This window comes from Oenanthe melanoleuca, chromosome 12 (assembly GCF_029582105.1).
Source record: "Oenanthe melanoleuca isolate GR-GAL-2019-014 chromosome 12, OMel1.0, whole genome shotgun sequence".
Taxonomy (NCBI): domain Eukaryota; kingdom Metazoa; phylum Chordata; class Aves; order Passeriformes; family Muscicapidae; genus Oenanthe; species Oenanthe melanoleuca.
Window position 1 is genome coordinate 8,151,884 of NC_079346.1, and position 134,593 is coordinate 8,286,476.

The 134,593-nt window shown below is 39.7% G+C and overlaps 2 protein-coding genes across 8 annotated transcripts; both read left to right on the forward strand.

Moving 5' to 3' along the window:
- Positions 1 to 33,725: 33,725 nt before the first annotated feature.
- Positions 33,726 to 94,676, forward strand: CFAP20DC (CFAP20 domain containing). Of its 7 annotated transcripts, XM_056501771.1 has the most exons (19): positions 33,788 to 34,561; positions 34,941 to 35,144; positions 35,899 to 36,079; positions 38,293 to 38,379; positions 40,563 to 40,652; positions 41,136 to 41,229; positions 43,178 to 43,250; positions 52,853 to 52,967; positions 54,456 to 54,612; positions 58,205 to 58,351; positions 60,973 to 61,109; positions 62,313 to 62,487; positions 63,019 to 63,165; positions 67,685 to 68,016; positions 69,755 to 70,168; positions 73,769 to 73,975; positions 80,015 to 80,076; positions 92,819 to 92,910; positions 94,344 to 94,670. In XM_056501771.1, the coding sequence occupies exons 4-19, from the start codon at positions 38,359 to 38,361 to the stop codon at positions 94,364 to 94,366; spliced, it is 2,286 nt and encodes a 761-aa protein (XP_056357746.1). In that variant the 5' UTR covers positions 33,788 to 34,561; positions 34,941 to 35,144; positions 35,899 to 36,079; positions 38,293 to 38,358; the 3' UTR covers positions 94,367 to 94,670. The 7 variants fall into 7 exon arrangements, with proteins under 7 accessions (XP_056357744.1, XP_056357743.1, XP_056357747.1 ...); XM_056501769.1 differs by lacking the exons at positions 33,788 to 34,561; positions 35,899 to 36,079 and adding an exon at positions 33,726 to 33,785 and having other exon boundaries at positions 94,344 to 94,676; XM_056501768.1 differs by lacking the exons at positions 33,788 to 34,561; positions 35,899 to 36,079 and adding an exon at positions 33,737 to 33,785 and having other exon boundaries at positions 38,290 to 38,379.
- A 22,492-nt stretch (positions 94,677 to 117,168) lies between these two features.
- On the forward strand, positions 117,169 to 122,649 carry FAM3D (FAM3 metabolism regulating signaling molecule D). Its single transcript, XM_056501802.1, has 10 exons — positions 117,169 to 117,356; positions 118,033 to 118,097; positions 118,838 to 118,945; positions 119,337 to 119,357; positions 119,834 to 119,957; positions 120,209 to 120,267; positions 120,631 to 120,681; positions 121,670 to 121,754; positions 121,891 to 122,017; positions 122,216 to 122,649. Exons 2-10 carry the CDS (start codon positions 118,085 to 118,087, stop codon positions 122,303 to 122,305), a joined length of 678 nt encoding a protein of 225 aa, XP_056357777.1. The 5' UTR covers positions 117,169 to 117,356; positions 118,033 to 118,084; the 3' UTR covers positions 122,306 to 122,649.
- Positions 122,650 to 134,593: the final 11,944 nt, after the last annotated feature.

Below are 134,593 nucleotides of genomic sequence, written 5' to 3' on the forward strand. Positions count from 1 at the left end.
CTCTGGATATTGTCCACATTTATGGAGCCTTATTTATTGATCTAGCAAAGGCTTCTGATACAGTTGACCGCACATTTTTGTTATAGCAATTTAAGCGTGACACAGATTTTACTGTAGCTTGGTTTAGCAGCAATGTAATTGGTCACTGGGTATTATGGGGACCCTGGCATTGCAACAGCTCTGCTGTGTCTATGCAACAAAGGAAGGACATTCCATTCCCCCAAACTGCTGGCCTAACACCTTCTCCAAGTATGGCATATTCACTCTCCACAACCTACATGAGTCCACTGAAAAGTCTATGACTGACAAACAGTTGTCTTCTTCAATGGAACCTGTCCACATCTGGCAGCCTGGACAGATGAAGAGACAACAATTTTAAATATCCTCTCTGCTCCTTAGAGAAGCAAGATCAGAACTCAGAAGCCCCTAATATCATCTTCCAGGCTTTCCCCAAATTCTGCAATTTAGTATTCAGTATTGCTTTGTCTAACTCTCATCCTAGCAGATGTCTAATTCTTAGGCTTGCAGAAGGATGTGTAAAATCCCTTACAAGCTGCAGTAAGTGATTTCACTTCAGCTGACAGCAGTTTATGTTAATATGTATGCTGTTTTCAAAAAAGTACAAATGGGAAGATAAATAGTTAATTCTATGAAAAGAAGTGCTTCCTGCTTTTCTTACTGTGTTTCTTAACTACCTCCCAAAGCACAGAAATACACAGGAGAATCTCAGCTACAGGAAGGCTGCATGGTGTGACATGAGTTTGTAGGTAACAGGACAGTTCTGGTCTCAGAAGTCTGGCAGGATGAAGGCAGAGGGGAGAAGCCATGGCAGGACCAGCACAACTCCAGCATCCAGGGAAGCCATAAAGTCACCATCACTAGCATCATAAAACACCAGAGGTCTAACTAAAGAACAGGGTTTGAACTCACTACTCAGCCTGGAGATGGAAGGGAAGAACAGGAGCAAATTTAGGAATGCCTCTGGGCAGACAGAAGACACAGCAAGCAACAGCAGCCCTTTATTTTCCTCAGTACTCACCTCAACTATTGAAAAATTATTGTAATCATCTCTTTCATTTCAGTGGCTGATCATCTCCCAGAGCTAATGAAGAATTTATTTTCCTCCCAGTTGAGCAAATGTACTTGAGTTCTTTAGATTTCTCCACCTCCATCCCTAAAGCATCAAAGTACCCATGTGTTCCTGGGTGCTGCAGGCGCAGGGGGAAGGCATCTCCTTACTTCTCTGTGACACATCTGCTTTTCCCAAAGTCTAAATACTTCACTCTGGCTAAAAGCACTGGGTTGACAGTGCAGGCATCTGTGAGAGGTAATGATCTCTGTTATACAAAATTTACTTAATATTTAAGATGATACATTGTCCTCATGTCACCTTTAACCCTATGATGGCAGTATCTTAAGTATGCATAGCCAACTCCTCTTGATGTTCAGCAGGAAATATCACATCACCTCTAAACTGAGCAATCAATTCACTTTTTCTCACAGAATATAAAATAAATTGAACTTTGAATGCTACATAGAGCACCTAAGATTATGGCTCAGATTGCCTTTCTCAAAATTCCTTAGCAGAAGCAATGAATTGTCCAAAGAGCCAATCATTGGAGGGAGGAAGGCAGAAAACATTCCTCCACAAAGCCAAGAATATAGGGAGATGATCTCTCTTATCCCAGTAGACCCTGGAATCCACAGCATGGTCCTTGGTAGAACTTCAAACTTGTATGCTAAACTTCAGTGTTACAATATGAACACACACAGCCAGGAGCCCTCACAACCTTACATGTGTTGTTTGCCCCATGGAAATAGCTGTTAAAATCATCTCATACCTTGAAGGAAGCTGAAGCATTTCCACTCAATAGTATGTTTTCTTTCTATTCCAGTTCATCTCAGATGATATTTCCATACCTTATGTGAAACAACAAAGCTGATCTCTCTCTGACATTCTGATTAAAGGTACTGGAATGCATTCCCTGTACATTTACACACAAAATGGCTTAGGTCCCATTCCAAATTATATGCACTTACTGAAACGGGATCCAAAAATGGATAGAACTTGAGATCACACATTTATATTAATTTTAATGTTCTAAAGATTAGTCAGAATTTTTTAAGCAAATCATTCATTTACTTGAATCTCTGTTTCACATTAGAGAGGATGGTTGTACTGAGATTTTAAATCAATTTTGGAGTCCTTTTCTACTGAGGATTAAGCTTGATGATTAAAGGGACTTCATGTTAATTTCAATAAAATTTTGTTTCCCCTTTCATTTACTATTTTATCAATTCAGTAAGAGAATTTTGCAGCCTCAGAGCTCATCTCTTCAGGCCTAACACAACCGTTTCTTGGTAGGCTGTTCTTTCTCCCTTTTCCACTGACTATGATAGAGGACTCTGACAATGGTCTCTCTCCCCTTTGACACTGACCTGCTGAAAGGCTCCTAATGTTCTCCTCACACCCCACTGCTCTCACTAAATGTATTTTGACAAAAGATCAAAAAGGTGAATGACCAGCACATCCCTGTGGCTGCTCTGGGTTACCCCCCATAGGTTGTAAGGAAAACAAATACTAATCAGTCTCTGTGCAAAAAGACCAAAAATAACTCACAGGCAGCACTGCTGGTGCCCTTAGAAAGCTTCCCTCCCAGTTATGAAGATCTCAGAAACTGCTAAACAGCATGAGACCAACAAACCAACAGAAAATTTCAGCCCCATCTACAGTCTGTGTTACAGAAGGCCTGAAAGCCTCATCCTAAAAATCACGTAAGGGCAGAAAAGGCTCCAGGTTCATCAAAGCCATTCTCTATCCCAAGGCAGGAACATGCCTAGCTGTTCCTCTGAAGTATTTGCCTGTTCAACACCTCTGTCCCCTTTTTCCAGGTCTGCACAACTGAAAAAGACCCACACTGGTATCATCAGGAGCTCCTCTGGGAAGGAACAGCCTTCCAGCACACACATCCCCAACACTCCATCCCAGGGGTCATGGGCTCAAATGGGATCTCTGTTCCATATTCTTGTGCAATGAATCTACACAAAATCAAAACAAGCAGTGATTGCTTTTGACACAATACAGATTTTTTTTTTTCTCTGCATTGTGGTAATAGTATTTTTCAACTAATTTTCTTGGCAATTTTCTTAAAAATTAGATTTTTCTAATTGTAAGAGAAATAGTCACAACTACACAGAATTTCTTTAATGGTGAAAATAAAGAATCCTTTCAATAAAAGCTGGTGGATTTTCAGATTCCAAAGTCTTTGTCACCATAAGTTCCATTTTTACCAAGTACACCTAGAAAGTCTATAAAATATTGCCCAATTGCAAACCTGATATCAGCTTTGCAGACAAAGCACTCAAGGACAAGCCAGATGTCAAATAGCTCAGCAAATGGTGAGGCTAGAAAACACACTCTGAGCTTCATGATCACCTCCATAGCACCTTGTTTCCTGTGCCATCTTATCCCTTTCAGCTCCATACTTGTATTAAGAAAAGCTACATAACTGACACCACCTACATACTGCCCATGGCTATTTTTAACACATCAAATCTGTTGCAAGTTTCTCCCTTATCCCTTTTTAAAGTAAACCTATCAAAGAAATAGTCCTTCTCTCTGCAGAACATGGATATTTTTTTCTCTCAGGAGACAGGATAAATATAAGAACCAGCACCTAATAACTGAGCAGAGACAGAAGAAGGAAGTGTTCAGCAGTGAAAGGGAAGAATTTCAACTTTTTAGTCTGAAAAGTATTGCATTTCTTTCTTCCCTAAGTATTCCCAAGAAAATTGTGCCTAGAAAAGGGATTTGAAATCATTTTTAAGGGGTTTTATTCTCCCACTGAGCCCTGTGCATTTGGACTCATGATAGCACTACAGAAAGATTACAGTGGATCCCAGTCATTCATTCTTCACCACACACATTTCAAATTCATCAAACAGGAGTGGTTTGCTCTTCCTGTTTCCAATGGAAATTACCAAGCAACATCTCCAACACTTTTGCTCATAGATTGGAGACAGGTTTTGTCACTGTAAATAGTTCCTATAGGTCCACTACCTCAGATCATGGATGTCTTGACAAATGTTTGTGCTAACCCTTCTCCCAGAGTGTGGTTTCATTGGTATCTCAGAAACAAGACCACCTGGGCCTTTGGCTTGTTATTCCTCAGGCTTTATATCCAAGACCTTCTCACCACTCATTTCTCCTGTCGAGGGAGTAGCTCCCTCCAACCTGGCACAGGTTGCCCACAGAAACTCTGGATATCCCATTCCTGGCAGTGTTCAAGGCCAGGTTGGATGGGGCTTTGACCAAGCTTGTCTAGTGGAAGATCTGCCTGCCCATGGCAGGGGCTTGGAACTGAAAGATCTTTTAGGCATCTCTCAACTCAAACCATTCTGATTCCTCATCCTCACTCACAGCAAACAGGCAGAAGCTCCCAAGGATGAACAACCTCAATAAACCCCTGGAAAATTCTTCTCCTTAAAATTAAATCTGGAGTGTGCTGTGCTAATCTGCTACTCAGTCCTACTCTCCAATTCTCACTCAGGCTAAAAAAGAGTACAGAAACTCTGTTGCCTTCTCCTTTAGATAAGCAATGATTCTTGTATTGCTTTCAGTAGTTTGATTAACACAACTACTGCACAGTACAGACTCCAGAGCTCCTTTTGGGAGACATTTAGGCAAAAGGTTTGATTGAGGAAGTCACTAGAATCAGCCTGGGTTTAAGAAAGTAGTTTAACATGCCACTGTCACTATTAAATGCACAGAAGCTTATGGCTTCCTTGCAATTGAGAATGAAGAGCTGTTAGAGACCATCTTTATTATAACAAATATATAGAAATCCTTTGTGTTCATCTATGGTTTTGAGCTGCGCCCAAGCTGAAGCCAACAGTATCTATTTCATGGTACACGTTTCTCGAGATGCCCCTGAAGCTTTTATCAGATACTTCAGCACACAGGTATTGAGCACAGGTGACAAAATACAAGAGTGCTTCCACCTCTGTTGCACTCCACGATGGAAGAAAACAGGTTCTCTGTTCTGTGCCACTGCTGCCATCCAGAGCCAGTATGAATGGCTGTTTTTGTGGAAGTCTGACTCCAGCAGTAAGATATCTGCTAGAATTTCATGCTGCAGCATTGCTACGTTTTATTTGCTGCATTTGCAATGCCATCCTTTTTCCCCTTTAAACAAATTGACTGTTAGAGCACATCACAGAGTGAAAACAGCTCTGAGAATGCTGGCACTTTGAATGTTCTGCTGGAGTATGGGAAATTTGTGTCTTTTGATGGAACAAAGTCAGTGGCTTTACTTTGCTGTCACATTTTGTTAAGCATGTGTCCAGTTTCATTTACATGGCTGTTAACATCCCTTTTTCCTTGCTTAGAAACACTGAGGCCAGTAACACAAAGCTCACACTGGAAATGGAAACACAAGAATGAATTTCTCTCTATTTATATACTCACAGCAGTAATGTCAGAGCCAGGGGCAGCAAGAAAAATACCTGGGCATCTTACCTATGACAGCCAGGTAAAGTCTCAAATTCCTGAATTCAATACCCAAAATATGCATGTTTAGTTTTCTGATTAAACAAAGCTGTATTTGTCATGTTCTGAGAGCTTTTTTTTCCTTGTTTTTCAGTTTTTCCTTGTTGTGGGGATGTGGAAAAGGGGAGGCATGCATCCTGCATTTTACTGCTAGATGTTTTTACATTAGTCCTTTCCACTACATTATGTTCTTTTCTACTTTCCCAATTAAGACAGCTTCACAGCAAGCTCTTTGGCATAACATTTTCTGCCAGCCAATGCCGTAAGTACAGAGTATGTTACACTTTTACATGTTGGATTTAGCTCCCAAAGGTGTCAGAGCTATACTTGTGACAAGAGTGGACACTGTCTTGGCATTTGCAAAGCTGTGCATGTAGCAGAGGATGGTCATCCAACAAAACAGCCCCTTCAGGCTAACACTGCACCAGGTAGAAAAGGGGTAAGGTAAGGGCATGTGTAAACACAAAGAAAGGTCTTTCCATACATGATATGATGCATAAAACAGACTGATAACATGCAAGTGGTGCTGGGCTGCCTACACCAGGTGGTGTCATTGAGGTTACTCAAACTCACCAGTGCCTGACATCACCTAGGATGCTCCCTGGGAGCAGGAGCTCATTTCACCTACACAGACTCTCAACAGCACTGTCCTGCATCAGCATCCCATTAAAATGAGCAGGAGCATTAAAAGACATATTAATTATTAATAAGGTGGGTAGAATTCAACCTATAATGGCTTCAAAAAAGTTAAGTGGTTCTAGGCAGCATGGGGGTTGTTCTATCAAACTGCTGAATGCAGTGAAGGCATTCACTCACTTCCACAAAATGACTGCCTGTCTCAGTCAGTTTAGACTCATTTGACAGTGTTCTTAGTAGAATCAAATATTTCTAAATTTAGAAATTCAGCAGGGAATCTCTCTGTCTGAAACTTGAGAACATTGGCATCTTCTAGACAAGTTACTACTAGCACTTCAATTCAAATTTTATTTCTTTTTATATCTCAGTACTAATAATTGTGAAAACTGCATCAGACCAATTTAACAACAGACAAACTCATTTCTGGTATAATTTCCAAGGGCTTTGCCTTATAATACACTTAATGAAACAAATCTTATGCTCCAAAGATGAATATTTAATTTGGTTTTTTAAACCATGTTGTACTCTGTGTTCTACGTAAGAAACAGGCAGGGTATGTGCCTGTGCCTTGATCAAAACCAACATCATTTCATTAAGACTCTCATTCCCTTTGAGAAGAAAGGTGTTAGGCTGGGTTTCAGCAGGTGGCACTGTTACACATAATTTAACACTTTTACAGGACAGGCATACATTTGATATGGAGATGGGTTATGCCTTTGTTAGGTTTTCCAGTGCAGTATTTTTCTGGAGAGCAGGAAAAAAAGAAAAGGTCTTCCAATATATAGGAGGCTCTCTCTCCACTTTCATCTCTCTCACAGGAGTCAGCAGTTGAAGAAGAAGTCAAGGTGTACATTGGAAATGCTGGGAGACATGCTGCATTTAACTTTGAGCCCATTTCTCTTTCAGGAACTAGTTGAATATTTAAATAAATCTTACATTACTTTGAAGATAGCTATCATCCATATTACTCTGCTTTCAACAGGGAATCAACTCACAAAAATTCCTGAGGTGCAAAATCTTCACATTGAGAATGCTCACAAATCTTTAGTGGCAGTTACCAAAAAAAAAAAAAAAAAAAAAAAAAAAAAAGAGCACCTAATACTTCTTACTTCTTACACCGAATTTTACTTTATTGTACTGAAATTGGTCCTCCCTTCTACGTGAGCACCAGCAGGTCTGCTGGGATTACCAGGGGAAGAAATCTGGGTACAATACTTCAACTCCTGCCCTTGCATTTTGACTGTGTTAACTGCAGCCCAGGTCCTTGGCTTGGTGCCCTATTTCATAACTATTGCCCCACCACTAGAAGCTCCCAGATGAGAGGCACTGACTTCTAGTTCCACACCAAGGAAAAGTTAAACATCATGAGAAGCCTTCTAGCTGCTAGGAAAACAAATTTTCTACTGTTTTGGCATATCCATCACTCTCTATTCTATCCCTTAAGATCACCAAGCACCTCCCAGCAATGTGCACTGCAGTTATGAATTTACCTTGATGGCAGAAAGCTTTTCTCTAGGCTCCAGCCTTTTTTTTCTATATGTCACTCACTCACCCACTTCCACTGTCACTCATGACAGAATTAGTTACTGGCCTGCTCCCTCCCCACAACATAGCAGGATACACCTCTGACTGTCTATCAATTCTCCACAATAAGTTTTGAAATGGGACTTCAGTTTCAAAGAATTGATTCTTTATCACCTAGTATTGCAAGAAATGAAATTTTCAATGGCTTCCTTTTCCTGCACAGCCAATGATGGTAGCCAACACTTTTGAATCAGATGCAGTATTATTTGTTTTGTCTGGTTTTTGTTTTTTCTATCTACTTGCATGGAATTCACTGAACATGAAACAAAGTACTTTTTTCTTGGTGATTTTTTGAGGGGTTTATGTTTGTTGGGGTTTTTAAAATCATATAATTTAAAGTGATTTGTGCCAACATCAAAAGCTTTGAACTTTTATCTAGGAGGTTGAGCCAAGCAAATAACAGATATTGCTGCCTAAGCTTTTGGGAAAAAGCAAGGATGTGGAAGCATCAAGAAAGATTTATGAGAGAGGAGTTTGGTCTCTTTTGAGGCAAATCTATACTGAGGTTACAACAGCTTTTAAAACAGATGTTTGAGCCAGGAAACCATGGGTGGGAAGAATCAGATGGCATCTTCTTAGGAAGGCTAAAGGAACTCTGCAGAGAAGATCTATAAGAGGCAGACTGGTATCTATTACAAACTCTGAAGCAAGCAGCTTTACTGGCAGATGACATGTGGGGGAAAAAAATGGGGAAGCTGTCAAAAAAAAATTGAATTTATCAGATCATTCTCTTTTATTTGTGAGCATGCTTATTTCTTTGTAAAGAGGGTGGGACAGGTGTCCAAGAAAGATGGTTGATGCCCCAAGCCTGTCAGTGTTTAAGGAGCATTTGGACAATGGCCTCAGGAAACATGCTTTAACTTCTGGTCAGACAAGTTATCCCTTGAGTAGGAATGATTTAAATATAATTTGTTCCTGGATACTAGACAAGGAGACTGTACTTCCAAAGACATGCTGCTGCTTTGAATTAGCATTTGCCTTTGAACTCATGTCCATTTGTAAAGTTAAGGCTTTGGCACCAAGAAGAGCATCAATGCTATACAAAACCTGCCTATTTGGGAATGAATTTTTCAGTGACCTTCACAGGACATGGCCGATTTCCATGCCTGCAAGTTATTCTGATAGGAAACTAATATATGCAATTTGAAGACAATGCATAAGCTGAGGAAACCAGCAGAGAAAAAACTCAGAGACCAGTATCAGATGGGCTCAAAGAGACTTTTAGTATGGCAGGACACGCCAGGCTATTCTCTCTGTAAAACAATACCATCTGCCTTCCCCCTTTAAAAATTAAAATTCAAATAGAAGCATAATTCTGACTGTTTCAGCCTTTATCAATCTCAACTGTTCAGCTCAGCATTAAATAGTATGAAATAAGGACTCTTGGAGGACTGTGCATACTGCATGAAAGCATTCATTAAGTCTAAGTTATGGTTACTTCTGCTGTCAAGTCAACAATGCACAATCAGTGGTGGCTAAAATTTTAGGCTGGTGTGTTAGACTAACAAATAGCTTTTGAGTCATATAAATTCTGTTTCCTGCTAATGAGGACAAATTATATGTCACCACAGAATTAATTTCTTTCTTCTCACTAAACAAAATAACAGGAAGAAACTTCTTAGAGACACAACTTCATAAAAGCTTGAGATTTTTGCCAGAAACAGCACTTCTGTTTTCAGCATAAGTGCACACAAAGATGAGGCAAAGGCAAAAGCATTTGGATTCAGACTTTTAAGAGAAAGAACAAAAAATAAATTGAAAATTAAACCTATGCACGATTCTGCAAGTGCCCTATCCTGTCAAAAATATTTGGATTCACATGAAAATGAAGCATCTCTGAATTTCAGGCTGTCCTGAATTCAAACTCAAACTTTATGACTAGGACCATCACTAGTTAGGATGGCATCCTACATTATAACAGAGCCCCAACCTGATCTAGTAGGTTTTATTGAACAGCCTTCCTTAAATTCATTGGCTGCTCCTTGCTGGCTTGCCAAATGCCAACTCAGAGTCATTCAAATCAGCACTACAAAACAACGTCCCCATCTCATTTCTCTCTGACTGTATCAACACCATTCCCTATAAACCACTTGGCATAAAGCATAAAACCTTGTTATAGACTTATTGAATGGTTTGGGTTGAAAGGTATCTTAGAGACCATTTATGTAGAAAACATAGGTATATGTTACTTAGAGTAGGATTTGGGAATAAACCATTGGCCACATCACCACAGATCACATTAAGACCATATAACCCCTCTAGGAGGACAAAGCTTAAGCCTCAGGGTTGAAACAGGAATCACAAAAGCATTCTACAGTTACTGTACTTCCTCAGGATCACTAAAAGAAAAAATTACATGTTTTGCAGTCCAGACCATGCAGCTGAATCAAGATAAAATGACCCATAGCTCTGTTCATCCAGTGGGCAAGGAGTCCCAGAAAGCAAGTGCTACAATGTGCACAAACAGAACTTGTGTCAAGGAAAAGGACTGATTTTCCATGTAAAAGATGGTAAAGCCTGCTATAGGTGGTTTGGAAGAAAAAACAAATAGGAGGCTAAACCTACCTTAAGCCCGTGTTGCACTGGAACAAAAGGGAAAGCTTGCACGAAGCAGCCCAACATCCATAGCTTCAAATTCATCCTGAGGCATGGAGAGCTCGACTCCTCTGCAGCCCCAAAACACCTGAGGGCATTTGCTGGGTATCTGCTTCTCAGCCCAGATGCTCCTGGGAAGTGCAATTCAAGGTAGTTAAGTGACAGAGACTCTGGATCTGAGGGAATTACAGACTGAGAGTTCACAGGATTGTGTATTTGTATATAAGAGAAATCAGTAATCCCTTGATTATAGAAAGCCAAATCAAGTGTTTTCAGGTGAGAAGACCTAAATCTTTGAGACATTGCAAGAGGTTAAATTTATTCTACAAAGCCACATTAACAGCGTGTCAGTTGAGAGTGGAGATTCAGTTACCTTAGGAAAACATTCCATAAAATCTGATGTGTTCATTATTACATTAAATAATAAGTTCTAAAGGCCTAAATATTTTGTGTGAAGTCTGCTAATATTTTTAACTAAAAGAGATATTTTCAACCATTTTTCCATTTCTCCAGGAATAAGCCTGCCAATCACAATTGATTCCTACTTTCCCAGTGCCTCACAAGGATGTCATCCCTTTCTTCTTAAACCAAATCCTTTCCAGCATTTCAGAAGACAGAAATAAAATCATCTGCTCACAGTTTTAGCTATAATAGTTCTGAATAATTTATATGTAGGAAGAGAAGGAGAAGAGATGTACAGCATATGACTGATCATATTAGATAGAACAGCCCAATAAACTGTTTTCCAGAGGAAAGGCAGTTTAGTTGCATCTTTGTAAATTATACATTGAAAACTGAAAAAGAAGCTACTTTCAAAATGTAAATATTTCTAATCAAATCATTGCATATAAGAGTAGCTTCTCCCATCTTGTTACATACATTTTTTTTCTTATAAAAGCAGATAATTATTTGACTATTTATCAAAATTCCCATTAGATTAGGGGAAGGTGCACTGAGGTATAGCCCTGAGAAGCAGGAATTCAGGTCTCATCTATCCACTTAACTGTTCTTTCAGAGGCAGTGATGGATGGAGCATCTTGCTGAAAGGCAGAAGGCAAGTTCTGTTCCCAGTTCTGCCAAGAGATCCCCGACTATGGTCTTCACAATATAGCAATAGACTTCTGAGACTTCTTTGTTTTAACATCTACAAGACATAAAAATCTGCACAGTTTAGTGAGATCAAAAAATAAAAAGAACCTTGGCGCCTGTTCTAGCATGGAAGAATTAGTGAATTGTCCAAATAATTAGATATAATTACACACTCCAGTTAGCAAAACACACAAACTCTCACAAACAAAACCTACAATTCTCAGTCCGATTGGTCTACTTCCATGTGTGTTTATAGGCTGGCATCCACATTAGAACTAGAAATTTTCCAGTATATGCCAACTAAAGCCCTTACTGGGAGGTGAGTAGATCCCTGGGTATGGGAATAGTCCTTTGCTCTTCCAGCAGAGCCATACAGAATTAATGAAATGGAACATTTAGAGTTTAACAGGCTCAGCAGATGATGCAAATTTCACCCTTTGTCTCTCCACAGTATTCCCTGATTGTATCATTAGCAGAACAGCTCCCACCAGGAAAGAAGAAAAAGTGGGTTTGAGTGAGAAAGACTTTATGTACTATACGTTTACAGAAAAGCACACGGAAGAAGATAAGGTGAAAAAAATTAGTCAAATGACTGAAACAAGCCCAGGAAAATACAAGCAGAACCACTCCATAGGTTGCTGTGTGCCCCTCTGCTCTCTTAAAGGATCAATCATGATAGTCATTGCTGTGTAGATGGTGGGAACATATTTACATACTTAAAAATCCCTTTCTAGCATTGGGTCAGACTGCTGGAAGAGGAAATAGTACAAGAGCCACTTGACCAATTCTATGGAAGGTTAAAGCATTGCCTTTTAAATTTAGATCAAAGTGACTGCTCTTCCTTTTCTGGCTCTCTATTCTGAAGCTGCTTGCTGAGAAGTGACAATTTACTCACTGTCATCCCAGGCCCCACTTTCAAAGTGGATTCTGGCAGGAAAAAAAGGAGGTGTTCTGCTCCTCTTTTGTGCTGGTAACCCAATACAGCCAACAGAGCAGATTGTGTCAGTGTCACAGCTTAGCCAGTTCCTCCTTAGCACACTGACAATGGAAAACAGTGCAACATTCTGCTTCCTCTTGTAATAGAGAAAAACAAGTTAAACTTAATAAGTCACCAGGAAAAGTGCTTGTAAAATTGATGTTCAACTATTCAGAGACATTTTACGTCCAAGGAGGTATTTTCTAATCATGTCTGATACTTCTTATTTTCCAGACATCCTAGACACTACCATGAGGAAGCAGGTAATTGATTGAGGCCTCAAGATTTAATGTATTCACTGAACCTTGGTCTACTAACAGCTCATATTCATCTCAATAAGAATTGAATCAGCAGGTCACACCATGCCACCAGGATAATTACAGACTGAATGTATGAGATTTTTTAAATCCACTATTTTTTGTGCAGCTTTAGTTTATATCAAGCATGAATGACAAGGAAGGTCCAAAAGGTTAAAGCAAATGCTTAGCACAAGAATCAGGCTGCTGTGATATTCTGTGATACTCAGAACCAAACCTGCTATGTTTAGGGAGGTAAAACAGTTATTTTCACTGGGAAGATTGTTTTTTCAAAGTGTTTGGGTTTTGTTTTTTTCCCAAAAAACATTTGGCCTTAATCACATCTGAACTTAAAGGCACTTCATTACAATTTATAGTGAAACTCAGAGTGTAAATATGCATTTAAAAGTATTTATAAAAGCAATCACTTCTACACTCCACAATTTCCACACTTCAATTTGGATCTTATTTCTTCACATTTTGTTATTTACACAGTAATTTCTGCTTATCCAAGAGTGCGCTGCTCAGATGTAATATCTCGCTTTCAGCAAGGCCCTGCTTTTTACCCAATTTTTCACAGCTAAATTCACTGGAGTAGAAGAAGGTCAATAAGAAACTCTCTCAAGACTCTTAATATATAATCCAATTATTTTATGCATTTTTTTAACTCGACAGTGTGAAGGGTTGATAAATTGGGAGTTAGGCAGATGCACTGGAAACAGATGTTGGAGGCAAACTCTTCTGGCTCCCTGGTCTCTGGGTCCTGGCCATTAGCCAGATTATGAGAGTCTTGCTCATGCACACCAAAACCACTTCATTTAGAAAGCACTTATACCCACCAACTGCATCTCAAGGCTAATGACTCTCAAGGCTAATGTCAGAGTTAGGTATCTACATGATTTTGCTGAATTGTGACCAGCACCAACTTTGCAGCAGCTCTTGTGGAGTTGCAGGTAAGTGCTGACATTTCCATTGTGAGTGTTGGGAGCATACAGGTGGGACAGATGATGCTATCAGAGAGTGACTTCTAATATTTCCAAGTACTACAGAAAAAGAATTTGCAGGCAAAATAGTGCTTAGCAATGGGCCAGATGACCAGAGGTAAATCCTACAAGAATGTGAATGTTACCAACAAACAATTCCTCTTAGAATGACCAATGTGTTACTGGTGTGTTGATGTGGGAAGGCAGGTGTAGTAAGTGGGACCCAATGGGAGGGATTTGGAGATAGACTCAATGACAGAAGTTATTTGTAATTGTCTCAGATTAGATGACAGCAATGGCAGCAATGGTTTCCATCTGAAAACTATGCACATTCCCATGCCAGTGGTGTAATGGCTGTATAATAAGATAGGACCTATGGTGCTTTGACTGTCATAAAAGTAAATAAAGCTATTATAAATAATATCTCATAAATAATTATTATATACATAAAAACACAGCAGCAAGATTTATAACTGGGCAATCGGAAGTCTTTCAAGTGACTGAAAGACATTATCACATTTAATTTAAAAATGCATTTAATATTGATGAATTATTTTCAGATAGGGAAATTTGAGGCCATTAGGCTGCAACTTGCTGTTTGAAAGAATCAGGATGCAAATGTGGTTAACTTGGTTTCAATAGCCTGGCACAGTTAATCACTGCCAAAGTAACTAAGTGTTATTGAAATTACCATCATAACACTTAGGACTCACAGACAGGCATTACAAGTCCTGTATATTAAAAAGACAGAACAGAAAGACAGAACCTACTGTGAGCAGCTTACAGACTGGTTTCATATGAGACAACAGAAGAATGGATACAAACAAGCAGCAGAAAAACACACACTGGCAATGCATAAAGCTCATAGCAGAATGCCCTGCAGAGACCCCCCAAATTCGTTGCTAAGTTCACACCAGAAAATATCAACACGTAAATGAGGTCCTACTGCTTTAGCACCTGCATTAGTCTACACTTGTGCAGGCTGAATTGTGTTTTGGTCAGTAGAAGCCAAGGCTGCAGCAGAAGGTAATAGTTTCCATTCCCTGCAGGAAGAGAGGACCTCACTCATGAAGTGAAATTCATCTGAGCTGCTGCCAGCAGTTCAAACTCAGCCCACCTTCCTTTGATACAAATGCTGCAATTGCTAGCAAGTGCCCTTGGCTGCTACCAGTAAATGAGTTAAATCATTATGATTTCTTGCCATGATTTCTTTTTCTAAGATATTTTAAACAGTTTTAATCATAAAGGTTGTCTGTTCCCTCCTTATATTGCAATTTTTTGATAACTGCTCTAGAATACTACAGTATTTTAGCACTACAGTATCTTGGTGATTAAAGATAAACAAATTCCATGTATGGTTCAAAAGTTCAGCTCCAATTTGAAGACTCTGGAATAGAAAGCTATAAAAGAGAGTCCGAAATGAAGGGAGAAATTACAGGATAAAAAATCAGTTGAGAAGGGGAAGGAAAAAGTTGTAAATAAGCATAGAAGCAATTTAATTACTATATACAGCACACTTGTCAAATGCTACATTTTTGTGCTTTAACACCTGATCTACAGAGAAAAGCTGTTTGCTGCTCCTTCAGAGGCAGTTTGGTTTTGCTTTATTGATTCAGCAGATATCATTGAATCCTCTGCTCTTGACCTCTGCCAAATGTAGCCCAGAGAATTTCACCAGTGGATTCCTGCATGGAGCTCAATAACATCTTGTTGAACTGGAGCATAGCTTTTAGGAAGACATCTGTTCCTGACTGGATCCATAGGTGAGTTGTTTCAATTATTAAATTCCCTTGCTTAAAAAAAAAAAAAAAAAAAAAAAAAAAAAAAAAAAAAAAAAAAAAAAAAAAAAAAAAAAAAAAAACTTTATTTCCCATTTGAATTTGCCAACCTTTGTTCTAACAGTCACAGGTTTGTACCTTGATGACAGCTCATCTATCAGTACAGCATTAGACAATTCATATGTGCCAACAATCCTATCCTTGGAAGGACTTTCCTTTAGAGGGAGCAAGAAAAACAACCTTTAATAAAAAACTCCTCAGCAAGAAAAACAGCCTTTAATAAAATGCCCTCTGTAACTAAAAAGTGAATCAGAAACTCCAGGGAGAGACAATTCAGGGATCAATCAGTAACGGCTCTAGAAGCTAGAGTGACAAGTTTGGATGCAACAGCCTTAAAGCCCTCTGCTGATGCAAAACTAGAGCACCCTCTCAATGATTTTGTAATGACTCAGTGGTTCTGCATTGGATTCTGCAAATCGTCTCTAAAATGGAATCGAGTGCCCAAAATTTCTCTATCTTTATCACCCAGACAGAGGTACTGTAGCAAAAAGTTACCATAGTTACATCTTAACGACAGCAAAAGGAGATTTTAGAGTTGAGCACTGTTGCTACTTTAAACTCCTCTGCAATATTTGTTGCTACTCAAAAATATCCAAATATAAATATATCACCACCAGCTGCCCAAAGCTGAGAATTGCCAGGAGCAGAAAAGAGTCTACTTTCCTGTAGCAGCAATGAATGAAATTCAGCTGGTTGAGGAAAACAGCTGCATGATCTTGGTATAGGGTTAACCCACCAAAGGCAAAAGGGCTTGGCCAAGGAACATATCACTGCCAAGGCTGGCTTTGCAGAGCATGCAGTTTTGACTGAAATGCATAGTCTTCAGGGGCACAAATGACTGTTTCATAACTAAAATCACAATTTTCATAAGTAGTATTAAGTATTCAGGCACACAGTAATTTTGGCCAGATGGAGATTTGTATTAAAGCAACATAATCTTGCCTATACCCTCTAGTATCTCTCCATCTAGATTTTCCCAGTTCTCTGTTAGCAGGTGTTCTATGTACTTTCCTAAATCCCAAAAGTGAAATCCACACATCCATCAATTTACTCACTTGCAAGCTCCACATTACTTTTCTCCTTCTCTTACTATATATAGACATACATATGCAAACATATCTATATACAGTATGCATGTGTGTAGGTGGTAATTTAATTGTAGTTAATACAGCACTAACATTTCACCACAAAAGAATTACTTCTTGCATTATGTTTCTTACACATATTCCTTTATCCTCTCTCCATTTGAGTTATTTCAAGTCCACCTTTTCTGGCTACCATTGTTTTATGTTATATAGGTGGGCATGTGTGAGGCAAATCAAAGGACTGGAATTGTATCACCATCTGACCTAATGTCAACCCACATTTCCTACGTATTCCCCAATTCTGACATGCTCAATCTGAGGGATGTAAATGCACAGATGAGATGGAAAAACACTCTGACCTTGCACGGAGAGCAGACAGAAGAAGTGATTTTCAGCCAAAACAGTTTACTTTTTGCTCTGTGTATCGGGCATGAAATTAAAAATCATCAGAGCCATGTCTCAGTAACTAAGTTCAAGTTTTCTTGCATGCATCTACAACTTTGTCTATGAGAGACTGGCAGGTAGATTGCTGAGCACTGGAAGGCTTTGAATCAATATATGCTTCTGACTGACAGGTGGTCAATCACTGTGAAGGAAACTTCCCTGGCTGCCAGTCCAGGAGCCACTCTGGCAGCCACATTCACACCATCTGAGCTGGGACTGAGGCCCCTTCAGAGCTGCAAACCCTACAGTCACATAATCAGACAAGTTTTCCTTTCCTGCTCAACCCAAGGTTTCCCATAGCAGAGCCTCAGATATCTCAATCTTTAAAATAATTTCATCATAGTCAACAACAAAATAGCACCTTGAGCTCAAGCTGGATGCCTCCAAGGAGGGACCCTGAACAAAGGAAGCCAGGAATTTTATACTCTTCCAGTCTAGGCACACGAAAGTCTGGGATCATCAGCTCCTGTCATGTCTCTGAGTGTCCAGTCAGTTCCCAGCCTCTTGCCTGGGGCTCCTGTCACCCAGAGCCCAACCTGCAGCTGCACACCAAGCTATCTGCATGGAATGTATTCCTCAACACCACACAGCACAAAATTACTCCACAAAGCGCCTCCTGCATGCTGTACTGAAGCAGCTAAGCAGCTATCGAGATTAGTGTGGAAACACAAAATGGGAAAGTCTAACATCAAAAACTCTGAATAGCCAATTACTGCTCTCTCTTCTCTAGCAATCCTCTCTAGAAGGTATGGTAGACCATGTAGGACATGTGCTGGACTCTTGACTGTCACTATGGGGGACACTAAAGCAGGATTAATGATACAGGAATTCAACTTTTGCTCAGAGCATTCACCTTGTTGTACAGGCTCACAGAAGTAGTTGCATTACTATGAATTCATTGTCATTAACAATCACAAAAATTATTATCATGAAAAAAGAAGTACTAGAACAGCCTATCCTGCTGCAATGCCTCCTGATTACAGCTACCACAAAGCATGTAAAGGCCTTCCCTAGAAGGCCACCCCAGTTAATAAATTGGAGAAAATGCAGCAAAGATTTTTTTTGTCTCTGCACTGTAACCACAGATCTTGTGACTAGAGAAAGACAGGAAAATTTTCAGTAAGTAAGATTCTCTTTGCTTCTTGAGATGCCAGCTGTTGCCAGTAGAATAAGCACTGAGGTCTGGGTGGCAGGAATATCTTTATGTCCTTTTTGAATGATTTCAGCCAGAACCATTTGCCTCCCCACAGCAGCTAAGAATGTCACCTCGTGTTCCTGACCTTTAGTTCCAGCTCTACACTCCCTTATTTCAGCCCCATCCATCCCTATTTCTATGGCTGGTACTTTAATAAGAGTTAAACCTACTCACATGTTTCTGATGTTAACTTTAATTTCAGTTTCTGCAGAACAGGTGTCATGAGGAATTAGTACTATTGCATTTAGCAATTCTATTAATGAAAGTATATTAAAATTACAGTAGTAATGAGTAAAAAACTATTCAAACCGTTAGCGCTTTAGGAACTCCCAAATTTCAGTAAAAATATGCAACCCTAATGAATTAATGGTAACTCTGGAGCCTGAGAACAAAATTTGAGCTCCTTGCCATCCAATCACATATCTGCTTTTGGCCTAATCAGTTATTAATAATTTCTCTGCTGGTGATGAGGGCTATTTTGCAATTTTATTTCATCAATTTCTAGTAGAGCAAAGAGGACATGTAGTTTGGTTCCATTTTTCATCTCTAAAGACATGCATAAATTTGAGTTTCTGACATTTAAATAAATAATTTTCTCCTGTGGAAATGATAATAAACAAAATTCAAACTCATTGATCTTCACCTCGCTTTCGCCACATTGAATCATATAATTGGCATCCAGAACCTGAGTTCATAATAGATATTTTTTAGCTTTATAATTGTAGAACTAAGCCTGAATTTTGACAGCAAAAAAGCATATGTCACTGCTGCCTGTCAGCATATGTGGACAGCTTGAATAAAGCTCTAGAGGTGTCAGCTGCTCTCTTTTTCTTCTCCCTGACAGCCAGGTAGACCCCACAGCTCTGCAGCTGTACCATGTGTCAATTAGCCAACATCCAAATGCAAATTTTTTCTTATGAGATTTGCTCTGCCCCAGCAAGATGTGATATAACTTCCTGCCAGACCCACTTTCCATCTTTTAGAGAAAAAGGCTGGAACAACTCGAGGATCAGTTGAGAGGCAATGGAGCAAACAGGAAGATTGCTGATAAAGCAAATGATCATGTAAGAAAAAGGAGATTCTATGTTAGATTGCACAAAGAGCAGAATTATAGAAGAAAAATCATAGAGTTCTTCTGCAAACCATTACAAGTAACTCAATCTGCAAAAATAATGACTGACAGAAACAATTCTTTACACATTTTATGTCATCTATTATTTTCAAATATGGGATTATGGATGCTTTGGTGACACCACAAAAAGAGAATGACAAACATACCCTGCTAAGAGGACAATTTAAGGGAGTTAAACATTCTGGAATTACTAATATCTAATGTAGGACTGAATGTTGAATAAAGTGATTCAATTTTGCCTCAGACCTTTAGTGAACATAGTAGTCACACATGAATGGGTTACAGAAGCTGATTAATTTATGTATTCACTTTGAGATTTTTTAAAATACAGATTAAAAGCACTTTGAATAAAAATGTAAAATTACATTCCATTACAAAGCCCTAGTATTGGTAAATGAAAGTGGCAGAAAGTGTCTTTCTGAATATTTCTCTGCACCCTCACACTCTTTGGACTATGTAAGGCAAAAATATCTATATTCTACATTTAGAAATCAATAAGAAAGAAGTAGTCAGGATTTATAAAAATAATTCTCATTAAAGCTCAGCATTTCCAGAGTATAGAAAACGTTTCATATACAATCAGCTATATTCATTTCAGTAGGAAACTTTCCACTGAAAGTTATGGAAGCATGACTGGATCCTGAATTACATTTGCCTTCTTCATTTTAGTAATTGCTCAAAGTTCTGTTTGACTAAGTGCCCACAAAGAGCCACAAGAATGTTGCGACCAAAGAATTGATTCTATCACACACAGCCAGCAAAACTACCCGTAATGTCAGGCTCCCTCCTCTTCCCCTCAAAAGCAATAAAATCTTTTTAAATACTCAAGAAGGGAAAACAGGCTAGTAAGCCAAGGCAGGTGAATAAATGATATCTGGAACCAGATTTTTAGCTACGTAAAACAGCTGTCGTGAGTCAAAGTCAAGATATGTTGAGGCAAGACTCCCCCAGAGGGACAGTGCTTTGTGCAGGGAGGAAAGAAAGGCCCACAGAGAACTGCATGTGCTCTGTGAGCAACAGCATTCTGAGCTGGGGGGACTGGATTAATGCATGTGTACTTTATCAGTCTAAAATGTGAACAAAGCTTTGCCCACCATCAGAGGCATTGTCCTTTCACAGGGCTTATGTTCTGTAAATACTGTGGACACTCTGAGAGATTTCCAGGACACTATTTCCCTCAATACTGTTCATAACTTCACCTAAGTATCACCCACCAATTAGTTTTCTTAAGCAGTTTTATAACGACAGTGCCATGACCTTACTCCAATGAAATTAATTCTATAGCCCTTTTTAACTTAATCCAACAAAAACCTACTTATCTCAATATCGACTCATGAATCATTTTAATATATATACATTTATACTAGTATAATTAATGTTATTAATATAAATTAAACAAGAACCCTAACATTATTTTACACAGAGTAGTGATAGAATTATTAATGACAGTATTAGAGCAGTATTGAATATTAAATATGCTGTAGGTCAGAGGTGTTTTTAAAGTACATGATGAAAGAAAATTTATTGACATAAAAAAATGTAGGTTATTTTTGTTTCATTTCATATAAGTGATTTTTTTTTTTTATCTACACAAGTTAGACACATACATAGAGAATCATTTACACAATGTTAAATCCCTCCAGTGAAAATTAAAATCCTTAACAGCAGACATAATTTTCATTTCCTTAACCCATTTCTGTACCTGCACATCTTCACTCAGGCACTACCTTTTCTGATGGGGACTAGTATATGTTTTTCTTACTGTGAGAGACCTCCAGCAGATCACTTTCTCTGTCATTAGAAATATGAAAGTATGAGAAAAAAGATCTGCTTTGTCCTGTATTTAATACCTACTCTATTAACAGATTGTTGAATTGTTTTTCAGCTGTATCCCTCTTCTCCAGAAAAGCTTTACTCAACTTTTGCAGGGTCTCCAAACAACATTTCTACAAAAGACAAACTGTTTTATCTGGGGTTTTTTCATTTATATTTAAGGAACAACTATGTCTTCTTCACCTGTCCTCCAATCATCACTCTTCACGTAGACCCTTCCTTCTCCAAAACAACAGCTGAGAGCCACCTCCTACTTTAATACCAACAAGAGCAGTAGGTCATCAGCAATGAGGAAAGATGGACCTTCTTTATAGAAGAGGGTGTTGCAAAATAATATTCTTAACATCTTGACATTACAACAAGCACAAGTGCAAATCATTTTTCAACAAGTGGAAAATCAATTTTTTCTAAACAAAAATTCAAATGTATCCAAGAAGTACAAAATCATTAACTTTATGCAGCTTGAGAAGTTCAGAGTATTCTGCCTGGTAAAACAAGCTTTACACTAGGCACTAAATATGATTAAAAATACACTTTTGTTTCATGTTAATTCCCAAAATAATGATGGATTTATTTTAATGGGTGTCATACTAGAAGATTTACTGCAGTTTTTTGTATAAAATAAATGCTGAAGTCTTCATTTAAACTCAGGTGAAGACCCAAACTATAGAATCACCACTAGAGCTTCTGGAAATCCATATGGACAGCTTTTCTGGTGTGGAAAGACACACCTTATTACATTAAAATCAGTAGGGCCAAGAAAGTTATTCTGTATTTGAAACAGCTTTCTGCACAAAGGGCAACATATTTGCAAGAGAGGTGCATAGAATAGAATTTTATCTTAAAGCCTTTGCTGAGAGAAATTCAGTTTAAGGAGTATGATTTCATTAAACCAAAAATCAAGTGCAAATATCTAATAAGTGATATACCAGATGTGCGTGAACAGAATGAAGGTTGCCTTGTCAAGTATTGTAGAAAGTGATATCTATGTTTACCCTAGGGACAGATACCTCAGAAAAAAAAATAAAAATAAAGAGAGAACCATTTGATTTCATGAGTAGAAAACATTCATCTGACAGATTAATTATTTTTGAAGCAACAGCAGCAATGAACTGATTAATACATGGAGCTCTCTATCTCCGTGCTCATATAACCATCACATTAAGTAAATTCCATTTCCCTGAAAAGATTCTGACTTACTGAAAGGTCTTTATGCACTTATAAATGTGTCAACAAGTGACAAGGAGGTAATAGTTTCCAGGAGGTATTACTGCAATGTATATTTGATAATGAAATTTGCTGGTTAAATTAGCCAAAGAGAAAGTATAAAGGTCTAATGGGCTTAGTCTACCATTCAAAGAAGCACACACTGCTGGCTGTAGCAAAGATATGATGGATGCTTTCTGCAGTGGAGTATCACAACCAGCCAGGACAGAGATTAATTTATCTGTTTGCAAGGGAGATATTTTTACAAATAAATTTGGCTATGAGCACAAAGTCTTTTCTTTGACAAACCAACTCCCATTACCATAGTTACCAGTTTACCAAAAAAAAAAAAAAAAAAAGAAAAAAAAAGAAAAAAAAAAAAAAAAAAAACCAAAAAAAAAACCCAAAAAAAAAAACCAAAAACCTGTCTTTTGTCTGGATCATTACAACTTGCCCACTCTAGGAATCCTTTACTCAATACCCACCGAGGGTCACTGACCACCTAAATCATAAGGTATCACTGCTGTTCTGGTCCCTAAACAGATTGTTCAAGCTAGAAAGTGATAAACAGCAAACCTGCAGGCCCATTCTGAACATTTGGATACTTTCTATTTGTACTTAAATTAATACTTTTAGATTTGCAATATAAGGTGAAGATTCAGAGACTTTTGGGAGCTGTTCAGAGAGGACACATTGGGAATTTTATGCCCCAAAAAATTAATATAAATCAAACTCCAAGATCCTACTCTACCAAAGTAACTTAAAATCACTCTTATTAATACTTGATTAGCCATACCAGCTAAACAGGGTAATGAGTGCCACTTATTACACTGGAGAGAAGAGCTGCCTAAAAGCAGAAATCAAAATCTCAAATATTTAAAGATGCAGAGCACTGGGGAAGCCATTTGACCAGTACTCTGTCATACACTCAGATTATATGATGAGTGGCTTATAAGAAAGGATTCAAGTGTCAGAAATGTGTCGTGTGCTATCATGGAATGCTATTCAATATGTCTATCACTTTTGTCACTCCAGCTCATTGTCTAAGAAAAGGAAAAACCTAGTGGGATGTAGTAAAATGGCAATGGTATATTTATGCAAATGCATCCTTCTCATAAAGCTTCTCATCAAACAAGATGAATTACAGTTTATCCTCAACCTGAGACAAATGATAAAATACCAGAATATTTTACAGTTATGCATTATCACCTGGAAGAACCCAATCTAAAGGGATGATATGAAGCAGCAGAGAGCTCTGGGAAAGGATTTCCTTAAGTAAATACATCCCACATTTCTGCAGAGAAGAAATTCACATTGGAGAGTTCGACATTAATATAGAATCATGAAAAAAAATTAAAACTATACTGGTATGTTAATGGACTAGATCTTCAAAATAGGAGCCAGATTAATATTTCTTCTTATAAAATGCAGCAAGTCCTTTCAAATTCTTTCTGAAGTGAAAAGAATCAATGTTCATTTCTGGAAGTGTGAGAAATTATGCTTTATCTGTAAATATAATATCTTTACATATTCCAGTGTGAAATTAATACATCACCATTACATAAAATGTATAATTCATGTACTGATAGCCAGTCAGATGTAGCAGCCATGAAAACAGAGGCTTCTGCAAATCATCAGCATACATCTGCAAAACAAGTGACAGCAACAATCCTCTAAAGGTGGACTGGGCAGGGAGGTTCAAATACCAAATTTTCACTGCATCTACCTGTTACCTTTGCAAGTTAAGATTCAAAAATGGAAATTATACTTAGAAAATAATATAAGATTGTTCGGGGTTTTGTTTGTGTGTTTGTTTGTTTGTTTGTTTGTTTGCTTAAAATCATTATGTGTAAGAAGGAAGATAATTAGTTGTTTAGGACTCTAGAAGAGAAACACCTCTATACAATGAATATAATTATGGCATGAGCTCTATGAGAATAGTAGGGGCGTATATTGAAACAAGGATGTCGCTTGTAAATGTTGCTGAGAGCAGGATTTGGGAAACACAGTGAGCAAATCAGGAGTTAGTGACAAAGAACATAGGCAGACCTTCACAAACTCCCACTTACTTCTCTGTGGACCAGATTGTGAAGGATCCTCCCCAGCACATCCAGATAAAGTCACCATGAGCAGATTGCAGGGGACACCATGAAACATATAACGTATACCATGGAAGTGAATAAAAGTAGCACGTAAAATTGTGGATTGGCTTGTCAGTAACTTAACCAATGAAAAGGTAGATATCCTGAATATAAATTTATATACCAAGAAACAAAAAAATATTGCAAAGAAGCCAGAATCTGTACAACTTATTTACTGAGAGAAAGAACTGAGTAGATTTGAGAGTGTGCGTAATAGGTACTTGGTGTCTGATGTAGTGGATATCACAGCCACAGAGTGAAAATGAGGGAACAAAAATGCCATGCATCTGCCATGGCTGGAGTGCCAGAGTATAGGGATTACAGCAGGCAAAGACAGTGCAAAATGCCTCATTTCTGTAGCTCTTTACAGGGACCTCTTTCACATTACAGGTCACTGCCAACATCCCCAGACAACCAAAATATGGCCTGAAAGACAGTTGACATTTTTGCCTAAACCTCTGGTTATTCCCCCAAAGCAATCCTACTCATCCTTATGGGAAAGTGCTGACAGGATTTGCAGGACTATGCACAGAAGCCAGAGGAGACAGAGACCTCATTCTCCTCTCAATCACCCAAGGCAATACAAAAAGATCCCTCTCCCTCACTGAGCCTGATCCCGCTTTGCTTGCCAGCTGCCATTCATTGTTCTAATGGCTTCAAGCTGCCCTAAAGCCCATTAGCCACTCACTGGCAAGAAACAGAACATTTCCAAAGCACCCCAAATGTGCTGCAGCCCCAAGCTGTCAGCACAGCCCCTATAGACACTGGCAGAGAAATGAGGGGAGGTGAGCTTTCACCTGGAAGCGCAGCAGAAGCTGGATGGCTTCAGGGTACTTGTGGCATAAAAGACAGACTTTAAGTCACCTTCATATGTAGCCAAAAATGAGGGTCTGGCTCTTTGCATGGGACTAAAACATTAAAAGAATCTTTTGAAAGGATACAAGAGCAAAAGAAGCATTCTGTACTGGCTAGTCCTGCTCTCCCTGCTGTGATCTCCACACATTGGCACGCTGGCCTTGACAGATGCAAAGCGTTTTTTGCTCCTTCACTCTCATTTTGCGTGGTGGCACAACTACAAGAAACACTGTGAATCCATTAATCAATTACTCTCAAACATCCAACTCCTCCTCAGACCAAACAGATGTCCCACAAACTTGTTACTGCATGTCTCAGGGTACCTTGGCGAAAAAAATTATTTGTTTTACTTATAGTAAATAAAGAATTAGCAGAAGATACGTGTAAGGTTTGATGAATAAGCAGAACTTGATATCACAGAATCATAGAATGGTTTGTGTTGGAAGGATCCTTAAAAATCTTCTTGTTCCAACTACCCTACCATGGGGGCAGAGACAACTTCTACCAGATCAGGTTGCTCAGATCTCCATCCAACCTGGTCATGAACACTTCCAGGGACGGGGTATCCACAATTTCTTTAGGTAACCTGATCCAGTTTCTCACCACCTTCTTAGTAAAGAACTTCTTCCTAACATCTTATCTAAATCTCCCCTCTTTTAGTTTTGTTTTTCTTTGCCCCTTTGCCTCTCATGGGAAAGTTGTTCCAGAATTTTACTTCATCGACAACTAAAAATGTCCTTCTAGTTTCCAGATTTAATTGTATTTATGATTGCTTTATGCTCATTTGTCCTTTTGCCAACACTGCTCTTTAGCTTCAGCACTTTTGCTTCCTCAGTCATTTCCCATACACAAGCTTGCAACTTATTAGTCTCCAAATGCATGACCTTGCACCACACAGCAGTGAATTTCATCTGATTTTCACAACTCCAGGCCTTAAGTTCATCCACTTCTCCCTAGCTGAAAGACTGCTCCTATTCAGAGTTCTTTCATACATACATGTCCTTTCTGGGAAAATTATGTGAACAAAAATACCAAATAATTAGTCAGAACACCAGTTCTTAAAACTGTACTGTAACCTAGTCCTTCAATTAAAATTTTCTAGTGTCTCCTGTAGTTCTCAAACCCTCACATGATTTTTTACTTGCTTTGCAACTTTCTTTCTGATGAACATTATCCCTAATTTCCCTAGAAGATGCCAGATCACATACACAACTATAGTCCAGCTAGAGAAGTCCAATTGCATTTTCCTATATAGAAAATGGGTTATCTTATCAAGGAGGTCCCTATAGGTTTATCCCTAATGTGTTCCATCAAATCAGTGCTGAGCAGTGGCCAAAAGGACAAGTCATTGAAAGATTGTTTGCAAAAGTGCCAGGTGTTGTATATTTTATCCACCTTCATTGCTCATAGCCCAGACCTCTATTAGTGGCTGATGTGACACCAGTGCCAATGTTTGCCCCCCGCACAGCTGAACCAAATTCCATTATCACTGGGACCTGAGTGTCCCTATTTATCTCAGCAGCCATGCCAGGGCACAGAACCTGCCCATCTTCCCTGTCTTTAGATTCATGTTGTATCAAGGTGAGCAGTAAGCTCCAAAAAGAACAGGAAGTCCAGTCAGGGAAGGGACAAGACAAAAACATAATCTCCAGATTCATGACATTCATGAAAAACTGAGCCAACAAACACAGCTTCACATCATCATCATGCCACTGGCGTGCAGGACTCCTGAATTATGCCAGTTTGATTTGCTTCCCAAACTTCTCCAGAAGCAGAGGGTAACACGACAGAAATTTAAAAGACTGAAAAGCTTTTTCTATTTTAGTAATTCCTTAAAGCCTATTAGTCCACATTTACTTTACACCTGACTTTATTCATAAGACTTAATGATGAAAGCATTCAAAGTATATTAGCAGAGTTCTGTGAAAGCTCAGATCATCAGTGCACATAAGAGCACCATGTGCTTTCATATTAGCAATACATCCTGGTAAGAAGTAAATAAATGTACCACTTCACAAACTATCCTCTGTGAGGGTGGCTGCTGCTCCACAGACAACTTCCATTGGTTCATTTATTTAAAATGAAAGTCAGAGTAATTCAAATTTTATCCTTCAAGAGGAATCAGTTAAAGTCATACAGAACTCATGCTTTGGAAGGGAGCAATGTATTGATGTCACATTGCCTACTACAAAGTCTTTGCAAGCAAGCATATAAATGTATAAAAAGTATATCACATTCATTTTGGTGAATTTATAGTTGTTCATCTCCTCTCATGACAGAAGAATGTGTCAGCTCCCTCTAAGAAATATACAGGAACATTTGTTTTAACTTGTTAAAATGAACCTAGCAAAAAATTATCTAAGACATGGCTCCCCTTCTTTTCAGTCTGCTTACAACAGAAAATAAAAGTTGGCTGTATCTGAAAGAGAAACAGAGCTTTAACCTCTACCAGCATTGGAGGTTTTGACAACCAGCTATTCAGTCATAACACAGTAAATATTGACTTACATTTCAGATCAAAGATACTAATGAAAGACCAAAGACAGTCACTTTTCAGAATACACTGTATTACACAGAAATGTAAGACATTAGGTCAAGTACTCCAAATCTTCTTCTCAAAATTGGTGACATTTTTTAGTCCTACTTCATATAGAATATTCTAAGACATTAAGCTTTTGAAAGGTTTATGAGAATCAACAGCAGGATGAAGAGCAGATGTTATTGATGCTGCCATTAGTGAAAGGTGGGAAGAAATTAAGTCACTACTCATTTGCTTTGGCAGCAGCCAGGCTGACATGCACTCCCTGGCTGTCCACTCAGCACAGCTCCTGTTGGAAACACCACACCACAGACTTTCTTTTCTGACTGCTGAGCAGAAAAAACACAAAAAGGAGTTTGGATGTTTGGGAACTCTGCACTGCAGGAAGAGTTTTAGGAAAGCAGAAAATGGTCAAGATACAAGATAAATGACCAGGAATGTAGAAATGTGAAAATATTACAGAAGAAAAAGGAAAAACAGGTAGGATTGTTGTTTTAAGGGAGTCACGAGAGACAGAGGAAGTTGAGGTTGTTAGACAGGAGAAACTCAGGGCACAAATCTGCATGATATCTGTCTTTGTGAAGACTTTTTCACAGAACAATTTTGTAAGAGCCAAAATGAAGAATGCTGCATGGAATCTAGTGACTCAGTCCAAATGAATTAATTGGAAACTGCAGATGCTCTTTATTTCTTAAAATTTGTATTTGTGTTTGTATGTTTATTTATATTCCAAATGCGCAAATAATTTTATTTGGAAGTGCTTGTATTTCTGAAAAAAACACATTAATTTTAAAAGATTAATTTAAAAGATAACACAACAGAGGCATTTATATGCAGTGCATACTGTGAGAAACCTTTAACCCTAACAATGTGAACAATAATTGAATGAAAAAGCAGTATCAAAAACTAAACAAAAATCTGACAAGTTGGATAAGCAACATCAAACTATATATTGACTTCTTTTTGTATCTTGTCAGTAAAAATAAAATCAAAGGTGGGGAGAAAGGAAAATAAGCCCAACAGTTATCAGAACAAATAAAGGCTGTATTTATCCCATCTCAGCACAAAAGAACACAGGAAATGTCAGAATAGAAGACTCCATTTTGACCCATTGCAACCAGTATCTTTCTTTCTAATATTTTATCCTGCTTCAAAGGAAATGCTCTGTGGCATTCTCATTCTTCATACAACCTATGTGATGGAGAGATTAAGAAATTCCTCTGTGAGTCCAGACATCCATGCATTTTAACACTGGATCGTGGGGCTGCTTCTGAAATTCCAATTTTTATTCTTGTCTGGGCAAGTTACTAAAACTTTTTTATGTCCTATAAACTATCTGCCTTAAGAAGATCCCAGTAATACTAAATTACAGTGGTTAATTTTTTTTTTTGTATATATACACTACATGGAATAAACACCATTGGTATATTTCAGAGACAAACTCTGTGCAGCACTTGACTGCTGTGGAGATAGTTTCATTCTGAGAACAGCTTGGAGATGGTTTCATTCCAGACTGAGAACACTCTCCTCCGATTTACAATAGATAATGTGCTGACTGCATAATACAGAAAATGTACAATGATTTCTTAAGAAATCATTGGCACCTTAATTGTATCATAAAAATCAATAGTTTATCATTTAATGGATTTACCGGACAGAGAAGAGTGGCTATGCTATTTAAAGTTCCCACCAGTCATCCAGAGGCTGTTTTTCTTTAATCCTATTTTAAAATTCTCTGAGTAAAAGAAGCATGACCGAACTACAAAAGGCATTACACAAAATATCCTTCTACACTGCAAAGCTGAAATGAAACAACTAATAGATTGGTATAGTTTGGGGTGTCTGAAGACTGTAACTCCTGTAAAGCACAGTAGCAGGTGCAAAGAGAGCCTGCAAATATTTTTACTCTAACATAACTTGACAAACTTAGGCACAGGTTGCTTCCATCCTAAGCAAACCGTGGCAGGCTTTCACTTTTCCTGTATGCTTTCCTTGTTATTATATAGCTTTAATGAACTGTCCTGAAGGAAAGCAGGGGATTAGGACATACACTGCATAAAGCTGATGAGTCTTTCAGTTACAGAAATCCAATGCCTTTCCTCAGATGATACCACATTTCTTTTATCTGTAAATAGATATCAGTTGCCTCAAAAAAAACAGAACAAACCAAAAAAGAGAAACAAATTAATAATTTTTTTTAGCCCTGTGCTGGTTTTCTTTCTACATCCATGAATGCTGGCTAACTAGTTAGGCATCCTCATTAAATACATCTTCATGATTTAAGGGTTTAAATGCCTGCTCTGAACTGAAATGTGGCCAACTGCTCACATGGGTGGATTCCTATAAAGCCTAACAAGACATAAGCAGCCAGTTTTAAGTATTACTCTCTGAGGACTCAATGCTTTCTGGAGTGGTGCAACACATTTATTTTACAGAAAGACTATGATTTTTTCCATGCTTTGTCAACAGAATTAGCCTGGTGATGGAGAGCTGTCTTTGCTCTCAACTCACTGTTGTCCACTGTGATGTAAAGAACAAAGAGATGCAAGGGAATGTCTCCACAGCTTTCCCATCCCTGCTGCAGCTGTGTCTGTCCCTTTGACAGTCCCTTTGACCATGACCATTCTGGAGACCCTCTCTGTGTTTGAGCATTAGAACTACACATCAATGAAACTTTGTCTAATCTTGGAAGTACACACTACAGAAATTGGCCTAACCAATTTTTAGTTGTTGTTTAGTTTTGTTGTAACTATCCACAACCCTCAAATAAGGATTCTTACAGAATGTTCATGATTAAATGCTTTTGGGGCTTTGGAAAATAGGTTGTAAACTGATTCTCAATTTTAACATATTTACCCATGAAGAGTCTTCCAGTAACTGCCGTTTTCTGAATCAGAGGTGTTACACCATCCTTCTAAAAGCAAAACCTTAAGATGATAGAAAGATTATATGCATCTCTCACAGAATTTATTTTGTTCTAAAAAATTAGACAGTCAGTTACGCTAATTAATTAATTTCACTTTTTAATTTATTTTAACAGTATTTCTATAATAATAAAATAATAAGGTAATAATAAAATAATAATAATAAGGTAATAATAAAAATGAGGAAAAAATTAAGAACTCATGAATGAGTATATGGCTGAAGAAGGAGGAAGCATTCTGCTGAAAATTGTTCAGAGATCCACAAATAGTAGTGGATACAGTGGTGGCTACACAGCTAAATTACCCTGCATGATGTAATCTTGGCAAACATACTCCTAGGAAGGTCACTGGCTGAGCAGGAATGTTCAGAGGAAATGCAGAGTGGCCTGGCACTGGGGCAAGTATGCCCTGGCAACATGGCAGCTGTTACCAAGTAAAGGCTAAGCAGGCAGCTACTCACACAGTGTCTCCCTTCCCTGCACATTGAGAATGGCAAGAAGAAACTACAGAAAATGTCATAGGATGCCTGAGTGTCTTCTTTTTTAGCTTAACTAGCATTTATAATATATATAGATTTCAAGACAAAACATACCATTTTACAAAATACAGTATGAACTAGAAAGATGAGAGATCTCCAGACTACATGAACTAACAGTCTTAAAAAGCACAAATCAAACCAATTCAGAACAATACTATACAGAACAGACTGGCAAATGGTCATTAGAGCTCAAATTGAGCTTTACACACAGGGAAGGGAGACTGCTCCAAGTGTGAGCAATGATATGTCATAAGCCTAAGTCAGGAAAGGATGAAGGAAATTACAGAAATATTCCTATGGATATAAACCAAAGCTATGTCAGTGGGGGTCCTTTAAAAATGGCTGGGTTTAATATGACACATCAGATATCTAGTGCACATTGAATACTCTCCTAAATTAAATCAATTCATTTCCCAGCATGATGCTCTTAACTTTTCAGGATTTTAATTTAAGACAGGAGACCTAACCACACCTTATGCTCAGGTTATTTATAAGAAGAAGGGATATTCATGTGTTCCATTTTCCTAGTCCAAAATACAATAGAAATCTCTTCACTGAAATATGTTCTAACATGTAAGGGGTGAAGATAAATGTATATGAGTTCTCACAGTTTATTACCAAGCACTTGCTGAACACTCTGGGTTTTAGTAGATGCACATTGCACAGAGGCTTCAAAATACTTAGCCAAAGAAAAGTGCAAAAGTCAGCAGCTCAGGTACCAACTGCAGCCAACCATCAGGTGCAATCTCAAAGAATTCATCATAAAAAACACCTTGATTGTCTCATCACTAGTTTCACAGTGTTTCCCAAATCAACATAATTCCAAAACAGACTACGGAAGTATGATGTGCTCAGGCATGGACCAAATTTAACGACACAGGATTTTTTGCCAGTCTTGCATTGCCTGCAAATTTTGGGTCACAAGATACAAGGGTTTTCCTGTAAAACTGGAAAAAAAACGGGGAAAGTATGTCTAAAACCAGTTTCCTGTGGCAGCTGGCAAAGGGTACTTGGGCAGCCCAGTTTTGCCCCCAGCACACAAGTAGCTTACACCTTGCAGAAGGCTGCTTCATACAACATTTTGACTTTAGGGTCTCCAGCCTGAATCTCTGTTTTTAACTGGAATTTCTAAACTACCCAGGCCTTAGCATAACTCCTATCAGAAAGGGTGCAGGGTTTTTAGATACAGTAGGATGTGTAATTAACTCCAAAACTACTTCAGGTTAAACCATATGTAATGAACTATGTAGTTTCTGTTGGCTAGATAATAGTTTTTTAACCTTTCTTTTCCTATCATCGTCTCTCTTCTGTCCATGTTCTATTAATTGTTTTTATTTAATAACCTGTAGCTCTGCTTTAGTATTATTGTTTTCCTTATCTCCAATACCTAAAAACTCTAATCAGTGTAATCCAGCATTATAATACAACAACACTGAATTTCTTTGAAAATCCTAAGGTAAAATGAGAAAACTAAATACATCCTAAAATTGATTTAACTCCTTCCCTGCCTTGGCAAAATCAGGATGGTACCTTCATGGGGAAGAGGGAAGGTGAGAAGGGTGATGGTGGGCTGAGCCCTTCCAGTTCATGTATTTATTATGCCATGATGGATTACAAGGCTCTTAGTAATTGCTCTTAGTAGAAACATTAAGAAACATTTTGAGGAAGAAAATGGTATTCTAGTACTTTTCTGTGAACAGGCTACAAAGTTTCATGAAGGAATGCTGTGATCAAAAAAGCAGTCACTTCAAGGGAAGATCTTCTTTGACTAATACCTCATTATAAAACCCCAGATCAATTTGGTTCCCATAACCTTGTTCCCAGAGGTTTTTGAAGCCATCGGGAGGTGTTTGCTTGTACGTGCCAGTGATGTTGAACTAGCAGGACCGCCCTTCTCGCTTCCTTCTCGTAGGGAAAGATGCCAGACCTCCGAGGCCAGCGTAGTTCTTTAAAAACAAAGGACTTTGATGCGGCTGCTGTAGCTCGCCCTTCACCCCTCCAACAAAAAAAAAAAAAAAAAAAAAAAAAAAAAAAAAAAAAAAAATAGAGAGTGTAGCTTTAAAAGGAAAAGTGCAAATATATTTAATGAGTTGATATATCAACGACATTTGCGCTTGAGGCACCTGCACGGGCGCTGGGTGACACAGGTGTCGCGGCGTCATTTCACACAGGCTTGGGGCACCTGTGAGGGGCCAGCAGAGGCTCTGCCTCGGCCATTTGCGAGTGACTCGGAGCGGGGCCCCCAGCGGCACCCCGGCACGGCTGAGGGGCCGCCCCGAGCCGGCGCCGGGCCTCAGGGGCCGCCCGCCCGCGCCGCCACCTTCAACGGCCCCGCCGCCCTCACACAGGTGAGACCCGCGGGCACGGCCCCACAACCTGAGCCCGGCCCCACAGCCTGACCCCGGCCCCAACCTCCGCCCTGATCCCACATCCTGACCCCGGCCCCACAACCTGACCCCGACCCCACATCCTGACCCCGACCCTACATCCTGACCACGGCACCACATCCTAACCCCGGCTCCACAACCTGACCACGGCCCCCGGCCCCTCATCCTGACCCCGGCCCCTCATACGGACCCCGGCCCCTCATACGGACCCCGACCCTACATCCTGACCACGGCCCCTCATCCTGACCCCGGCCCCTCATCCTGACCCCGGCCCCTCATTCTGACCCCGGCCCCTCATTCCCATCCCGATCCTGATCCCAACCCCGGGGCCGCGGCCGCGCTGCTGTCGCTGCGCAGGGACCGGGGTCGGGGGGGCCGCCAATGATCGTGGATCTTGTGTGAAAGCGTCTTGCGCTCCAATTTTTATAAAGCGAAAGCAGCCTCGATTTTAAGTTATTTTTTCCCCTTAATTCTGCGCGTGGTCCATAGAAGCTGGGCTGCTTCGCCTGTTGGAGCACCAGTAGTCTTGCAATAGCTTATTAATGGTCCTTCTGCCCATTTATTATGCTAACTTGTATTTTGAGAAAATATATAGTGGTGTTACAAACTCGGCTTTAAATATTTAATATGTGGAATTCATTTGTCTGGGAGATACTAAAACCCTTCATCAGTGATGAACTGCTTTCCCTGGCATGTCCCAGGCACCATAAATCAGCTCTGGCTTTGGGCCCGTGATGGTGAGTTATATGTATGAGCAGTCTTGGGTCTAAGCCTGTGTGCCCTGCCAAAAATAGTGCATTCGTGTCATTTTTCAATGCAAATTAGTATGTGCGAATTCACTTTATTTTGCTTCACAGATATGATTTTAGAATAAAAATTCTTAAGTAGCTTTTCCAACACTGGGATATTGATTAGAAACTTGTATTCATATGCTTATGTTAATAGTGCCTTTTAAAACAAGGGACTAACCAGGACTGTGAAGGGTTTTAGGTCTGTGTGAGTCTGTCCTGTTTCTCCAGGATTTAGAACAGTGCTTAGTACTAATTAGATTAAGAAAGCATGAAGATCTGTTTGCATTTGCTGTTTGTGAAGTACTCTTTTTGCTTAATTTCAAAGGGCCAATTTCTGGAATCTGGGGCTACATAAACACCAAATATTATTGAAATATGCACCAGAAGTTGTCATAGTATTATGGTATTTTTGCAACTTGTGTGAATGGAAGGAATAAGGGGCCCTTTGGATACTGCTACTTCATTGATGATGTAAGAAGCATGGTGAAACTGATGATCAAAGTCACTGCACAAAACAAGACATCACAAGGTAAATTCAGATAGGAATCTATTCAAAGATAAGTGTCTTTCATTGATGTTTAACTTTATAAATTATATTCTTGAATATTTCTCATTGACTGATCTTTTAGGCCTGTACTTCCAGTTGGACAGACATACTAAAGTACATGGTTCAGGGCAATAAAAAAATAAGTTTGATCTGTGACTGAAAAACGAGAAAGCTACTAGTTTATGGCATTCTACAAAGATGTAATAGAATACCTATTTATTTGATAACTATGCAAAAAATTGAGGACTAGCATTTCAAATTGCTGTTGATTTTTTTTTTTAAATAGTCCCTCTGCATTTTAAGTACTCTTGATTTTTAGACTTGCTGGAAGGGCTGGGAAGAGGAAAAGTGAAGAGGAAAAATACTGCAACAATCAATTTTCCAGACCGTTCTCTCCTTTAAGAATAGCTTACTATAATTAATGACAATAATACTTGATGCATAATGAAAGCACATTACCTCAGTAATTACATGACAAATATGTCATTCACTTAATGGTTTTAGTGTCTACCAATCTTAATAGCAAAGGTAATTTCTAGTCTTCTTTTGCAGTAATGAAATTTGGTAAGTTATAATTAAGCAATATATGAGCAAAGTTGCATTGCAGTGTCACTTGCAGTATTTTTCCTGCCTTCATGAAAAACAAAATGACATTTTGCTGATTTCATAGAGGTGTTTACAATGATGAGCTTTGTAGCTGAATGACTTATCCACACACAAATGCTTTATGGTCTAGTTTACCTTCCACTGAAGTTCGGAAGAGCCACCTGGTTATGAATTTGGTACCTACAACAGCCATCAGTTTTCTGAATCTGCATAAAATTTGTTCTGCAAATTAGCATATAAGCTACCTTGTTTATATGAATATCAGTTTAAAACACAGCTACATTGATGACAAATTTTAAGCCAGAATACTGGTAAGTAGTTCCTGAAAGAAGTAAGTTATCTTTTCAGTCTCAGAATTTAAAACTTTTTATACAGTGACTTTTAGATCAGAATTCCTCACATTTATTTAGTCCTAATATATTTCCTGAGATAGGCATAACAGAACTGAGAATATGTGAGGGCTGTGCTAGGTGCATGATGCTTGGCAAGTCTGAAACTGATCTTTAAAGCAAAAATATCTGAAAGTGCTTTGACCCAAGAAGAAAAGCAGTGTATTCCTTTGCATCTCCTTCACTTAAAGTTAATAATAAATAAAAGCTGGGCGATGGTGAAGTCCTGAGTCCTAGAATGACAAGTGCCTCAGAGTGTGAGTTACAGGGATGCACTCATCGTAAATATGTCCTGAAGGAGGGCTTGGCTCCTGTCTCTCATTCCCTGCAGGTCCTTCACATTCTGCTCTGGCAAAGGGAATCAAAGCATTAGGTTACTGAGATTAGTTTCATGGTGCCACTACTTCTCCCTAAGACATAAATCACACAATTTTGAGTAGTTCTGGCTTGTTTAAAGGCTGTAAATAATAACAAAGATAGGGCTGCAGACACAAACTGAACAGTGATTTCAGAAAGAAGTGATCTTTATGTTAAGTGAATATTTATAGAGAAAGAAAAGCCTAAATACACTTGCTTTAGAACTGCATTCTTTAAAAGGTATTTCTAAAATGTCTAGTTCATAATTAAGTAGCTCAATATAACTATTAATCTAGTAATTTTTAAAAAAATATGCCAACAAGTGGAAAATCTGTGTAGAAAATTGTTTAAAACATAGAATAATGCAACTTGTATTTTAGAAGTGCAGTGACAATATTAGTTAAATTTGATCAAAATACTAATTACAAGTTTTGATAGGCCTATTAGAAATGCTGTGGTTTTTAAATTTCATTTTCCTTATAATAAAAAAAAAATAAATTTTAATTTTTTATTTTAACAATATTTCTGGCAACATCATGGGATAAATTTACAATATCTGATTGGTTTTCCATTTTTATTTTATTTACAGACAACTTTAAAATAAATGTGGATAAATATAAATAAATTTCATCACATTTGCATAAATGAATGATTATTTACTTTTTCAAATAGAATGCTTCCCTAGTACTTTAGATAGATTCATTCTTCATGAACTCATGCATATTGTCACTGAATTTCTAGTTCATTTGTAGTCATATATATTTTCATAATTTTTTTTTTAAACTTCGTTGCTTCTTGGTTGTGAGAACTGAACTGTTGATTATGAGAAGCTGTATTTATAATCATCTGGTCAGTGTAGTGTATCTAATAAACTGGTTGCAGTCTGAAAAAATATCCAGTAATTAAAAATAATTTAATTCTTAAATTGTTTGTTCCCAAACTGAACATGAACAGAACTAAGTATATCAAATAAAAGTGAGGCAGAGTCTTGTGAAGGGATTCTTCTGTGAGTTGAGGAGCACTTTCAGTTCTCAGAAGGTGGTTGTTGTCTCCTGTGGCTGATTTTCCCTGTCTTTGGGGAGTAACAACTTCCTTTTATGTTCAGGTCTCTTCACTGATGCCCGGTGAGCCCCCAGACACTCATTGAGGAATGTGGGAGGCTTCCAGTGTCAGTCCCTTCCCTTTGCACTGCTCCCATTCTACAAGTCCAGCCATCTCTTAATTCACAGTGACCTGAGCAGCCCTCAGATATCTGAAGTGCTTGGTTTGAGTCTTACAGTAATCACCCTCAAAGCCTGCTGAATGGGAGAGATAATTTGACTCAGAAGTCTCTGCCAAATACCTCTAGATGGAGAGATTTCTGTAGCAGCTGTTCCATCTTTCTACTTTTCTACATTGAATGCTAAGTTCCTCTTTAATGGATTCTAATGTTTTCCATTGGGCACTTGAGAATAAACAATCAAAAATATGTGTTAAAGATTATTTTGAAGAATAAGAAAGTCTTTGTTGATTAAAAATAAGGACTGACATTAAATTGCTAGTTCTACTTGGAATATAAGAAAAGGCAGCCCTGAGTACTTGATGCACAAAGAGAATGTTTTCCAAGACAATTTTATTTTGATGTTAATTCTTTTGCAGTAGCACTCTGAGGCAGTTGATATACATTTCTACTCAGAAAAGTACTTTAGAATAGTATTCATATATTTTAAAAGATGGCTGGAGTGCCATAGGATTTTTTTCATGTCAAATCCTATATAAGGTTGTTTGTTTTTCAGCAGAGCTTGCAAGTGGCTTTACTGATTGAGAAGCTAGAATTATTTTCTGCCTATGAAAGCTGGAAAAAAATGTTCAGAAACCACTATCAGGTAGAACAGAAATAATTCTAATTTTTACCCATTTTCATTTCATCAATTAAAATAACTTATCCTGAGAGGCAAAAAATCCAGCTATAGTGTTTTGGAGTGTTTCATAATTCAGTATTTTTATGGAAGTGTTTTATGGAAGTACTGGGTAGCTTCTAGATTCTAGCTAGGTCTAGAATGGGCACAGTGTGGGTGTGCCAATGGCCTTTGTTCTTTACCCTTGTGGGCCAGCAAAGGCAATTCTGCTTCCATGCAGTCATGGAAGGAGTCCCAGCTCTTAAGGTGTTGTCAGAAAGGGGGGTTGGTTTATTCCCTTGGTCCAACAGCAGTAACATTATTTGGAACTTCATTATCCCTTTTATTCTTTCCTGGTCTCTCTTTCTACCACACTTTGCCTCCCTTTCTCTGCACCAGTCCCATGCATGTTGAGAGAACAGCCCACCCCAACTACGTTTACCCCACTGGTACCAGATGTGCTACTTCTGTACCTAAAACTGATATTTCTGATGCTGTTCCCTAGCTTTCTCAGCTTTTCATGGAACTTCTCATGCCTAGCTGCCACTGACTTTGCAGGATTGTGCTCCCCAGAGGTGCCCCATACTCCCCTCAGTTGATTGTGGAGTTCGGCAGTTTCTTGCCTAACTTCACTGGGGCCCCAGTGAGACCCAAACATCCTTGACAGCACTAAGTAATTTTTGTCAGCTTCTTGAATCAGTGTTTGGTTGACATTTTCTCATATCATGTCTGGTATTTTTCCATGTCCTGTTCATTTTAGCCTCAAATCAGGCCAACTGAAGGGCTCTGCTATTAACATTAAAATGATTGTGAAGATGGAAAAAAAATATACTTGTTTAAGATTTGCAAACACATACAGCTTGGCAGTCAAAAATCTTTTTTAACTTTTTGAGAGCTTGATCCTGTAGTCCTTAAATAAATCAGGTAACTTGGAAATTGATAGTATACCATATTAAAAAAAATTCTTCCACTGTAAGTTTAAAAAATATTTTGAGTGCAGTCTATGGAATGCCATTTGAAGTTACTTAGAATTTACTAAGCCCAGTCACTGGGAACAGCCATGTGGCTGAAGCTGGCAGGTGTGTGTGGGCAGAGGAAAATACCTAATTCATATACAGTGCAGAGTTGATGTTCTCTGAAAAGCTAATCTGAGGAGCATTTCTTTTGCTTGCCCCTCTTGCTCATTCTGACTTGCAGTCATTTGCTTGGGCAGCTGAGCATAAAGAGAATTGGGGAGTGCAGGCAACTAGAAATGAGAAGGGAATGGCAGAGTCGTAATGATTGATTAGGTCAACCATGTTTAGCAAACTGTAGGCTGAGTGCATCAGGTGTCACAAAAAATGCGACATCAAATTTCAAAAATCTAGAAACAAGTAATTCCCTAAGCAGAGGTGATAAAGCCAACCTCCCCAAGAGCCTGTGTTTAGATTCCTTGGTGTCCAGTAGGGCACATACTCTGTGTCAGGAGTTTTCACCTGACAGGGACATCCATAATAATCTTTTCCCAGTAATAATTCTCTGTTGCCTGAAAGGCCATAGCCCTTACCCTTTTCATGGTGATACTCACTGGAGTAGATCTACCACCAGGACACTTAAGTTGGCTCAGAACAGTTAATAACTTTTTGTTTGGTCAAATCAGGCTGGAATTTGGTAACCAGTAGAAAAATTACTGCAAAATATATAGGCAGAGTAACTCACATATGATGACAAATGGTGTAAACTTCATTTCCATGGGAAATCAGACAAAACATCCAATCTGTAACATATTTTATTTTTTAGCAGCATGTTTTAAAACTCACTTAATTTGGCAAATTGTAGAAATAAATCTTATCCAAATATAAATCAGTCTTCTCTTGCATGGTTTTAGAATGTTTACAGTAATTTTGCTTTTTAGAGAACAACATTATAAATAAAATTATTTAAAATTCACCATGGTATTCCTTCAATTTTATCTTCTGATTCTCTAGTAAAGTCAAGTATTGACTACATGAAATGATATGTTATAGTAGTCAAGAAGTTGTTATTGGTATTCTGCTGTCTGACTGATCAGTAATACTGACTGTGGTAGCAGTGTGATACAGAAGGATTCTTAGGTTCCTTTCTTGACTGTTGATAAAATTTAGTGCTGAGCATTTGACTGGATGATGTATCCTTAAACCATTTTATTGTAGGGGGGCCCATTTGTTGAAATATTCAGTGCTCAAGGCAAGAACCCAGGAGCAAAATGGAAGATTTTTGGCAACCCATCAGCTATATCAAAAGTAAGTTTTTAAAGAAATCTATAAAACCTAGAGTATAAACCAGAAAAATGTGAATGAAGCTTAAAATTAGAAGGTAATGAGAGCTTTGACCTGACAGTGGAGTTGTCACTTGCAGTTCTGTCATTATGGCAGACTAAATGACTACTTAAATTACTTCTATATGCCTGCTTGCAGACTGAGTTGGTCACAGTGTAATTTTACAGTTTAAATATTTAGAAAGTAATTTTTGTACTCTGGTAACCAATGAATTGAGTTTTGCTCACTGAATCATGAGTCTTGTTTGTCAGCATTATTTGTTCATAAAACCACAAGGACGTATTTGTGGATTAAATTTTTGCCATCAAATGTGAACCAGTCATACTTGCAGTGCCATCTGCATTTTCTGATTTAAAAGGAAAAAAAAACCTTGCATGCTAGTAGTATGGTTGTTTGTCAGGGGGAGAATTCTATCAGGATGCTTATGTTTGTTGTTCCTTTTTGTAGGAATATGACAAAGAACTAAAAGGCTTTGTTTTTGTACTTGAAGGAAACAGTCTAATCAACAAAATGAAGCTACCAAGGGAAACAAAACAAACTTGTGAGTATCAAAGAATTAAATGTTTGTGATGTTGTTCTGATTGATACATCTATCTTATATTGGAAGAATGCAAAACTTACATTATTCTCCCTTATGTTCAGGCATAATTCAGCATAGGAAAAATGTTTTTTCATTAACTTTTTAGCAGGTCAATTACAAATAAGTAAAATCTACAGAAATACCACATTAGAGTAAGTGCTGTAGGGAAGATGTAATGTGTCCTGATGCTGCCAAGTTCACTTTTGTACCTGATCCTGCTACAGACCAATGTCTGATAAATAATCTCTCACTTACTAAACAAGCACTTACTGAAGTCAGTAATTCTACTGGGATTAATGAATGTGAACTAGGTTCCTGTCCCCTTTCTCATTTTACTTTTAAAAGAATTTTTACTTTTGTATCAAGTAAGCACTAGTGGTATGAGAAAGTTATACCCAAATTGCCACTGTGTTGTAGTAATCAGTGTTTAAGGGTAGTATGGAGTGTGTTCCCAGGATGTCTATTGCACCACAATAAACCAGAATCCAAGCAGTCTGCAAAACAGCTATCATCATATGCCTAAAACTCCATGATGGGTTGGTGTACCTTATAAAGCTTGTAGAAGTGAACTGAGCTGGTTTAGAATTAACTGCTTTCTAACTGCTTTATTTTACAGAAAAATTGAGATGGTGATTTTAAAAAAATGGAATGAGAATCTTCTTGTATTCTTCTCATGCAGGATATACCATAAGACTTAAGTTTTTTCCAATAAATAGCAAACATAAAAGAATAAATTCTTTAGGCTGGTTATGCTGTAAGGCCTTGAAGTTTAGTCTGATTTTCATAAAAGAAATTGGCTGCTATCTTCATTAAAATAAATACTAATGCAATGTAAGTTTTTGAGCAACCAAACTAATTTATTTTCAATGGTACAATAAACTGCTATAGCAAATAACAGTAAACAATTCAAAGAAAAAAAAATGCTAACTGTTGCTAAACATTAAAATGAGGATTAAAAATTAATTGTGTGGGTAATCACTGCTAAAAATAGTTTGGTTTTGAATTTACTTTAGCTAGTGCTGCACTACCGCAGTCAGGCTTCCATCTCTTGCTATTCTGTTTCCTTCTGTCTTGGTCTCTTCCTCTCTTGAGGTGTATGTACCTCAAGTGTTTAATTAATCAAGTATAGGGTCTCCCAGTTGCCCTGAAACTTTGTATATTCTTCCAAAATAAAAGATACTATATATGCAAAGTTAATTTGAGTCTTAAGGTGTCATTTGGCCCGCAAAAGAAGAAACTTTTGATTTTTCATTCCTTAGAAGAGGAGCCAATGCTGCTGTTCGGGCTTGTGGTGTCAATGAAAAACATCCTGTATCGTCCCTGATGGAATATCTAAGAAAACAGCATATGGTTCAATTCAGACAGCTTTGTACTGTTTCCCCTTGGTAGGGGGGTACCTGAATTTTTTGTCTGTTCCCTCAGTCAGACTCCTTTGCTATTATTCTAAAAATCAGAAGCCTCCATTGAGGAATGTTGTCATTATCTGAATTGCATTCTTACCCAAGAGTTTTTTTGAAGTTGCTTTGCAAGGTGTTCATTCTCACCAATATGAGTGCAAGTTTAACATGACTATGAGATAATCTTGATAGGAAAGTATTCCTTCATTTTACAATTCTTATGGGATATTTATTGTCTTCGTGCTCTTGGAGCACCAAAAAAATTGTAAGCTAAAAAAATAGAGTTCCTTTTGCTTTCATGAGAATTCCTCCAAAGCCACAGATGGGACTTTTAAAACAATACTTTTATTGCAGTTTGAATTGGATTTCTTCAGGTTTTCCTTGTGTTCATATGTTGTGTGAACCTTGGGAAATAGTGTTGTAGGAGCATAGAAAATGGTACAAAATCTAAATGCTGGATAGTGAAACGTGCATCTGCATGCACACAGCACTTTTTTTTTCTCTGTTTCTAGTGGGACTGGTGCAGCAATTTCTGACACTTCAGATTTTTGTGCCATTGGGAAAAGACTTCTCCACGGAGTTACTGTAAGATGCATAAAATTTCCTTGAATACTTAAAGTGAATTCTTGATTGCAGTCATTAATTGTGATGGCATATTTTGCATTAAAGCATGGTGACTTGTCAAGTCACCAATAAAAAGTAATTAAGCTAATGAGATCATTATTTCTTAGATGTTTTAAATACTGACATTCCTTTGAAGACAGAACAAACTCAAAAAAATCCTGAATTAAGATGATGAAAAATCTGAAGAAATGGGACACAAATTTATCAAACATATGAAAATACTGGCACATGAGGACTGCCTGATAATTCATAAGAGACTTACAGGTCATAATAGAGGGCCCTTTGGTCCAGGGCAAAAAGAAATACATATTCTAATAACTGGGGGAGAAAAACACAACCAAACAAATGCTAAAAAGCTAGGAAAAACAAATGGAGTACTCGATTGCTATAATTATTTCCATGCTGTGAAGAGAGTAGCAGTAGAAACAGAATTTTTTATTAGTTAGGTGTGAAATGATTTAATGGAGTTTTAAACTTGGGCAGTTGTCAGGCTTTGGACATTTCTCCCCTAGTGACACCATCTGTTTATTATATATAAACAGCACAACTCACTCAGCTTTGAAGCACATAGAATATCTGAGATTGGATTAACAAAAGAAATATTAGGCCATTAGAAGCCCTGCAAGAAAAGATAGATTGAATGACATCACTTAAATTAGCAATTAAATTGTGCAAAGTGAAAGAAGGGTTTTATTTTTGTTTGACTTTCTGTAAGTTTGCATTTAGAGGGATAAAGGGACAAAATAAACAGGATATGTCATGCAGCACACAGAGAACAAACACCAAGTACCAAACCAAAACCAGTTTGATTCTTTTGGGTATTTGCCATTTTAACAAGAACCTCTTTTTCTACTTCTAATTTTATTTTTGTGATTGCTTGCTTTAAAAAAAAAAAACAAAAATGTTTTCTATAACCTCTCCCACCCTTATTTGCCTTTTTTCTTTCCAGCTTATATTTAGACTTTACATTTTCTTCATCTTTTCTTTCTGCTTTCTGTTCCAATCTTTACTATGTTCCTCTTTTAAAAGCAAATATGTGTTGTTAAAATATTTTTAGGTACTTGTATAGATTTAAATATGTGTATTTTGCATTTGCTATATATATTTTATGTAACATATACTATATTGCTATATAATGCATATAATATAGACTATATTAACTATATATTTTCCCTATAGTTCCTGTTACTTTGAATGAAGGTGCTTATGTCATAAAAGTACAGTGTCAGATGTTCCCCACTTAGTGCAACTGTATGAAAAAGTTAATAAAATTTCTTTTAAAATAGTTTTAGTACTGAGTTTTGTATTTGAAATCAGCTATAACTTACTTGTACCCATAAAGTCCTTCAAGACTTGCAGAATAGACAATACATTATTTTATCCTAGCAGACTTAAGATAATCCAGTAAGTAATAAAGACAAGTCCTTCTTGCTTCATGTTACTGCTGTTAAGTTCCCTTCTTTTCAGATGTTTTGAAAGAAATCTCCTGCTTGTTTGTGGACAACCATATCTTGTTTTGCTTCCTGAAGTTTAACGTTCGAAGATGATCTCTTACACAACCTGACTACTTAGTGCCGAATCTTTGAGCAGCTTCAAGTGAAAACTGATAGCATGCCAAGCTATGAAATTTACTTTATATAAAAGTCACTAACAAGTTTTGTAATAGCTGAGCATGAAGCTTTATGTTACATTTCATGCTCTCCCATTCTGCAGAGAGATGGAAATAAGAATTTAGTTTGAGCCTCATCTTCTTTTTGCATTCTGTTCAGTGATTTATTTGGTCAGCAAACAAGAATTTCTTTAAGACCATCCATCACTGCTGGCATCAGCTGAGCTAAACTTTCTAACTTGCTGCTGTCAACCAGTCATGCAAGATTCCTGCCATAAATACTGAAATGTGCAAATTACTGTCTATATTAGCTGGTTTATCTTTTCTTTGGAGGAAATCTAAATAGGATTTTGGATACTCTTTTACATGGCATGATTAGATGAATACCCCCACATTAGCAGTCAATGTATTGATCTGCAAAAAAAGGTGTAAAATAGATTGTGGATGAAAAATTTGATGAAGCATAATAAAATCACAACTAAAGTAGAGAGCATGTAATTTATGCAGCTTCTTTGGAGCAAATAATAGCAAAGCTATTAGTAATGCTGAATATAGCTGTCTGCTGCAAATGCAGTTGCCAGTTGTTAAATCTTCAGTGTTATGGATTTTGCTACTTTTCTGAAAAGCAAAGGTAGGTAACTCAATCTTTGAAAAAATTTTTGCATGTTAAAGAAAACAGCATCTGGCTTGTGTTGTCATTTTTGCTTTAATTCCCAATACATCGACATGTGGGTGTTAATACTTCTGCTTGGCATTTTGACAAGCACTCAAACATTTATTCTTAAAGAACTATAATGCCAGTTATGATCATACTTTGTTTTTGATAAGGTTTTTCTCAGTGTTGGATATCACATGAAATTAGCACATCTTGTAATGGAAAGTTATACAGCAAATGAGTAGAGCTGTTTACCAAAAAGAGTAGACCAATCTGGCATAAGAACAAGGATGAGATGCTCAATTCCTGTTTATGTACTGAAATATTTTGTGGTCTTATATGAGTCCCTGTGTATTGCTCAACCTTTCTTTTCCCAGTTCAGACATGGTACTTACTCATCCATTGCTGCAGCTCTGAAGTCACGCTGCCTCTCTAAGTGATGGCCAATTCATGGTGCTTCTAACTTCTTTAAATCTTTGCATGGTAAACAGCTGTAAATCACATGTGGCACAGCTTCTAGCTGGGGAGGTTATGAGATCCCCTCATTTCTGGCATGAAAACCTGCAGAGCAAACATTGTCAGTAGAAGCTGCTGCTGCCCCCAAGCCCAGACTTGGTACTCGATATTAACGTGCCATGGGGCTCTGCTGTGTTGCCACTTCCTGGAATCACACAGTAGCTTATGGAGCATCTTTCCAGACAGAATGCACTGAGGATCACAACATGCTTATTCACTCTAATGACACCTATGTCTCTTAATTTCTTAATTCTTCCTGGTGTTTCAACCTCAAACTTTCAACCTTTGCTCAGCTGGTGAATCACTTATTAGCAGATTTGCCCAGTTGCTATCCCACTGGTTATTGTCAAATTAGCTTTGCTTGCCACTAGCCTTCACCAGCTCCAGAAGGCATCAGCTCTTGTTATATTCTGAATTAATACAAACTCTGTGAGAGTTTCAAACTCTGCAACATACATGATAAGTTTTCTCTTGAAGCTAGCTACATATGAAGGAATCTGTAGGGAAAAAGGGGTTAAAATCTCTTTATTCCTGGAGTAGTATGCTGATAAGAAATCTTACTGCAAGGCCTGTGAACAGTACAGTAAAATATATATTGGTACCATATTTCCTGTTTTCAAACAGTTGTTTCTATAAATATAAGCTTATTACTTTGAGATTTTTAATAACCACACCATAATAGGTTTTACAGGCATAGCTAATTTATTCATAGATACGGTAACAGTTTGAATTTATGTGAATTAGATGCTATCATAATCAGTCATCATTTTAGCTTTGCTGACAGAGATATCATAAATTATTCATGTTAACCTAAACACCCAGCATGTTTTCAGATACAGGACAATATGAATCTTGGTTACTCTTGCAAAACTCAGACCACCCTATTAAAATTCAAAGCAGGACATAGATACTAATTCTATCATGTCCATCTGAAGCTATTGGAAGATGATTACTAGAGACTGAAGATAAACTTTATTGAATAGATTTAGCTGAGAGATTATTTGAAATTCTGGTATTTAGTAGCATGAGATATGTTCCTTGATTTTTTTTGTGAAGCAGGAGTAAAATACAGAAACATTCTTAAAAGTATTAGGGTATGTTAAATATCATCATTTACAAAACAGATTTTAACTCATATATTTGAAAGTAAAAAATTTTTATCAACTCTCCCAGTCATCACATCTTCCAGAACTTTAGATGGGAGCAAAATACTAATTATTTATATTTCGGTTGGTTGATCAATGTAAGTAATATGAGGTAAACTGAATCCTGTTTGTATTTGGTTGGTTTGGTTTGTTAGTCAGGATTTTCATATGCCAAGTAAAGTAAATTCTGTTCGCAAGGAAGTTGATTTTGTCATTTTAAGGGGAAGACTTTGTAGTAATTCTAAGTAATTAGAATAAATGGTTTAAATAGGAGAAATATGGCTGTATTTAAGAGAGCTATTGCATTAGCAGGTGCAAACATTCTTTCCTGTGTCTTAAAAGGATGGATGAAAGGATTGATTGTCTCTTTAGAACAGAAAATTCATGGAAAGGATAACAAAGCAGAAAAAATAACAGCCAATGAACTTCAAAAGCCAATGTAACTTCCTGCAGGCATAAATAACTGCATTATAGAGGTACTTTTTTTAATTCTGGAAAAGGAGTCACCACTAAACTTTCTGCATATTAATACTCATTAGAGTACTTTGTACTGAAAAATTAAAAACTATTTTCGAGAATTGCAGTTTTCTAAATGATTTGGCGAAGTTAGCCATGCTTCAGAGGAATATAGCATTGTGCTGTAAAATGGAATTTACTAAATACTTCAAAATAAGAGAAAGATTAGCTTATTTCAAAACCAAGGATACTAAAATATTAATAGAAGTTTCTAAAATATATGTTATGAATATTAGTGAGCACCTCCAGAATTATTTGTGAAACGTGGAGTTGTAAGAGGAATCAAACTTTCACACTAAATTATTCTGGGTAAGCGAAAATACCAGATCATTTTTTTGTTTGGAGAATTGATGACAAATGTGTCAGTATCTTGTAGGGAGAGGTCATGATTCACCATTTCTTCATAACTGCTCATATTTTGAAAGATTTCCATTCTAACAACCAGACTTGGTGATTCTTGTTTTGTGCCTGCCAGTCGTGTTACGTCATTTGTGGATACTGGTTAAGGGCACTTTGTTGGGTTTTGTTCTTAATGCTCTCCAGAAAAAACACTATCAACAGGAAATTCCAGTACAAGATACAACTTGTCCTTTAGGTCTGGGTGACATATCAGTCTTCCAGATCTCTTATTTTATAGAGATTTGATTGATTTTCAATGTAACTACATCTGTTTTTATGAGGGCAGGGTGCTGTGCTCTGGATTGCAGATCATCAGGAAGCCACTTCAGTAAGGTAGTATCTCCTACAAGACCAATTTACAAGTAGCACATAAAGTAAAACAAAACGTGTGTGAAGTACAGGGTGCTCCTGAATAAGGAAACTTGAGAGTCTGAAAGCATGGCAAATCAGCGGACAATTGCTATTCCTTTGTTTTCTGTCTTTAAAATGGAGGTGATGATGATGATGATGATGATACTGAAGTTACTATCTAATGTTTAGGAAGCACATGCCTTTTATGGTGAAAATGGCACTACAATTGTGAAGTACTAATACTAATGTACTAATAGTGAAGCGTTAGCAGAAAATGGTCTCTGAATTTTGGCCAGGATACAAAGAGATTTCTGTTAGTATTAAATTGCATGGGAGTTGCTCTTACCTTAGCAACATCGATGATACCTGCTTTCATGTTTGGTAAACTTCCAGGTTACATCATTTATAAAGTGAAAAACACTTTCATTTGAAGACCAAGTGATCCTGACAAATGAAGCATCCCTTCAACAGTTCAGTATTGGTTTTTTCTAAGTTCATTTTTAACCTTGAATTGAACATTAACAAATGGTTATAAATTAGTATCCATACAGAAGCAAAGTGAATAGGCAATCTGAGCAGATGAGTCTATCTGTGCTCTTGGGTAGTTGCTACCATTCACTTGCAGTCTCACTGTAGTTACCATTGTGAGGAAAATAGTCAATCAAATTTGAAGATGTAAAATAAAATTGAAAATTGAATTGGAAGGTAATTTTACTTTCAAATGGTTTGCAATGTAGATGTTAAGTGTGAAATGAATGCAGTTAATGACCATAGCTGGAGGAGTTATGCACCTGCTGATCACAGGAATATTATTATAAATGAGGTTGATTTTCTTGTTGACTACCTCATTTTTCTCAACGTGGTCTCATTACTTTTCTATCACGTCTGACCCTTAGACATAAATACTCAAGCACAGACATAATAAAAAGACATTAACTCCCATATAGATTTTTCTAATTCATCTTTGAAAATCAAGATGTGTGCTGCAGATGTTTCTTGCCATTGTAGGTTTAACCTAGTTCTGCTTTTGGATAGCAGGAAAAAAGTTGTTTCACCGGAAGTACTCTGGAGTCATTTTGCAACTGAGATCTCATGTTCTAGCTCCCATTGTCTGAGTTATTTCAGAAAATAGTTTCTTCAGACCCTTCGTTTATAATATATAATAAGCAATGCAATTGAAAAGTGTGAAAGTTACACTAACTCTTAAAAAATTATCTTCCTTCCCCTGGGAAATAAAATATTTTATATCATTTTAAGGCCATCTTTTTTTAAATATGCCTGTTTGAATGTTTCACCTACTTTTGCCTGTGGAATAAAAGGATTTTTATTGTTTTAAGGTATTTACAGAAATAAATTACACTTCTTTAGGAATGATTATATCTATGCATCTCAGGTTTGCCCCTTCCTTACGGCGCAGCTATCATCGTAAAAAGTCTTACTTTAGACTGACATGGCAGAGTCTGGTATAAATGTCTGTCTTTTGATCTAAACAAATGTGTTCAGTGTTATATTTTGGAATGTACCTGAGGTGTACATTTACCAATGGCCTTTCTATAACCTACTTCTATAAGGTACTTTTTTTTTTTCATGAAGGAGGGAGATAAACCTATTCATTTAAGAAATAAATAATTAAATTTAAACATATTGAACTGATAATGTAGAGTGAACTTAGGTTTTATTGCTAGTTGTTTGGAGATATGCATGACTAAATTCTAGGATCCTACCACTCTGTTATAGCTTCATTTAAAGCAACATTCTCTATTGAGAATGTTGCAGTTTGAGGTTCAGCAGGGATGGCATTTTTGTTTCTCAGTACTCAGGTTATTGCAATTGCTTGGTTTCTCAGCACAGCTTCTCATTGCTACACCGTAACGAGGAAATCCAGGGAGCTTCAAGCAACTATTGCTCCAATTCTTTGGACTTCTTGGGTGCACTGATTTTTTAGCACTTCTGAACATCCAAGATTTAGAGTGAAGAGTTTCTGGAAACTAAATTCATAGGCTTTTCACCAGAGGCTATATGGGAAGTAAAGTGATGAGTGGAACTATGCCTGAATCTGGGACAAAGGATTAGCTATGTGGCACATTTGCTGGTGATCTTAAGGGAATTATTTCACATCTTATTTGAATGCATACAGGTACCAGCATTATAAGACGCTTGGCGGTTTTCTGATGAAATCACTTTTCAAGGACTAGGTATAATTTGTCCATTCATAAAAATATGTGCAGCTGATTCTGGAACCTCTCATGTCAAAACAATAGCAATAGTGAGGATATAATGTTTTTTTCTTGGCACACCAGCGGAATTTCTGCTTTTCAAGTGCATGTGGTTTATAAGAGGAACTGCCAGTCTTTCAAAATGAAACAGATAGTAGAGTCTTCCACTTTGTTTTCATTTGCCCACCCATGTTATGAGGATGAATAGATTAAAGGTCAGGTTTTCTGCAAGGGAGACGAAAGAATCAGCAAGTTCTGGAAATCTAGTGAACAGTTTGCTTTGGATGATAAACTTAATGACTGTGGGGGAACAAGAAAGTACATATGTATTTTTATTGCCTGTAATGGTAAAATCTTTTGATACTTACATATTTGCAGTATATTTTTACTGACCTTGCTTAAAGTCTGAAATTAGCAAAAATAACTAAAGTATGTAATTTGCCCCAGAGTTAATGTCCTCCTAAGTTGACCTAAGGAAACCTATGAATGTTGTAGGGTGTTATTCTGCAAATATTGGGTGGTGACATTTCATTATTTAAGCTACAGGTTGTCCTTAGCTAATTAAAAAGTGCTTTCAGTAATAAATTTTTTAAAAAAGAGTCTACAGGGCAGTCTCACTATTTTAAAGTAAAACCCAGCATTTGAATGATTATGAGTAATTACTTTTAGTAATACTAAGTAGTGACAAAAAGTTGTTTATTATAATTATTTGTCATCTTCTCAGAGGGGCTGCTAATTACAGAGAAATACCCATCTGTTGGAAATAGGCTTGTTCAACAGTAATAGGTAAATTAATCATTGTTTCCCCACACATTAAGCATATTCTCCCAGATTGCAGCCTTTAGAGGAATATCTGTGCTCTGGAGTGTTAAGGGAGGACTGTTGGGGAATGTCAAGGTTATGCTGCTGTTGTGGTTTAACCCCAGGAAGCAGCTGAGTCACAGCAGCCTCTCTGTCTCCTGGGGAAGAGAATACACAAGAGTAAAAGTGCAAAAACTTGTGCATTGAGAGAAAGACAGTTTAATAGGGAGAGAAAAAGCTGCAAATTCAACCAAAATCTTAACAAGGCATTAGCTCCTTCCCATGGGCCTGCAGATGTTCAGCCATCTCCAGGAGCTATGGGCTTTATCCTGTGTAATGGCTACATGGGAAAATAAACATAGCTCTGAACTCTCACCATTCCTTCTCCTTTCCCACAGTTCTTACTGCTGAGCATGGCACTGTGTTGTCTGAAACATCCCGTGGATCAGTAGGCATCAGCTGTCCTGTGTCCTCTCCCAGCTCCTCATACATCCCCAGCCTCCTGGCTGGTGAGACGAGTTGAGGAGCAGAAAAGGCCTTGACTCTGTGTAAGCAGTGCTCAGCAGCAGTGAAAACAATACTGAGTTACCAACACCACTTCCAGCACAAACCCAAAGTATAGCACTATCCAAGCTACTATGAAAAAATTTAACTGTGTCCCAGCAAAACCAGTAGAGCTGCTAACAAGACTTGAAGGAAACAGAACAGAAAAATTACTCCCTTTATCTGTTTATAGGAAATATAATGTTTTTTGTGACTATGGCTGTGGTTTGAATTTATTAGAAATGTTGAAATTCAGTGTCCTTGGTATCATTGTGAGATGACCTGAATGGTGAGCAATGAACTTCTGTCTTACAATTCACCTTTGAAGATATGTCCTCATGAAGTAAAACAGACAATGTATTGTGTTTACCTTTAAGATGAAAAGAATCTATGTACAGAGGCATTTTTAGGAAAAGAAAGCAAATAATGTTTTTCCAGTTAGCAGACCCCAAGATAACACAAGCTTAAGGAGCCAAAACACTTGTAATTATTAAAGGCTACTGGGTTCTCAGTTCATACAAATTGAATTCTTTCATACTCTGAAGAGCTGTGGAAATCTAGCAAAGAATGTAGACTGTTGAAATGAAATTAGCATGTAAAGTGACTTTATATATGCAGGGATATAGCCACAAAGTTTGAATTGGAGAAAGAAATCTCATTACTCATCTTGTAAAAGAAATTCTAAATTCCATATTTGCTATCGCTGACATAAAGGTTCTGCACATGAACAGGTTTTTTGTGATTTCCCAAAGATACTGGATTATTGAATTGACAAAGATCTGTTCCATTCTCTCCTGACTTTTCTTTTATAGGATAACTGATTATGAGAATATTAAAAGAAGATTGTATTTGTCAACAGTCCACAAGGAGTTATCTGTAACCCCTCTGCATGCAAAAATTCCTCTGTTTATGATCAAGCGCAAAATAGTAGGTACCTTGGGAATATTCTCTGGACTGAAATTGAGCGTGTTTTCTAATCAAAAATGTTTTGTATATATTATGAACTTTTTGAAATTATTGCTCGGTTTAGAATCAGCTCCTACTGATTGAAGATAGTTTTGTATGTCCCCTTTACTAGATGGCAGCAGAACCACTTAATGCTGCACCTCTTCGGTCCTTCTTCTTATATTAGGAATTCATTCTCATTTTACAAAATTACTGCTGTTTGTGATGTTTCTTCACCTCTCCTGTTGATCCAGCCTCTCAAATTCTGTGTCCCTGATGCTTCTTCATGATAGTGCTCCTTCTCACATGTCCCTTCTCCTGTAGCAACCTTTGATGACATTCACTGGAGCTGCAGGTAGCCTCTGAATTTATAACTTTTTTTAAGATAGGTTAAGTGAAAGCAACTGTGATAACTTAAAAGTGAGGAGTTTTCTGCTTTGTGGGGAGAAGTAGTTGGATTTTTTTATTTAATGTGTGTCAGATCATACCCCTGAAGTGGCTGTTAATTCAAAATCCAATTAAATTGAATTATTTTTCTTCACCGTAATTTCAGTTAGTTGGTGTCAGACTAGTACAGATATTTCAGCATCAAAGTGTGCATTAATGTACACCAAATTAGATTCAAGCAGAAGATGAACTTCAGTTATGTATTTTAATTTAGATAATAAAGCATGAATCAGATTTGCCTAGATGCTCTAATCATTTGTAATGACAAAATATTTTAATAACCTTAATGCTTGACCAACCTTAAAGAGTAGATCTCTATTCCTTAGTGTGTCTGAACACATATCTGTCTCCTTTAAATGGTTATCTGCCCTTTTATCATTGCTTTTGCTTAAAGGAGGGAGCATGCTGCTTTCATTGGTAAGATAGATCTTTTACATGGCTCTGATAGTTCAACTTACTGTATATACAAGCTGATTGTTATTATCAACATGAGGGGTTGTGAATCAGGACATATAATAAGTTGTTTGTTCCATCAGCCGAACATAATTTGCATTTTCACATGCTAGCTTTCTGTGTTGTATTACTACAAGTCATTCTATTTTTCAGCCTCATCACTAGAAGTATCAGTTATAACTAAATACTGAATTTTTCAGTCCACTGCTTGGTGTCTTCAAAGCAAGTATTACTTTCCTTGCAAAATTTAAGATTACAGACCTGAACAGTAATGTATGCACCTAATTGTTTTTCTCTAAAATATTTTCTATTTGGCAATTAGAAGCTAATATTTCTGCATTGACTTTATAAGAAAACTAGGCATATACATTATGTTTCTAATTTTCCCTTAAAATTTCAACCATTGATCAGCTAGATTTTATACCAGTAATCATATAGAATATATTACAGTTCTGCAAATTGAATGAAAATTGCTGCCTTTCTCCTCAAGGCCATCTTATTTATTTGTATAAAAGGTGTGTTAGCCTCAGCTCATGGGTTTTACTAAAGAGTATTGTTTCTCTTTTCTAGTGGTGCAATATGTGTATTGACTTGTCAACGTTTACCTATGAAATATTCAAAGGAGCTTGCTTCCGGTCTTTGGATGGAATTATTGTTTCAGCTAACTGTAAGCTAAGAAAGATCTTCACTTTAAAATGCAAGCCAAAAGATACAGCTGAGGAAGATGGTGTGTTTTAATTACTGTCTTGTCTTAATCATAACTGTTCCTGTTACAAAATCAAAAGCTTCTTATTCATCAGATTGGCAATTTGAAGGATTTCATAAAAATTAAAGTACAGCATATTAATCTGCTAGTGTCAGACTTAAGGCAACTAATTAAATATGTGTGTACTCCTGTGTTTTAAACACTGAATTCCGTAGAAGTATTTTATTGAAGAAATTCTGTAGAATTTATCAAGTAGATAAATTTAGTGTTAATATTTATCAAGTAGAGAGTTTGTTTTAATGCGAATATCTAATGCTGGTAGAAGTCAGGTTTTGGCCAAGAATTGAGTATCTGAGAGGAAACAGAAGTACTGAAAACAGCAACATTTACTGTTTGTTTTCTTAATTTTGGACAGCAACTGATAAAAATTTCTTTTTGACATAATTCAGACAAAATTGTAACAAAACATTATATGAAACAGAACTGTGAAACTATAATAAACACCTCAGATCATATCTAGTTATCCTAATGTGGCCTTGTTTATTGGGAAAGTAGTATTGGTGATGAGCTGAAAAACGACAGGGTTTTTTGTGATAGTTCAGGATATTGGTCAAGTTTACGAATCTCCAGACTCTCATTGTAATTCTGAATCATCATTTTCCAAGGAGAGAACTTCATTCCTCGCTGGTATTTGCAGTAATAGAGGAGAAATTTAAAAAGCACAGCTGGCACTTTCTTATTTTAAACACACCTCTAGGAGTAGCTCAGCTTTTATTTAGTTCAAATTTTCTTTTTGTGGCTTTTAAGGCACATACCTGAAAAAACGTTTCTGGTTTCAGAAGGAGGGGTGGTTAACAGTATTGTTAAGTATATCAAAATGTATCTTCCATTTGGAAACACTAAACCTATAGGGGAGAGTAGGCAAACCTTGTGATTACTCTTCTGGTTTTTTGTTGGTAAAATTAGAAAAAATATTAATTAGAAAATGTCTACAGAGAGAATATGGTAAATTCTCAGCAGGAAACTGCAGTTCGAGCTCTCACTGGCATTCATTTAATTTAATTCCATTGGTGCATTGTATTTTTCCTTCCATTCTAAACAGCATCTGAAATGTGCTTGAATATTCTAAATGAGTTCCAAAATTCCAAAATGCAGTTAACATAATGAGTCAACAGCTTTAATAAACTGTATGCATAGTAAAATATTACACTTTTAATTACTTCATTATCAATTCTATGATTATTACACAGCTGGTGGGCATTAGTACTTTCTGTATGCTTTTGAATTTCCTTATCTAGGCAATTCGTAGAATCAGAATCATGGAATTGTTGAGGTCAGAAAATACGTTTAAGGTCTTCTAGGTCCCACTGTTAAGCCAGCACTGCCAAGGCCACCACTAACCCATGTCCCTAAGAACCCCACCCACATGGGTTTTAAATACCACCAGGAATGGTGACTCCACCACCACCGTGGGCAGCTTGTTCCAGGGCTTGAGAACCCTTTTGATGAAGAAAGTGTTCCTAGTATCCAATCTAAATGTCCTCTGGCACAACTTGGGGCTATTTCCTTTTGTGTTGCTGCTTGTAACCTGGGAGAGTACACCAACACCTACCTCTCTATAAAGTCTCCCTTCAGCCTCCTTTTCTACAGGCTGAACAACCCCTGTTCCCTCAGCTACTCCTCTAAACTTGCTCTCCAGACCCATTTTAAATTTTCATTGCAGCTGAAGGTTTGGCTGAATTAAAATGATTCTATACTTCATACCCAAAGAAAAACAATAGTAAGATTTTTTGTTTTTATTAATTAAGTTTCAGCTGACAATTACTCTTTGATAAAGCTTTTTCCCTCTCAGAATGACTGGAGTTAGTTGAGCTCCACTGAGTGCAGGGACATTGTAATGAGAGTTGTCATGCTTTAACCTCAGCCAGCAATTAATCACCACACAGCCACTCCCCCCAGTGGGATGGGGGAAAGAATCAGAAGGGTGAAAGTAGGAAATACGTGGGCTGAGATAAGAACACCTTAATAATACTAAACTGTAATGACAAGGGAAACAAAAAAGAAAAAGATTAAAAAACCCACGAAGGACAACTGGTTTTTATTTGCATAGCTTGTTTACCACCAGCAGCTCCCCCCAGTCAGCTCTCCCTTTAGCTGATATGCTGAGCACACTGCCGTGTGGTCTGGAATATCCCTTGGGTCAGTTGGGCCAACTGTCCTGGCTGTGTCCCCTCCCAGCTTCTTGTGCCCCCCTGCCCTCTGCTCACTGACAGGGCAGTTTGGGGGCTGAACAACTACTGACACATTAATATGTTATCAGCACTGGTCACATACCAAATCCAAAACACAGTCCTCTACCAGCTACTGGCAAGAAAATTAAATCTGTCCCAGCAGAAACCAGGACAAGGGTCAAGTTCTTTGCTTCAAACTCCTTGGTGTGGTGGAAGTACTGATTTCAAGGTGCTACTCTTTTCAAGTAGCAAGGATACAGTATGTTTTGAATTTTAAAATGATAGTAAATGCAAAGGAAAAACCACACATACAAAGAAATTATTTCTGTATGAGGTCATTGAGATAGAAAAAGGAATACTCCATCTTTTATGCCTCATGATACTGAAGCATACAGCCTTAAACTATACCTAGTTTCTTGTTTCCATAGTAATGCAGAACTTATGTACCAGTTTTTATCACTAAGCATTGCCCAACAGTGATAAATAATGTACTGGCTTGGCCAAAAAAAAAAACAAAAAAAAAAAAAAATTGGTTAAAAAACTATGTCCTATACTGAAATACAACATGAAACATTTGAATTTTTTTATTCAAGTCTCAATATTTGATCCCTTATTCATGTTTGGGTTTCAAGTTATGTTTTCCTCTTCTTTTCCTTGGAAACTAGGCTAATTCATTAGCTTATTATATTCAAGTCTTCTCAAATTTGGAATGAATTTGCATTGTAAAATCAGGAATGGCTCTGACACAGATTCCTTTCTTTGTAGAGAGCAGCTTTCATAAACTCAGTTTATATTGGTTATCAAAGGGAAAGCAGAGATAATCAGCTCACATTCTACTAGTGTCTGGTGTCACAAGAATACATAGGTTGACAGCTTTTTAGTTTATCATGAAAGCATAATGGTGTCCCAAGTTTGAAATTAAAGCTTGTTAAATTCTTTATTTGCATATATGGGACTTGTTTCCTACTTTAGTCCCACAGTATGGTATTCACACATATGGTGAATACCATATTTAGCTGTTCATTTTATCTAAAAATCGCTGTATCAGTGTTTCAATTAAAGCTGAGTTGTAATAAAATTTAACAAAATGTATTTCATGATTGTTTTGTTTGCCCTCTTGGCAAATCAAAGAGGTCAATTTTTTATGGATATTCCAGCCATTAGTATATATTTATTTAACTGTATTCAAAATTTTTGGCCTAAAAGTATACACAATATAATTTTAAAAGTTGCAATAAAAAGTGACCAGTTGCAGCAAATTCTTCAAATTACTATAACCTATTCTGTTTTTATAGCCATATGAACTGAAGTATATGTAATCTACCAAATAATATAAGTCAAACTGAATTCCATGAAGTAAAGCCCATGTTTTTTGATTCTAGGTACACGCATTGTTACACCTGGGCCATATGAGGCCTCAGAGGATATTCCTCCAACCTGCCAGCTCAATTCTGATGTCCCACAAGTTACACAAGTGCTGAATCTATATGAAATTCACAGGCCAAAAGTAAAATGTAGGGGAAATGCAGGTATTCTATTGTATTAAAATGGTATGCATACAATCAATACAGTATGTGTACAAATGATTGATTGCTTTGTAAATGTCCATGTAAAGAGTTCCAATGCCTTAAAATGAAACAGGACAGCTCCTGCACACCTATAGTAGGTAAAGAAGATAGATTTTTATTCTACTATTCTACTATTTCTCAACCTTGAGGATTCTCATCCTTAGCATTTGAATTCAGTGAATTATCATTTCCACCATTTCTGTTAAAATGCTCTGAAGAAACGTGCAAAGTATTGACCAAAGGAATAAAGTTACAGAGAATGATAACTAGTGGTTAAGTTTGAGACTATATCATCTCATGAAGCTCTAAAGAAAAATAAACTTTAAGAACAACCTTGATAATATCAAAACTTTTTAAAAACTACTTTTTAAACTTCCATTCTTCTGCTTTTACCAGAATGTAAAAAAAAAAAAACTCATAAAGATTTCATCATCTGCACTAAGCTGCCTTTGCTGGTGCATTTTCCATTTGTTAGCTTTTGCTCTCTCAATATTCCTCCTTAGCAAAGGCAATCTTTGTCCTACAGCAGCTAAAATGAACAGTAGGGGTTTTGAATTTTTACTTAGAGTAAGGCCTTTCATATTTTTACTTACTTAAATTACACTCAGTTTTTTTTTTTTTTACAAGCAAGTACAATTTTTATATTAAAGGCGAAAAAATGCTTTTAGAGTATTATTGCCCTACAAGTAGTCAAGCCAGAGTTCTGTTGGAAAGTTGGATTAAAAATTTGCCTTTGGAATAGCAGAGGAAGCTCTGTAATCCAATTTCTGTGTGATTATATTTAAAAAAAAAAAAAAATCTTTTTGGTTGGATTATCAAAATATGAGGGACTGTAAAATTTAAATGAGTACAATAGTGTAAATCATGCATCTAAGAAGAAATTATTGTTCATTTAAAACAAGACTCAGATTTTACCATCTGGACTACAAAGATACATAGCCCTAAGGAATATATGGTAAAATAATTAATGATAACATCCCTCACCTGCATGAAATTGAAATGTCTTCTGTTTAAGCTTTAATCTTTTTTTTAAACTCACTTTATGAACATAGCATATTTTCTTCCAGACATGTTTTTCAAATTTCAGAAGTTTGCCTACTTGAAATTGGACACTTGGTATGTTTAGGTACATTGTAATTGGAAAATGTTTTTTTAATCCAGCAACGTTTTTGTTTATTTGATAATCAAAAGCCCTAATTATTTTTAGTATCATCCACTTTTAATTACACATATTATGTCATTATGTCATCAACACACTGTTATGTGTAGATGTAGGTAATTAATTGCAGTCAATTAATGTGGTCATTAAGAGAGATTTTAATGCAAATCAGCTTTTCTAATTGGAGCTAACAACATCCCAAGGTAGCCAGCAAAAAAGAAATTGATGTTAAACCAAAACAGGTCATCTGATCTTATGAAATGGCAGCTGTTAACAGCAACCAAATGTCACATCAGGAAAAAAGGAGCCAGGTAATGGCAGTAAGTAGCTTCTTCTAGGCATAGTAGTACAGTAAATGATGGTATTGGTGGCTAATGTATGATCTGTTTTTCATTTCCTTGATGACACTGTAAATAACGCTGATCTTGAAATAAGGTTATGAAAAATGCTCAGGGGAATCAGCAAAAAATATTTTGTTTCTACTTTATTGCTTTATGAAGGTGTCAAATCTCTAAAGTGAGATAGTAATTTAATACAAGTTGTAGCAAGAAAATATCTTTGGACACTGTAGATATTAAATATAAATTAATGTGAAGATACCAATTTTATCAGCTCTGGAAAGGAGAAGTCACTGATGATCTTGGAGAATTATAAAAGAGGAAAATAGATAGTACATGCAGCTCTACAATGCTGATAGTAAAAATTAATGTGTAACCATTTTACTGTCATTCCTTTTTAAATTTTTTTTGAGAACACTCACCTGCATTCCATGTTTATTTTTTGTCTTGAAGACTGATTGGCAATTTCCAAGCTTTAAAAGACTTACAAAAATAAATCTACAGTTTAAGCAGTAAAAAAATAAATAAATAGTGCAAAGGGTAGAATATTTTAGCAGCAATAGAGTGTATTTGCAATATTAGGGTTCAGCCCTGGTAATGCAGTAGATTCAGTAATTTCAAAAAGCATGGTACATGTAAATAGTTCTCTGAGCTGTGACTGATACCTTGACAGTCTTGCCTCTGGTTTTTTGTGTTATTATTTATTTATTCTGTTATTTATTAATTACAGTTCTTTTTTTCTTCCTGTCTGAAGTTAGGTTTTCATTGAAGTTCTAAAGAAATCCTGCAACCATTTTTTTTTGTTTATAAATAACCCACTTTTAAATAAATCTTTAAAGCAAGGAGATTAGAAATATGTCTCTATAATAGACCAAAAGTTTCTTGCTGATATGCTGACACACTTTTATAAAATGTGCATTTGCTATTCCTATATTTCTAGAGAGTGCACTTTAAAGGAGCATAACTTTTATATATGTTTAGTTTTTGTAATTCTTTTCTTTTAGTTGATTCTGAAAAAGAATAGTATTTTTATTGTTTGTAAGTCCTGTAATTTTTTTTTTAAACTCTTAATTTTCTTAACTTAGGTATCTTGGGTAATAAAGGCCAAGGCAACATATGCAATAGTAAAACTCAGGATGTATCTCATATTGCATTTGGGTCAAAGATCCCTGGGCCACCTCCATCTTCAAACAGAAGAACCAATGCAAAGGTACCTGGAAAGGTAAGAAGGGCTAAAGTCCAACAACACCACGGGCACTTTTGCAAAGGAAGATATTAATAAGCAGAGGAGTTAAAATAAAGCTTTATTTCAGAGGCTGCCTCCAGAGAACTGTGATAGGTCATGGGCCTCCAGTGCCAGAGATCCTGTAACATCCAGAGGGCAAGGGAAGTGCAGGGGTGTCTTCAGCAGGGCATAGGTTCATTGAGTCTACAGGAGAGAAGGCTAAGGGGAAATCTGGTTGCCATTTTCAATGAATGCAGGGCTGTGGAGAGGCCAGGCCTCTTCTAAGAGGTGCCCTGAAAGGCCAAGGACAGCAGGCCCTAATTGCAGGGAGGCTCTGACTAAATACAGTAAAGTAGTTCAGTACTGCAACAGAGTCACAAGAGATTGGAGAATTTCAAAACTTCTGAAGACATCAAAACTTGAATGAAACAGACTAAAACTGATCTAATTTCAGCATCAGACATAAAAGATGCCTCTTTCTACTGAAATTACTCTGTGATTTCTTATCGTTCTTACTTTTCTGAATTTTTAGTTCTAGACTGCTGAAATTCTCTGGTGTGTGTATGTGTGTGTGTGTGTGTGTGTGTGTGTGTGTGTGTGTGTGTGTGTGTGTGTAAATATTTTTCCTTATGATGAGAGCTATAATGCAGAGCAGAAATTACATTTCAGGATGCTCTGATAGTCAACTTTACAGTAGCTCGTGTGATGCTGTCAATTACAATGCCAGGGAAAACACCTGATCCCAGTCTGCCAGCAACAAATATGCAGGTTTTTGGAATCTGATCAGGACTACAGTTTTCAGTTTAGCACCAAGAATAAGGGATACAGCCAACTCTTGTGTAGAAAGTCACTTGAAAGTCAAGATGTAAAATAAGAAAGAAGACTCCTGAGGTCTAGAATAACTACCAGTTTTAGTCTTTTTATTCTGATAGCGAATTCTAATTTTTTTCCCTTTTCTTTGCAATGTTCTATTCACTCAGTGAAAAAAAAAAACACCTCTGCTTGCTACTTAACTGTAAAGATTGAAGATACCACACTGAATAGAACCTGCCATGAAGTTTTCTGAAAAGATAGTGTTTAAAAAAAGATTTGGAAATATATATTTGAAAAAGAAGTGTAATTCATAATGTGTGTTTTACCTTTGAGTATTTTGAAAGCTGTTATATTTTTGTCTTTCATCAAGAAATAATGTCTTTCAAGGTAACAAAGATCTTGGGTAGCAAAACATCATGCAAACTTCAAAATTCAGGAATGCCAACTGAATCCATACCAGAAACCAAGAAACTAGAGCTACCACTCTGGCCATGCAATGATACTTTAGATCAAGGAGGCAAAAGAAATGCTCTCCCAACAACTCCAAATGAATATCAAAATGGTAAGAGCATAAAGCAGAGACTGTGTAGACTTCTCAAATTGCCAAATTTTTGCATGACGGTGCCTTTGAATCTAGGACTTAATTCTTTGTTTTTCCAGTCATTTATCTACTTAATTAATTACTAAAGACATGTTCATTAAATCATGACTTATTCTTCTGTATGAGGGTGAATAAATGCTCATTCTCTCTGCAGCTATTTGTATTGTCAGTGATTGAGCCAGGGATCATCACCTGCTGGCATTAGCTGCAATTTATACACATGCTCCTCTTTCCTCATGCTGTGAAAATAACTGAGCTGCTGCAGTGGTTTTTGATTGTTTTGCAGACTTTGCAGACAAGCCTGGTTTTTATAATTACTATGGTTTTCCCTTCTTCCATACCTAGTGTTAAATTTTTCCTTCCTGGTGGCTGCCCTATTCCTGCTGCCCTGCAAGATTCCCATGCTGTTTAGATGTTTGCATCCCAGTACAATGCCCCATATGCACACAATATGAGTCTTCACAGGCATTTCATTTCTGCATTGCATTTCAGACCTTGAAATTCAGACTCAGAAGACATCTGTGAGTGGAGAAGCCGATTTTAAGCTCACCTCACCACAGGTACCATCACCAGACAAGAACAGTCCTAGAAGATTATCTCTAAAAAATGCAGCCAAACCTTCATTGGAAATAACCAGTGGTATGGTACTGATTTTATGTTATTTTACATTTCACTTCTATGTGGTTTGAGGGACTACCTGTTGTAAATTTCAAAGGACCCAAAAGCAGTTAATATAAAAAAAATAAATTCCTGTGTTGTGGGGGATTATGGAAATCAAGCACCCTGCAACAGAATTGCTTTTGAGCATTGATAAAGATTTGAAGGATTAAGCAGAGTACCAGAGCAGTGAATGAATATCAAAAGAAAAATTCCATGCTCTCATGATTAAAGGAAAAGAGCTAAACATAATTTATTCTTTAAATCCCTAATAAATTTAACACTGAAGATGCCAAATATGAAATGTACAAGAAATTTTACTTGTCCTAGGTAAGAGTTTAGAGTATTAACTACAGTACATATGTAATATCAGGGAGAAAAGGAGGAAAGGAGAAGTGAAGGGTTGTTTTGTTTCTTTTCTTATTCACAGAGACAGCTTATGTTTTGGATTTTTTTATCTTTCTCATCTGTCTGCCAAAAAGTGTGGATTTTTTGGTCATCCAGTGTCAATCAACTTCTTTTGCATGAGTCTGGGAATTGCATTATTGTGGCAAAACTGTCCCTTGTCTCTATGAAAAAGTAGTGTTACTTTTTATTAGAAGGCATAGCCACCAGTTTGAAGAGTGATTTGACTACTCAAATGTACTCAAAATTGACCAATGAGATTTTCCTTGCTATTGTGAGTGATTTCCATTGTGTTTATTCTTTGGGGATATTTAGAAAGGATTATATCCTATGGCAGTTTCAGTAATCCATAATTGTTATTATGCATTCCATAATTTGAAAGGGATGCAAGGTGTTCAGGCAAATAGAGAATTCTTCTGGAGAATTTTTTAATTCCTTCCTATTTACCTAAATTTTGAGAACTCTGGGGCAGGTATCATTGTCTTTGCTTGTTTTTCATGTAGAACACCAGGACCTCTGTCTAGTGCCAGAATTTTAGAAAAATTAATCAGCATTTGTTATGTTGTGTAAATGTAAGTGATATGACAAGACAACCTTAGGGCAGTAGACTGGCCTGTCTAAATGCCCTGTCAAAAATTCAGAGGCAGAGACCTGAGGAAGAAAGCTCTGTGTAATGTCTGCTCTTCTGCTGTTTGCAAGAATGAAAGCTGTTTCTTTATAATCTTATTTATAATCTTATTTCATAATCTTAATTATACAGGCAGATAAATGCATTATGTGAGTTCGTAAGGTACAGTTCTACAAACTTTTTTCCTCATATTTTCATTGCTTGTCACTGTTGTCACTCTCAGTATGCAGCTTTCAGTTTCTCCTCAATGCATGGTGTTATCTAATTTTATGTAGATGACATGATGATTTACTTATCCATTAGTACTGGATTTATTTTTTCTGAAGGACTTCCTATAAGCCACTTCTTGATCAGGAAAGTCCTCTTCTAGGCATTGTTCTGGACTTCTTCCAAAGTGGGATGAACTTGACCTGAGAGAAGAAACTAAATGAGTGAACATTGTTTATGCCAATCTTATTTACTCAGCGTTGAAACCTTCATTATAATGTTAGGCTGTGATTAGAAGCTTTAGCATAAGTCTGACTGTGTAAAAGAGATAATTAGATGTTAAGGTGATCATTCTTGCATTTATGTTGTTTTTCTGCAATGTTGTGATTACTTAGTAGTTTGCATATTTTACTCAGAAAGTACTCCAAATTATTCATTACAATTGACATGGAAATTATGAGTTAAAAAGAAATTCTACTATAGATTTTGTTAGAGAGGTAATGGGATTTTGTTTGGTCCAAAACTCCCTGTATCTTTCACGTTTGGACTATTGAAAAAGTGCTACACTGACTACAGGTTACAGATATTGCTGAACTCTGTAACCAGCATAAAATGTCATCTTCAAATCATACAGATTTTTCTGTCTTCCCCCTGGATATTTCATTAAGGATAAGTACAGTGCTGTGAAAATGAATATTTGGGTTTGACTTAATCAAAGTGTATTTCTTCAACAACTCTGGAAATGAATGTAGTTCTTTATAGGGTGGCTTAGACTAAAAAGGCAGAATATTCAGGCTAATATTATATAGATAGTAATAATTTTAAAGTAGTTCTTTATATTTCCGAACTCCTTTTGATCTGGGCAAGACATTATAATGGTGACTAAAGAGTAAGAAATCTTTGGATGTCTGAGCCAGAGCCAGATGCAGAAGTCAGGAGTTTAAGGCTCTAATTGCCTCGTGTTCTCTAAACACTTGAAAAAACTGTTACTCTATAATTTCTTTTCCACTTTTCCATGTCTTGATACTTCATTCAAAATTCACTTAAAATCTTAAAAAGCAAGTGATTCATCACATTATTTCCTTCAGATTCATTACACAATTTTATCTCTAATGCCCTCTAAATTAAACAGCCACAACTGCATTGTAGATATTCTAGAATGAGAATAGAACAGGTGAGATTGCAATGTGGGAAGTGGATTCTTACTAAGTCAGTAGACAAAAAATTTAAGTCACTCCTCCCTACTCTTTCCCAGTTCTATGTGCATAAGAATCAGTGAATTCTCCTGAAGTGGGTTGTACACTAAGTGTATAACCATACCCTAGAAGGCTCTTTACAGTGGTCTGAGCTATTAGTGCATATTTGTAAACCATAAAGGCAGCATGAGACATGTCAAATCTAATTTTATGGTGGGGAAAAGACCTTCTGAATACTGAAGGAGTGTATGTTATGTATTTTGGTGTTAGTCAAGACACTGACAGGGAAACCTATTAAAATGTGTCTAGATTAAACTGGAAGGGTGGGTGCCAGACTGCAAAGACTCCAAAGGGCTGAGATAAGAAAAAATAAAAAAACTATCTTAGCCAGGTAACTCTTGAAGATTTTTTTGTTTGTTTTGAAAAATGAAACAAGTAAAAATTTTAATATCTTTGCCTTAGGAAAAGGAGTAAATATAATTTTAGAACTAGCATGCAAAATAAGTGGGAAAAAGATTCTTTACATCCAGAAGAGTTATCTAGTTGAAGTGTGGGGATAAGTAATATTTTGTGGCATTTCTGCGTAGCACTTTCTGGAGTTGTGAACAAGGCAGCATTTCCAGGGCCAAAGACTTTCAAAACAATCTCAGTCTTGGTGGGCCAGATTCCTACAGGATAAATAACTGAGTAATTGAAAATAGTGATTTAGTGTGACAAGAGTTTTAAGTCATGTTAGGTCACAGAATCAGTTGGGGGTTCTTGCTAATGATGGTCTTCACGAAGAGATTGAAAAATGGTCTTTTCTGGAACAAGAAGATGCAAGCCATGGTCATACAAGATACATCAAGCCCTAATTTTTCACTGGTTCCTGGATATTAACTGGAGTTTGGTAGCTTTACTGTCTTCAGTAAATTGGAAAAATCACAGTAAGAAGACAGCTGTTTCTCCTGGCATCTCATTCTTCTTCCTTTTGCCTTCATTTATGGTGATTCAGACTTCCTCCCACCATCACTGTTCCCCCCAAACTGCTGAATCTACCTGAAGTGGTAATTCTAACAAAACTAAAAGTAAAATATCACAGTAAAGCACAAAATACCACACTAAACTTACTGTCTTCTGTGGTGGAAAGTATTTTATTATTGCAATGCTACTTTATTATTACATTTTCAGTATTTTTTTCATTGAGTTTTTTTAATGTGGTTGATGGAAACTTTGTTTTATGGAGCTGGAAAGTTTCAATATCTAGTGAATAATCCACACCACACTACCTTTAATGAAGATAAGGGAGTATTGCATACTTGAGCAATTCTCCTTTTCTTAGATGTTATTTGAGATTGGTTGTAATCAATCAAATTGACATTTTTTTCTATACCATCATTCCAAACAATAAAATATAAGTTAACAATAAGAATATAAAAATGGTCTTTTCATGTGTATCTGGTGCACTCAATCTTTAAATCAATTTCTGTAGTTTATTGTTTGTTTTAAAACTGTCAGATTAGTTGTGACTATATTCAGGGAAACCTGGTGAAACAGATATCTTTATATATTTTTCATGTCACCCTTTTCTATCAGAACAGTAGTTTGAAATTGAGATTTAAACCATAAGTTCTAAACGTAAAAATGTGGAATTCCAGCACTAAAGGAGCATATTGTAATATTATGAACTTTTCAGCAATGTGTGATTATTTTTTAAATGTCAGATGGAAAAAATGCCTATAGAAAAAGATCAATGGCCATATTTGATACAATCATTCTTTCCTAGAATAAAATTCAGCTGTGCATTTCAAATTTTGATGGCTAAACAGTTTCAGGTTTGCAAGTGGCAGGCTTGCATATCCTGTACCTGTATACTTTTTGAACTCTGTTTCAAAATTTTTTATTACCTTGCTTCACTTTGAAAGCTGATCTTTTTCATTGCATCCTCATCACTCTTATTATTCTTTGATAGGCAAAATATTTCTGTGTTAGAAAAACTTATTTTGCTGTACAACTTTCTGAGAAAATGAGAATGATCAGAGTAGCTCACAATTTGCATATTTGGCATTGAAATTGTATGTTTCAGATAAATGGGTGCTTCCAGAGAGGTTCACTGAGAGTATTCAGTTGGACAGAAAGGAGCACTCTGGAGCTACTGGAAGTTCAGCCTGCTGTAATTTACCCTCTGCCCAGAATGCCTCTGTTGAACATGACAGAAGGGAAACAGCTGATCATCACAGGAGTAAGAAAGAGGTTTTCACATTTTCATCAAAACCTCGATCAGCTCCTTACGGCAAGTCTCCGAATCTATCCCCAGAAAGTTACAGTTTCCCGTTGGAATTGGAGCTGGACAGTAATGGAGAATATGAGAAAACCAGAACTGAAGAAAGCTTTGAAGGAACTGAAAGCAGTGAGGAGGTAGGCCACTTTGTACATGTAACTCTTGATAAAGCAGACCTCAACCTAAAACTCCTAAGATGAGATTCTGTCTTCAAGCCAGACAGAGAGGATAAATCATCTTTTCCCCATATACCCCCAGGTAGATTTGTCTCTGTCAGGTTGCTGTGTCTAACCAGATACAGGACTCAATGCAGGTGTACCCTTTGTAATGTTGACAAAAGAAACCTAATTCTGTCAGCCCCTATGCTAACAGAGAGATGCCAGAACTGTGCATCATTACTACAAAAAAGATTCTAGGAAAGCCTGCAGGAAAGCCTGAGTGAGATCCAAGTCCTTTATGGTTGCTCAAGACTTCAATAAATAAGACTTCATTGTGTCTTTTAAAACTGCAAATGGAGACTGGTTTTGCTCATTTACATTGTTGAAGTGAATTACAAAATTCCAGCTTTTGAATGTCACTTGATTATTGGTATTTCTGCTGCATATCCTGTCTGAGCATCACCAACTTTCATTCTTTTGCAATGTGGAAATCTTCCAGCAATTAAATTAATGAAAGAAAGCAAACAATTTTTTAGTATATCTATCTAGTATCATCTGATATATAGAAACTTGCTGAATTGTCAATGTGTGCAATAATTTCATTATGTCATTACAGTAACTGCTAAAGTTCCTACCTTTATGAACATTCTAGTATATTTCACATTTAGCTATAAAATCTGTTTCTTAGCATTTGAATCTGTAGCTCACAGCAGAGAAATAAAATGTAACTGAGTGCATAATAGCAAGATGGACTGAATTTAACTGTCTTAAAAAATAACTGAGGGAATAAAACTATAAATTTTGAAAATGTGTACCATTAATAAAACTGAGGGATTATCTTCTTCAACGTACATTCCATGCTGTGTAATCCTGGGCTCACTGAAGTCACTAACAATCTTGGATCACTTTCATGTGCAGCAGGATTGCATCTCAGCTGTGAGAGGCACACTGCAGGTGATACTGCTTTACATCCTGTGTGGGAGCATATGGCATAGGAGCAGCATCATGGAATGAGGATGAGGCCACTCTCATCCTTTCTTTCTCGAGAATAAGAACACTGAGGCAAACACTAAATGCACTCCTGTATTATTTCTCTTTCCATCTGTTCATTCCTGCTGATTATTTTTGAGATGAGGTATGAGTGAACATCATACACTTGATCCATGGGATATTTTGCAGGAACATTGTTAGAAACGTGGGTATAAGGTTAATAAACTAACCTCTAAAATTCTTAAATTGTATTCAATTGGTAATGAATATGATATCCAGTACCATATGATTACCAGAGCAGAGCAAAGTGATCTCAGTAGGAGTTATTTCTTCTTCATTTAAGTTGAGATGCAATGTGAAAATACGGAATATTAATAATTCAGTTGAAAGATATCATTGTCATGGACTCATTGCTTAGTTTTGGTTTACAGTTGTAATAAATTCTACTGAAATTATGATTATCAGGTAAGACACAGGTTTTGGAGGTTACCAGCATTCAAAATCTGCCCTGACATTTTGAAAAGAGTAATCAGCTTCAGATGTAAGAATATGTTTATGGTATAGTCAGTGTATTTGCCAGGAAAAGCAGCTGTTTTCAGAATCCTTGTTAATTTAGAAACAGGGAGCAGAGATTAAAGAGAGATTTTGAAGTGTTAAGGTTATGTAAAACTGAATTTTGTAATGACAAGAGGGAACCAACCACTCTTGCTTTGTTTCCTAAATTCAGGATGACAGCAGTGAACTCGGACAGAATACTGAGAACATTGAGAACAGCCACAGTAGACAAGAAACATCTGATTCAGCAGTTTTTAAAGAGATCCCATTAAATAAGATGTCACAGAGAAATGAATACTGGAAGAATAAGGAACACAACAAATATAACTTCGAAGAGGCCACCTTATCAAAACCACAGAGTTCCACCATGAGAAAAACAGAATCTATTAGCTTTCAGAGAAGTTTAAAGCCTATCCTTTCTCTTTCTCCAATTCAAAGTAAATCCAAATCCTTTAGAGTAATTAGAAATGTATATGAAGAAACTGAAAGATATGAAGGAGTTTCAGATCAATTAGAAAGATCTGTCAGTAAAACATCTCTCAAGAAAGTCTCAAAAGAAAGTTCATGTCTGACAGTACAGACTTGTGTAAGTGATTTTTACTTTGAAATTACATTACTAGATTGTATGGAGAAGCTATATTAGATATACCCATTTGCATAAAGTGATTAACAGTGCATCTTTCATTCATATATATTCTGGTTTCATCATAACAGCATTTACTGTGCTCAGTCTGTTGAAAGTTGATTTTTTAGGGGTTTGTGGCACACAAAATAATACTCCAAATATAACAGAAAGCACAAAGGTTTGTAGATAAAAAGATGTGTCATTGAGCAACTCACATTTTAGAAATATATGAGTTAGAAAATAGTTTGGGGCTGAAAGGTTATGGAGGAAAATTGGCAGATTTTAAATTGCTGTATTAACAAATGACCACAAAAGGAGTGTTAATTTGGGTACTTCATGGTCTCTGTGTCAGCCCTGAGCAATGATAAATTATGTGACTGAGAGCCAGCAGTGAGGCAGCTTCTGTCCAGCAGTCAGCCAGAGATGGCTGCAGAGAATAACAGGGCAAGGACACGGAAAGCATCTTTGTATGATAAAATTTGTTTCTATTTTGCATTCCCTTACCCTTCCGTTATAGCTTATAGAAATTTATTTTTTTCTTTTTTCCTGTAGCTACTTATATCTTTGCAATTAAACATATTCCTTGTTTCCTGATACTTTCAAGTTTTAGAAAATTGTTCCACCTTTCCTGAAAGATATTATCAGTGTTTAATGCAGTCATCAACTTTGTCCTGTAGAACACAGCTAAATGCAGGCTCTCTAGGTGGATTGCAATTGTTGATTACTAATTTAGACAGTGAGGTTATTACCATACTGCACTTACAGCTGAAAATATATTGCACATGTGATTTGTTGCTTGTAAGTATTTTTTTCAAGACCAAATCCTATTACAAATGTATAGAAACTCATTAGCTACAGACTTTGTTTTACTGCTGCAAAGCATAAGATTAAATCTAGCAGATCTAGGTCTTATACTTGATTTGATCAAGTCTTAAAATTTTACAGAAGCCCTTCCTTGGAGTTTTTTGGCAGTTCTTTTGGTGTTTACACAGAGGGCTAGTAAAGGAAAAAAAGTGCTTAACCAAGTCTTCTGCAATTGATTTGCCTGCTGCTTAATATGCTTTAAGGACCTGGTTTCTTGCAATGTTTTATTCATGTTTTAATAGAGTTTTCTATTATTAAGTTCAAATATTTTTAATTAAGAAAGAATTATAGCCCTCTGGGTAATATTGCAAGCATGTAGATAGCTGGTAATTAAAGTTTTCCACACATATAACTACATTCAAACAATTCTGAATAAATAATTTGAACCTAGAAGAATGCAAATGTCATTATATATGAAAAAAAATCCTTTAAACAACAGGTTTTATCAATCTAGCAAAAGTTTTAAGTGTGTAATAAAAATACTTTATTGTAAGGGAAGGATATGCAAATAGACAAGATAAGCTTTTTATTACTAAATGAAATACTAATTTTAAACAAATTTACAAGTATTGCAAAATTACTTCTTACATCAAAAGATTCTCCTAAATTACAAAGTTAACTTAATTTCAAATTCAGTTTTCAAATTCTTTCTTTGAAAACCAACAAAAACAATATAAAATTTTTGAAGAGGCTTTTTGGTAGTAGTCATCTGAAGTTGAAGAATAAATATTCCAAACTATTTCTCCTTCATTAGTTTATTGCAGAGGATGTTTAACACAGAAAATGGTCATAGCATCTCTTCTCCTTCCTGAGTGTGGTATTTTCAGTGAGACCATTACAGGAAAAGAAAACAGAATGCCAATTTGAAATAAGCTGGGGAGGGGGTGGGGGAACAGCAGATGTTGAGAATTATTCTGTAATGATTCCAAAAATCTATGCATCTTTCTTCATAGATGTAAAGGAAAAGACAAGCAAATTTGGGCAATTTTTTGTGCTTTTATTAAAAAGAGAAGGAGAAAAAAAGTTCTTTCAATAGTTAGTGCTTTTATTCTGCAGAGCACCAGTTCATTTTCTCAGTTCAATGACTGCATGCCAATTATATGAAGGAAGAAAGATAAGCCAAAGCTTCTCTTATAATATCAAATAACTACAGAAGGTTTATATATAGGAAAATTAACAGGAAATCAGAATGTTCAGTAAGATCAATAAAAGTTTCAGCAGCTGCAGATCTGGTAGAATACTGATACATCAGAGCAAAGCAGGCTCCCCAAACAAAACAAAGAGACCTTTGGGTAAGGTGAACAAATGACTGATAGCCACTGAGCTAGTAACAGGCATTCAGAAAGGGTCAAGAGAAAACATCTCATATTATTTTGGGATTAAAATTGGTAGTAATAATCACAATATTCAGGAATTAAGCTTGGACCTCATTAGCCAGGGATAAAAAAAGAATGGTAGTTTTGCAAACTGCTTCTGTCATCTTAGGCTTTGTATCTTCTGTCATCTTCTTGTACCTGGTATCTTATATAGCTAGGAAGAAAGCAAAGGAGGTAAAATTTCATTATGAATTCTGGTGATAAGGTGACTTCTGTACCCTTCAAAGACAAGCTAAAACATTACACACTGCATTTCAAAGCAGGAGAAGTTGTCAGTGTTCATATCACTTGAATTGTGTGTGTTCTTGAGGTCTTCAGTTACCTGGTGCCTTCTTACAGCAAAAGAGATTGAAAGATCCCTCTCTTCTACAGGAATATGATACATTCCTGGTCTAAAAGCTCCATTTTCTTCACTGGAATCAAAGCTCTGTCCCTCTTTGGGATACTGTTATATAGTGTCTCACTGCCCACTGGCCAATATTCCAGTGATCTAAATCCATTCAGGTCCTGGTCATTGCCTGGATTCACTTTTCAAGCAGAAATGCTTTGCACTTACATTTAGAACCAAAACTAAATGTCTTAAGTATTAGACTTACTCCTTTGTGAAAGAGCAATCTATGTAGACCCTTTAAAAAGGGGAAAGCTTTTCTTAAAGAAGGAGATCTTTAAACAAAGATAGTGCCAACATCAGGTTGAGTGACTTTAAACTATCTTATTTTAAGGCTTTTGGCCTGTGGACCAAGTTTGGTATAACAATTAGGGTTACATTAACAATTCCACCACGGGATTTTAAGAAAAGTGAAAAGACATTAAAGTTTACTTGAAAATTCATATACTAGCAAACTGCCAAAATAACCTTTGAAATTTTGTGTTGACACGGCTTTCCACAGAAATTTTATGCTGTGCTTGACCAATAACTAAATGTTATATTGATGGTGTTGATGATACTGTGATAACCATGGGATTTGCTTTAATTCAAGATTTGCATTTAACAACTGATGGATATTTGAACTTCATAAAGCCTGCTTTTATCTTCTGTTTTTAATTACAGTGGAACAGCAACTTCACCAAACACCCTGGATCAAAACTGAAATTCTTTACAGTGCTTATGGTGTTCTTCCTTCCTGTAATTGTGTATAAATATGCTTGATCTTCATAGCTGAACAGAAATCTTTTGACTAGTTTTTTCTAGCAAACATTTTCTTACTCTTTCAGTATCAAAGATTCTCTGAGAGATTGTCCAAGGCCTATCTGAGTTTCATTCATTTATTCTGTTTGGTGATCCTGTCTATATTGTTGACTTTCCCATTTTATTTTACAGGAGTATAACAGGAAAAAGTACCAGTCAAATAGAGTGAGTTCATCTGAACTACAGATGCTGGCCAGCATGAAGAGACAACAAAGTGAAGAATTAAGGGATGCTGGGATCTCCCATGGGCTGAGCACCTCACAGATCAATTGCTGCAATGTCAGCCTAAGTATAAGCAGTGCTGATGATACAGCAACCTGGAACTCTTGTTTCCCACCAGTAAGTCTAAACCCACAGTATTTTCTCAGGGGTCTTGAATATTAAGTTTTCTTTGAGTAGAGTTGAAATTTAAGATATCATTACCAAAGACTATTAGAACTTATCAAGTAAAATCAAGACACACACACTTCCAGCATGTTCTCTAGTACTGTCATGAATAAAGAGCAAATCTATTATGTATATTCCTTCCTAGAATCCTGAATAATCATGTAGGCTGTACAGTTCATCACAATAGTGGCTGACAACCTGCAGGTGTGTGATATAGTATTTAAAAATAGTTCCAGAATGAATGAAACCCAGATATACCAGTCAGCAGCTGCATTACAGTGTGAGTAATGGAAAATAATTGCTTCTTACAATGATAAGAAAAAAAACTGAAAAGCTAAATGTTTAAAGAACTGAAGCAGGAGAAAGCAGCAAAAAGCTGCAGTAGTTCTGAGCACATAGTATGTGATCATTATGTGTTTTACACCTTGGATCATTATTTGTCCTGTACAAAGTGGTACAGAATCATACATGGCTGCACTATGTGACTGCTGCTGTAAGAAGCAGAGTATTTGTTGCAGTCCACCAAAAAGTATTGAATGTATGAAAGCACAGAACATTTCAAGAACTATATAAAGGTACTAACAGGAGCTGCTGTAAAACTAGATAACCTCATACTCCATTTATATATCAGCAATATAGCTGGTTTTTTATTACAGTTGAAGCAATAATAAACAATGAATATGGCTTAAGTAAAGCACAGAGCACAACTCTGAGGCAAATCCAATATTAGAAGAATCCCAGTATAAACTATTGCAGAGTAAATGCTCTGAAATGTTGAGTTACCTTCAGTGTTCTACAGGGTCCAAATAGAGGCCTGTAGCAGCAACTTTCCATAGTGGATGATCAACATACTGCTGGAACTTTGGAGTACTCTGTTAAATGAAGGTTTCAAATGAGAAGAAAGGTGTTGATAAGTGGGTAATTGTACAAATAATAACTTGATTTACAGAGTGATATTTTGCAGGACATCAGAGAAACGTTATTTGGTATTAACTATTTGATATACATCTCCATTATGCATTTTGTTAATTTAATATTTCCTATGTGTTTTCTCCATACTCATTAAATAGGCTCAAACATGGTACAAATCTGCAAGACCAGACAAATGGAACTCAATTAAATATAGAGAATAGCAGTCTCATTATTTTTTTAGTACTTTAATTATAAGGAAATTGATAAGAATATTTAGACACGTCAATTTGTTAATACAAATTACATGACTAAAACAAAACGAACTTTTAAAGTAAAATGTACTGCTGCAGTATTCAGTGAAGCACAATGTGATTGCAAAGACTGTTCTTTGATCTTACTGCCTTGATCAACTTCTGTAGCTTCAATCTAAAATAGTGTTTAGATATAATAGGTTAGTAATATAAATTGCAGTTTAATATATTTGTAGCTTTTCATAACAGCCCATTATGGCCATCTTTCTCTACATAATTCAAGCATAAAAGGCAAGATTTTGTCTTTGAGAGAGTTCTTCACATTTCATTCAGCTGACTGAAGAGTTTGGTGTGCCTTACACATTCAGTCTTGTCAGGTTTCTCCTCTGCATTTTGCAAGATGGACATTGAGGGTTTAAGATTAAGTGGCAAGAACCTCATTTCCAAGGAGGGATAACTTAGGAAAGAAACCTAAACTTTCTCAAATAAAGACTAACCACTTAGTCTCTCTCAAAAACAAAGAAATTCAGCTTTCCAGGTTTCCATACCCAGCCTTTATGGAGAGCAGCACTGTACCAGTACAGTGTTAGTCAGTTCCCAGAATCTCCAGTTTCACTTCATATTTTCCTTTCTGAGATATCAGCCAGAGCACCAGCTATTCATAGATATGATGGAAGTTTTTTGAGTATGGACTTGTGTATTTAACACGACTTGATGTAATTCTGTTCCAACATTTGGAAAAATGCACAGTATCTATGTGAGGGTGATAGTTCACTTTGTAGACCTTTGGTATCTAATAAGGCTGTTAACAATATTTGTTAATGGAGGTGATTATTTAATCACTCCACATTCTTTTAACACAAAAGCTTTTAAAAGAGTAGTTGTGGGAATTGTTGGTATGCTGATGTTAAATGTCAGTATATTTTGATAACCTTACAATATTTCAGAAGACGTGAGAGTAACAATGCTGTGCCAGTATTCAGATGATTTGCTGAAATGAAAAGGTCTTTAGTCATGCATTCTGTAAGACCTAAAATCATGGAATTATAGAATGCTTTGGTTTGGAAGGAACCTTTAAAGGTCATCTAATCTGTACTCCTGCCACTGGGCAAGTATACCTTCCACTAGTCTCAGTTGGTCTGGTCTCCATCCAACCTGGCCTTGAACATTTGTAGGGGTGAGCAGTCACAGCTTCTCTGGGCAATCTGTTCCAATGCCTCACCATTTGCATTGTAAAAACAATTCTTCTTAACATCTGGTCTAAATCTACCCTCTTTTAGTTTAAAACTGTTGCCCTTTGTCCTACCACAACAGGCCCTCATAAAACTGTGTCCCCATCTTTCTTGTAAAGCCTCCTTTAGGTATTGGCTGGCTGCAATAAGACCTTCCCAGAGCCTTCTTTTTTTTCATTATGAAAATTCCAACTCTCTCAGCCTGTCTCCATAGGAGAGGTCTTCCAGTCCTCTGATTATTTTTGCAGCCCTGCTCTGGAGTCACTCCAGCAGATCCATGTCTTTCCTGTGCTGAGGACCCCAGAGCTGGGCACAGGACCCTAGGTGGGTTCTCACAGGAGCAGAGTAGAGGGGCAGAATTTCCTCCCTGAGCCTGCTGCTTCCTTTGGATGCAGCCCAGGATACAACTGGCATTCTGGTCTGACAGGTCATGTCTAGCTCTTCATCCCCCAATATTCCTAAGTCCTTCTCGACAGGACTGCTCTCAATCCCTTCATCCCCCACTGCTAGTAAACTCCTAATTTCTTCAGCTTCCAGTTTTTATATTTCTTATATGAATATTTATTCCTTATATATATTTATCATGTAAAAATATATGTGTAAAATAAAAGCAGATTTGTTTTTATGTCCCTGATCTGTAGTACCACCATCATTTAAGAGAATTTTCAAATGCTCAATGCTTCCAAAATCAGATGTACAAACTGCAGATAGAGATATAGAGATTTATATAGATATAGATCTGTAGCCATCTTCCAGTTGCATAGGTAAATGATTTTAGCAGTGCAGTATATAGAAAAGAAATAGAAATAATCCTCATATTGGAACTTGAGAAATTAAGGACAGCTTGAAATTCCTGTCATGATTAAATTTTCATGCTTACATGTGTTTCCAGGTTGTGTCTTTCTGATTCTTTAAATCAGTAGTATGAATTGCTTTCTCTTATGTTTTTCAAAGATAAATAAGGAGTATTTTCTTACAAATTTTTCTTCATTTTTTACATTTGTGTCCTTTAGGTGGAATCTATGGCAACAGCACCACCAGAAGGCAGCTTTTTGTGTATCTTTAATTTTGAGATACCTTTGATGTTTTGCAAGGCAGGGCAGGGTATAATCATGTTAGATAGTGAATTTATGTATCAAAGTAATATTCTATGTATAAACCACATTCTAAGTGAGTTTAATTTTGTTCATGATTTTTAGCCTGATTTCCAGAGTCATTGAAAAGTGTCATGTTGCTGACTTTAATGAATCTGAGAAACCCTTGTGAATGTAAAGGCACATAGATCAATCATATTACTGAGCTGCAGTTAGAACAGATGTCTTTAAACAACTACAAAACAGATATACTAAAATTGTGGATTTATATTCTGCAGTAGTTTACCAAGAACTGAATATATGCTGTCAGGAGAAAATGTTGAAATGTGAGTGGTTTAGCTGCTGCTGTAAACTATGACAGCCAAAAAGAAATAAAATCACTTTGAATATTATACATTACCCAGCATAACCTCAGTTATAAATATGAAAAAAAATCTACTTTAAAATGGGTTTACTTTGAAGGAGAATTCTAAACCCTTGTAAAATGTGTGTGGGGCACAGTTTCAATTCAATAATACGTGTATGTAGAGCTAAATATTTTAAAATATTTTATTTGACCATGTCTTACCTGAATGTTTTCTTAAATCTTAAGACCTATGAAAATCCAAGCTAGATTTGCAACACTATGAAAGACATAGTTCTATATCTTGCAGAATTTAATGTGAAGTTTATACCCACACATATATACATTATCCAAGAAAATTTGCAAAGCTTACAAAACATTTCTGTTTAAATGCCTTGCTTTATTCTAGAGATCCTGTAAGACTTTCTTGCCCTGTCAGAGAATTGGCTCATTCAACTTCTTGGATAGTTGTTTCCACACTTCAGACACCAATTCAAATACAACACATTCTCGAGAATAATCATCTATACAAGAATTCAGGATATGCATATGGTCCCTGTTTCTCAGTCAAATGCAAAGGAGAAGGAAGATTCTCCTAATTGCTCACCAATACATCCTGGAAGCTTCCAGTGGTATAATAGTGATATAATGTTGCATTAGCAGAATCCAAATTATGTCCCCCACTAAGACCTGTCTTTCAAGGAAGGAGTACTCACAGAGAAGATAGATTACTTGTTCCACAAGAAACTTCTAAATGTAAATTCAGTCACATAAGTCTTGATCTGAAAAATATTTGAAAGGTACTTCTAGGTCCATACATAACTTGTGGAAGGTCTTCTGGCCTCCTTTGTGAGTTTTCAGAAAAGAAAGCCACTTAACACAAAAATAGTCTGGCAGAACTGAAGTCTGACAGACAAGAGGAGTGTTATTTAAACCCAGAATTATGCCAACTGTGAGCTCAGTTTGACAACCCCTGGAGGGATCTGTTCATATCAAGTCAAATTGCAAAACTGAGGCAGAGTATTCTTTACTATGAAATGAGACTAAAAATTATTTAGACAGATATTCTGGTTCATAGACTGACTAATTCACTCTCTGTCTTGTCTTCATCTTCCACTAGCTATCATCTGGGAATTACCCTATCCACCACCAGGCAGTGAGTCATATTTGGTAGTAATTAGGATGTCATTCATCCTGAACATATATTTTACAACATCCCTTTCCAGTTTCTGAAACCATGAGGACATACTCATTTTTAATTTTAAAAATCTATTTCATAACACTTTTTATTATTTTAGCATATAATCTACTAAATTGTATAAGTATTGTTAATGTATGCTTACATTTTCACTTCTTTTGCATTTCCTTCAATTTTGTTTAGAACTGATTTAGAGGTGTGTGAGGGAGAGTCTCTTCTGGTAGAACAATAAATATTCTGGGGAAAAATGTATTTGTGGATTTTAGAATTCTTGAATTTCTACAGTTTATGAATATTGATCTATCTTGCAAATGACTCTTTTTAATGCCAGAAACCAAATGTAGTTTGAAACTTTTGAGGCATATACTTACAATGGGTAGGTAAGATTTGACTGAAAAGATTATCATATTTTGTAAGAATATTCATGCAGTCCACTGTTAGTTATTCACAAACAGCTTAATCCAGGCTTCAAAGCTGCAGTGCCATGGAGAATCATATGTGCTCCAGTAACTTTTATTTGGGACTGCTAAAATTACTGCTATTGCTGTTTCTAACCTGGTCTGCCAGCCCTCTTACCTCTCCCTTGATGTTTTCTATTCTTAAAAATGTTTTTTTTCTGCACAGATCCTACCAAGAGTTCCTTCCTCATGCTTCATACATACGTTCAATCCAGACTCTTCTGTCAGACAAGACTTTACCACCCCCCATCTCTGAAGTCCCAACACTCTCACAGGCAGCAGAGAAATGACTGTGATCGACTCCTTAATTCATATGTATTTCCACCAGACAAGAATCATCTTTAAAGTTGTACTTTTGTACAGTTAAGACCAGAATATCAATTTTTAATTTCACAGATAAGAAATAAGACTGTAAAATTCTAATATCTGAAGCTGCAAATGTATATGCTCATACCAGATCTCTGACATACTTCTAAACAATCTATTATTTTTGTTTTCCACAGCCCGTCAGTCAGGAGCATCACTATGAGAAAGAAATGAGCCCACTTTCTCATTCCAACCCACGGTAAGATTCCATTTATAGCCCAGGCAGTAAGGATTCAGTTAGAGTGTTCTGAATATTAAATGTGACACTCTTTGATTTAATCTTCAATCTCTTTTCAATTGCAACCTCCTCTCAGAGGGCTTTACTGCTCGTTTTAGTCATTGTCTACAGTATGTCTGAGCTGTCTGGGAACACAGAACTGAATTCTGCATGTTTTGGATGTACCACTGTGTATTTAAAATATCTGACACAGGCCTTGCTTCTACATCTGCTTTGATGTGTGATTCAGCAAATCGTCCTCATCTCACATACATACACTCTCATCTATTTCTTTCTCCCTCTCTGCTTTGAAGGCTTAGAACTAGAATTCTGTATGTGACTGTAGGTGTCAGGGAATCAATTTGTTCCAAAAGATTTTAATGCTGCTTATTAAGAAAGGGGTTTTTTTTCAGTAGATAGCCCAGTTAGGAGAGGGGGTTACAACACTCTGGGATAGAGCAAAGGGATCCTGTCTACAGCATATTTTGTCTGTCAGGTTTTTAACTTGTTTGGAATCAACAACAAAAATCCCTGTGATTTTAGTGTGAGATGACAAGAGGAGAAGGTGGCTAAGGTAAATTAATCACATTGAGACTGTTGAGACAATCAAGATTAATTGTCCAGTTTTGTACCTATGAAACCCTAACATCACTATGTCAGTTTTTTAACTGCCTGAACAAGAGGCATACTAATTTTTAAAAGCAGTCCTATTTCACTTTCACTTGGTGTCATTAATGTGGATTTTGCTTATCCAAGTTTTAACTAGATGATGTATGTGTGTTGGGGGGCAGGGATAGGAGAAGAGGACACTTGAGTTACAACTTTATATATTACTAATAGTGTGAAATGTTTTAATAAAAACTCACTCTCAGTCAGTTGTGCAGGATATGCTTCTCTTCACACAGATGTTTTCAGCCATTTGCTATCCATATTTTTATGGATTCAAAATCTTCTGATTAGATTTTATGAAGTGAACAATCTGAAACTTCCTCTGCAAGTTCACACAGATGCATCAGTTATTTCAAGACACAGACATATATTTCCATATGTTACCAGCAATAAAGAATAATCCTGGATTCCTGTTCCCTTTCACATGTAAATGAAGGTACTTAGGTTTATCTAGAAGACCTCCCTGCCTTGGGTGATGGTTGTCTAAGGAACCATGTCCTTATTAGTTGTTGAATGAAGTGGAGTGGACAGAGATAATTGACTATAGTCCACAGAGTACAACAGGAGGTACCTTGAGACAAAACTTTGGACTCTTTATTCCAAAATTGATCTTATAGTTCTGATGACATTATAATTGCCTATATTTTATTGCAAGCTACATTGTTTGTCTTCTTTTTGCCCATACATTGGTTAAGTCAGGTTTTATTAAGTTATTTTTATGCATGTGCTAAAGCAATTTGGTACTTGGTACATTTTATATACTGAAAAAACAAATAAACACCATTATCTGTAAAAAGAAAGTGTTTCATCATATCAAGGTAATATGATCAACAATGAAAACTTGTTTTTCCATATAATAAAATTTAAAACAAAATAGTATAATTTATGACTTAGTTCTTATGCTGTTATAATCCAGTACACACAGTAGACTTAAATTTCCCTAGAAATCATTTTCGAGAAATGCAGGTGGTATTCATAAAATACCTGACTTGCAAGTGCCTCATAAATTCAGTAACCCTTGTGAATGGCCAGAAAAGCATTATTGGGCTGTAAATACAGAAGATGACAAAATTATGAGGTCAGTTTGCATCATGATATAAAAACTGGAGATGATGTGACTTGAATACCATTATTCACATCATTACCTTTCATTTATAATGGAAAACTGTAATGTTTTTCACAGAGGATGTGTACCTAAATAAGGGGGATATAAAATTAATGGTAATTCTATAACTTCATTCCTGAACTGTTTTTAAAGGCAGTTTTAACAATAACAAATCCTGTATAAGCAACAAGAAAATGTCTAAAACTTTGTAAGCCTACTATAGTTTTGTAGGGAACACATGGAATATTTGAAATACAGCCCCTTTAGGTGTGTGGGTGTAAATGCTATGGTATAAAGACAGTTACATGGTGCATTTAGTGAATGAACAAATAGTTTGTTGTAAAGAGGGGTAAAGAACAGGTCTTGGGTAATTTTTAAAAGTGCAGTAGTGATATTTTCTGGGAAATGTAGAGACCAACGTAGAAGCTATTGTCCAGTAAATGTAGGTTCTGTCCATAATAAGATAAAAGGATAAGCCAGGAAAGAAAGCCTGTGAAGATAGTAATGGAAATTCAGTCAATAACAAAGCTCAGCTCGACTCATTGTCCATTGGTTCTGCTGGGTAAAGTCATAAGTCTGCCAGGAATATTGCTCCTGCCGTACTAATCAGCCCCCCAGTGCTGCTCTACAAGGCAGAGAACCAGTTAATGGAAGGAGACAGCTGAGTGCAGAGGCTGCAGAGCCAGAAACTGGGGTGATGTGTGGTGTTCCAGCCCTGGCTGTGCAATTCCCACTGATGTGCTGCTGGCAGGACATGGGAATTACTTTCTTCTCTGCAAATAGGGAGCTGTCACTATGTGTGTTGCTTCTTCCTCCAGTGCAAGGACTACATTTTGCTATATAACCAGCATCTACTTTGTAAGATTTTGTCCTCCAAACTCTTTGTGTGTCATAGAAGGTTTGGAAGTTTCACTGCAGGAAATCCTGGAAGATAGTAAGTGTTCTAGAATTTCAGCCGTGCTGAACTGTGATATGCAGAGCTGCTCTCTGAAAAAGGTCTCTTGAACCTAATTTATTAATAGACTGTTATAAACTTCTACAGATGCTCTCCAGAAAATTTATTTCTGATAAAAAATTATTTTTTCTGCCTTAGAGAAAGGTTTCAACTTATTAGAAAATCCCTCTCTTTATAAACATTGCCTCACTAGACCCTGTCTTGGCATCCTACTCAACTCTTCCCAAACTACCAAATACAATTCTTCCTCTTGTTCAAGCAGTTGTGCCCAGAATAACTGCACTAAAGTAGGGCACAAATATTTCAGCATTTAATTGAGTATCCTTTCACAAGAAGTATATTTTACTTAAATAATTTAATGCTAAATGTGCATGACCAAATTTTCAATTAGTCTTTACCCAGATGTTTCTTTTTCTGTTTCTTCTCTCTAAAGTCAGCTGATAAGGCCCACAGCCTCTGACAAATGAGCCACTGACTTCCCTTCACATGGGCTTGGTATGAGCTGACTGAAGCAGGTTGTCTTGTCATTGTAACCTACATTTGTTAAGTTAGACTCATTGGGATGTCATCATTATTCTTTCCTCTACAATCAAAAAAACCCAAAAAACTAAACAATACAATTGACCCAAAGAAAAGTAAATAAAATTTTCATCCTTTTTATGGTAAGTGTTATAAATTTGAGATTTGTCAGCACAAAATGTTTCACTGATATGGAGAGTGATGTGTTTGAGGACAATAACTTGAAAAAAAAAAGGTGTTGGTTTTACCTTAAGATAAAAAAACAGAACCCAAATCTTCAGTTGCTACTTTATCCAAAAATGTGATTTTCTTATTTTTGTAGTGACATTCATGCACAGCACTTCAGGTAATGAATCATTAAATGCATAAATGTACCTTCAACTAAAAGTATCTTTTAATTATATTCAAACTTGATGACTGGTAAAATTTAGGTATGTTAGTTATAAATATAAATTTGATGTAAACATAATGAACACCTCATTCTGACCACTCTATTGTTTTTAATGAATAAATTACTTCTTTCTTTTTCTTTGAAATTTTCTTCTAGAGAAGTCTTTTTTTAGAACCTATCGTTACCATACATATTGCCATTATCATGGCACCTGAAATTTCCACAATTTGCATATTATCAGTGATTCCAGCATAAAAACACATCAGCTGTAAACTTTCAAATATTAAAAGTATCTTCAGCTCTTAGGCTGAGTATTCTCAAGTACTCTCATCCATCCCAGATGAAAACTAAACATTCCAATAGCTGGTACATGTGCTATTATACCGTTGAGAGATTCTGTAGAATTAAACTCACCTATGAAATGGTGCAGTAAAAGAGGGATTGTAGCTATAACATTTATTTGCAGTACACCAGATCCTCTCCCTTATGCAGGGTATGAAATTCAAGCACAAGAGACCTTTGTATTTCCATGCAAAAGTTTGAATAGCAGAATAACTTAGTTAAGAATCACATTTCAAGACAGAGTTTTTCAAACAAATAAGCATATTTGTTTCTATGATTCATTATAATACCATACAACACCATTACTTCTGCAAAACAGACAATATTACATTATGAAGTAGTATAAAATTACACAACAGTTGTCAAAATAAGTGAACAAGAACAATGTATCGCAAAATGTACTTTGATTTTTATTTTACTTGTTCAGTTACTTACCCACAAAATAATTTGCAGTAATTTGCAGTAGATCTCCCAGTCGTTAATCTGAATTAGCAAAGTTCTGCTGCGTTTGTCAGGCAATAATGTGCATGAAAGAGAACATGACAAAAGAAGCAAATGGCACAGGAATCATCTAATTGAACAGGTTACATTTTTTAATCATGATGCTAAAAAGCTCAGCTGCAGAAGGGTTATGGAGAACCAAGTGGCTAACATGTTTAAGCTTGTTAAAATAATCCAAAAATGGCTTTCTCTTGTATGAGACTCTAAGAACATGGAAACTTGGTGGCATGTACACTAAGGTTTTAAATGTAAAACATGGCAAATACTTTCAAACATGCTGTTACATCCATGTCAATGTAAGGCAGTCTTTCTTTTGTTTTATTTTCCTTCAGGACTTACTGAGAATAATAATTTTATTGGTCACACACATTTTCTGGATATTCCTGGGCCATTCAAGCAGCCATGCTTATATGTAAAGATGGAGAATAGGCAGTAAAAGATTTTACCTCTCAGAAAGGACAAGATCCCTGTTCCCAGACTGTTACAATTTCTCTTCCTGTACTCAGCTGAACTGTTGCTATGGCCCTTTACCCATGTGGCTTTTTCCAGGGCATCTCCAGTGTTTATGGATGACAGGTTGCTTTGGTCCAGCCACTAGCCAGCACTTAAGGTCTAATCTTCTGAAAACTCTGAGAGCCTTGGGAACTGCACAGAACAGTCAGATGCTGTTGGTGACTGGTTATGGTAAAAGGAATTACTTTGATTGCAACAAGACTTTTCAGTCACTAGATGCAGGTGCTTCCTGAACTGGTAGAACAGTAAAATATAATTTCTTTTTTAAAATTTATTTAATTGTTTAAAATACGCAAAAAAATAAGTGCATGCTACCTATCGGATACTTCATTAAATGTGCAAATCCATTTAATTCACTGATCAACGAGTATCTAATGTAGTTACTAGAATTTACTTGCTTAGGTTAGATTAACACAAAGGAATTTTGACACACCTTTGCAAATTCATTACTTCCAATTTATACAGCTGATCTTCTCATAAATTAATCACAACTAGCAAGGAAGAAAGAGCCAGTACTTATATCAGGTACTAAAGTACTGGTTTTCTCTACTAGTGACATTTATATAGCTAGTGAATATCATGACTATAGTCAGCAAGCTAACATAGTGATGATCTAAGGGGGTCAGTCTTTAAGTAAAATTAAATGTTTTTCCATTCAGAAGGTATGATAGCAATTTCATGTATTTATTCAAAATTCAACCAAATAGCAAAATATATTCATTATTAAGTTGTCAAACCTCCAAATTCAGGTCATTCATATTTTTACATGTAGGAGACTGTGTATGGTTTAATGACCTGCACAAAGCTATAATTTCAACTCTGATAATGAAAGAAAAACTGGAAAGCATTAACAGCAAATTTCAGCAAATACCAATCAGCATGATTATAGTGTACATACTTGTAGTAGCACCTCACCTCTTCTAAATATCTTGTTTTTTAAGTAGAATTCCCATCTCCTTTGTTATCCTTGAATCTAATCCAGCACCCTAAGACAGTTCATTTATAGATTTAAGACTTTAAAAGCAGATTCAAGTGTTCCCTGCACAGTTGCACTTGTAGTTTTTATGATCTCATGAACAATTAAATTATTTTGCTGTTAAGAAGGTCCCTTCCTCCATTAGAAGTCAAGTGTTTGGCAAAATGGACTTGCTGAAGTGGTTTGGAGGAAGGGAAAAGGCATTTTCTAAATATGCTTGTGATTTTCTCAATCTTAGTGCTAGGAAAAAAAGAAAGTTCCAGTAAGGCATACAGTAAATGAAGATATTATGTATTAGGGATGGAATGAATCTGTCACTTTGACGGATTGTGAGGCAAAGAACAGATTAACAGATTACTCATAGTCAGAATGCAGCTCACTGTGAAAAATGTGCAGGAAATGATAAGTGTTGCTTTGTGCTGATTTAATGGTATCTTGAAACTACAGTAGCACTCCAGGAAAATAACACAATTTTAGCTCATGGCTTGCTGCTTTTATTTTTTTTTTTTTTTTTTTTTTTTTTTTTTTTTTTTTTTAAATCATCAAGGTATTGCCAGATTTCCCTTAAATATTTTTCAAAATAGAACTTTCAATTCATGGAAAGTCATAGGAAGATATATATTTATGTTCTTTTTCAAGATTTTTGTTAAAATATGCATTCAAAAATCCTTGACTTTTATGAATACTCTGTATTCTTTTGGTTGTAAATCTTCTATGAACTTCTGTGAACTCACTCAGTTTTTCATTTAAAAAATGCTGATTTCCCTACCTGGAACTGAGTAGCACTGAACAGTTATTGATGTATGAATTAATAATTAATTTGGCTTAGTTTATGCAATTTTTATGGAAAAAAAACAAATTTTCAAGAACTGGAATTGTTTAAAGCATTTTAGATACAAAAATGGACAACTTAAAGCTCCAGTGATTTCATAATTATTACAGTCCTATGTAGTGGCAGGACCTGAAATTAGTTTCAACATATTTTCAAATATGTACAAATTTGTACATACATCAATCAAATCTCATTAACAATAGCCTACAAATGTCCTTGCTTCAGTACTGAAGCTATTATTGAAGAATTCCTTTCCATGAAGGTACTTCTATTAAAAAAATAAACCCAAATCTCCCATTATGCATACAGGATTAACACTGACAAAGCAGAAACAAAATAGGTGTGTGTAGATAATTTGGTTTAAGTCAGTGAAGTTACACATGTGCCTGCAGCTGACAAGCTATGGAAATAATTAAAAATTCACATCTTTTAATCTAGAGGAGCCTAACCAGCAACTCACGCTTCAGAAAAAGTTGGATCAGGGAATATATGAGGGATCTTACAAAGCCAGGTGGCTTTTTCATTAATTTATGTGAGAACTGAGATAGTCTCTATTAAACTTTCTTAAATAGATATAATTAAAATTAAAATTAAAAACAGGAGGAAATTAAGTCTCTATCTTAGCAGAACTGGACCATAGTTTAGATGGGAGCTGGCACTCTGCATTCAGTGCATTATGGTAAGATATCACTTCTGCACGTTTAGCATTTGCAGCAGGATTTGCTTCACATGCTATTAAATATTGCTAAAACAGCAGAAGTATGCACTGAGATTTAAGTTGATAGCTACACAAGATGTCAGGAATTGGTCCTTTTTTTGTTAAAATATTTTTACAGTTGATTCTTACATTGACATTTTCTGGCCCTCCACAGTTAGTCAAATAATCCACTGTAAAAACACAGTTTAGCAAATGTGCTCCTCCTACTTCACCCAGGCACAAGTCCATTCTCCTCTCAAGTTCATAAAAATTCACTAAGTAGGTGAGTTAAATACAATCTTTTGTATTTTTAGTGATTGTACCCTTCAGGTGCTGAATAGACTCAATCTGATGTGTTCATAATGATACAAAACTAATGCAGGTTTTTCATTCCCTGATTTGATATAATGGAGCCCTTGCCTTGCACTTTTTGCAATTTTATACAACAAGGCTGAACAAATATTCCTTTTAATTTTGATATAGATTGTTGGACAAAACCACACTAAAACTTTGAAGCATTTCAATTTTCTTAATAAAGTGGATTAAATGGTCCCATTGATTTAAGTAATACAAATTAAATGTGATCCAAAAGGAATGCAATAAAGTATGCTATCTCAAGACAGTGCAATATTAAAAATCTTTACACTAAGTGATTTGACATTTTCTCAGTCTCCCAGTCTGCAAAAGTATTGGTGAAAAAAAATCAAAGTATCAAAGGTGTTCATTAAGATTTCAGTGAAAAACATCTGATTCTATGGATTTCTGTTGATGATAATAATTTTAATACATTGTCGTTGATAAGTGCTACTTAATAAAGCATCACTAATTTTCTCAAGAGACTTTGCTGATGGAGGCCTTTTTTCTGCAGAATTTAACATACTGTCATAAAAGTGAAAATTATGTTCATAAGTCCAAAAGATTCTTTTGCTTTCCATCACAGTTCAGCTGTCGTGACATTTCAGTATATGACCACTATTATCTGAAAGTATTTTTAAAGAATTTTTAAGTAATATTTTTTAAGAAAAATGTAACAAGATTATATAACATTGGAATTTTACTTTGGGATGGAGAATAGCTTCCAGTATAATGAAGAATTTTGTTGCAAGCACTAAAGGTACATGATACTGTTGAGTATGTCTGGAACCTATTCCTGAGCCTTCATACAATGCAGCTCACAGTGTCAAAAGACAATATTTGGCATTCCACACTGTTATCACGAAGCTCTAGATGGTTTATTGCACATTGATTATATTGATTACAGCTGGAGGCATTGATAGCATAAATAGAGTGTTTTTAATTAGTCAGAATGTGTGATTAGCTTTTCTGTTTTAATGAGATAAACTATCTTCTTTAATAAAAAAATACATATTCTCTATTCACTCAGAATAAAACCACAATAAACAGGAACACAGACCACAGTCTGTGCTTCTCAGACTATTGCCAGTTCCCTCCATGCTTTTGTCAAGGTCTAACACTTTTTTCAGGATGCTTTTTTAAAATTCACTGAAACCCTCTGTTCCACACATACACACACATGCTTTAGTTGCTTCCTAAAAGCAACTGCAGATTTTACTGTGGAAAGTTTGGTGTGACTGCTCTGCTGCAGCATCTGTCAGAATTCCTGCTGTAAACCCACTCCTTAGAAGTTTATCCAGCACTATCCAGTTTATGCCAGCACTTAATCTTTTGTGTCTTTTAACCAGGAAGATTTCAGCATTCATGACATTTTTTTTTAATTTCTCTTCCAAGATTTTAGGAGGTTGATTTAGACGTTGCTAAGTTACAGATGTAGTAAACCAGTTTTTAATATATATTGTGTAAAATGTTCTATCCTTGAAAGTAATACTAAGTCAACAATGAAACCCTAATGCTGTAATGTTTTGATTATGTGTCTTGGTGGGAGGGGGTTGAATAGCAAAAGTATTTGTTTTTCTTGGACATTGGGAGAAAGAACATGAACGGAATCAAGATTTTCTTAAAAACAAATAATAAACTTTTCAACATATCTCTGTTGCTTCTGTCAATTATAAAAACTTTGTTTTCCTTCTAAAACCATCAAAATCATTAGATCTTACACTTGCACCTCCTAAAAAAAGTAGTTATTTATCATACTGAGTCAGATACATCAAAATAAATATGAATATGAAACAACACCTTTATATAATATTTTACTCCAATAAGTGAAGGACAAAAACAAAGATAAAATCACCCAGCTACTCAAAAAATCATCCCATCTCTGATTTCTCACTCTTAATATTTCATGCAGATCTTACAGATATGAGACTTCAAACTAAAATTCATCAATTTTCTGAGTAATAAAACCTATCAATATAGCACAAATAGTGGTTTAACAACATTCCCTCATTCCCTCATTGTTTTCTAAATTAATTGCCTCTTTTCCACAGGAAAATTCCTTACTATCTTTCTTTCCTTCTTACTAACATCCTCTCTGCTTTACAGGTATTATTTTCTTTAGGAATTTCACTGATATATATTTTATATGAAAAATAAAAGTCTTTAAATGCTTCTGATTTATTCCAGACTGGTAGAACTGCATATGCACTCTAAACTTTTATATTTTGTAACTGTGTTTGTTGGTCTGAGACAATTGTGTTTAGAAGTGAGCACTGTCTTTCTCTCTCCTTGCACTTTTGTTTCAGCAGTTGTCCCGGCAGAAATATTCTCGTTCTTCTCTGGTTCTCAAACATTGCTTTTGCAAATGCTGGAGTGAATGTGGATGGAAAGGTAACTTGGGAAGCAGAGGTGTAGATTAGCACTCAGTACTTCTTTACCTTCCCTAAATTTGATGCAGTTTCTCTGAGAGATCACCTTTGCCTTTGCTGACTTTGTGTTTCAGTGCAGTTGTAGAGAATCAGGTTCGTGCTGCTGCTTTGTGCTGTCAGCCCACATCCTGTGAGGATGGCCAGATTCTCGTGATTACAGTGGCTGATTTTCAGGCAGATCAAACCACACATGCAAGGGACAGGAATGAAAATATATTCTACCATGCTCCCACGTACCAGCCTGCATTTAACTGTTATTCCTAAAAACTTCTGAAGCTTTGGTGTAGTTTTGGCTATGATCAGGGAACACAGATACAGTGACAATGACAGAGAGCTAATAATAAGAAGTCTAGGCAAGCACATGGCTGTGTGGATTGGTTGTGCCAACTCCCACTGGCCTTAGCTGAACAGCAGAAGAGAAGGATTGGCTGTGAAGTTGGCCATATATGTGAAAATAATATGATGCTGTTAGAAAATTTTAAAGAATGTTTTTTACATTTTGACATGATGGAAAATTCAATATCTCTTCCTTTAAATCTGCCATAGTACTTGCTGGATTTCTACACCAACAGTTCTGTTTCCTGAGGCGGAAAATTAGCTTTTTCCATTTTGACTGCAAACAGATAGGTGGTTGTCCCCAAATTCAACCCAGATTATGCACACATGCCAAAAGGAGATGATGTAGAATCAATAACAAGTCCAGAAGTAGCAGAAAAACTTAAAAAAAAAAAAAAGCAGTCAGCATATTTTAGCAATTATACCAGATGACTGAGCCTTGCCAAATTCCTCTGACAGAAGTTACTTGTATAGGAGATCATGAAGGCTTTTCAGAAAATAGAAGTGTATTACCTATTTCTTTGCTGTTGGACAGTCAAGTTGTGGCAATTACAGTGTGGAATGTAAAGAAATCTGCCAAGCTTTGGGAATATTTATCCTTTTTAGACAAAGCCATGGATGTTGAAGTTACCTCTACAGCTCTGTAGCACAAGTTCACATGCATAATGCTTTTATGCCAGCTGCTGGAACAGCCAGACATACGTTGAACCAATCCCAAATCAAGTTTAATTTACTCTTTAGAGCTGCACTGCTCCCATCAGCATAAAGCAAACATATGGAAATTTATCCCCTTCCACACCTCTTGCCTTGCAGTGAAATAGGTGGTCAAAATGTTGGATCTGCTTCTATCAAAATGAGGTGATTAATTGAGATCCCTCAAATTCTGTGTTGAAGTGTTGACTTGCAGTTTTTCAGTCTAGTTAATGATGATATGGAAGCTTTAATGTGTTACAGCTCTTTACTGCTGGAGAGATAAGGAAACATCAGCTATGCACAGTGTGTGGAGATTAATTTCATATGTGAAAAGAATTACAAGATGTGATCACCAGAATGAAGAATGTCTTTGTGACATGGATGTGTCCTTCCAGGGCTATCTTTCTCTGATAGATAGGACAATATGAGTGACTTTGTAACTGCACTGCAGTTTGCAATAAAAACTGTGACAACAATAACAATAAAAACAGGCATTCTGTTTTCCTTTCTCTGTAACAACCAAAGACAGTGTTTCATAAAGTGGGATATGTGAAAGGAACATTGACCTTTGCATGAATGTATGATAGCATGAAAATAATTTTTAGAAGTTATGACACTATTGTCCAGGAGAGACATAATTTGTCCACAAATAGAAGAAAATGCTCTCTCCTCTATCATGAAGATCCCATCAAAATCTTTTTCTTTACAGAAGTAAAACAGATACAGGACACCTGTGTTAGGAGTCCTCTATATTGTCTTGCCAGTAGGTAGAATCATGTTATGTTCAATAACAAATTTTTATCTATTATATACAAGATTTTATAACAATAGGAAATGGATATAAATAATTATTTATGATGTACTTGCCTAAGAATGTTTTTACCCCCAAATGTTACACCATGTTCTGTGTCACCCTACTGCAGGCGAGCACTGCCAAGTCAGTGGTAACCAAACCAAACACATAATGTGATTGTCTTTGATCTTTCTTTAGAGGGGGCAAGGATTTTTAATCAAATTGACTCCCACAGGTTGTTCATTCCAAGCCTTCATGGTTCCTGTAGGCTTTCAAAGGATAACTCTGAATGTTAGGGATCACACCTCCTGTACACCCTGTGCTGAGAGAGCCACACCAGCTGAAATCTGAAAAGTAAAACTTAACTTAAAGCACAGATTTTAATGTGAACAGAACAGGCAAAAATGCTAAAGAAGAAAGAAAGCCTTAACATTTAATAATTATATTAACTGTAAAGTTTATTTTTATAATAATAAAATCTAGCTTGATTTTGTTTTAGAACACTTGACAACCTGTAATTTCTTTGTTTTTTGGGTTTTTTAAATAATCAAAAGAATTAGAAAAAAATAGGAACACAAACTTGTTTTTTATAAATTATATTTTGATTTGTATTTTTCAGGGACTGGTTAAATATGTTCAGTCTCCCTATCATTCCTGGAAGCCAAGAAATAGAAGAGAATGCTAAATCTTCAACAAAACAGAGAACTCCAGGTAGGAATTTATGAAAATAATGAAAACAACGTGGGTAGAAAGACACTTCTAAATGTTCTTTCTGTAGTGCTGGTATTGCCTTCTCATAACTTTCTATCCCACTACATTTTGGTTTCAAATTCCCTTGTTTATTAATCTCTGCCCAAGGTAGCAGAGTTTTCCATGGAGTACTATTTGCCTTTTCTAGAAGAATAGCATGCAGTTGCTGTTTCCTGATGTTCTGGCTCTATACAGATTAGCTCATAAAAAATTCATCTTATTTGTTAAAAATATGGAATTTATGCTAATGGAGATGGCAAACTTATGTAAAAAAGAACACTAAAACTAAACATTCTTATTCAGAGGCATGATTATACTTGCATAAGAGATACTTCTCTTATGAAGAAAAATTGCAGATTTGGCTTTAAATGAAATCTTAGTATGATTTCCTGAGGACTGTTGTCACCAGAGTTATAGGCTTTTGCTTATTAATGGTGTTTGCTTAGAGAATGGTAAAGACCTTAACTGAAACTGGAAAGTCAACAATAGAATAAAGAAAATACTTTGTTTTCCTCAAATGCCCTTTTTCATATCAGTTATCTTAGGAAACAGGGTAGAAGAATCAACATTATCATAAAGTATCATAAAATGGTTTGGGCTGAAAGGGACCTTGGAGTCAGTTCCAGCCTCCCTGCCATGGGCAGGGACACCTTCCCCTCAACAAGGCTGCTCAAGGCCACATCCAACCTGGCCTTGGTCACTTCAAGGATAGATATTTACATTTTTCTTCAGGTCTTAGGAATTCACTTGGAGCTCCCATAAATCTGACCCCTGTATTCTGGCTGTCCAAGGGGTAAAGACATCTCAGTGATTTACTGTCTAAAATAAATTATGCCACTCAAATTGGGAACATTTTCATAGACATAGACTTGTAATTGTTTGTGACAGCAAAATACAATTTTTCTGTCAGGAAGGGACCTTGCTTTGAAGAATCAAGTAATATGTTGTGTTAAGGGTCCTAAATAAGCCAAACAGAATTGAACAGTCATCCTTGAGCTATAGGCACATTGGATAAAAATTTATGAAAGGTCCCAGAGAACATTCTTCATCAGTATTATGAAATCCAAGGCTTGTAAACCTATAATTTTTGTAACTTTTTAATTGTGTTATTATTTTGAAAAATACTTTAAAAATAAATATATTTGGGAATTTCTAGTTCTCCTGTTATCCACACTAGAATTTCAAAACTCTTTTGTGAATTGTTCCTAAACTCATTTTCCTTTAAGCTGAAATACTTTACATCATGTGCCTGTGATTGCACATTTGGATAAGTGAAATTGTCTATATACCTTAGCTTTTTATTTTTGTACCTTCACTCAGTCAAATCCTGACTCGTGTATATGTAGGATGTTTGTAATTCTGACAACTTCATACAGAAACTTTTCTATCTCCAGATACTCCAAAAAACCCACTGTAATGAAGAGATCATTTCTCCAAGAAATAAGAGAGAACAACAAAACCATTCCTTGACCTTTCCTCCTCAAACAGGACAGTTTGGACTTTTCCTGAACTACTGGACACCCCTCTCTGTGCAAGTAGCAGAGAAGCTGCAGTGCTGTGTGATAAAGGCCTGTCAGATGAGATCATCCCCATCAAACCTTAGAATCTGGGTATTTTCCTGGATTCCTTGGTTTTTAAAAAATCCTGATGGACCATGGTAACTCGATGGTTTGGAGTATCATTTTTGAAAGAGGTGCTAAATAAATGGTGTCCTGTGACATATCTCGAGAACTTTGGGAAAAATTTTTTTCCTTGTTCACTTCACTTGAGGTCAGATATTTGTGTGGCAAAAGAGTTGGTTCATTACTGACAGTTATATATCAGATCTGAACAACAAACTGAATGCTCAGATCCATTCCAGAAAATTCCGCTGCCCTGTTTAGCCTCACCTTTTCTTATTTTTTTAATATCACATTAGAAACTTACTTAATTCTCATGTTGAGAAGTGTCCTGAGATTATTTACTCTGTCTGTGCAGTTTTCCAGTGTTCCAACTATCACAGTATAACAAAAGCATGTAATCATCACTGAAAATCTGCAATGAGTCATAATGCATTCCAGATAGTAATTTTATATAAAAGTATGTATAAAGAAAAATAGTATAATATTAGTAAATTAATAAAGATTTGTCAATTCTTTTATTTTAAAAAAATCTTTAAGTTGAGACTTAACTTTGGAGAAAAAGGTGATTCCTTTTTAAAAAATCATTTTACTTTGTAGTTTGTTTCTTAACATTTGCACCATCCATTAGTTAAATGGTAAGATGCAGTGAGAAGTAGTCTTCTGTTCAAAAGGCTTCCCAATACATAAAGGAAATAAAAGGAAAATTTAGACTCATAAATATGATAAAATGTCATCGATTTTTTCATTCTTGGTACTGATGTTTCTGAGGTATAGACAGTTTTGTTTATCTTGACAAAACAAGAAAATCTCCACATTAAGTGACAGTGACAGAGCTATAAATGCTCTGGAGCTTACTTTGTGGTATCTTGGACTTAAGACCAAGGGATGAGGTTACAAAAACTCTAGGAACCACACAGTCTTCTTTTCTGGGCCACAGCTGCTGACAGTATTCATATGGTAACCCTGCAGTACATAATTACAGGATAGATTTGAGCACTGTAGTTCAATATTCAAGGATGATCTTGGAGAAAATATCAGCAGTGTTCTTCCCACCACACCATCTGCTGACAGCTGATCCAGTGCACCTGACTTCCATCATCATCAGAATATGATCCATGTATCCTAAAGTGAGATTTGCTACAAGATGTTTTCTAATATTAAAACCTGGAATATGATAAAAATACATTTCTGTGAAAAGGGAAACAATTTATTTTCAGTTCTCCAGACTATGGTGACTATGTAAACACTGCTGACATAATCCAAATAACAACACAGTTATTTGTACATTAATTTCTGAGTAAAGAAAAAGCTGCCACATGCCTGCCCTGTTCTTCATTATCTGGGTTTAGACGTCTTCATCAAGTCTTCTTTCAGAAAAACAATAGCTCCCCTGATTTCAGTAGGACATTTAATGTAACAGGTTTTTGCAAAATGCTGTAGATCATATGACTTAAATTTAGCTTATATGAAAGACACACAGGTTCAGAAAAGAAATTGTAATATATAAACCATCTGTAAGAAAAGCCTGTAAGGCTTTATCAGTGTATTTTAGACTAAAGATTCATTTCTGTTACCTAAAAACTTTCTTGCATTTTATATAACTTTAGACAAGCTAGATTTAAAATTCTTATTGTCTGGAAGGCTCTTTTCCTCTCTGACATTGAAAGATCTTTTGCACAGATTTACCTATCCTGATATTTATGTGACATACTGGATACTAGACATTCAAATTCTTTCATTCTTACAGGCTTTAAGGATGCACCGACTGTCTTTGTTCAAGCTAAAAAATTATTAAGAAGGTTATTGAGGAAAATACCATTTAAGAATCATTTGATCCACTATTAGTAAAGGTACTTTTCGTGAACTGCTCATTGGACTTTGAAAATTCCAGTTGTTAAGCAAACTCCAGCTGACCTCATTTCACCTCAGTTAAGTACAAGTCTTCAGAAATATAATAAAATGTGAATTGCTGTTATCTTGAAGGCAACAATTCAGAAGTCAGGAGATTATACATTTAAAAGAAAAAAAATCTCACATCTGACAGAAAGATATTTCCATGTTATTGTTTGAGGGAATAAGAGTGATTTATTCTTACTTTCTCCACTTCACACAGGTGAAGATCACTTCAGTGCTGAAGAAGAGGAGGAAGTTTTGACTCTTTTATATGATCCATGTCTGAACTGTTATTTTGACCCAAATTCTGAGAAATACTATGAATTGGCATAGTCAGAACATCTGAGGATATTGTTTTGAATTCATAGTTTCTTCTAACTTCTTGCAAAACCTGACTGAGCCACGTAATTTATTATATAACTTAAAAACTTAAACAATAGTTCTGCAACCAAATTAATAGATTTGGCAAGCTGTCTTATTTTTATAGCTTTGCATTAAATTGTAATTCAGTGGAAGATCACATAGCATAAAAGTTCATTGTGTCTAAGGAACTTTTCCTAGTTATTTGCTAGTCTAGTTTATTTCCAATATTCACAGCTTCAATATGAAAACAAATGAAACTGACTCAAGAAGGTTGGTGGTGTTTATGTGTAAATAATGGTTTTAATCAAATTTTTAAAAAAAACATTACTTGTTTACTGTGTATTTTTAATTGGTGTGAGATGATGAAGGTATCAGGACAGGGCTGAAGAGTGGGGAGGGATTGTTCCAACACTCCAAAACTGGAGTCTTTTCTCAGGTAAGGCAAGGAGGTGTGTATGTGATTCATGTGGCAAGCTGTGCTTAGAGGGCAGGTCCAACATGTTTGTACAAGTTTCTCCACTACACCTTGCAATAAAATAATGCAATTCATTTAACACATCTGTATTGAGCTTCAGTGCAGTTTTCAGTGAGGGTCCTACGTTCCAGCTTGAACTTTAAATTGTCTTCATCATTGTGCATCTTGCTTTTATGGTATGTAAAGTAACTCTACTGATCTCAGAGAAAGAATACAGATAAAAAGCAGAGCATATGTAGCATCTGAAAATGAAATAACTATATAAAATTAATCAAATACCATTCATGTATTTTATTTGGTTTATTTATTCATGGATTTATTACTGTGCATGGATACTGTGTACTGTACTTTGATCTCAAATCCAGCTAACCTGACCCTGATATTTCTGGCTGCTGCTGGGCTCTGAGCTGTGCCTGACATTCCCAGCCCCAGAGCAAGTGCAGTGCTGCTTGCCAAGAGCATCTCCCAACCAACAGGACACTTGTCTAAAGGGTAAATAAATCATTAAAACATCAGCTGCCAGGTGTAGGAGAAAAGGTGTCGCTTAGGAGTTGCCCATGACCCAAGAAGTCCAAGGAGTTTTGTTTTAATGGAGTTGAGTCAGTGGAACAACTTTGAAGTCCACCAGTTCAGTACATAACACTTTCTTGGAGACAGCTGAAGGGAATGTGAAAGTCACATGGCAAAATTGATCTATAGGCATTTCTGGTGATTCTTGTTCTAAGTTTCTACTTGATTATATCCAGTGCTATCCCACTATAATTATTTTCAAGCTGACTACTCAGTGAATTTTTAAGAATAATGTATTTGAATGTCATAAAGCAAGCTTAGTAAGCTCACTGCAAGTGATTTAAAATTATATCCCTGTAAATTATATGTAATTGTAGATCCCAGTTAATGAATATCCTAGAATCAATTGAAAATGCAGTTGTTAACAGTGTCTTGGCATAAGATCAGATTGTGTATTTGGCTCTGTGGCAGGTACAAACATATCACTACAAATTGATTCAAGGAAGAGTAGCACTGAAATCCACAGGAAGACAGATATTGCACTGAGATAATTTACTTACCCTGCCTTAGCCAGAAAGATTTGTACCTGGTCTTGCTAATGCCATAATCAGTTTAAAAGTTCAATGAAATCATAATTTTGACTTTCAAAAATCACATGCTGTCTTGTACATGCTTGTGCATATCTGGCCATTTTAGGATCATTTAGTTATCAGGACCACACTCCCTCTGTGTATGGCAAGGGTATTTAAAATCTGTTATTAATTTTCTTTCATAGCCACATGTCTCACAGGAGAGGTTGGGTGTTCCAGAGCACCACTGTGAGTCCAGACTGGGTCCCTGATGCATCTGAGAAAGAAGAACCCAACTAAACACTGGCAAACTGGTGCCAGAGGGATTGTCTGCCAGTGCTGTCTGGGTGGATGTGCTTGTCCTGGCTTCACAGCAGGTAGTCACTAACCTGTCACACACAGAAGTGCATCAGCAGGCATCCAAAGCTTGGGTAAAAGGTACGACTTGGAGACTGCACACTCCTATCCCTTTAAAGAGCTAAGGAGTCGGGTGAGTAGTGACAGTAGGTTCAGGGTGAGTCTGTTGTTCCCAGTTCATAGTCAAGTACAAATAGGATCTGTTTTCTTGTCATTAGCACAGTAGTATTTCATAGGTAAGCAGCTGTAACCTGCTTTTCAAAATCAGCAGTTTGGGATCCTTGCCCTTTGTGTTCTAGTTAGCAGCTTTATGTCTTCAGCATCCATGGGGATTGATTGCCATGGTGCTGTGAACAACACCTCTGGCTTGAGCAGCACAAGAGGCTCACAAGGGCTCTGAGTTTTGCTCACAATGTTTTTCTTCATCATCATCCTGTGAACCTCAAACTAAAGCACTGCTGACACGCAGCAGGTGCTTTGTTGAGCCAATTTGTCAAAGCCAGCAGTTACGGCAAGTGATGAGGAACACAGAGATTTGCTCTTAGCAGTCATGTGCAATGTTTGAGCCCATGAGAATCACACTACTTTCACTGTAGCATACTCTCCAACAGGTAAAAATACCTGTCTGGGCATAAAGTTTCGGGTTAATGAAACTGCAGGGATTTATTTCTACAACCCTGGCATCAGTTATGATTTTTGGGAACAGAAATTTTGAAATGGTAAATTTTAGTAAGGCTTCATTAATGTTCATTGGACCTGCATTAAAAATAGAGGAATTGAAGTTAGCTTTGTACAGCTGCTGGAGTCAGCAGATCATAAGTCAACCAATTGGTCTCTCAGGCTTTTCTGTTCCTTACACATGTGATGTAACTGGTATCTCTTCTATTCTGCTTGCTAAGAAACAGTCAACCAGCTCAGAAGGAAGAAGAAATTTTTAAAACACATTTTATTGCTTGAAAACACAACCCAGAGCAGTGTGTTTCTGTGTTGCTAGAATGATTCTCCTCATTTCTCATTGTTTTAGGTCCATCTACCAGGGTTTTCTCCAAAGTCCAGCCAAATTACCAGGTTTCAGCCTTCAAGTGTCTGTGGAGAGCAGCAACACTGAGGTGCAGATCACTGACAACCTGGTGCCTTGTGGTACCACATGGACTCCTCCAAGCAGCTCTAAGATTTCATAATCTTGCAGTGCTGTACCCAAGTGTTGTCTGTACCTGAGCCTCATTATGCCAAACAAGGAACACACTCTGTCCTAAGGAGCTTACAGTAAGAAATCAATATTGATTTTTCTCCTCTGCTGCCTGGGTTACTAGGTTAGAAAATATGAAAAGTCATGCTTTATTATTCACATATTCTTCAGCTGTAAAGCATTCTGTTCAGAGGCACATCCTCTAAACACTGAGTCAAGTGGCAAGGAAATACAGGCTGGAAAATCCTTGAAAATAATTTTGCATAGTGCATTTCATATTCAATTTATTTTTCCATGGTATTTCTTTTTTTTTTTTTTTTTCAAAAAAGAGCTTAATCTTTTTAAGCAATGGGCTACATGTAAAATGAAAAGACAATCTAGTCTGTCTTTCCTATTGCTGATAATCACTGTTTTTCTCATGGTTACTATAGAAACTTGGCATCCTTATCTGCCACCTTTTTTGGCACCATGAAAAAAACTATTTAAATTGAGTTCCCTGATAAACTGAATGCTTGGCTTCACGATACCCATGGCAATATGCAAGTGTAACAACAATATTTTTCATTTCTTCTTATTTGGTGTTTAACTTGCTCATTAGTATCTGCAGAGGCATTTCTGACTGTGATGTTCAGGGATCCTGCTGCAGGCATTGTCACCAGCACAAATGCAGAAGTCCTGGATGAAACCCAGGAGCAGCCATGAGGTCCCAAGGGCTCACATGCAGCAGCCCAGGATGCAATGACCTGAGCAGGAATTTGTTCTTATGACACCACTCTGAAAGCAGTTCTGTTTACAAGTCTGACAGTTTTCAAATAAACTGTGGGCATTAAACTGCATGGTAAGAGAGATTATGAAGGTTCCTGTGGTAAATCAGTGGTGAATCAACAGCCTGATGATGCTTTTAATCCCTTTCCAAGTATGTGCCATCCAGTCTGCATGGCAGCTGAGAGTGGACTTGGGCTGAAGATGCTGAGGAGCTGAGAGACATTTCTGGAGGTGAGTACAAGGCCAGTGCAAACACCAGGTGTCCCAGCTGAGCACAGCTCCCCAGAAGTTTCACATTGCTTTTGTTCTAAGGGCACCAGAATTACGCTTGTAACAAAGGTTGTTTTTCTAGTTCTGTCAAAATGTGGCCCAGATTGGTCCCTCTGCTTACACAGACCCTGCACTGGTGTCCTTCAAGATCTCTGCACAGAAATCCCCTCAGCACTGGAAGAAAAAGGAGATGTCAACACCTGAGCAGCTGCTTTTGGCTCCCAGCCATCAGGCACAATGGTCCAGCGTGGGCTGCAGGGGAACAGAACGTTCTGCTAAAGCCAGAGCATTTGTGATCCATCCCTGCAGCTGTGGCATCTTCAGCAGATCTCAGAGTTTTAATTTGTTATTGTGTTCTTTCACCAGGAGTTTTGAAGAACAGACAGGTTTGAAAGATTACAGAAACTTGTTGCAAAACAGAAAGCAGAAGAAAAATGCTATCAAGAGCCATTAAATGAAATGCAATTTTACTTTTGCATTGTGGCTGGAGTGCTCCTAGGACTAACATTGTGTTCTCATCCCTATCCTCACAGGTATCCTCACCTGGCCACTGCCAGGGAAGAGGTTCAGGCTATGCCAATAGTGGCTCCTCTGCACTGACCCACAGAACAGCAGTAAAATACTTTTCATAAAAAAACCAGCCGAGCTCCCAGTAAAAACTGCTAGTGTACTTCAAAAGATGTTTATATTAGACTGCTTGGGGGGTTTTCAATGAAAAAGTTTATTATTGGATGATTGTGCATTTTATCTGCGTGGGAGACTGAAAAACCTGAGGTCACAGAAATTACTGACGTTGTTTTAGAGCACTGCATATTTATTAGACCATCTGCTGCTGCAGCACTCAAGGCAGAAACCTTCATACAGGCAATCTATTCACAGCTACTGTTTTACCACCTGATGTGCAAAATATCAAAGCTCTGGATGCATTTATTACAGCACTGAGTAATTTTCTAATGAATACATAAAGCTCAGGAAACATCCCATGCAAGAGTTTCCTGTACATTAGGCTGCTGTTTTCTCACTGGAGCTTGAGAGCAGCCTCTGAGGAGGAATACCATTGTATCAATGTTCTGAAATTTTAGTTGGGTAAAATTGAGTCATTCCAACTGTGTGCAGGCACATCCTCATGGGGCTGCCCATCACACTGCGGGGACTGAGCAGAGGAAAACAGGGAGGGACAGGGCCATGTCTGGACACCCATGAAGGGCTCCTGCCATCCTCAAAGAACTTCTGCTCTTCTGCAGTGCCACACAGTTCCCCCAATGCATCAAGGGTCTCAGGGTGCCCATTCCCAGTACTGCCTTCTGTGGGGTGATACCAAAGGGGCCAGAGCTAAACACTTGCTGTGAGACCCCAGACAGGAGCCCAGGGCATCATGTCCTGAGCAGCAAATGACAGACATTATTATAAGGGATGTGTTTTATACAAGCAAGAGACCCTTCTCTGCACACTTAGAGCCTGGCTGGGACTCTATACTCAGCCCAGTGCAAAATATGAAGAAGCCTCCATCTGTGTGTGAAACAGCTCCATCCTGCCCATGGGTGTCTGCCACGGCTGCGGAGCTGGGGGTGGGGAGGGCCTGGCAGCTCAGTCCACTGATGCATTGCACCTCAGTTAATGTAATCTATAAATCCTCACGTGCCAACAGAAAAAGTGTCTGGTCAGTCTGTAAGGTGCTCCAAGGACTCATCTTTTACTGATATCTGCTGTTAACTTCCAGCCCATAAGCAAACCAACACACAGTGGGTTCTGAGACACCCAAGAGAAGCGTGTCAGCTCACGTGGATCCATCATCCCATCTCCTCCTGCCACCTCCCCTCCAGAGCCACCTGAGATAAAAACACAGATAGAAGGTATTTAAGGTGTTTATACCTTCCTCCAAGTGAAACAGAAGGCCTGATATCACTTTGTGCACTCATCACATTGAAGGTAATCATGGGAACACTTTGCCACTGTTACAGGTTAATGATGCATTGTTTAAATTGAAATGAGATATCTGTAGTCAAATTTACAGCTGGAGTTGTAGCACTGAGTGCCAGGCAGAGTCCTGGTGCTGAACTTCAGCTCTGCTGCCACTGCCTGTGCAGGGAACTGCACCCAGCCCTGGTGTGGCTGCTGGCCCAGGGGAGCTGCTGCCCCAGCCCTGCTGGGGACAAGCTTTTCTCCTCCCTGGGTTCTGCTGGCTCAGGCCCCATCCATGTGCACCCCAGAGCCCAGAAAATCTTGGCAACAGACATTTGTAGGGCTCTGCATAAAGAACTCAGTGAAATAAGAATAAGGGTGCTAACTCATGAATTTGCTTTCCCTTCCTGGTCCTCTGACACCTCCAGCTCTGCAGCCCTCTCAGCAATAAACTCAGAGCCAGGAGATTAAAATGTACAACTACGTGACACCTTATAAACCACATAAATATGAACTGGCAAGGCCCTGTAACAATGAAGGATTTTGCACAAAATGTTCAGGCACTAATTCAGTCTCAAGGCTCTCTTTCCACTGCAGTGGGTATGCAGTGCCATTATGAAACCTTGACTGAATTATAACCCTTTATTCTTTTAAGGCGCCTTTTTTTTCTATCTTCAACAAGGTTTTGTTTTGACCCAATCATGAAAATAAACAGCATAAAAATACAAATTCACTTAGTGATAGACTTGTATTCCCTGGAAAAATATGTTGTATGCTAGGAAAACACCTATTAACTTGTAGGTTATTTTAAAGCTAATGGATAATTATTATTCTGTGGAAATTTTTTTCCCAGTGAAGATTTTAGTTTGCTGAATGGTCTCTTTCCATTTGCAGCACTGATGTTTCTCTTCCCCTGCATTAACATGTTATCAGATGTTATCAGAACGAATGGCTGTGCTTTTGGCTTTGAATTTTTCTTTCACATTTCTGACAATTGTTTTTTATATCTTGCATAAATCACTGTAACACATGATAAAGTAAAGCAGATTCAATGCCTGTGAATAGTTAAGGCACTGTTTCTTCTTTATGCAATAGCCTGTAACTACAATTTAAACCAGTTAAAATCTTTTATCAAGCACATTGGCACATTTTTGTAGCTAGGTCACTGAGCACACTCTAATAGCTCTTAAGAGCTCTCTCACATTTTCATGTAAATCCTTCTTAAATCATGGTTTATTGACCGCAGTGGTTCTGGGTGAGCATCTGATGCCTATCCCCTCATGGGCAAGGTGCTCCTGCTACCACATCACCATGGAAATTCCCAAAGTTCCTCCTGAAAACCAATCCAGGCATTGCAGATCATAACTGCTTCCATAAGGAAACCAAGCTGGAGAGATGACAGCATTTGCAGTGGGCTGATGAGTGGAATAGCATACAGCCAAGCAGACAGGAGCCCCTTGATCCTGGAGGGAAAAGCTCATGGGAAAAGCCCCAGTCCTGGGTGGGACAAGGAGCAGGAGCACCTCATCCCCACAAGGATCAGCCCTGGGGGAACAGGAGGTGACACCCAGCACTTGGGGACATTTGTGGCTGTGACCAGCTCGACGGCACCCAAATTTGCAAACCTGTGTATCCCAAACATCCAGGGCACCAGTGCAGTGCAATCTGCAGTCCCTGTGGGTGAAGGGGGTTATTTTGCTCCTTTTAGGAGCTGATTTATTACTTGTTTACTTGTATGCCTCACCCACACTGCTAGTGTTGTAATTAAGCCTTGTTAAACTGCTCAGGCCCCCCTCAGGCATGTGTTGCAACACATTTTTTCCCCCAGAACCATAATTATTGTATTGAGGGGAGGGGAAAACCTGGGTGGTGAGGAAGGGTGTCAGGCCAGCTGGGTTGTAATAAAGACCTATTTAGCAAGCAGATGATGTTTAGCCCTAAATCAGATTGTGTATTAAAGGTGGAAATTGCTGAGATTGGTGTTTACCTGTGAAACCAAAATTATTTCATGAAGAAAATAATTATAGATGCAGGCCCTCTAAGAAAGCAGTTTTGAGCCTTTATTAAATAGTTAAAATCAAGATGCTGCTGTGAAGCACAGCATCAGCACATTGTGTGAGGGTTGGCTGGGAGTGGGCTATGAGCTGTGTCTTGTACCTACCCCACAGAGCTCTATCCCACAGTTTTCCAGTGCACTGCAATGTTTTCTTGGAGATAACAACTCCCATGAAGTAATATTAAAGCAGGTAAAACAGGGCACAAGGGAGGTGTTTTATTACCAGAAAAGGCTGATGAGTTCAGGGAATTATTAGGGAAAAAATGAAATTTATGTTAATAATAGTCATTTATTACCTGTAACAAGACAGCAAACACCCTAATGAGGGAGTGCAGAGGCACAGTGTACCATGGTGTACAAACACCACGGCTGCAGTGCCTCTCAAAGAAGCCCTTGCCCTGACTCCAAAGCAGCTTCAATTCAGTGCTGGATTTACTCAGCAGATCCAGTAGTTACTACCAGGAGAGTCTCTCTAGATGTGTGTCTCTACAGCTGGGGGTGTGAGTGCAGGTGGGATGCCCTGATGTGCTGGGCTGGCAGCCTGGGAGCTGGGTGCAGCACTGGGAGGTGTTGGGGGCTGGGTGGCAGCTGACAAATGGCAGCAGAAAGCCCCAGGGAGCTGCTCACTGTCACCTAAACCTGCTGTGGACACAGAGCCAGGAACAGGAGGGCCCTTTCCTGTAACTCTCCTCCAGTGCTTCATTACGAGACGGCTCTTCCAGGAACAAGCCTCCTGTTGGAGCTTTACAGCTGAGGCACGCTGGAAGCTCACCAACAACTGCTTGGATCTGGACTATTTTTAGTCAGTCCTGTCCAAAAGGAAAGTCTTTCATGAAATAGGAGTTCCTCCTGGACGAGTGGCTTAGCAGGGGATCTGGGAGAGTCACTGGAAGGACAGAGGTGCTGAAGAGCTGCGGGTTTGGTCTGAACTGGTGCTGCACGTTTTGTGTCTGACAGCAGCAAACAGCATCCCTGCCCAGCACACATCTCTGGTGTGCCAGGGCAGCAGCTACTGACCACCAGATGGAGGGTCTTCAAAATTGGGTTATTTGGGAAGGAATTGCTGAGGTGTTCAGAACTGCAGCTCACTACAGTGCAGGCAGTGTGAGGGTTTTGAGTTTCATGGGCTGACTATGAGTGTCTTTAGTCTGGATTAACAATTTCCCCTTCCAAAGATGGCAGAGCTGTGGTGAAGGACCCTGGGCAGCCCAAAGGCCTTGACTTTATCTTCCCACTGACTCCTCACCTCACCTGACACCTCTCTCCATGCAGCTCCTGGCTGGATTCTCAGAGACTGTTGGAGGCAGGAGAAAAATGGGGCAGAAACAAATGGATTCTTCTTACGGAGCTGCATGAAAAAAATTTCTTTATAGCGTTTTTGAGGCAATTAGCCAGTGGTACCAATGGCACATGAAATCATTCCTAAAAATGAATTGGTCACCATGCTGCCTTACATAGAAGTTGATGGATATTAAAGTTGCAGTTTTAAAATAAGTACTGACAGAAGTGCAGGGAGTTTTCACCCGGCTTGGCTTCGCTAGGGTGTGTGTGTCTGTGTCTGTGTCTCTGTGTGTGTTCATTAAAGGGAATCATTAGTTCTGTTATCAGTTCTGAGTCAAACACAGAAACACAGGAGTCCAGCCATAAGAATTCTCACCAATGGTTAGTTTTTGGGTGCTCTAGAAGAGCCATTCATTGATGTGAGAACAGTATCCTGCATTGCCTCAATCATGAGGGAATCTCTGTGACATGTTACACGAATGCCCCTCACGTTTGGCCAGTCTGGCTTGAAAAGCTCTGGAGGAATTTGCACTTTTGCAGATTTTGCCATTTCCTTTGGTAAATCCTTTTGCCATTTCCATCAGCCATTTACTCTGGGGCCAAACTGGCCATGAACTGCATCGTGGCTGAACATCCTCTGGGGTGCAGAAAAGGAAAACATAAACTATTGAAGTACAGCAGGCAGAAGAAAGACACTTCATCCTCTAAAACCATAAAGCTTGAGCTGTTGGTGCATTGTCACCATAAGGGACACGGGGTCAGGGCTCCAGCACGGGGTTTCACATTCTCTCAGGCATCTCCTTTAGAAAGTGAGGAAGCCTCTCACTCATCAAATCCCTCACCCTACTTGTCTCAACCAAGAGTAAAGGCTAAATAAACACATCTAAACAACTGAAAAGCACATCAACATCCAACTTCAAAATAAAATGCAGTGAAGCGTGAAATTATACCTTTTATTCCATAAATCTTCAGCAAGCAGCACAGTTCTATAGCTTGTATCACGCTTTAATACTGGCAGAATTTAACACACCATGCAAAACCCCATAAGGTAATTACATTTCATCTCAACAAAGCAACAAAATCCCAGCTCGTTCAACTCCCTCCATCTGAGGAAGGATTATAGACAATTCAGTGCATGTTGATTTTTCCTGGTGATAAATCCAAAGCAGGTCACCAATAAAATGTGAGTGTGGGTTCTCAAGGCAGCTGATTTACAGGGAAAAATGGAGATGTTATTTCGTGTTCTTCAAGGCAGTATCACCCTGCTTTCTGAATCTCCACCTAAAAGAAGCTTAAAAAATAAACCTTGAATATTTTGGCAATTGGCAATTCCCCCTATGCAGGTTGTTTATGTGCTTCACAGCAGATTCCTATCCAGCTTTTAAAGAATTATTTAATTTTGCAATAAATGAGGTTGTATTTGTGATGATGAAGATGATGATAGAAAGCCAGCAGAAGACACTCACAGTCCCACATCCTGTAACACCATCAATCTCCAGGGGTTTGGGCACTCCAGACTTACAGGCCAGGCTGGAAATATTTGTCATCAGAGCATGTGTTTGGCTGTCCTTCTGCCAAACCAAGGGTATCTCTGTATACAACAAACCACAATTAATTTAACTAATTTATCTATTAACTGCTCTCAAATAAAGCCTCCAAACTTTAATTAGACCTTTGTGATTAAATGCAATTAAAACCCTTAAAGCAAGTCAACAAGGACTGCAGGCACTCGCTTTCCCAAAGCCAGCACAAAGCTACAAACACACACAGGAGTGGATAACTGAGGGTGAGGACAAAAGCATCTTTCCCCAGGCACAAAGTAACATGACTTTCCATAATTCCTTACTCAGCCTCTGCAACAAGACAAGACCTTGGAAAGGAGACAGCACACAGTGGCCTTAAGAGGCTTAAAAGTCCTAAAAGGGGAGAGGAATGCAATTGCCTGCCATGATAGGTGTTGCTGCATCAGCTCAAATAATAACAATGCCCCTCAGCAGCCTTGGCAGTGATGGGGTTCAGTGATGACACAGACACAAGAGAAACTTGCTGGGACACTTTTTTTGTTCTTAATTCCTTTCTTGTGCTTTGCTTCCTTGCATCTGAACCAAGTAGTCTGTGATAAATGTTGCAAAGTGATGGGAAGCAGTGGGGAAAAGCCGTGGCAGCTTCCCAGCACTTGGTGCTGTTGTATGAAATTCAAAGCAGGCATGCAGAAATAACTTGCATAAGCCTTTCCACACTTTTTCAGCTGACACACCTCATGAATGTAGCTCAGCTCCCAGTTCACCCCCTCAAAAACCAAAGACTTGAAGTGGTGCATGAAATTGTGCTGCCATAGGTGAGCCTTGTGCATGGAGAGGTCAGAGGGAAACCATCACAATTACCAAGACAGAGTGAATGACACTGAGCAGTGGCAGCACAGAGAATGAAATGGTTCTAAGAATCACCTGAACACAGAGTGGTCTTGGTGGAAGACATAAAATTTGATGGGAAATTTTTATATCAAGAAGTTCACAACCTTTCTAGGAGAGGATGAGCAGTGGAAGACCAAAATGAGGCAAAATACTGCAAGGCAAGCACTAGACAGGTTGCACAGGGCAAATAATTTGGTAATGTTATCATCAATTACGATGGAATAGGAAGACAAAACTAGAAAGGGCTATGTGAAACCAGGAAATGTCATTGGTGTGGGGGACAGCAAGGAGGTGAGCAGCAAGGAAAAAAAAATCAGATTTCTAAATATAAACCACATCCAGGTCCCTTGTTCCAGCTGTGGTCATTTCTCTTGCCCTTTAGACTTTCTGAAAAGCTGGTACTAAGCTATAGCTTGAACAACCCCAAATCTTCCCTGCTAATGGCACCTGTATTCAGATTTATATTCTGTGGTGAGCTGGAGTAGAGGAGAGCTGCAATAGGCACCCTGCAGCTCCCCAGCCAGCGCGGCGCAGAGCATGCACGGCGCCAGGAAAAACCCAGCAGGTGCAGGAGAGTTCCCTGAGTTATTTCCTATTCTCTGTCTGCCAGTAAAGACACAGCTACACCAGGTGGTAACTCTTAGCAGATGGTGACTTTTTAAAGTTGATTGCTGTATAAATGATACTTTCTGAGTTTGTTCCTTTTAATTCAGATTCTCAGTAGTGTGTTCAAATGTCAGAGAGCATCATATTTCTATCTTTTATTTCCTTTGTGAGCAGAAATCTTCTTTAAGAAGTCTAGGAATTACAGCTTGGGAGAGGAGATAGACTCCCTCGATGAAAGTGATCTACTTTACAAATGTTACAGAATACAATAAAAACAGGAGATGCAAAAAGCCCCACTGGCTTTGTTCTCAGTGGAGAGTTTGAATTTCTATTGCACTTTTAAAGAGACATTTTGCCTGCACTGTAATGTTTTAGTGGATCTGTGAGGTCTATTAGCAGCACAAAAGCAGGATTTCCTCTGCTGGCAGCACAGGGAGGGTTGGGAGCAGGGGAATGGAAGACATTAATCTACTACTGCAGGTAAATAACAACAGGACAACTGAATGAGGACCTTATTTACCCCCCAGATGCCCTGTAGTCCCAAGCTGGGGTGGCCATGTGCCAGACCCCCATATCCTGCTCTGCTGTAACCAGCCAGCAAGTCTGGCTGGCCATGTGTGCAGGACTGTCATGTGCCCCTTCGAATATTTGCTTGTCAATGACACAGACACACCAGAAGTGGCCACAAACACCCACTGACCCAGCACTAAGGTCCAGCACCTCATGAGTGCACTGAAAATAAATGGAGGTGACAAATAGATGAAGCACCTGTGTGATTTGCACTACTGTGGAGCCCCTGCCACCACAAGACAGCCCCTGCCCATGTCCCCAGCTTGGGAAAGATGTACCAGAACACGTGCCACCATGGCAAACTGGGGACATGCAAAGGGCTCTGGTACAGCCACTCATCTGCCCTCTGTACTTCACCTCCCCTCAGAGTCTGTGTCTCAGCCCATTTATTTATTGCACCTCATTGGCAAAAAAAGGAAAGACATCCCCTGGCCAGAGGGAAATGTCCCAATTAAAGAGCAAACGATGCAGTAAAACAGCAGAGCATTCTTGAGAGCCACGGTAAAAGCAGCCACCTCTTGTCCTCAATTTATTCTGCTCCCATCACCCTGGGCATTATATTTGTGCTGACAAGGATCAGTTTAACCCCTGCCTGCAATCTAATAAAAAGCTGGCATGGTGCAAGCATGCATAATCTTTCTTCAGTGTCCTAGAATGGATGCAATAAAAAACTGCTGCTGCTGCTGCTGCTCGATGGCCACAGCCACTGCCTAGAATAAATAACTCCCTGTCTGATGCCAGCAGTGGGAAGTGCTTTGGACCAGAGGCTTTTTGGACTCTCATCCCTTTATAGAACTTTACAATCATGGGGTTGTTTAGGTTGGAAAAAACCTCTGAGATCATCGACTCCAACCAGTTCCACCAGCACTGCCCAGTCCACCACTAAACCATGACCCGTAAGCCACATCTACACATCTTTTAAATCCCTCCAGCGACTCATCCACCTCCCTGGGCAGCCTGTCCCAATGCATGACAACCTTTAGGTGAAAAAATTGTTTGGAATATCCAGTCTAGAACTTCCGTGGTGCAGCTGGAGTTCACTTCCTCTTGTCCTGTCCCTCATTTCTTGGGAGAAGAGACCAATCCCCACCTGGCAACAGCCTCCTTTAGGGAGCTGTAGAGAGCAGGAAGGAGCTCCCTGAGTCTCCTTTCCTCTGGGCTGAGCCCCCCAGCTCCAGCTTGAGACCCCAGCACACCTGTGAGTGCAGCAGGTGCCCGGGGCAGTCACCCACCATCCCTCAGTATATAGTGGGGGCAAAGCAAAAGGAAAAGTCCCAAAGGCCTTGCCATTGACAAACAACAGATCCTTTCCCCTCTCATCATTAATTGACCAAGCCAGCACAGCAGAGCTGGCATTACGCTCTGCTACCCTTTGTAATGAAATCACTGCCTGTGCACAAGAAACAAATTTAACGATATGATACTAATAGGCTTAGAAATTTCCCATGCAAATATTAATAATTTATATCTACATTCATTTTTTTTAATGCTGCTTGCAGTCTGTAGCAAGGAAGTGCTGAGGCCTACCAGCCTCTCTCACAGATCTTGTCTGAGAAGGGTGTGGGTGTTACCCAGCTGGAGACAGAGGACCCCAACACAATTTCACCAGGGGTTCAAATAAGCTTTTGTAAATCATGCCCTGGCCTATATCAAAAAAGTGACAATGCTTAAACAGAAGCATGCTTGCACAGGAGATGGATGTTGAGCCTTGCCGTGCCCTGACCCCTTCCCACAGGCATCTTTGCAACACCTGCAGCAGGAGCCAGGGCTGCTGATGTCCCTGCAACAGCCCAGGGTGAAATGAGCTGTGGCCCAGCTATTACAGAACACACCAAGCACCCACCTGCATCTTGAGGTAACTGGCAGCAAAAGGAGCAACCTTTGGGCTGTGAAGTCAGAGGGATTTAGGGATTGAGGAGAGGGAGGAAGGGGAGGAAATTTTATTTTAGAAGTAGGGAGGGATTTGTGGTGAATGTCCTTTTTTCAGCAGTGGAAAAGTCTCTGAAAGGAAGGGCAGTGACTGGGAACCTGCAGGGTTGAAAGAGAAGCTAATTCCCTCAGACAGGCATAATTGCTGCAATTCAGAATGGTAAAAATGTGAAATTAGGAATAATCAATGGCTGTTTATGATCTGTGTCTATACTGTGAATTCAGCTAATATGGAGTAATTACACCGCACTAATTCCTGGTATTTGTCATCGTTGGGTTGCAGAGGAGTCCTGCAAAACAATAAAAGCAGATTGGCTGTGCTGGGCTCACAGACCAGGGGCTTAGCACTGCACGAACTAATTTCTCGTTTAATAGTAAAAGCGTCTGTGACTCCCCTTGTTTATTTTTCTCTCCAGCACAGAGCCGGCGGAGCGCGGGGCTCGGGATGCGCTGCACAACAGCATCCCCAGCAGCCGGCACACAGAGCAGCCCAGTCCATCCCTGCCGGCCAAACAGCGCCTGCCTCCTCACTTTCCGTCCCAGAGTGTTATATCAGCCCTCCTGCAGAACTTTGTCCTCACGCAATCCCTCCCATCCGGCGCTAGGTGACTGCCGGCGTCTCCCGGAGCTCAGTCACCCGTGAAACCTTCGGGATGTGTCATCGCTTTGCTGCCGTGAGTCACTGTGGCCAAGGGAACAGTGCTGATTACTGACCTCTGCAAAAGTGCGAGAGGAGCGGTGAGTACAGGCGGGATTGTTTAGCGGAGGGTGAGTAATCCCGGAGCAGCACAGGTGGGATGTGCGGGACAGCCCTCGCCCTCCCATCCCTCGCATGTGGCATGCAGGAAGCGCAGGTGGCGTTTAACACAAGACAAACACACAGGTTACAGATCGTTTCCTTTCAGAGGAGCTCCACTTAACATCTGCAGTAGTTTGGCAGGAGCATCTGAAACCATACACCCACTGTGCTTATCAGTGGCTAAACCTTTCCTAAAAGAATTTGTCATCAGTTCATCCCAGTGAGCAAACTCCTTAAAAGCAGCATTTCCTGGCACTGCAGAGCCCAACAAGGGATCTTTGGGGGGAATCTCTTCCCAGTGCTGAACTTTCCCATCCTGGGAGGGACAGTCCTGCAGCCACTTTCTTGGAACCAGTGTCCCGATGCTTCCATTTGCAGTACAGATTATTTATTCCCCAGTCTGGCAGCTTTTTGATACCACTTTTTGATACCACTTTTTGATACCACTTTTTGATACCAGCTTTTATGCTATTTTTAAATCGAAATAAAAGATTTTAAAATCCATTATCTTTTTCTGAATTCCTCTTTTTCTGTATCATGCAGAACCCCCTGGGGGAGCCTGCGAATGAGACTTGATGCAATTTAATTGCACTGCACCAGTTAATTATTTGCTGAATCAAAACTAAGCTGATGCCCCACTCACAGCACTTGACACATTCCTTAATGTTAGGTGGGGCTTCAAGTCCCATTTTTGCTGTGTGCCACAGTGGATGGGCAAAACCTGGGCTACCACAGGATGCAGAGATGGGACATGAGGGCTCCCCACAGCAGGGTGTGCCACAAGGAAAACCCACAGCTCCCCATCCTTTACTGTGGTTTCAGGAAAACATCTTGGATGAAATGTTCAGTTTCAGAGAGCAGAAGCATTTCACACAAGATTTCCTTGTTGGAGGCTCCTGGCCCTGCTGATGGTTTTTGCTCATTTCCTCTGCAAGCAGCAGAAATGCCTCCATCTCCATAGAGGACTTGGGCTCAGATCCCTTTGAAAACAGGAGGAAAAGCTCATGGAACAGCCTTCCCCAGGGTGTTACAATCCCCATGCCGTGGGCTGCTCCTGCAGGGGCAGGAAGCAGGGGGCACAGCAGGGATGAGAGCTGTGGCACTCCAGGGCTTGGGGCATTTTGTTATTGAGCCGAGCCGGTTATTGCCAGGAGCTAAACAAACTAATAGGAGGGATATTTCCCCAGAGAGTGAGAGGGGGTTTGATTTAGACTGTGCTGTTTAAGCTCAGACTCTCACGGCAGCTAAAATTTCCTTCTGAGGGCAATAATTATCCCAGTGCAGAGTCCAGCATGTGTTTGCTTTTCTGCTCCTTGTTTGGAAGGGTTTGGTTTAGAGGCTGTGATTTCCCCTGGTGTTCAGCACCTCCTGCACCTCTTGCCCAGCACTGAGCACCAGAGCTGGGGGAAAGCAAATAAAAGCTCAGTGCACAGCTTTATACAGAGATCACCCTCAGGTATTAAACTAATTATCTGGAAGCAGCGTTGGTCCCACAGGGGCTCTGCTCCAGCCCTGTGCAAGCTGCAGTCCCAAAGGCAGCACTGTTGCTGCCAGCCCTACATGTCCTCCACTGGTTCTTGGATGAAAATGGCTTTAAAAGCTCCAAGAGAAACCGTGTGGTTCTTCTAAGTGGTAAGAATGGAAAAGAAAAAGGAAAGAAGAAATAGCAACAATTTTGGTGCCAGGAAAATGAGGTCCAACTTTGGAAAAACTAGAGAGCCCCTAGTGCTAACTTCAGGAGTGATTTCCTCCTTCACAACCATAATAATAACAATGATAAATGATTGAAAAGAAAACAACCTAAATCTATACCTCGAGTTAACTCGACTCCTTTTGAATTCAGGACCATTGCTGGATAAATAAGTGCTTATTTGGAAAAGCAACCTCCAGCTTCCTGTAAATGAGAGGCAGAGAAGCAGGACTCGAGGCCAGTCCACACACATGCAGCACACTGGGGGGAAATCTGACAGATGAGGTTATTCTGGTTTGACCCCAGTCTGGGGAACATCACTCCTGGCTCTATGCCCACTGTTCCCATTGCAGCACCCCTGCCAGCCCAAGGTGCTGGGTTGGTGAAATGTGCTGTCGTCAGGGGCCACATCATCGTGGCTATGGATGGATTTGCAGAGAGTTCACTGTGCAGAGTGTGGGGCTTGTCCAAGGTCAAGCTGCTGCTCAGGATATCATCTGTTTTCTCTTGCACTGCTGAAAGAATTGATGTAGGGATCAGGTCTTGCTGCCCACACAGCACCAGAAGGGACAGAATTACTTCCTTTTAAAAACTGGTGGCATCATCTGGAGTTTTGAGAAACCAGACTAGATGGAAGTGTAGGAGGAACACAAGGTACCAAGTGCTTTCTGGAAGAAAGCAGCAAAACACTAGTCAACACCCCGGGTAACTGTGGGCTTGTGCCAGTTTTGCCATAAGATGCCCTCTCCAGACATTTGGTGGATGCAGAAGCTGGCCAAGCATTTTTATAAGCAAGAAAATTTATAAGCTCTCTAGCAAACAGCACTATCCTATTGAGCAACTCAGCAAAGTTCAGTCAGACTGATTCCTTTTGTGACTGAAAGTGGCACTGTAACATCCTCCATTCTCCTGTGTGATAAACCCTGAACACAGGGTGGATGTGCACCCACCTTGCCAGTCCCTCCTCTGCACCCCTGCATCCAGTTGTGCAGGAAAATCCTGGCTTTTGGACGGGTGCCTCAGTGGCTGTGGGCATCTGGCCATCACCCTTTTTTGGAGTCACATCCCCACTCTGTGTGTTTTGTTCACAGTCAGGTACCTGTTGGGAGAGAGAGGGACATGTGGGGCTCAAAAGCAGAAAAAAAAGAAAAAAAAAATTTTAAAAGGGGAAAAAAAAGGCAGAAGTTTGTGGGGAAGAGAAGCAAAGCTTTCCTGCAGCGCAGAGGGAGAACAGGAACATTCACCCGGTGCATCCTGGAAAGGCTCCGTGGGAGGGCAGGATCCGCCTGCTCCTCCCAGCTGCAGTGACTCAGCTCCGCCAAGCGGCGCCTCAGCCCAGAGCAGGCTTGAGAGGAGCTTTGCTTCACAGCACCCTGAGCCTCTTTAGCAATATTTGTCCAAGAACTTTCTTGTTCCTGGAATGTTTTTTTAAGCAAGCAAGTTTCAGGCTTATTAGACAAATAGCTCTGTTTAACACCTGCCACAATTCTTTCTTTTTTCCCTCTCCTACCAGCAGCTCTCTGGCAGATGCCAGAGCACAGGTGCCTTTTATTCTGGCACAACCCTAACAAAAAAAAAAAAAAAATTATCAATGCAAACAATTAAAAAATAACATAATAGAAATCCCAGGACAGGGCCTCCCTCTTGTAATGCAATCTGGTTCCAGGAATTTCACCACCCAGGGACTTCAGCCAATAAATTTTATCTGGGATTAAGGTGAAGACAAGTAGCCTAAAGAAACACATTACTTCCCTGAAGCACTGGCATTTATTGGTTTACTTTTCCATTTCTCTTCCTCTGCGATGAAGTCAATATGTGCAAAGAAAAACCACAATTTTGGTGAAGGGGAGGACTGTGCTATGGGCCCCAGTGAGGCCAATGCTCACTGTAGAACTGGGGATCAAACAGGGAAGGTTTTGCAAACCCAGTGGAACCCACTCTATTCCAATCACACCCCTGATCCTGAATCCTCACCAGATCCAGGCTCTGCTCATGGCACTTGTGGGAAAGACAAGCTCCCAAAGCAAACCAATACCAATTCTGAAGTCTTCACAACTTGCCAAGGGGGATTTGAGAACTGGCCCCATTTCCCACCCCCATCATCAGATCAGGCACTGGGATGGGGAGCCAGAAATGGGAAGAGGGTTCCTGTGTTTATAAACTTCATGCTGAAAGGAGCAAAAGGGAAGAGCTTTTTGCTGCCCCTTCACATCCAGCCACAGGCAACGTTTGTCCTCTAAAACCTTTAAACTTTCCTTTTTCAGGTCTCTGTCTCTTATTTGAGCTCAGTGAAATGGACTTGCACATGCCAGCTCTGACCCAAGCTTTAAAATCCATTTCAGAATAACTGTGCTGAGGGCTGGGCTGTGGGGAAGGGCTTGGGCATCACAGACCCCTCTGCCACCTCCCTTGGGGACAGATTCCTGCTCACAGCCAACCTTCCCCTGAGGAATAGCTGCAGAAAGAGGGGAGATGCTGCTGGGAAGCCGCTGTGCTCAGCTCATACACAATCAAAAACACATTGTCTTGGTACAGGGGGGGATAAAAACGCCTCCCCAGGCTTCCCCCAAAATGCAGGTGGGCCAGTCTCCCAGGGGAAGCTGGTGTGGGGACAGCAGAGGGGTCTCATGGGGAGAAGTGCCAGGCTCCAGAAACATCAGCTGAAACATCACTGTGAGGCTGCCTAAAAACCCAGCCAGTGATGCTGCAACCCACCCCACGTGTAGGGGAAGCCATGGGGAGCATCTCATCTGCTCAGGGCACTGAGGGTCCCACAGGTCCATCCAGCCCAGGGCCCAAGGCTGCTCCACAGTCAATAACTCAGCGAGCCCTGGGAGGGAACCCGGAGCAGGGCTGGGCAGGAGGAAAAGCTTTTCTCTCCTTCCTCATGACGCAGCAGCCTGGAATCAACATTCAGCCCAGCCCTGCTACAGCCCACTGCTCCTTATTTACCCTTCAAACAGGAAAAGCAACTCTCAGCACAGCTCGTTTACAAATTTTCTGTCAAACATTACTGAAGGGCTGGTTTAGTTAACACCAGGCTCATGAACTCTCAGCACCCATCTCACAAGTGACAGTTCTCACTGCAGGGCTCCAGCGTGGTTCCCAGGACAGAGGCTCAACAGGCTGCAGCCCCAAATCTCAAAGGTAGGAGTGGTCCCAGCCCCTGGGGGAGCCCAGGGTGTGGGGTGGCAGTGGGACAGAGGCAGCAGATGGACTCTCCCGGGTAGGAAGTAGTTCATGCTCCAAATTACAGCCATGTCCTGTCCACGGGGTGAAGACGCTCCAGGATTTGGCCAGGTGGAAATATTTCTGGGTTTAAGTCAGGTGTCCACAAAGCTGGCTGCTCTCCTCAGCACAGTGGTGCTGCCCTTCTTCCATTCTCCTTTGGATTTTAAGGAAGACAAGCTTATTCCCAGAGATTCCAAGGCCAGATCACAGCTTGTCCGCAGACAGCATTTTGCCTAATATTTGAAATCTACTTTGCATCATCCCAGAAGAAAATATAGAACAGCTGTGATTCCAAGTGTCCTCATTGCTACCAGCGGAACAGAAAGGGCTGGTCCATTTCTGAGAGCAGGGCATGAACCAGGAGCACATGGGGCAGCACATGGGGGGAGGTTCTGAGGCTCCAGAGGGAAGCGAGCTCAGCCAGTGCCGCCTGCTCCAGGACTTAATCAGGGTGGGACCAAGCAATTCTGTGTGTCTTTGATGACGTCTTCGCCACTGCAAATGTAACTAAAGATAGCAAATATCCTCTCATCTAGAATCTGCCTGACTTTGGTGGGTTACAGGCACTCAAGGCATTCCCTTCTTTCCTCAGGGTGACCTGTGGCTGTCAGTCCTGCCCAGCTGTGCTCTCTCTGCCCACCACCATGCGGGTAGCAGGTAAGGAGGAGCACATATTTACTTTTCTCTGATTTTCTATGGTTCTTTATGCCTCCTTCTCATCTACACGATGCCTCCCAAGCCCAGCAACTCTGCCCTTCCCCTGCCAGGAACACGGGAAAGGGCCTTTGTATAAGCATCAGGTTTTTACAAGATTTGTGTAGATTTCAGCCTGTTGTATTTTTCCCAGTGAAACCTTCTGTGACTGGGACGAGATGGCTATTGAGACATTCCTGGTTCCATAAGAGCCATTCAGCTGCAATAAAAGTACATTTTTCTGCTCTCTTTCCATGCAGGACTGGAACGTTTTGCTCTGATGAGCGCTGCTTTAAAGCCAAATGCCAATCACAGTTGTATCAGCAGCTGCTCGGCTGTAGCTAGTGACTAATTGGGGGATAGCAGCCTTCCCAGCACTGGGAACATAAGAAATATTTGGATTTACATAGCTTTCTGAGTAATTATCAGATTTACTTTAACGTAGAGAGAAATCGAATAGTGCCTCCCAGCAGAGCAGTAATGCCTATCTGAGCATCACCACGTCCTCTGGAGATGGTAATTAAGAGATCAGAATCCATCTGGAGGGTGAGGGACTGTTAGCTGCCTTCCCACACCGTGCAAGCCAAGCACTGGCTGTCACCCTGTGCCTGGTAACCTTGGGACACGCGGATCAAATCCCAGGAAAGCAGAGGGAGGATCTGGTGCCTGCCCCGTGCTGCAGCTGCTGCTCTCCCCCCCCGCAGGTGTGATCCGCTACACGGTGCTGCTCCTCACCCTGCTGGGCACCTGGCTCATGCTGCAGACGTACTTCCAGCACAGCTGGAGAAGCATCAGCCTGCGCAGCTGGCTCGGTGAGCACCCACAGCCCAGAGGCATCCGGGGGGAGGGTGACAGAGCTCCAGTGTGAGCCAGCCCCAGAGGCATCCAGGGGGAGAGTGACAGAGCTCCAGTGTGAGCCAGCCCCAGAGGCATCCAGGGGGAGAGTGACAGAGCTCCAGTGTGAGCCAGCCCCCAGATACCAGCTGGGTGTAGCTGCCCTGACCACTTGTATTTGCAGTGTCTGGTGAGGCTTTAGCCACCAGCTCTGACCACTAGGGCAGGGAGGGGACAGTGTGGTGGGCAGCTGCACTGGGGTGGGTCCAGGGATGCCTGCAGCCATGGGGAGTGGTTTTAGCTGCTCCTGGCTTGGGGAAGAGCCAGCAGCTCTGCAGGGTGTCTAATCCTCCTACTTGATACCCACAGGTGCCACGAAGAAGCCCAGCAGTGAGTATCACTCTCGACTTCGTCACACAACTCCACTCCAGGGTTCAGGGGTGGTGGAAGTGTGAGATCTCCTTCAAGAGCCCCTTCCCTGAGCCAAAAAAATCCCAATCTCCCAAACACAGGGGATTTTGCTACTGCACACTGCAGTGGGGTCTTTGGTGGGTCCTTGCCTTGGCCAAGAATGGGGAAACTCTGGGCAGAAAAGCCCAAAGGGTCTGGCCTTGGACACCAGCTCCAAGTGCTCCCAGCACACACCCTGTCATACCTGGAGCAACACCTGGCCTTGGCACCATAAACCTCAAACAAGAAGCTGGTCCTTGCCCCAGGACCAGCCTTCTTCATGCAAGAAGTTGGTCCAGGTCCCCCTTAGTGTCCCCTGTATCCCAGGGCCAGCCCGGCTCAGCCCCTCAGGGACACAGCCAGCGTCCCCCCATGGGGACAAAGCCATGACTTTCAGCCCCACTCCTCCCTTGCAGGTGAGAAGCAGCCCCGGTACAAGTGTGGCAACCAGAAGAGCTGCCCCCAGAATTATTTTGCCTTCAAGATCATCAGTGGTGCTGCAAATGTGGTGGGACCCTCGATCTGCTTTGAAGACTTGGTGTAAGCAGCACATGGCAGGGACAAGGCAACCATGGCTAGCCTGGCCTTCAAGGGGGAAAGTTTGGCCTCTGCCAAGCACATCAATGGCCAGCACAGTGTATTTGTGGTTAAAAAAATTTTAAATAGATTTCTTTTCTACCACTTCTGGTTATTTTGCCATCTACAGCCACTTCACCCCAGCACAGTTTCACTGGCATCAGCATCTCCAGGACATGCCTGCACTCACTGGTGCTCTCTGCTCTCCTTTCCAGCCTCATGAGCAACGTGAAAAACAACATTGGCAGAGGCCTGAACATTGCACTGGTGAATGGTGAGTCGGGCAGGCACTGACCCCTTTCTCCCCACTGCCAGGGTCCTTCCTTCCCCTTTCCCCAGGAAAGCACAGGCCAGTGGAGACCCCATCCCAGGCACTGTGGCTGAGCCAAAAGCACATCCACCTGTGTTGCATGGGGAGCACAGCCACAACGATGGTTGCAAGCACAGAACAAGCCCACCTGGGTCCCAACCAGCCCCACAAACTCCTCCCAAGCAGCACAGCCACCATTGCAGCAGTTACAACACACTGAGGGAGGACCAAAGCATTTTGCAAAGAACCCCAGGCTCGTGGCCAGGCAAAGCCCAGAGCCACCCCATGCAAACTCACCTTGCTCTGTTTTCAATTTTAACCTTTCAGGAACAACTGGGCAGCTCCTGAAGACTGATGCCTTCGACATGTACTCTGGAGGTAAGCACAACCTGCTGCTGGGTGGTTCCCAGCCAGGGCTCACACCAGCACTGCAGGCTGCTGGCTACTCCATCTCATCCCTCTCATCTATTTAATGATAAAGTCAAGTGGACTTTGACCAAATTTGCCAGCCTGGGTGGTAAAAACCCATCTTTCAGTAAGGCCTGGAGTTCTCACAATGCTTCTAAATCCAAAACTGGCTTTTCGCTCCTTAACAGCCTGGGAAACATGATTTCACTAACCTGAATAAACCAAGATACTTGAGGCTTGAGAAAGGTTCTTTCTGAGATCAGGTAGTTTCTAATCCTGATACTTTGCAAACTGTAACTCAGTGTTTGAATACTGGTGGTGGCTGAACAGCTGCTCATTCTGCTGCCTTTCACAGCAGGATAAATGAAGGAGCTCAGGGAGACACAGCCCTCTCAATCACTCCTTGGGTTTGCAGCCTGCTTTTGGGTAACCCTGGAGTTTCCAGGAGAATCACCAATACAATGAGATTCCCAGCCAAGTTCACGAGCGAGATGCTCGGTGGGAGAGGCACTGGGAAGAAAGCAGCAGTCAGCTCCTGTGCCACTAGATGGGGCATTGGATTCAAGCATCCTACAGATGCAGGATGAGGAACAATTCCCCAGTACAGCCAGAGGCATGATGGCAGGGAAGGCAGCTCCATGGCCGGGTAGGTTCATTTCTTGTGTTGGGAAGTAAATTCACACAACTAGATTTCAGAGGTAGCAAGCAAAGTTTAGGAGGAATTTCCACCCTGCAGTTGTACCAAAAGGAGGAAATGAGTCCTGTGCACTGCAGGAGAGCCCAGGTGGGAACACAGGATGGGGAATGCATCATTTGGGAGCCCACCATCCCCCCAAATCCTGGCTAGCGCCAGCACAGTCAGGTTATTTCCCACCAACCCAGAGGAGGCTCCCCTACCTACCATGCAGAAGTACCTACTAAATCCCTTTTTTCTCTCCCTAATGCTGTTTTCTCCCAGACATAACCAAGCTACAAACCTTCCTGCAAGGGATCAAGCGTGGCACCCTTGTGCTGGTAGCAAGCTACGATGATCCTGCCACAAAGTGAGTGTGCCCATGGAAGCAACACCAGGCTCCCCAAAAACACACAGCTGGGGGAGCTGGACATGCTGCCACCAGAGAGGGTGAAAGAGGGGACACCCACCTGGCACCACAGTGACACACTCTTGCCCTCTTCCAGGATGAATGACAAAGTACGGGCGTATTTCACGGAGCTGGGCAGCAGCGACGTGGGCACGCTGGGCTTCAGGGACAACTGGGTCTTCCTGGGAGCAAAAGGGCTGATGAGCAAGAGCCCCTTTGAAAAGGTACATGGCCCTCCCCTGTCATGAGCTCTGCAGGCTCCTTCCTCTTCATGGCACCTCCCGAGCTTCGTCTCACCCACCTGTCTGTGGAGACAAGGATCATTATCCCCCAGGCCAAACCCAGCTGCAACTTTTGCCACGTTGCAAACTTGCACTGTTCCAACCTCCTTCTTCATTTTCTCTATCTCTTTTTTCCTGCAGCACATCAAAAATGATAAAGAGACAAATAAATATGATGGCTGGCCTGAGCTGTTGGAGATGGAGGGCTGTGCCCCCAGGAAGATGGACTAGCACCAAACTCCAGCCTGCCACGGAGGGCAGCTTCACCAGTCACACAGGGACACCAGCCCCACCGTGGGGACTCCAGCCTCTCCACTGTCAGTCACAGAGTCCAGCAGCTGCTACCTGCTCACAGGAACTGGCTGACAGCAGGAACTGTGCAGGGCTTGGAGCAGAGCTGTACAAGTGCCTGCAGAGCCTGAGCAGACACATGGCCAGGCTGCAGCCAAGCCATCCTCGTCTATGGGTCAGTTTTGGGTATTTTATTTTTCTATCTTTAAACTAAAAACTTTGTAGAAGGTTTTGTAAATTTCTTAAATGAGATTTCTAATTATAAAACACTATCTTCTCCTTTCCATTTTCAAGCATAATCAACCCTTTCCCCCACAGGCACAGCATGGCAGGTCCTCTGCCACGAGTTGAGCATCACCATCACCCATCCCACAGCCCTGCACACAGGAGCTCCCCCTGCCCACGTGGCACAGGGTAATGCTATCCCTGGAGATGCTTAGACTTTGGTGGTTTCCCCTTGGAGCTCTTGCCAATCTCCTACAGCCACAATAAGGCCAGAATTCCACAGGGATTGTGTGCAGCAATGTAGGTTAATATTTGCAGGCTAAAGTATCATTCCTGGGTGTTATGAACTGGTTTAAACCCAGAAGAGCAAAGAAAACTAAAAGTCTCAGTGCATAAAATGGAAAGAACTTTGAAGGTTCAAAATATTCCCAGAAATTAGATAAAAAACGAACGAGAGTAAATATTGATGCCAAAAAATTGATGTATTTTTATTTTATAGTAAGGCAAAGAGAAAGAAAGTGAAAAGTATGGTAGAAAATGCTAAAGTTACCTTTAAAATCATATGATAGGTCACCACCTCACTGTGCTACCTTTGTTGCTGCTGAGACAGGGTGGGGGGAGCAGAGCAGGTTTTGCCCTTTTTTCTGCTGTTTGAAGTGTTTTATCTGCCCTCCCCGGTCTGTGGAGCAGTTTGGCTGGGATGCAGCAGCCCATCCCTTGGGATGCAGGCATGGTGCCAGTGCCTCAGTGCACTCGCAGTGCTCTCACCACAGGACACAGGGCAGGGTTGGGGTTCCTCAGATCACTGTGACTGTGGCCCAGGGTGCAGGATCAGGGGGTTCTGCCCAAGAGGACAGCATCCCAGAGGCCTCAGGGTGTCTCACAGCAGGCAGTGGTGGAGGCAGGGAAAGGCAAAGATCAGGGGTTCTGCCTCTCCACATTTTGCACCAGTTTTGCCTTTCTTTACATGGGCCTCAAGGCAGGCACTCACAGTCCATCCCACCTGTAGTTTTCAGGTGTACAAGAGTGATTTTGCTAAACAGACATAATGACAGATAACTTTTTGAGGCTGTTCTCTTATTATCAGGTTCTTACACTGGGTTAAAGCCAAGTTAAATCCTCTGGGACACATCCCAATCAAAGGTCACGATAATGCCAGGGATGTGCCAACCTTGCTTGGCCCTCAAGGATGGATGGATGGATGGATGGATGGATGGATGGATGGATGAGGGATGAGGGATGTGCAGGTTTCTTGGGCAGCTGAAGTTGTGCAGCACAACCAATAGGTGGGAGCCTTTAACCAGCAGAGCTGGAGCCAGCATCACTCCGGAGCGACTCAACACCCGGGCTGGCACCCACCGGGAGCTGCACCCCAGCCTGGGGCCCCTGACACCACCAGGAGAGGAAGATCCCTGCCCAAAGGCAGGGCAGGAAAGCCCCACAGTCCTCCCAGAGCTGTGCCTACACTGCTGCCAACCAAGCAGGTCCTGGGGAGCGTCTGCCCCTGCTCCTGTCCAGATGCATCAGCCAAGCACGTCTGTTCCCAGCCCCTCCCTGAGCCCCAGCACCGCTGGGAGCAGATGAGCTGCACGGGTGACAGCCGAGTTTATCTGTCATCAGAGACAGGGATGAATTTGCATCTTGTACAGACTTTAATTTCCGATGATTGTATCTGGTTTTTCCCCATTCTCTGAAGCAGACAAGCAGTTTTGCAGAATGTGAGGATGGGGTGTTTCTCCCAGAGTTTTTGGAGCTGCCTGGGATAACAGACTGTCCTGCACAGCCTTCTCTGCTTCCAACAGCCCCTGCACAGCTCCTAGCAGGCAGTTCACAGGGTTATCCCAGCCCTCAGGTCACACCAGAGGGGCAGAAGTGAGGAGCACGGGCAGGATAAGGACACAGCTTGTCCTGTGCTGGCCACCTGAAGGATGAAACCCAAAACTCAACACCACTGATCAGTTGGTTTCCCTAAACAAGGAAATATCCCTACACAAACTGTGTAACACCTGTAAGAACTTCCAAAGGCAGAACTGAAATGAAACCCTGAAACAGCCATCACAGAGGAATCCCCGCAGAGGTGTAGTATTTTATCCCAGCTTATCCTCCCATGCTCTTAGCACACACCTGATGGCACTGAGGGAAACCTCTGCCATAAATCGATCCCTAAATCTGCTGCAACAACAGCGGTTAATCCCAAGCGCTGAATCATCCCTACCCGTGGCAGCAGCGAGAAATAACACAACAGCAGACACAACAGCCCTGCTGAGCTGCCAGCATAAATATGCCAACTATTTTAAGCCCCTCAAAGGATCTAGATTCACTCATAAACCAAACTGAAAACAGCCTAAGAGCTGTAAAGGTGGCTCCACAGGGTAAATCAGAATACAGCATCAACTACAGCCCCAAAAACAAGCAGCCCCATTCAGCTGCAGGAAGCTCTTCCTACCCCTTCTCAATGTGCATTAGAAAACTGGTTTAAAGCCAAAATAAAGGAAATTTATGTTTCAGCACACTACAGGCAGTTAAAGTAGCTCTGAATCCATCACAGAGCAGTTACTAAGGTACATCACTGTTTTCAAAAAATAGGGAGAGCTAAAAGTGCAACTTCTGTGCAGGGACCTTCAGTAGCAGCCAGTGTTTTGAAGAGCCATTCCTGCCAAAGTCACTGTGTCATGATAAATAAATCAGAGTTTTTTAAAATATCCAGACACTGAGAGGCAGGTAATAAAAATGGATTCATGAGTCAAATTGAAGTTGCTAATTTCTTTAAAAGAATCTGAAAAGGGCAGTGGGTGCAGGGACAGCAATCTCCAAATGAGGTTTTGCAGTGCCATGGCATTTTGAAAGCTGTACTACTGCAGGGACAGGCACCTACCTGGCTGGTCTGCACCGTGCTGCATCCCCAGAGTCTTCACCAGACACAAGCCTGACCCTCACAGATTCCCAGGATGCAGCTTCAGGTAACCTGGGCTCACCTGGGGTCACAGGAGCACCAAGGCTGCAGCAGCAAACAAGCAGCAAAGTTTGCAAAATCCAGTGCTGCAACAGGAGCCAAGAGCCAGGATGCCGACAAGCAGCAGAGGGATAATCTTCCTTTATTTTTGGGGGGTTCATTTGGGCAAAGCACCAAAGGAGTATCTAGGAAAGAAGCCACAGGCGAGGACCTGCGGGTGCCCGGCCGCAGCTGGGCGAATCCGCATCCTGTGACATTTTGCCCTGTCAAGTGCAATTACTGTAATCTTCCACAGCCTCTCAAAATACGGATCCCGGCTTAGAAACCGGGCATCCACAGCATGAAAGCTGCCTTTGTGCCCGGGCAGAGCCTGGGTGCGAGCCAGCCGTTAGGTGCATGAAGAAAATGAGTTCTCCACGTGCTGGAAGAAGGGAGGAAAAGCAAGCTTTCCCACCCGAGCCCGCCGCAGACGGGCTGGATTTCACCCCGGTGTCCCCAGAGCAGGCACGGAGGGGCTGGGAGCAGCAGCGGTGGCCCCGGCAGTGACGGGGCCGTGAGCGCGGAGCCGCCGGTGCCGCAGCCCGGGCAGCGCAGCCCGCACCGCCGACCATGGGCGCGTCCCACGGCAAAAAGGTACCGGGCGGGTCCGGGGCTGGCGGGGAGATGATGGAGAAAACAGCGTCTGCTCACGTGGGGCTCGCCTGGCCACGCGTGCTAAAGCGGCTGATGGCAACAGGGGATTAGGGGAAGGGACTGCTCTGGGGGTGGGTGCCACTCATCAGGGCCGGATTAAGTAATTCCGTCTAATGGGCTCAGCGTCGGGGCTTTCAGGACAGCCTGGAGGGGATCAGAGCGTTGCAAGCACTGCATTAGGACACACAAAGTTTGGTTCTCTGGGGAGAAATGTCAGATTTGTTGTGAATGCGTCCAGCAGCCTCTGGGATGTCTCCTGTAGGTGCAGTGCAGAGCAAGCTCTGAGTATTTCTTGGCCTGGGAATTGGTGCCAGCTCCCTCCCAGGACAGGGAGGAGCTGGGCCAGGTCCCACAGCACCAACAGTATCCCTGTCCTCCAAAATCTCTGAGGTGAGTGGTCAAACTGCTCCAAATGGCAAGAGTTTTATGGAGTCAGCCCTGCAGGGATGGCTAGAGATGGTTGTGCTGAGGATGTTGTTGGATGTCGTTTTGCTTCCATGGCTGATGACATCAGTGCCTAGAGATGCATCATCCCTGCTCAGTTCAATGCCTTGTCTGGAAAAGGCTTCCATAGCTCATGCCCCAGCTCTAAGAGAAACACACCTGTGCACCACACTAGGTCAGTAACTTCCACTGGAATGGGGACAGCAGTGACCCTTTGCCCCAGCAGGGACCCTTCATACTCAGCTGAGCACTACTGTGGCCTTCAGAAGTATGGGCACCAAGTGCCTTTTAGAATTTTGCAAACGTGCTGGACTTTCTTCCAAAACCAGAGCTAGACACTCTTGCAGGGCAAATATATGCAAAAACAACCCACTAGCCAGTATGACCAACACCCAGAAGGAAAATCAGAGCTGAAGTGGGACTAGTAAACATTTCTACTTTTCTGGACTTCTGACAAGTGCCAGGTACAGGAGATGCTCCTGCCAGCCAGCCCGGTGCTGCTCCAGCAGCCATCCCAGGCACCAAAGCCACACTGGCTCCAGCACAGGAGCCATGGCTGTTCCTGTGGCTCAGGGCTACAACACACCCAGGAGGAGCCATGCTCTGCCCACAGCTAATCCCCAGGCCCCTGCTCACGTGGCCCTGACCTTCAGGCCCCAGCGCATTTGTTGAGGCATTACTGGAAGCAGGGAAATAAGCTGGTTAGGTCAGGCTTGGCACAGAGCCACCCAGTTAAGCCCTGCTGCATACAAAGCAGCCCATGCCAGCCTCCTGACCACCAGACCAGACTGCTTTTGGACAGCTTTCCCCACTGTTCCCTCTCTCTGAAACACCACGATCCCACCACAGCCTGGCACTGAATGGCCTGGCTTTGAAACGCTGCCGGGAGCTCCGGCTCTCCAGCTTCTTGGCAGCTCCTAAAAGCTGAGAGAGTTTTACTTTCATGGGTACCAAAAGGTCAGAGATGTCACTCCCATTTCAGCCTCCCAAATGTTGCCTGGGTTGACAAAAGCCTGTGCCATTGCCCAGCTGGCAGTGCAGGGATGTCTGACTGGCAGCTCCTGGGTCGGCGCTTTTCCCTTAGGCTGACGCTGATGGGAGATGGAAACAAAACCACTCTTCCTGCTGCCTTTCCAGGGTGGGCAAGAACAGCAGGACCCAGCTCTCCTAATGAGCAGGATCAGTCCAGGGGGCAGGCAGGAAAGCTCCCCTTCCCCCAGCCTTTGCAGAACCAGGGCTCAAGGACCTGAGGCACAGCTCAGGGCACAGGGACCTGCCAGGCTGAGCCCATCTATCAGGAACAGCCCGAGAGAACCCACAGGGGGCTCAGAGCAGGCTCAGCACCCCTCCCAGCACAGCCTGCATTAGCAGTCTCAGCTGCACCTCTTTTAAGCTTAGTCCAGAGCAGCACTCCAAGGGGATTACAGCAGTGGATTGTGGAGTGCAAGGCAATCCCCAGCTCCACAACAAAAGGGACCGGAAAGGCTGCCAGCGAGGCTCCAAGGACATTTTTACTTTAAAAGGCTGCATCTAGTCCCAAAAAACCTGTTCTCATATCACCAGTGTTCTGTGAGCCCAAGCCAACAGCAGGGCTCCAGCAAGACACAGACATGCTGGGGTGCCCTTCTCTTGAAGCGAAGGCAAGGACTTTGCCACAGGCTGGTTCACGGATGCTGCAGCTGGTGCTGATTCTCTGATGAGCTGGGGATGATTCCCTGCTGATTCCCCTGCTCTGCAGGGCTTCAGCCCCACTGGTGTGGCTGACATCTCTCAGCAAACATCCTTCAAATAATCTGCAAACACAGCCTCACCAGCAATAGATCCCCAGGGTGCCAGGGCAGATGCTCCAGACCCTCTGGCAGTGGAGCAGGTTGTTCCCAGGCACCTGCACCTCTCAACGTCTTTTCTCCATGTTTTCTCAAGGCAGAGTTTGCATAGTGGCTGTTTCCCCAGGGAAAGTTCTCTGTCCCCAAATTCCCAAGAGTGTCAGTTTACACTAATGTCAGATGAGCCTGGATTAGCCCTGCTGCTGAGCGGGGAGCTTTGCTCTGTGGCTGGTTTAGAACAACAAGAGGCAGCACGCCAGTGCCAGAGAGAGAGGCTCTGCTTGTTCAAGCAAACCACAGTACCTGGCTGCCCATGCTGAAAACAGGCTTTGAGAACATCCTTTAAAACTCCTCCATCTGAGTGGGGCAGCACAAGCACTTCTGGGAGCTGCTGGTGGGATTTCCCCACAAGCACAATTCGTCCCTCCAGTGAGGGATCCCCACATTCTGCCCAGAGAAGTGTTTTAGCCTGTGCCACAGAAAGACAGAGAGGTCTGAAACAGCCAGAACCTTGTGACACCCCAAGGAGGACCCATGGTCCATCAGCCCCTCTGATGTGGGAGGAAATATTACTCCAAGGCAGTGAGCTGGGACACCTCTGCTCCATCCCACTCCACAGAGCAGCAAGCACAGTGGGATTTTCCTGGCTCTCCCCGACAAGTATTTCAGAAAGCTGGTGGCCAGTGCCCCTGCCAGTTCTTTGAAAGTGTCCCTGTGCCTGGGCAGCACAAGATCCTCTGAGGGACCCTGCCTGCTTCAGACCCTGCCTCAGGCTGTCCCCCATTATCAGCCAGGGCTGCTCCACTGTCAGCAAGAGGGGCTGCAGCTGCCAAAATCCCTGAGCAGAACAAGTCCCACCGACAGTCACAGAATGCCAACGGCTGTTTGGTGGCACTGGCCCCAGGAGCAAATCCAAAAACCAGATGGCAACCAGGAACCACGATGTTTCAGTGTCCTTGAGTATTGTGCTTCTTGGGGAGAAAGGTTTGCATGTGCTGCCAGCAACAAGCCTTGCTTAGAGGGGCAGGGATGAGAGCTACAGAGGCACACCAGTAAAGTCCCAGAGTGCCTCAGGGTTGGGGACAGTAGTGATAAAAAGCTCATTTCTGAGCAAAAATAACACACACCCAGAAAATAACAGCTGTGCATCATGAGACAGAAACATCTCTAAGTCCTCTCATCTGTCTGACACAGCATAGTCCAGAGTGGGAGAGCTGGGTCAGAGCTAGTCCCAAAACCTCCACAGAAGCCCTCTAATGTGACTTTATCCTGCCTCTTGCCTTCCTCTTCTTCAACACCAGTAAACCAGCTCCAACACCTAACATAACCCACTCCCTGCCTCCAAGCAGGCTGATATTCTGGTCCTGAGAGAGCTCAGATGGGCTCAGTGAGACAGGGAGCTAATCTGGACACAGCTAGCCCAGGCTGAAGTTCTGCCTTCATGCATGACAAGCAGCACAAGGGTTTGATCCATGGGTGAGGGTGCTGGGCAGGACACAGAGTGTGCTGCCAGCCCCTCCAGGGCAAGGGCAGGGGTTATCCAGCACTGGCTAAGGCTGCCTGCAGCACTGGGGTTGCAAAGGAGTCATGGAGAGGGCTCAGATGGAAGGGAGGTGCATGATGTGCTCATGGAGAGACCAAGAACAGCAATGCATGGGGAATGCTGCAGCTGCTGGCTCTGGGATAGCTCAGCAGTCCTCAAATAAAAATGGATTAAAGTAATTAAAGTCTTCGCTGGTTCGCTCTGCTCCTGGGGGGGCTTAAGTGGCATCTGCTGCCTCCTCCTGAGCCCTACCTTAGCAGGGATGCTTCATGTCTTCCTTCTCTGCCACTTCCCTTTGCAGCCCATGGTGGTATTTGCAGCCTGGCAGGTGACATCTCATCCCAGACCTCCTCTCTTTTGGCCCCTTCATTTGGGGTCTCCTCCACACAGGGCCCAGCTGGCACAGGGATCAGACCACCCCACGCTGCTTTGACCATTTCCTGCCAGCAGTCCTGGGGCTGGTGAGGCATTTCTGCCCTTGCTTTTCACAAACTCCATTTTTCTTATGTAAGGACCAATTCAAGTGACCCTGGGCAGGTAAAGATCCCAACAAGGTGGTGTCATTAGAGCAAATTTCTGATTGGCCCCTAACATATGGTCCCTAGCTGTGAAATGGAGTGATGATGCCACTGCAGCCTGGCAGCTCTAGGACAGCATGACACTGTGCCAGAAATAAACACTGTCCCTATTAATCATGTGGCATAAGCCTCACTTTTCACAAAACAACATTCTTCAAGGCACTTTAGAGTGTCTTAATGGTCTCTCTGCAGCATGACAACAATTCACTCCAAAGCTGTTGGAGCCCTTTTGTGCCAGTGACTGATGTTCTTCCTGTGCAATCAGCAGCATCCCCAGAAATAGTGGAGCAGTCTTTCATATCAGCAGTGGCACCACATCTCCAGCACAGGGCAAGAATAAGCTCCTGAGACAGGTAAAAAATGGTTCATCCATTGTAGCAACAACTTAACTGCTGCTGACAACATCGAGGTAGGTGGTACAGCTGCTTCCAACAGTGAACAGGGCTACAATTTAGCTTTGCCCTGGTATGCAGAGCTGATGTGTGCTCTGCACTTAGCAAGGGACCAGATTAAAAAGCACTGAACTGCAAGTGAGGATTTCCTTAGAGACCAAGCAGAACAGCAGGTTCATCGGTGTGTGCACTGCCCTGCTTTGTGCCAAGAGCCTCTTCGTGCCCTTCTCAGTGGGATGTCAGGCTTCACCGTCAGCCTGAATGCTGACAAATGAGCCTTGTGCACCGGCTGCTGTGGGGCTGAGCCCTGCCACTGATTGCTCTCATTAATCTGCAGGAGATTTTCTGCTGAGGTCTGGTGTGTCACATCCCAGCTCCCCAGCCAGGGAGCAGCGTTTGCTCAGCCATGGTGGGAGCCACAGTGCTCCCTGCCCCAGGGCTGGCAGCTCCAGCCAGCCTCCATCCCCATGCTGCTGCCTCCCTGCTCGAGTTGGGGTTTTTGTCCTTTTTTTGTTGACAGTCAGTGAAATGGGACTTGATTTGCTGCCAGCTTTCACACCACAGGAGGGCTGTGCTTGCCTTCTGGGACCACAGGGGTTTGGGAGGGGGAATGACATCAGTGAAAAAGACAGGCAGGGGTCAGCACAGCACTCATGTGTGTCAAATTGTGTGTTCTTTATTAATGAAATAACACCAAGCACTATTTGAAGCATTTACAATTTTCTACTCCACTAGGCAGCAAAGTGGCCACCTGGCTGGTGCTCCCAGACACTGGCACAGGAGTGGCACAGGAGCTGAGGAGTGTCAGCCTGACCCCATAGGCAGACCAAGGGCCTCATCCCCTTCTGTAAGCCTAAATTTACAAATTCCTGTGGTTGAAATATCCTTGAGGCTGCTGGCTGCTCTCATGAGAGTGGCCACATGCATCTGCCCTCAGCTCACTTCAGCCCAAGAAAGGCTGCAGACTTGTAGAGGTCAAAAGATCAGTAATGAAATCTTACACCAATAACTTGATATTTCTTAGAGTCCTTTGCAATATGATAGTGAAATCAGCTATGGTTATGGCTAGGGACCAGGAGTAATACAAGCTCAGCTTCATTTGCAAACCCAGCTCCCTCTGGGCAGGTGTGCATGGAGGGCTGGGCACGGGCACAGGACAGGGAGCGCTGGGGCTGGGCTGGGACACACACTGGATGCTGTGGTGGCTCCAAGATGACAAAGATTTTATAGCTGCTGGCCCAGGAATGCTGGGATGTGCCTGGACACCGACTCCTGGGTGCCTGCCAGTCCCGATTGCAAAACCTGCCAATATAGCAGTGTCCCATAATGAGCTGGGAGCACAGGAATGTGCACAGTCAAGCTCCCTGCCAAGGAGTAACCCTCCCAAACCCAGCACTGCTCTGCCTCTGCAAGAGACAGGAACATGCAGTTTCTCACAACAATCCTGAGGGAATCTTTATCTTGACCACACCAGGAAGGCAGAGCCCAGTCTGCAAGCTCCAGAGGGGGCAGTGTTTTACACTGCCTTTCCTAGCCCTCAAGAAGTTTTGGAAATTCATCCAAACTGCAGCACTTCCTTTGGCCAATCACTTCAGGGAATTAGCAGCAGTATGAGGCATTGGCTTATGCCAATTTTCTCTGTGTTTCTCCTTACCAAGAACATGGTGTCATCCCAGCAAACATGTGCCCCAGCTTGCTGAATCAAATAAGCCTCAAGCCTCACATGGCAGGACTTTGCAGCAAAACAATCAAGCTGACAGATTTTTGTGCATTGACATCACAGATGGGAAAAAGTCTTACTAATCCTCCGAAGTTCCTTCCAGTGGATGATTTCATTGATGTCTCTGGATCAGTCCCAGTTGCTGCAAGTGAGCACAGATAGACCAAAATTCAGCAATAACACAGATTTGGGCAACAGCTCAGATGGCATCTCAGAGTCCAGGGGCATATATGAGATGTTTTCAAACAGAGCACTTAGAACAGCAAAAGGTGTCTGGGGCTAATCAAAAGTAATGGTAGAGAACTGTTTAGTTAACCTCTAAATCACATGTTTTGTGCCTTCATCACACACAGAAATGCTGGCTTAAACCTCCCAGCCATTAATGAACCTTGTTGCAGGTCATGACAACTCCTTTCCAAGTCAATAGTGGGTTCATAAGGCCATTTTAATCAATGGATGTGGTCATTCATTGAACACCAATGTCAGGAGCTGCTACAGCACCTTAGGGATAAAACACCTCTCTCTGAGTCCATCTACTCCTAAATAGGCTGAGCAACCTCTAGCCCTGCTAATGGTGTCTCCCTCCCAAACCAGATTGTGGGAGTCACAGCAGCCTGAGTGGCATTTTGTTCACTTTCATTCCTCTTTATCACCCTGGTCTGATTGCAGCAATTTCTTACCTAATTCATTAGCTCAGACTTTGCTATACAGACGCTCTGATACTGCACCTTAATGGCACCTGTATTGATCTGAACCTGCCTGAAGCTGTTCTCGTCACCCTTTCCTTTCTCTGACCATGCTGATGGCTCTTTTCCCTGCTTTCGTCAGAGCACAGAGTCCAAAATTACTGTCAGCTGTGCTACAAGTAAACATTACAGCACCCACACGTGGGACAAATGACACTGATTAATGGTTTATACAAGGTGGCTGGCTTTAAGCTCCAGTAGGAGCACTGCACTCCCCCAGTGGGGAGCCAGGGAGGAGGACACTGGTTAGAGCTGGTGGTTCAAAGCAGCCCATGCCTGTGACTGGCTCCAGACATTTGCTGCAGGAGCTCCTTGCTGTGCATCAAGGCCACTGTCCTGCCAGGACATAGTGATGCCCAGGATGTTTGGGATTGACACAGAACAGTGCATGTAAAGCACTAGTTACTATTTATACCTTGTGTTGCTTTGTGGTATTTAACCCACTTAATCAGCGGGTTAATTCCAGCTGAAGGAGTGGGTGTCCTCCCTGACATGGTCAAGGCAGCATGGGGATCCCAGGCAGGAGGAGCTTGCCTGCCCCCATCAGCAGTGTCTCCAGAACTGCCCTGCTCAGCTGCTCAGGGGCACTGTGTCACCATCTGAAACTAGATTGTATTACTACTTCTTACTCCTGGCAAGATGCAGTCAAACTACACACAGAAGTGGTTTTCACATGGAAATGGAAGGGTTTGGGAAACAGCAGGCATTTTCTGCCCATTTACTGCAACACAAACTGCCCATCTGAGCCCTCACTGTGACAAATTAAACCCTCTGACTGTATTACCTGCCCTTCAGCTGGCTGGGGACAGAATGCCAGAACCTGCTTTGTCCCATAGGGAGCAGGCAAAAGTCTTCCTCACCTGGGCAATCATTAACTGCCCCAGTGAGCTGGGGAGGTGCAAGGAGAAGCTGTCCTGCTCTGCAAATACACTAATGGCTCAAGTGGAGATTAGCAGGAGTGTGTAACCAACCAACCCCTGCCAAGAGGTGACAGGATACCAGGGGCCCAGCATGGTCTGACCAGCCCACACATCCCCTGCCTCTGGCTTTGCCACCACCAAGGTGACCCCCCCATGGTGCAGCCAGCATGGCTTCTGAGGCTGTACTG

Coding starts and splice junctions, on each gene's coding strand:
- CFAP20DC (XM_056501769.1), top strand. CDS start 38,359: ATGTTCAGAAACCACTATCAG. Junction 70,169..73,768: donor GTCTGACAGTACAGACTTGT/GTAAGTGATTTT, acceptor TTTATTTTACAG/GAGTATAACAGGAAAAAGTA. Junction 73,976..80,014: donor GGAACTCTTGTTTCCCACCA/GTAAGTCTAAAC, acceptor TGTTTTCCACAG/CCCGTCAGTCAGGAGCATCA.
- FAM3D (XM_056501802.1), top strand. Junction 119,358..119,833: donor TGCCACGAAGAAGCCCAGCA/GTGAGTATCACT, acceptor CCTCCCTTGCAG/GTGAGAAGCAGCCCCGGTAC. Junction 119,958..120,208: donor ATCTGCTTTGAAGACTTGGT/GTAAGCAGCACA, acceptor TCTCCTTTCCAG/CCTCATGAGCAACGTGAAAA.